The sequence below is a fragment of the Zophobas morio genome, unplaced genomic scaffold (genome assembly GCF_036711695.1).
Source record: "Zophobas morio isolate AGI-343-1 ecotype UQ-CSIRO unplaced genomic scaffold, CSIRO_AGI_Zmor_V1 ptg000022l, whole genome shotgun sequence".
NCBI lineage: Eukaryota > Metazoa > Arthropoda > Insecta > Coleoptera > Tenebrionidae > Zophobas > Zophobas morio.
In genome coordinates this window covers 2,098,519-2,203,941 of record NW_026972127.1, presented here as the reverse complement: position 1 = coordinate 2,203,941, position 105,423 = coordinate 2,098,519, and the positions used below count along the sequence as shown (strand labels likewise).

Below are 105,423 nucleotides of genomic sequence, written 5' to 3'. Positions count from 1 at the left end.
AATATAGAATAGGTTTTTTTTGTTTCTTTTAACAAATTAGGCATTATTGGGGCGTTTTTCATTCCTGAGGGGTCATTTGGGGAGACTTGGATGTACTTTGGGATGATTGGAGGCTTTCTGTTTATATTAATCCAGCTGATTTTGATTGTTGATTTTGCCCATTCGTGGCCGGAGGCTTGGGTGGGTAATTTTGAGGAAACGGAATCCAAAGGATGATATTTTGCGTTACTAGCAGCTACGTTCCTCAATTTTGCACTAACCATCACCGGTATAGTCTTACTTTTTGTATTTTTCACAAAGGTAAGTTGATTACGAAAGTTTGGCGAAAATAAAAATAAACAAATTTTAGTCTAGCGGTTGCGATTTACACAAATTCTTCATCTCGTTTAATTTAATCTTGGCCGTTATTATTAGTGCGGTGTCGATTTTACCGGCTGTACAGGAAAAATTACCAAGGTCGGGACTTCTGCAGTCGTCCGTTGTGTCCTTGTACGTTACTTACTTGACATGGTCTGCAGTTTCTAATTCCCCAGGTAAAAAGTTGGGTTAGAACTACTAGCGTTTTGATTGGTTGCCCACGCTCCGCCCGTTTTTAAAGGCGGAGCTTAATTACAAGTTAGTTCGTCCGGAATGCGACTTACCGCGTGTTTGTAGATTCGGAATGCAACCCAGGCCTTCTGGGTATCGTGGGTGCCGGCAGCATCACCAAAAACCACCAGATGGGTTTCGATTCTGAGGGAATAGTGGCACTTATTGTTTGGATGTGCTGCGTCTTGTACTCATCCCTGCGTTCCGCTAGTCAGTCGTCGAAAATCACCATGTCCGAAAATATGCTAGTCAAGGATAACGGGGCCGGTGAGTAAACTTACTAACCCCTCTATGTCGTCCCATAGCATTATGTAGTGCTTCGTTTTGCTTAAGTTAAATAGATGTCTCCACTTAACTAACTCTATTTTTGTGTGCAGTAAGGAGCGGCGGATCGGATCACCTTGTTGAAAACGAAGGTACGCACTTAGTTTGACTTTAGTAACCAAAACATAATTCTGTGGAAAGTTTGGCTTCTAACTTTAGTTGCTCGTAGCTGCTTTTCTTTTATTTTACTGTTTCCCCTTTTCTGTATTGAAGGCTATATCCCTATCACAGGTAAAGATGACGGCGACACTGCCGAACGGGGCGAGAAGAAGGTCTGGGATAACGAGGAAGACACAGTTGCGTATTCGTGGAGTTTCTTCCACTTGATGTTTGCCTTAGCCACGTTGTACGTGATGATGACGCTGACCAACTGGTACAAGTACGTAGTGAAGGGTCAGTTTCAGTTTGTACACCCGTCCCTACTGATAATTTTTTTAGGCCGGACTCGAGCTTGAACAATAAGGCCAATTCGGCGTCGATGTGGATCAAAGTCATCTCGAGCTGGCTCTGCTTGGCGTTGTATGGGTGGACGCTGGTCGCACCGATTGTGTTGCCGGATCGCGAGTTTAATTAATTTATCCGTTTCAGTCTGAGATGATTAGATGTGTGATATTTTGTTGTTGCTATAAATTCGTCTATCTTTTATTGTGTGTCGTTTCTTGTTTGATTTTAGGAAGCACCTGTGAGTTTCGGCTTGGAGATTATGAGCTGCGAATTTTACTATCGTGTATTCTTCCCTTATTCTAATGTTGTGATCAAGTTAGATACAATTTTGTATTACATGCAAATAAGTAGATGTAGGTGTTACAGTTCTTTGTATATTATTTTTAAAAATGACTAGATTTTTACGGAGGTACATTGCATATTCATATAATTATTGGTAACTAATAAAGTTTCGAAACACGTAGGGATTGTTTTATTTGGACGGAATTTGCATACAGGAAGCTTTTATGGGAAGTGTGACTGAAGTGGATTTTTTGTGACGTGTGATGCGAAGGTTTTGGTAGTTCTTGGAGGCAATAAAATTCGTAATTCCGGTCCTCCATCTTTAAATATGGTGGAATTGACAACAAATTTTTTGTAGGTATTATTAAAAATAGAAATCGAAAATTAGTTTAACATAGTTAGCTGTGACGACTAAATGTCAAAAGCTTTATTGCAATTAAAACTGGCTTCAACATTTTTCGCCTCCAGTTACTATCAAAAATCAAAAGAACAAACATTTTTCAAGGAAAACACTAAGTGAAAACTGCTCAGTTCTGAAAAAAGAAAAACTGGATGCACGCCGGAAAATTCCAGGTAGGTAAGTATGTATGTGAAAATCGCATTAACCTAGAGTGTTGTGACGATTGTTACAAATTTGGTTTTATTCAGGAAACAACCTCAATCCGGGCTTATTTTTTGTCGAAAAGCGCACATTTTCAGATGAAAACGTCCGGAAAATCACGTTAAAGTGCGAACATAAAAAAATCGGTTTTAACGCGATGTGCTGTGACGATTATATCAACGAATTTTTCTTTTTAAAATGGTGGAAAGCGTCAACTACTACCCAAAACTATCCACATTTCCACGAAAATACCACAAAAGAAAAGACCCTACCATGAAACGAAAAGCAATTTTCGATTTCATTAATTACTTGGATCAAAGAATGCTGTGAAATATTGAACGTATGTCTTCTCGTTTTCGGATATATGTATTTTTTAAATAATGCAATGAAACACACATCTGTCATGTTGGTTGCATATTGACACAAATCTTTATGAGAAGCTGCGTCAAAATGGCTTTTTTAAAATGCGAGAAATCGCCAGATCTAGGCCGTGCTTTGTTATAATTACAAAAATTTTTGTTCACTTAACTGAAAATTTTCTTTGTACCGTGTGGAAAGTGCCAAATGAATTAATAATTTAAAAACCAGTATATCTGCATTTGTTTTGCGTCATCCTATAACCTTGTTTTTGACTGTTTTTATTTTTTTAAAACCAAAACAACTACACATTTGGAAATTTTATCGTCGCTAAATGACATATTTTTTATTCATATTGATGTAGTTTACAAACTATACATAGACAGAAAGGAGACTATTGATAGGAAAAACCGGAAATTATAATAACTGGTTTTGAATTAATTAAGTTACTATTACAATTTTTTACAGTTTAAAAATAATTGCAGTATTTAAACTATAAGAAGGACAAAACAATTATAAGGGGGGGCGTCTGCGCCACTTTTAACATTTTCGGAAAAAAATCGGAGTTTCGATTTTTCTACTACATTTTGCACTTTTTTAAATCTTTTTCAACATACATACCGGGTGTCTGAAAAATGGGGAGTTCTCACATTTTGGTGGAGCAAAAATTATTTTAAAATTGGTTCTTTTGCTACGTTTAACAACTAAACAACACTACTTAACTAGTATTAAAACTTTTAGTTAATATTTCTGTTTTATTTTGGGATAAATTTAAAGAAATCTGGTGTTTTATTTTTTACGAATTTGAAAAAGTCTCGAGATCCGCAATGTTTTTTTTTTTTCTAATTCGGGAGGCTCTTGATCATGTGCTTCTGTCGAGTGGGAATGGAAACTAATAATAGAATCTAGAATCGTCTAATGAAAAAAATTAAAAAAAAATCGCTAATCGTATTTTTTTTGTAATACTATTTGCTATAAAATTTATTTGTTATTTCATACATCTGACCTGACTTGACTTACCGTGACCTGACCTCTTCTAGTTAGAAAAATAGTCGAAAATGTCAAAAGTGTCAAAATCAGTTTCATCTCATCAAATATTAGCCCCGCCCACCCACCCTCTGTTTTTTTGGAAGGTATTTGATTTGCCAAAATCAGCCTTATCTTAGTAAGTACCAGCCTCCCCCCCTCTTCTATTTCTAAGGACTAATTTTACTTCTGTTAAGTATAAGGTCATTTATTTGATTCAGATCGGATAAAATCAATCACTGAAAAAGAGGCAGGGTGGGTGGGCGGGGCTAGTGATGTTCTTCTGTCGAGTGGGACTGGAAATTAATAATAGAATCTAGAATAGTCTAATGAAAAAAGTAAAAAAAGACGCTAATCGTATTTTTTTTTGTTATAGTATTTGCTATAAAATTTATTTGTTATTTCATGCATCTGACCTGACTTGACCTACCGTGACCTGACCTCTTCTAGTTAGAAAAATAGTCGAAAATGTTAAAAGTGTCAAAATCAGTTTTATCTCATCAAATATTAGCCCCGCCCGCCCACCCTCTGTTTTTTTTGAGGGTATTTGATTTGCCAAAATCAGCCTTATCTTAGTAAGTACTAACATCTCCCTCTCTTCTATTTCTAAGGACTAATTTTACTTCTGTTAAGTATAAGGCCATTTATTTGATTCAGATCAGATAAAATCAGTCACTGAAAAAGAGGCAGGGTGGGTGGGCGGGGATAGTCATGTTCTTCTGTCGAGTGGGAATGGAAACTAATCATGGTGTATTGTTTTGGAAGTTTATGGAGATTTTTTTTTTGCAAATTATTTAAAACAATTTTAGGGGACTTTGGTGTTCTATTTTTGGAAAATTCTGACCTGACATGCTTTTGAGTTAATTTTACGACCCCGTATTTAGCAGGTACTAGCCCCACCCACCCACCCTCTCTTTCGTTAAAGTGTATCTGATATGCCAAAATCAGTTTTATCTTATCAGATACTAGCCCCGCCCACCCGCCCTCTCTTTTCTTAGAGGGTATGTCATTTGCCAAAATCAGGCTTATCTTAGCAGGTACTAGCCCCGCCCACCCACCCTGTCTTTTCTTAGAGCATATGTCATTTGCCAAAATCGATCTTATTTTGGCAGGTACTAAAACCCGCCCACCCGCCCGCCATTTTCTTAGATGGATCTCATTTGCCAAAATCAGTCTTATCTAGTGATGTGAGTGTAAAAAAACCGTTTATTTTATAAATTAATATATTAAATATAGAATAGGTTTTTTTGTTTTTTTTTTAACAAATTTAAATCTTCTTTTATTCCCGTAAGTTTTCATGAAATTTTGTGTTTTTTTAATGTACATACATAAATGATGACATGATTCCCCTCGCACCTTAAATATGTAAAAAATAAGGTAGGATAGGTTTTTTTTTGCTTGGTGGGGCTAGTACTTGCCAAGATAAGACTGATTTTGCCAGATGACCTGCTCTTTTAAGAAAATAAAGGGTGGGTGGGCGGGGCTAGTACTTGCCAAGATAAGGTTGATTTTGCCAAATATAACAATTTTTCGGCTTTTCGATTATTCAATTTTAACTTTTTCGATGACTTAATTTTTCGATATTTCATTGTTGAGATTTTTAAATTTTTTTATTTTTTTCCATTTTTCAATTTTCTAATGTTTCAGTATAACAATTTTTCGATTTCTCGATTCTTCGACGTTTCGATTTTTTAATTTTCCCATTTCTCATTTTTCGACTTTTCATTGTTTCGATATCTCGATGTCTCGATATTCCGATTTTTCCGTTTGTTAATGCAAGTTTTCGTTTTTCAGATTTTCCAATTTTCAGGTTTCTAATTTTTCGATTTTTCAACTTTGATTTGAAACTGTTCGATTTTTCGATATTTCAGTTTTGGGATTTTTCGTTTTCGATTCTTCAATTTGTTTTCGATTTTTCAATTTTTTGACATTTCAATTTTGGAATTTTTCAAGATTTCGATTCTTGAATTAATCCATATATGATGACATGATTTCCCTCTCACCTTAAATTTAGGTTATGAAACATGTCAGAGGTTGGTTCTATAGGCCGTTAACGGATCACAGATTATAAAATGAAAGTATTTTTGCAATGACAGCTTTAACTATTTTTATTAAAATTGGTATAACTCTCAAAAGAAGGGTTTATCAATTAAGATTTTGTAAACTTACAAAAACAAAAAAAAACTTAAAAAAAACGTTTTTCAAAACATAAAAACAAACAGATTTTTTTAAAAACCGTTTTTATACACATCTCTAGTCTTATCTAAGCAGGTACTAGCCCCGCCCACCCTCCCCCTTTTTCTTAGTGGCTATGTCATTGCCAAAATCAGTTTTATCTTAGCAAGTAGTGATGATTAATTTTTAGAAAAACGATCAAAATTTGGAAACATTACGAGCACAAGGCAGGAATTTGAAACATCTTCACGCATTAGGCGCGTGCAGTGTTGCCAATTTTACTTTTATAGAATTTTACAAACACCCGGTATGATTAATTATTTGTTTCTTTTTTCACTGTTTTAGGTTTTACAATATGTACTTAGTAATTTTGAAATCATGGTTTTTCGATGTCTCGAGTTCTTCAGTTTTCGATTTGTCAATTTTCTGATGTTTCAGTTTTACCATTTTTCACTTTTTTGACTTTTCGGTTTGATTTTCCCATTTCGACTTTCTATGTTTCGGTTTTTCAACTTCTCGATTTTTCAATTTTTCAGGTTTTTGATGTTTCAATTCTTCAATTTTTCGATATTCCAGTTTTCGGTTTTTCAATTTTTCAACTTTTCGATTTCTCGATTTTTTACTTTTTCGATTTTTAAATTCTAGATTTCAAATTTTCGATTTTTCAATATTTCAATGTCTGAATTTTTCAATTTTAAAATTTTTAATTTGTTGATTTCTCGATTTATCGATTTTTCAAGTTTCTGATTTTTTAATTTTTTGATTTCTCGATTTTTCTCTTTCGCTTTTTAAATTTTAGATTTTTTATACATATTTAAATTTCTTGATTTCAAAAATTTTAAAAACTAAAATCCAGGAAAAATTCAAAATTTTTCCTGGATTTTAGTTTTTAAAATTTTTGATTTTTCAATTTCTCAGTTCTTGGTATTTCTATTCTCTAATTTTTCGAATTTGATGTTTCGTTTTTAGATTTTTCTTGATTCTATTGCATAATTTCTCAATTTTTCAATTTTTAACTTTTGGATTTTGGGGTATTTCGATGCTCAATTTTTAGACTTCTCCTGTCATTTCAGTTTTCAATTTTTCGATGTTACGATTTATTTTATTTCTTTTTTTTTCGATTTGCCAATTTTTCGTCATTTCAATTTGTCGATTCCCAATGTTTCGATTTTTCAATTTTAGATTTCTCGATCCTTTATTTCGATATTTTAATTATTCAATTTTTTAAATTTTTGATTTTTGGATATTTCAATTTCACGATTTTTTTATTCTATTTGTTGACATCTCAGTTCTTCGATTTTAAAAATTTATCGACAATTTTTGGATTTTTGGATTTCTCAGGTCTTCGATTTTTTAATTTTTCAACATTGGAAGTTTTGAATTTTTCGTCATTTCAGTTTTTATTTTTCAGTTTTTCGATTCTTTCATTTTTCGATTTTTCAATGTCTCGATTTTCTAATTTCCCGATTTCTCGGTTTTTTTATATTTTAATTTTTCAACTTTTTAAATTTTAAATTTTTTGATTTTTCAGTTCTTCGATATTTCTATTTTTAAATTTTTCGAATTTTTAAATTTTTGATTTTTCAATATTACAATTTGACGATTTTTTTATTCGATTTCTGGACATCTCAGTTCTTTTTGATTTTTAGTTTATCGATTCTTCAATTTTTCCATTTTTTAAATTTTGGAATTTTGATTTCCTCATTCCTCGGTTTTTCGATTTTTCAATTATAGATTTTTTCGATATTTCAATTTGACAATTTCTCATTCTATTTCTTGACATCTCAAACCTTTGATTTTTAAAATTCGTCGCCTTTTCGATTTCTTCATTTTTCAACATATCAATTTTGGGAATTTTTCAATTCCTGGACTCTTCAATTTTTCGATATTTTAATTTTTCAATTTCTTGATGTTTTGAGTGCTCAGTGATTATAAAATGAAAGTATTTTTGCAATGACAGCTTTAACTATTTTATTAAAATTGGTATAACTTTCAAAAGAAGGGTTTGTTAATTAAGATTTTGTAAACTTATAAAGAACAAAAAAAACTTAAAAAAAAACAAAAGAAACGTGTTTCAAAACATAAAAACAAACAGATTTTTTTAAAAAACTCTTTTCTTAGTGGGTATGTCATTTGCCAAAATCAGTTTTATTTTAGTAAGTAGTGATGACTAATTTTTACAAAAAATTACCAAAATTTGGAAAAATTACGAGCACAAGGCAGGAATTTTAAACATTTTCACGCATTAGGTGGGTGCAGTGTTGCCAATTTTACTTTTATAGAATTTTACAGACACCCGGTATAATCAATTATTTGTTTCTTTTTTCACAGTCTGAGATTTTACAATATGTACGTAGTAATTTTGAAATCAAACGAAAGTTTACAAAATGTCAGTTATTTGTAAATCCGACGTATTTTAAGTGATTGTTGATGGGTAAAAATATTATTAAAATAATTTCTATAAATTAACAGGAAGTGAATTTGGAGATAAAAATCATAACAAGCATTAATTTATTGCAGTAATTTAGATAATTGTGAACATTGACCTGAATTAAATAATTTTATATTAATTTGGAAAATTACAAAAAAATTCTATAATTTATTTTACGTGCTACTAGACAACCAACCAATTAGGAGAAAAAAACTAGAAAAAACCGTTATACTCAATTTTGTTTGTATATTAAATATTACACACTTTTCACGTGAAAAAATTTTTATTAACCAGAATGTGTATCATATGCAGATAACGGCACGCACACATCCTGCCCACTAAAACTACGATTTTCCCAATATTTCCATTTTACAACTCTTATCAACCATTATTACTCTAATTCACAAAAAAAATTATTCCGATTTTGAAAATAAAGTAATTTTCGTTTCCCTCCAGGTGCTAATAATAATGATAATAATAACAAGAAGAATAATTTGCCATTAAAGTATTTATCCCTTCTTCTTTAAACTTTCTCATTCTTAAAAATAAACTAGTGAAAGTCGGCGCAGTTGCGTATTATTTAATTCAAGATTTTATAGCGTTGTAAAACACAGTATGTCAAAAAAAACTTTGTACTTTTAATGACATGAGATGTGAAACCAAGGACGTCCTCAATTATCTATAAATTTTACACACACTTCGCGTGAAAAAATTTCTTATTATCTGGAACGTTTATCTGCAGATAACCGTACTGGCAATTACAGCGCACATCCTGTCGACAAAAAGTGCGATCTTTCCCCGTCAGCCCATTTTACAGCTCTTATCAAACCTATCCTCTCATATCACCGAAAGGCAATAACTCCTCTGATAGTAAACAAAAATAAAACAATCGCCCCCCGGCACCCAACACTGCCGCACTAAGGTCGTTGAATGAGTAATAATTACTTATAAAAACTCAATTACATCCATGGTGGTTCCCCACGAATCGGAACCAGCTCACAGCGCCGCGTCCCGCGCCGGTAAATAACATTCCGAGCTTTGCCCCCCTTAAAAAGAACGCAAAGCCAAGTCCGCGTTAGTTTCGCCCGAGATGGTGCAAGTAGTACCCGACAAAAGCTCCCGCGAGAGCAAGACGAAGAAGTACGTGGGGAACAACCTCAGCCTGAGCCTGGAGGGCGGCAAGAGACGCAAGCTCCTGGTGGTCGGCAACGGCTGCTGCGTTCAGGTCAAAGACAACCTGGCGGCGCTCAAAGTCGTGGGGGACGGCTGCACGGTGCACGTGCTGAGCGGCGGCGGCGAGGTGGTGTACATCGGAAACAACGGCTCGGTGTATCTGGACCAGAGTATAGACGAGGACGTGGTGACCTACGTGGGCAGCAACGGCAAGGTGTCGTCGAAGAACGGTATCAGGAGGCATAGCAGCGACAGCGACGTGCGGAACTGCGGACAGGAGGTGAAGGTGGTCAATGTGGATGGACAGTGCAATGTTTCGCTTTCGGGCGTCAGTGGTGTGAGGACTAGCATCTCGGCGAAGAAGTTCGCCAAAATAGCGTCGACGATTAGTTTACCGAATATTCAGATACATCTAGGGAAATGAGATTAGATGGCTCTAGTTTGACGATGTTCCTATTGTAAAAGTGGTGATCTTGCCAATGAGACTTTTTTTGTGTGTGTTATTTAATTATTTATTGATGGAAGTCCATGTCTGGGACTGGTTGACCTTACTCTCGCCCATGTGTATTTTCCGCTGGATGCGGATTGGCGAAATCACGTAATTTAGGTGTTTTGGTTTTTGTATGCCAACAGTATTATTTTTTTGTTCCGACAAATAAAGAATTTTTGTTTAAAATGTTTCTGTTTCTTTATTGCGTAATTTAACAATAGGATGCTTTGGTGACAGTTCTAATAAATGTTTTCGGTGAAAGTTTCACTGAAATAGTGTTGGGTGTGTTTGATTTCCTAACTGAAATTCCGCTTTTTTCAGCTTGCTATTTTTAACACTGTGAAATTATGATGTTTGATATTATATAGCAGTGTTTATTATATTATTAGTGGTTTCGTTATTATCAAATCCAATGTTACAATAATATTTTGGATTGCAGTGGACCGTAACATGCGACGTGGATTGGCATCACTGATTTCGTAATGACGTTGCATCAAACAGGAAGCGCGTTTTGTTTTGTTGGGTCAAACAAGTATGTCCCGAGGTGCCAATACACTCAATTCGGGTCAAAACTAATGACTTGAAATGAGAATATTACCATCTATTTCTGAAACTATAAGTAGATAAATAGTATTGCATGTTTTTGAAGTCTTTTCTTTATTTAGCCTAACATAAATTGACCCTAGTTCAAGTCAAACACAAATCCAGATTACAGATCTAAAAAAAATGATGAAAAATGAATCGACTTTGGTTACTTTCCATTGAAAAAATTGGCGTAAGTTGATTTTATTATATAATTTAAGTAGGAATTATTATGAAAAATTTTGAGTTGACACCATGCAATTGTTGGTGGGGATGATAATAAAAATTAACGGACAGATGACAACGGGAAACCTATATTTTCATATTCTCGGAGTCATGAAACGTCAAGAAAACATGCAAGTAGCCATTTGCCGAATAAATTTGCTTACAATACTTCCTCACCATACCCTCGGGAAATAAAAATGTAATTCATTCAAATTTTGTGGTAAATTATTTGATAAAGATAAACCAAAGAATAAATTAATCACGCAGTGTTTACTGGTTACAGGTATCCTTTGAATTTACTGCGAAAAACATAAAACTAGTTGTATTCATTTTCAAAATTATGAATCAAGAATTTTTGACTTTGACCTGACTTAACCTGACTTCGTCTGACCTGAATGGACCTAAAATCAAATTTTTAATTGAACTAACCCAAGTTGGCTTGACCTGACTTGGTTTCACATTTATCTACAGGTGCGTCGAAAATAAGAGTTCCTGACTTGACTTAAGCTTACTTGACGTGTCCTGAACTGGCCTAAAATACTTTCTTGACTGAAGTAATCTGAGTGACCTGATTTTAAATATTATTTACAGGTTCCTGATTTAACCTGACTTGGTCTGAGCTGACTTTTTACCTGACCTCACGTGGTCTGAAATATCTATCTGACCGAACTAACTTAACTTGGTCTGACCTCAAAGATTATTATCTACAGGTTCGATGAAAATAGCAGTTCTGACTTCACCGTGGCCTTACCTGACTTAATTTGACTTGGTCTGACCTGACACGGCCTCAACTCAGATGAAATATCTACTTGACTGAACTAACTTAACTTAGTTTGACTTTAATATTTTTTACAGGTTGAACAAAAATAACAAATCTTGACTTGACCTGACTTGATCTGACTTAACCTGACTTGACGTGGTCTGAACTGACCTGAAATATGTACTTGACTGAACTAACTTGAGTTGCAATGACTTCAAAGATTATTATCTACAAGTTGGACGAAAATAACCTCTTGATTTGACTGTAGCCTGGCCTGACTTAACCTGACCTGACGTGGTTTGAACTGCCATCAAATATCTATCTGACTGAAGTAATCTGAGTGGTCTGGTTTCAAACATTATTTACAGGTTCGACGAAAATAACAGTTCCTGACTTGACCATGACCTGACTGACTTAACCTGCATTAGTCTGACCTAACTTGATGTATCGTCTACCTAAATGAATTAATCTGAGTTGGCTTGACTTCAAAAATTATCTACAGGCTCGACGAACTAAAAGTTTCCTGACTTGACTTAACCTGACTTGATCTGATTTTACGTAAAATGTCTACCTGACTAAACTAATCTGAGTTAACCTGACTTAAAAGATTATCTACACTCTACAGGTTCGCCGAAAATAACAGTTCTGACTTCACCGTGCCCTACCTTACTTAACTTGACTTGGTCTGACCTGACACGGCCTCAACTCAGATGAAATATCTACTTGGCTCAACCAACTTGACTTGGTTTGACTTTAATATTTTTTACAAGTTGAACAAAAATACCAAGTCTTGGCTTGACCTGACATGATCTGACTTAACCTGACTTGACGTGGTCTGAACTGACCTGAAATATGTACTTGACTGAACTAACTTGAGTTGCAATGATTTCAAAGATTATTATATACAAGTTCGACGAAAATAACTTCTTGATTTGACTGTGGCCTGGCCCGACTTAACCTGACCTGACGTGGTTTGAACTGACATCAAATATCTACTTGACTGAAGTAATCTAGGTGGTCTGGCTTCAAACATTATTTACAAGTTCGACGAAAATAACAGTTCCTGACTTGACCATGGCCTAACTTGACTTAACCTGAATTAATCTGACCTAACCTGATGTATCGTCTACCTAAATGAATTAATCTGAGTTGGCTTGACTTCAAAAATTATCTACAGGTTCGACCAACTAAAAGTTTCCTGATTTGACTTAACCTGACTTGATCTGATTTGACCTAAAATGTCTACCTGACTAAACTAATCTGAGTTGACCTGACTTAAAAGATTATCTACAGGTTCGCCGAAAATAACAGGTCCGACTTCACTGTGGCCTGGCCTGACTTAACTTGACTTGGTTTGACCTTACACGGCCTCAACTCAGACGAAATGTTTACTTGGCTGAACTAACTTGACTTTTAATATTTTTTACAGGTTGAATAAAAATAACAAGTCTTGACTTGACCTGACCTGATCTGACTTAACCTGACTTGACGTGGTCTGAACTGACCTGAAATATGTACTTGACTGAACTAACTTGAGTTGCAATGACTTCAAAGATTATTATCTACAAGTTGGACGAAAATAACCTCTTGATTTGACTGTGGGCTGCCCTGACTTAACCTGACCTGACGTGGTTTGAACTGACGTGAAATATCTACTTGACTGAAATAATCTGAGTGGTCTGGTTTCAAACATTATTTACAGGTTCGACGAAAATATCATTTGCTGACTTCATGGCCTGGTTTGACTTAACTTGAATTAGTTTGACCTGACTTGATGTATCTACCTAAATGAATTAATCTGAGTTGACTTGATTTCAAAGATTATCTACAGGTTCGATGACCATAACAGTTTCCTGATTTGACCGTGACCTGACCTGACTTACTGACTTGACCTAAATGTCTATCTAAGTTAATCTGAGTTGACCTGACTTCAAAAATCATCAACAGGTTCGCCGAAAATAACATGTCTGAATTCACCGTGGCCTGGCCTGACTTAACCTGACTTGGTGAATCTGACGTGGTTGAAATATCTACCTGACTGAATTAACTTGACTTGGTGTGACTTTAATATTGTTTACAGGTTGAACAAAAATAACAAGTGTTGATTTGACTTGACCTAACGGACTTAACCTGACTTGACATGGTCTGAACTGACTTGAAATATCTACCTGACTGAACTAATGAGTTGCAATGACTTCAAAGATAATTATCTACAACTTGTACGACAATAACTTCTTGATTTGATTATGGCCTGGCCTGACTTAACCTTTTTTTTTTTTCGGGGGGGGAGGGGAAACCTTCAAAAGGCTCCCCGCGGGAAGATATGTCAAGTCCGCGGGGGAGTGTGGGATTTTTACCTCACTAAAACCCCTCCCATTTTCTCCCGGATCACCCGGAACCGTTTGCACATATCATCGGGAGATCCTTGCTCGTTCACATTTCCTGTTTCCTTTCGTCTTCCTCCTTATTCCTCATTATATTCCCCATATATTTCTTGATTGTCTCCCAGGCTTCGGCTTTCGACAGCATATGCTCTACAAGGTTCTCTGCATTGACCTCACCACCGAGGAGTATTTGTAGCTCTTGTTTCTCTTTATACCATCTAGGGCAGCTAAAAAGTGTGTGCTCGGCGTCGTCTACATTTGGACAATACATACATGTCGGGGATGTTCTTTTGCCGATTCTAGCCACGTACTGCATAAAACATCCATGGCCAGTTAAACACTGGGTCATGTGAAAATCTATTTCCCCAAAATTCCTGTCTCTCCATGGGGCTATCTCCTTTATTAGTTTCCTTGTCCATTTCGCCTTATTTGTTGCTCTCCACTCTTGTTGCCATTTTTCTACAGTGTGTCTCCTTGTTTCTTTGGTATTATGCGTTGGCTCGTCCCTGTTGTCGTAACTGACTTAACCTGACCTGACGTGGCTTGAACTGACATCAAATATATATCTATTTGACTGAAGTAATCTGAGTCGTCTGGTTTCAAATATTATTTACAGGTTCGATGAAAATAGCAGGTCCTGACTTGACTATGGCCTGGCTTGACTTAATCTTAATTAGTCTGACCTGACTTGATGTATCTACCTAAATGAATTAATCTGAGTTGACTTGATTTCAAAGATTATCTACAGGTTCGACGAACATAGGAGTTTCCGTGACCTGACCTGACTTAACCTGACTTGGCCTAATTTGACCTAAAATGTCTACCTGATTAAACTAATCTGAGTTGACCTGACTTCAAAGATTATCTACAGGTTCGCCGAAAATAACAGTTATGACTTCACCGTGACTTGGTCTGATCTGACGTGACCTCAACTGACCTGAAAAATCTACCTGACTGAACTAACTTGACTTGGTCTGATTTTAAATACTATTTACAGGTTGAACAAAAATAACAAGTCTTGACCTGACCTGATCTGACTTAACCTGACTTGGCATGGTCTGAATTGACCTGAAATATCTTGAGTTGGACAGGTTGGACGAACATAACTGTTCTTGACTTGACTGTGACCTGGCCTGACTTAGCCTGACCAGACGTGGCTTCAACTGGCATCAAATATCTACTTCACTGAATTAATCTGACTTGGTTTGATTTCAAATATTATTTACAGGTTCGACAAAAATAAGAGCTCCTGACTTGACTTACCTTGGTTTGACTTGAAATATTTACCTGGCTGAACTAATTTGAGTCGGTCCGCCTTCAAATATTATTTACAGATTCGACGAAAGTAATAGTTCCTGACTTGACTTAACCTGCCTTGGGTTGACCTGACCTGAAATATCTACTTGTTTGGACTGATCTCAGTTTGCCTGACTTCCAAGATTATTTATAAGTTTGACGAAAATGTTAGTTCTTGACTTTTCATGTAATTTTCAAATCAATGTTACCACACAAGGCGTATGTCATCGCCTGCCTACTGCAATCCAAAAATTTTTAAGTTAAAAAAAAAATACAAAAAAAAAAAGTTTGGAGGGTAATTATATTGTGTTTTTTTTAGATAACCAACGTGAAACTGGATGACATTAATTTCATCATTAGCTTATTGTTATTTTTGCGTATTTTGAACTTGACCTCATTCGCTTTTGGTTATTATTATCAGTGTCAAGTGGCCGCATATCAGCGTTACGTTGATAACAGATAATAGTTATCACTATCAGTTCTACAAATACTATTTATTTTCGCTCCAAATTAACTATGTAACTCAAATTTTCTACCAATTTAGTTACATGGGCACTTGTGAACTGTGAATATTAACGAAGACGCTTTTATGTATGTATCACAGTGAATAAATTTCACTTATCTCACTGGTACTACTTTCGAAAAATAAAACACCTTGTGGAATAAATTATATTTACTTGGAAATTTAGTATATACACTCAATTATACGCTTGCCTGTCCGGCATATTCCTCTTCCTCCCGTGAGGCTGCGCCTCATCCTCCACCTCGGTCGAAAACCTCACACTTTCCGCCCCTTCCCCCGACTGAGCACTCGACGCCGCCCTCGGCCTCATCTCATCGACGGAGTCCTCAGAGCCTCTCGGCGGCGCGTTGCCTCTCCTCGCCAGGCCACTCAGAAGCGCCGCCGGAATCTGCGGCGCCTGTCTCCCATATCTAGCACCTCTCTCCGAAGCGCCGGACTCTGCCGAAACTCCCGACATGTTGGACTGCCTTTCGTAGAGACTTCCCCCCTCGTCGACGCCGCTCCCGTCCGTAGCCCTCGACCCGCCCTGCGACGCCTTCATCGAGTCCCTCAGCGACCTGCTGTCGTGCGTTGCCACCGAATGGGGCGGACTGTACGCCGACCCGGCCGACGATTTCGTATCTCTGCTGCCCAGAGTCGATTTGCTGGACTCGCGGCTCGAGGTGAAGGACGAGGCGGCGCTGATGCCGGGAGGCGGGCCCATGGTGTACTTGGGGGTCATCATCCCGGTGCACTCCTCCACGGGTTTGAGGGTGAAGAGCGAACCGAAGACCATGTGTTGGACCACTGGGAATTTGCTGAGGACCTGGAATGAGGTGGATTTGTTCTTTCATAATCAGAAAGTTATTGTTGAATATTTGCTTGCGTAGTGACAACTTCATTACCAAAATGTAAATTTGCATTGTCGTTAAATACTTGGAATAATACAAATAATAAAAACATAGTGACGACGGTAACACGCATTACGAAGCGATAAGTGTTTGACAGGAATTTCAATAAGTGACGCCATTTTAAAATTTTGCTAAATTCATATTTTTTATTTTAAAATATACTGTTTCCAATCCAACATAATTCAAAACATTTTTGATTAAGTTATTAATCCTTGAACCATGAAACCGAATGTATAATATTTAGCAACTGAATTGCATTCTATTATCTAAAATGAATACCTTCCTAACTATGGGAAATTTGCAACTTCTTCCTTATTAGTAAAATATACAACATAAAGAAACAAGTTCCGCGAATTTTATAATGTACACGATGTGCTAAAAAATTACTGTTATGAAAATAAATACCCAAATCCAAACAAATACAAATTCAATTTCAAGATGTAAACACGGGGAAACCTAGTAAAACACAACGTAAATAAACAGGTTGTGGCGACAAACGAAAGTACATAAATACACTAATAAAAATCAACAAACACTCGTTTGTTACAAATTACCACAATTTATCTCTCGTAAGTAGTAACAATTGGTTATTGAAGTCATACAAATCGATTTTTCCCATTTGAATTTTAAATTAAATTAGCATAATTGCACAGATGCCCGAAGAACTGCAAAACATCTTCAGTAGAGAAGAAAAACCTTGACTCACTGACAAACAGGATGATTACAGTCACCAATTAATCAATCGAAGCCGGATTAAAGTCAAGCACAAACCAATAACGGTGATGACAATATACGAAAATAATTAACCAAAAAAAACGGACAATTGTTGAAAACTTTCCACACTTTTTGTGATTTTTTAGTGTCTGCAAAGTCGTCGTGATGCAGATCTGATACGAGCTTAGCAAATCACGTCAAGATGGCTTTCCCTTTATGGAGGGGTTTTTGAAATTTTTAAAATAGCCAGAAATCGCCAGATCTCGGTTATAGATTTTTAGAAATATTCGATTTTTTTGAAATTTTAAAAGATTGCGAATAGGCAATTCTGGAAAAACGGTTGGAGTTATCGAAGAAATGAGGCCAGGAGTGACTTCTCCAGCCCGAAATCTACTAGAAAATGTATTTAGTTAAATTTCGAAAAAAGTCGAAAATGGGTCGAAATTTGCCAAGATAAGACTGATTTTGCCCTTTATTACATAAGTTTTATCTTAGCAGGTACTAGAACCACCTATCCGTCCTATATTTTCTCAGCTAGTATGTCATTTGCCAAAATCAATCTTATCTTAGAAGGTATTAACGCCGCCCACCCGCCCTCTCGTTCCTTAGAGGAGATCTCATTTGCCAAAATCAGTTTTATCTTAACAGATATTAGCCCCGCCCACCCGCCCTTCTCCTCTTAGAAGGTGTCTCATTTGCCAAAATCAGTCTTATCTTGGTAGCTACTAGCCCCGCCCACCCACCCTTGCTTTTCTTTTCTTAGAGGGTATGCCAAAATCAGTTTTATCTTAGTAAGTAGTGATGACTAATTTTTACCAAAAATGATCAAAATTTGGGAATACTACGAGCTTACTTATATGCACAAGGCAGGAATTTTGAACATGGTGGAAAATTCTCAAAAATTTCAGGGATATAGATCTTGACGTACTGATTCCAAAAATATAGTGTGTTTAGGGTCGCGGAGCAATATTTTCGAAATATTCGGAGTTAAATTCGAATTTTTTGAAATTTTTAAAAATTGCGATGATTCAGTGGACGATTCTGGAAAAACGATACAGCTTATCGTAGAATTGAGGCCGGAATTGGCTTTTGCGGCCCGAAATCTACAAGAAGATGTATTTAGTTAAATTTCGAAAACCGCCAAAAATGGGTCGAAATTTGGTACACATTGACGAAAATTACATTTTTGAAAAAATCGTCCAAAAATTATCAAAAAATTCAGGGTTATAGCGCTTGAAGTGTTGATTTCAAAAAATAGCGTGTTTAGGGTCATGGAGCAATATTTTCGAAAAATTGGGAGTGAAATTCGAATTTTATGAATTTTAAAAAACTGCGGTATTTCAAAGGGCGATTCTGGAAAAACGGTTGGAGTTATCGAAGAAATGTGACCGGAAGAGATTTCTGTGGTCCGAAATTTACTAGAAAATGTATTTCGTTAAATTTCGAAAATCGTCGAAATTGGGTTGAAATTTGTCAAGAGAAGACTGATTTTGCCAAATAAAATCTCTCCAAGAAAAGATAGGGTGGGTAGGCGGGGCTAATACTTGCTAAGATAAGAGTGATTTTGGCAAATGAGATATCCTCTAAGAAAAGAGAGGGCGGGTGGGCGGGGCTAGTACTTGCTAAAATAAGATCGATTTTGGCAAATGACAAACCCTCTAAGAAAAAAGGAGGTGGGTGGACGGGGCTAGTACTTGGCAAGATAAGACTGATTTTGCCAAATGATATACACTCTACCCTTTATTATATCAGTTTTATCTTAGCAGGTACTAGCCCCGCCTACCCGTCCTATATTTTCTCAGCGAGTATGTCATTTGCCAAAATCGATCTTATCTTAGAAGGTATTAACCCCGCCCACCCACCCTCTCTTTCCTTAGAGGAGATGACATTTGACAAAATCAGTTTTATGTTAACAGATTAGTAACGCCCACCCACCCTCTCCTCTTAGAGGGTATCTCATTTGCCAAAATCAGTCTTATCTTGGCAGCTGCTAGCCCCGCCCACCCACCCTCGCCGCTTTTCTTTTCTTAGAGGGTATGCCAAAATCAGTTTTATCTTAGTAAGTCGTGTTGACTAATTTTTACAAAAAATGATCAAAGTTTGGGAACTTTATGAGTTTACATGCACAAGGCAGGAATTTTAAACATGGTGGAAAATTTCATTTTTATAAAAGTTGTTTAAAAATTCTCAAAAATTTCAGGGACATAGATCTTGATGTGCTGATTCCAAAAATATAGTGTGTTTAGGGTCGCGGAGCAATATTTTAGAAATATTCGGAGTTAAATCGGGATTTTTTTAAATTTTTAAAAATTGCGATATTTCAATGGACGATTCTGGAAAAATGGTTGAGCTTATCGAAGAAATGAGGCCGGACTTGACTCTGCAGCCCAAGAAGATGCATTTAGTTAAATTTCGAAAATCGTCGAAAATGGGTAGAAATTTGCAGAAGGAAAATTTAATTTTTGAAAAAGTCGTCTAAAAATTCTTAAAAAATTCAAGGTTATAGCTCTTGAAGTGCTGATTCCAAAAATATAGCGTGTTTAGGGTCACGGTGCACTATTTTCGAAATATTCTGGGTGAAATTAATTTTTTTTTGAGATTTTTAAAAATTGTCGTATTTCAATGGGCGATTCTGGAAAAACTATTGAAGTTATCGAAGAAATGAAGCCGAAAGTGGCTTCTGTGGCCCGAAATCTACTATAAAATGTATTTAGTCAAATTTCGAAAATCGTTGAAAATGGGTTGAAATTTGTCAAGAGAAGACTGAATTTGCCAAATAAAATCTCTCCAAGAAAAGATAGGGTGGGTGGGCGGGGCTAATACTTGCTAAGATAAGAGTGATTTTGGCAAATGAGATATCCTCTAAGAAAAGAGAGGGCGGGTGGGCGGGGCTAGTACCTGCTAAAATAGGATCAATTTTGGCAAATGACAAACCCTCTAAGAAAAAAGGAGGTGGGTGGACGGGGCTAGTACTTGGCAAGATAAGACTGATTTTGCCAAATGATATACACTCTACCCTTTATTATATCAGTTTTATCTTAGCAGGTACTAGCCCCGCCTACCCGTCCTATATTTTCTCAGCGAGTATGTCATTTGCCAAAATCGATCTTATCTTAGAAGGTATTAACCCCGCCCACTCACCCTCTCTTTCCTTAGAGGAGATGTCATTTGACAAAATCAGTTTTATGTTAACAGATTAGTAACGCCCACCCACCCTCTCCTCTTAGAGGGTATCTCATTTGCCAAAATCAGTCTTATCTTGGCAGCTTCTAGCCCCGCCCACCCACCCTCGCCGCTTTTCTTTTCTTAGAGGGTATGCCAAAATCAGTTTTATCTTAGTAAGTCGTGATGACTAATTTCCACCATGTTCAAAATTCCTGCCTTGTGCATATAAGTAAACTCGTAAAGTTCCAAAATTTTGATAATTTTTTGTGAAAAGTTAGTCATCACTACTTAGTGAGATAAAACTGATTTTGGCATACCCTCTAAGAAAAGAAAAGCGAGGGTGGATGGGCGGGGCTAGTTGTTCCCAAGATAAGACTGATTTTGGCAAATGACATCTCCTCTAAGAAAAGAGAGGGCGGGTGGGCGGGGTTAATACCTGCCAAGATAAGATCGATTTTGGCAAATGACAAACCCTGTAAGAAGAGCGCGTGGGTGGGCGGGGCTAGTACTTGCCAAGATACGAGTGATTTTGGCAAATGAGATATCCCTCAACAAAAGAGAGGGCGGGTGGGTGGGGCTAATATCTGCTAAAATAAGATCGATTGGCGGAAATGACAAACCTTCTAAGAAAAAAAAAGGGTGGGTGGACGGGGCTAGTACTTGCCAAGATAAGACTGATTTTGGCAAATGAGATATCCCTCAAGAAAAGAGAGGGCGGGTGGGTGGGGCTAATATCTGCTAAAATAAGATCGATTGGCGGAAATGACAAACCCTCTAAGAAAAAAAAAGGGTGGGTGGACGGGGCTAGTACTTGCCAAGATAAGACTGATTTTGCCAAATGATATACCCTCTACCCTTTATTATATCAGTTTTATCTTAGCAGGTGCTAGCCCCGCCCACCCGTCCTATATTTTCTCAGCGAGTATGTCATTTGCCAAAATCGATCTTATCTTAGAAGGTACTAACCCCGCCCACTCACCCTCTCTTTCCTTAGAGGAAATGTCATTTGCCAAAATCAGTCTTATCTTGGGAACAACTAGCCCCGCCCATCCACCCTCGCTTTTCTTTTCTTAGAGGGTATGCCAAAATCAGTTTTATCTCACTAAGTAGTGATGACTAACTTTTCACAAAAAATTATCACAATTTGGGAACTTTACGAGTTTACTTATATGCACAAGGCAGGAATTTTGAACATGGTGGAAAATTTCATTTTTATAAAAGTCGTTTAAAAATTCTCAAAAATTTCAGGAACACAGATAGATCTTGACGTGCTGATTCCAAAAATATAGTGTGTTTAGGGTCGCGGAGCAATATTTTCGAAATATTCGGAGTTAAATTCAGATTTTTTGAGATTTTTAAATATTGCAATATGTATTTCAATGGGCGATTGTGGGAAAACGGTGGGAGTTATCGAAGAAATGAGGCCGGAATTGACTTCTGCGGCCCGAAATCTACAAGATGTATTTAGTTAAATTTCGAAAATCGTTAAAAATGGGTCGAAATTTGGTACACGCTGTGGAAAATTTCATTTTTGAAAAAGTCGTCTAAAAATTCTTAAAAAATTCAGGGACATTGATCTTGACGTGCTGATTCCAAAAATATAGTGTGTTTAGGGTCGCGGAGCAATATTTTCGAAATATTCGGAGTTGAATTAGGATTTTTTGAAATTTTTAAAAATTGGGATATTTCAATGGGCGATTCTGACAAAACCGTTGAGCTTATCGAAGAAATGAGGCCGGAATTAACTTTTGCGGCCCGAAATCTACAAGAAGATGTATTTAGTTAAATTTCCAAAATCGTCGAAAATGGGTCGAAATTTGCTACACATTGAGGAAAATTTCATTTTTGAAAAAATCGTCTAAAAATTCTCAAAAAAAATCAGGGTGTTAGATCCTGACGTGCTGATTAAAAAAAATTGCGCATAGGGACGCGGAGCAATATTTTCGAAATATTCGGAGTTAAATTCAGATTTTTTGAAATTTTTAAAAATTGCGATATTTCAATGGGTGATCCTTTAAAAACGGTTCAGATTATCGAAGAAATGAGGCCGAAATTGACTCTCCGCCCCGAAATCTACAAGAAGATATATTTAGTTAAATTTCGAAAATCGTCAAAAATGGGTCAAAAATTTTTTCATTTTTGAAAAAATCGTCCAAAAATTCTCAAAAAATTCAGGGTTATAGCGCTTGAAGTGTTGATTTCAAAAAATGCCGTGTTTAGGATTCTGGAGCAATATTTTCTAAATATTCGGAGTGAAATTCGATTTTTATGAAATTTTAAAAAATTGCGATATTTCAAACGGCGATTCTGGAAAAACGGTTGGAGTTATCGAAGAAATGAGGCCGGAATTGACTTCTGGGCCCCGAAATCTACTAGAAGATGTATTTAGTTAAATTTCGGAAATCGTCGAAAATGGGTCCAAATTTGCCAAGATAAGAGTGATTTTGCCAAATGAGATCTCTCTTAAGAAAAGAGAGGGTGGGTGGGCGGGGCTAGTACTTGCTAAGACAAGAGTAATTATGGCAAATGAGATATCCCCTAAGAAAAGAGAGGGTGGGTGGGCGGGGTTAGTACTTGCTAAGATAAGAGTGATTTTGGCAAATGACAAATCGTCCAAGAAGAGAGGGTGGGTGGGCGGGGTTAGACTTTACTAAGATAAGAGTGATTTTGGCAAATGAGTTATCCCTTAAGAAAAGACAGGGTGGGTGGGCGGGGTTAGTACCCGCTACAATAACATCGATTTTGGCAGATTACAAACTCTCAAAGAAAAAAGAAGACAATTTTCACTGTACCAACGTATAAAATAGGTCATATAATGTAAAGAATCCTGCAAACAACGGACAGTCTCAACAACGGTCACGGATTGGGGCATTTTTTGATATTTTCTTGTAAAATTACCTCTTCACAACGTATAGGTAACAGGTAAGGCGGTCCCGAGATTAGACCGTAGACAATAAATTTAAACATTAGGCCAACAGGTCAAAACTGCTTTCAACCCCACATCGCTCACAATAAATTTGGCTTTTTCCCAAATAGGAAAGGTGGGGTAGTTTTGTTTATCATTGTGCGAATGAACTTAGACAACATTATTCATTGAACGTTAGACGGGACTGAACAATATTAAGAGTAGGCACTAGAATGAAGAGGAGGCGGATGGGCGGGGCTATTGCTTGCTTATAAGTCTCTGCAGGAAAAAGTTGAACTTAGCCCCGCCGACCCACCCGACTTTGGCAAATGATATACCCTCTAATTAAATAGATAAGACTGAATAACATTAAAAGTAGGCACTAGAATGAAGAAAAGACGAATGGGCGGGGCTATTGCTTGCTTATAAGTCTCTACTGGAAAAGTTAAATTTAGCCCCGCCCACCCACGCGTTCTCCGATTTTTCTGCTAAAATAAGAGATAAATCTGAATGTAACAAAAAATTACGGTAAGCGGTTAAAATGGAAATTAATTTCTTATCTACTAACCCCGCCCACTCACCCTCTCTTTTCTTAGAGGGTATGTCATGACCAAAATCAGTTTTATTTTACCAAGTGGTGATCACCAATTTTTACAAAAAATGATCAAAATTTGGAAACAATATGAGCTTATTTATATGCACAAGGCAGGTAGAAAATTTCATTTTTGAAAAAGTCGTCTAAAAATTCTCAAAAAATTCAGTATACAGGGTGTCCAAGAATTCGCGCCATTCCCGTGAATGACATGTTCCCTGTCCCGAACTGTGCCGTAATTCGCAAAAAGAATTGTCCAGGCTTTTACCGTGTGAGAACTGGAAGGCGATTAAGTTGACCAATAGATAGGCTGCTTTTATATCCGAACGTTTCTACTTTCAAAGTTACCTATGCCAAGAACAAAAAATCGGGTAATACTAAAGTTGAATGAATTTTTTCCGAATCCCCCTCCGTCAACAAAAGGAAACAGAAGTGTGGTTATAAATTTAATCATTTTGACAATTGTTTGTCATAAACTGTCACGAAGTTTATCACTGACCTGAAGAGACGCTTCTGCGCCAAAGATGACTGATTAATGTACACAGAGACATCAAGGTTTACTTTAAGGCAAGTAGCATGGGACAGAAGTTATTTCTGCTGCCATTCTAGTTAAATTGTGTTTAACTGGGCTGTACATGTCATAAGAGAAGCTGTTTCATTTCATCGTAGGCAAATAATACATTTATTACTATTCTACATAGAGTAGCTACCGAAGAGCAGGTATTAGAAGTCATTTTCTTAGAGCCCCGTGAATAATCGTCAGCACCCAGACCAACATGTGTTTCACCGATTGTTACATCGAGCAAGAGAAGATGGATCTTTTCAACCTAGTCGGAAAGGCCGTGCTGGGGCTCCACGGAATGTACGTGTAGGTGCTGAAGAGCAAGTGTTAGAAAACATGAAAGCGGATCCTAGGAGAAGTGTCCTCTACGTAGCGCAAATGAGTGGATGCTCAAGATCGACCACTCATCGTATCCTTCAAGAGAGAAGACTGCATCCTTACCATTACACGAGAGTGCAGCATCTGCGACCAACCGACTACCCGCGACGAGTACATTTTGCTCAATGGTTACTGCGACAAAATGAACTAAATCCTGATTTTACACGGCGCATTCTTTTCACCGACGAATGTTCATTTTCCCGAGAAGGAATGTTTAATGCACACAGTTGGCATTTCTGGGCACACGAAAATCCACATCTTACTAGGGTGAGAGCATATCAGGAGCGATTTACTATTAATCTATGGGCTGGAATCATTGGTACTACTGTGGTAAAAATTTTAATGCATCTGATAAAATTATCACTAAACTCCGTTCCTGTTTTTTTAGGTGGGGCCGTTTGTGTTACCTGATCGCCTTAATGGGGATGCATATGCTAATTTTCTACGACTAGAGCTTCCGGCATTGTTGGAAGACGTTCCTTTGAATGTACGGCGGAATATGTGGTTTCAGCACGACGGCGCTCCTCCACATAATTCGATACTTGTACGACGAACATTGAAAAGAGTATCGTCATAAGTGGATTGGGCGTTGCAGTACTAACATCTGGCCTCCTAGATCTCCAGACCTTTCTGCTTTGGACTTTTTTTTTGGAATCAAATTAAAAATTACGTATATAGAGAACCCCTAGATATGTTAGAAGAACTGGAAGAGAGACTGCACGAAGCCTACGCTACAGTTACTCCTGAGATGTTAAATAATACACAACACAACATAATTCGACGAGCTAGAACTTGCATTGAAGTTAATGGTGGTCATTTTGAGCACATTGTTTAATAACGTTACAGTACAACGATTCCAGCCCATAGATTAATAGTATTGCTCTTGATATGCTCTCACGTTAGCGAAATGTGGATTTTCGTTTGCCCAGAAGTGCCAATTTTGCGCATTAAATATTCCTTTTCGGGAAAATCAACATTCGTCGGCGAAAAGAATGTGCCGTGAAAAATCAGGATTTAGTTCATTTTGTCGCAGTAACCATTTAGCAACATGCACTCGTCGCGCAGTCGGCTCGTCGCAGATGCTGCACTGTCGTCAATAGTAAGGATGCAGATTTTTCTCTGTAAGGATACGATGCATGATCGATCTTGAGCATCCAATCATTTGTGCCACTTGTTCTTCACCGTCTATGCGTATAATCCGTGGAGCCCCAGCACGGCTTTCCGAATAGGCTGAAAAGATCCATCTTCTTTTGCTGGATGCAACAAACGACGAAACACATGCTGGTCAAGGAGCCGATGATTGGGGAAAAGACCTGTATATTCGCGCACAGCAGTGGCTGCATAGCGTGTACATTCTCCATAAATTAACATCATTTCCAAATATTCTTTATACTAGTATGAATAAGACATCAATAACTTAGTGGTATTGGTACTGATTTGTTTATAGTTTGTATTGTTCTTAAAAAAAATTGCAACTAAACGATTTTTGTTATAATTTTTATTCGTATCTTTTCAATCTCTAGAAAGTACTGACAACTTTAAAGAAACTGTTTTAAATCATCATGTGCAACATCAATATTATTATTCTTGAATAAGTCTCAGTTTTCAGTATCTCCCCCACATGATTGACACCACAGCAGATACCTATGATCTTAATACACCAGAGAAGTGGAGTCTCGTCTCTTTTTTCGTTGCTTAGATTAGGTATCAGCAACAAAGCTGTTCAGTAAAAATTGATACTGTTTATTAAAAATCATAAGCACCGATTAATCAAAAGCGATATTTATGTTTTAGAACCCTTAATAACGTTCTTTGAATGGACATGTGGTACTCTTTTTTAGAAATAACGATAAACTTAATATCAAGCATATGATACATTCTGAAAATGTACTAATTTTCGTTAAAAAGAACAACACATTTTTCACGGGGCTCTAAGAAAATGACTTCTAATACCTGCTCTTCGGTATCTACACTATGTAGAATAGTAATAAATGTATTATTTGCCTACGATGAAATGAAACAGCTTCTCTTATGACATGTACAGCCCAGTTAAACACAATTTAACTAGAATGGCAGCAGAAATAACTTCTGTCCCATGCTACTTGCCTTAAAGTAAACCTTGACGTCTCTGTATACATTAATCAGTAATCTTTGGCGCAGAAGCGTCTCTTCAGATCAGTGATGAACTTCGTGACAGTTTATGACAAACAATTGTCAAAATGATTAAATTTATAACCACACTTCTGTTTCCTTTTGTTGACGGAGGGGGATTCGGAAAAAATTCATTCAACTTTAGTATTACCCGATTTTTTGTTCTTGGCATAGGTAACTTTGAACATAGAAACGTTCGGATATAAAAGCAGCCTCTCTATTGGTCAAATTAATCGCCTTCCAGTTTTCACACGGTTAAAGCCTGGACAATTCTTTTTGCGAATTACGGCACAGTTCGGGACAGGGAACATGTCACTCACGGGAATGGCGCGAATTCTGGGACACCCTGTATAATATATGAAGTTGTTATTCAATTCCCTTTCAGATTTTTGGGAAATTCGTTGATCCGAACAAGTCGCTAATCCGAACCATTGATTAAATACATATGTATTTAATCAATGTCCGAATTATCGAGGTATATAACCTCACTTTCATGTAATAATCTATATATTATAGTCAAAGGCACCGAGATCAAGTGATGCGTTTAAATAAAAATAAGTTCTTTGGTCGTACTTATGTATAAATATGTAAAGTACCAAGAAGCTTAATAAACTGCAACAAAATGTTGGAATACCCCATTTCTCTGTGACAGAAAAACGTGGAAAATACTAAATAAATTATGATTTAAAAACCAGTATATTGGCATTTGTTTTGCGTCATTCTTGGCTTTGTTTTTGTCTGTTTTTAATTTTTTGAAACCAAAACAACCCACATTTGAAAATTTTATTGTCGGGGAAATATTTTTTTTTATTGACTCTACTCAGACAGAAAGGAGACTGTTGATAGGAAAAACCGGAAATTATAATAACTGGTTTTGAATTAATTTTTTTATATTTTTAGAATGCAACTTCGAAAACCGTGATTCCTCATGTATAACTATATTAATTTTTTTGAGATATCCCCCGATAATACATTTTTGAGATGACGTAATCATTTTTTGGAAGGAATGACAATTTCAGTAATAAATCCATAATTTTGAAGTGTTTTGTTTAACCGTCACAGACAAACGGAAACGGGATTTCTGTACCGTCCTTGACCTTTACCACCTCAGCAACGATTTCTTTGTTTATAAGTTACTCCAGGAACGAATTAGCAACCCACAACCCGTCCACAAAACAATTTACTTACCTCAGCTTTGTACATCTTAATTAATCCACCATTAATTTTCTGCCACGACGAAACCCCACTAATACTCCACAACTGGTTCGAATGTTCGGCAAAGGGCCCAGTTTTGACAGAATTTATATACTTAATACAAGTCAAAAACATGTAATCCTCCCCAAACTCGTTCAACACTTGTGGTTGCAAAAACATGTGTGGCTCCACAACAATATGTCCTGTAATTTTCCATGAATTTAAACAAAACAACCCTAGTTGCACCCACCGAACAACTGCGAGCTGCCCCAGATAAAAGGAACGAACTGATAATCGTCCAAACTCCACACGCCGTGACTTCCAGCGGGCTCCATTCTGTAAGTTTTCTGCAACTTTCGGGCCAAATCCAAGTACCGGGGGAAAACGCAGCACCCCGTCGCCACCTTATCATAGTCTCCTAGCACCCCAATTTTGAACAAACAACACAAAAACATTATAAAGGAGATTTCGTGCCCCGTCCCGTAGTCAATTCGCGTGGAATTGCCAAAGGAATCGATCAAGTAGGTGACGATTTCAGGAATTGCTTGATTGAAGGTGGATTCGAACACCTCTTGGATTAAAGTTAGTGAACCCTGCAATGAATCACGTAACACTTGTATGTACTTAACTAAAAACACCCACATCTCGCATTTTTGAAAACCATGTTCTGAAAGCCACATTTCCGAACCTTTGTGGCTGTTCCACTGGGGGTGTTTCATCAATTAAAGCGTCAAGTTTATCTAAGACACCGATCAGACTGCTTACGCTTTCTGAAAGATCTTGGCTCCCCTGGGAATTACTTTTTCCTCTGATTGCTTCATTTATGGCTAAAATGAATCCCAAGTATTCCTGGAAAAGTTGATATAAATTTGTGATTTATGGTTAGGAGGTTCTAATTACATAGTAAGCTTCGGATTTTTCCCAGATTCTCATGTCGGATGGGTTTTTTATTAATTTCGCCGGTATTTCGAAGACATGGTCACCGGACACTGGAAAAGTTTGGAAGTGGAATTTTTTTACAGTATTGTGATAATGTTTTTACCTAAAAGGGCAGCTGACCCTACGGTGCGCGATTTAGCAATGCCTCCGCTTGCCACAGCTGAAGCCACAGCCATCGTTTGTGACTATTTTTTCTCGTTTTCAATAAAAATGTAACATAACCTTAATGAGCTTGAAATGAGATTGACAGTTAATTGCTATGTCTTCATCACGAGTGTTTGCAGCATAGGCAACAATATATTCATCTAATTTAAGACTTCTTTATTTTCAGATTGGTACCCTTGAAATGACGTCATTCAATTGTTGGTGTGGATGAACACAAAATTTAGTCACGTTATCAATAAATAAGAAAAACAATCCTTTAAGCTTTAAGTTTTTAATATAATCGATTAGAGTTCACTTCAATCTAAATTTTTTTGTATCCAGTCCACAAAAGCTGTCACTCGGGTGTACACCCCAGGGTATCCAGGACTCGCACAGCGAAAGCCGTACGAAACGATTCCGATTTGGTACACCCGGTAATTCGTTCCTTCGTTTATCTCGTGCATGAGGGGGCCCCCGGAGTCCCCGCCGCAAGCGTCTTTGTCCCCATTTAACGACCCGGCGCATATAATTCGCGCGTCTATTGTGGCAGCCCTCGAAAAGTTTTGTTCGCAGATTTGGTTGCTCAAGACGGGGACGAAAATTTGCTGCAAGGTTGCGCTGGATGGACCACCTAAAACACATATAAGACACAAAAATAGTGCGGCTGTAATGTCATTTTGGTAGAAATTGTTACCAAAAGCTGTCGATCCCCATCCGGCAAGAGCGGGAGCAAAATTCAAGTAGCTCATGGATCGAAAAGGTTCAATAAAGGGCAAACAAATGGGCCAAACCGTGGCTGCAATTGTGACATTTAAGGTCGATTCATAAACTTGTCGCCGACGTTGCGGTTGCCGTTGTAAAATAAATACATATGTAGCGAAGGTATGCGTCGTTTATATCATCCGTTGACGTTGCCGTTGATAGTTGGTACGCCGTTGGGGTGTGCAGTGCTGCCAACCTGAAGGAAAATCCCCTCAAGTAGGGGAGATATTTTTCAGGTTGACAGCACTAATTCCACGAAAATCAAAACTTAAAACATATTTAAATTGGTAAATTTGTATAGGGTCTGACAACGAATTAAAAATTCATCACGATTGAGATCGAGAAGGATAGGTGGTGCTTCTCTTTTGGTTTTCTTTTTTAATTAATACATTTTTTAGTTTTCTTTGTATAACACGACTACTTATGAACATATTTCACATGGTTATTTCTCGTAGAAAAAAAATGTGTAGACTTCTTTTCACAACATGAAACTTAAAACATATTTAAAGTGGAAAATTTGTATAACAAACGATCGCTTTTGCAATTTGCCTAGGTCCCATAATTACAAAATCCATATTTCCTTGGAAAAACCATTTTAACCATGTTTTAAGTTTCTTGTGAAAAGATAGCTATGTATTATTAAGAAAAAACCAGGCAAAATATAAGCCCGGCCACCCACCCTATCGCAATTCTGATATATTTTTTTATTCGTCGAAATTTAACTGCAAAATCGTTATGATTTCTTTACAAAAAATTACCATGAAAGACATGTTTCTGAGTATTGTGTTATTTAACTTTAAGATTAAGCTCCACCCATACCTGCCCTGATCTAAATAGTAATAAAGTTTTTATTCGTTGGCAGACCTAGGGGCGGAGCCTAATAGCAAAATCCATGTCCTTACAAAAATTTACTATTTTATACGTGCTTTAATGCTTCTAAGAATAAAAAAAAATCATCACATTTGGGATGGGGTGGGTGGGCGGGCTTTATATTTTGCTTTTTTTTCTTAATATACGTAGTATTTTTTAAACAAAAACATGTTTTTAATACCATGCAAAGAAATGAGTATTTTGCAGTTAAGCTCAGCCCCCTTGGTTCACGGCAAATACAAAAAATCATCACAATAGAGATAGGGTGGGTGGGCGGGCGGACATTTTCCTTTTTTGTTTTAATATGTGTAGACTTATTTTCACAACAAGAAACTTAAAACATGTTTAAAATGAAAAATTTATATAAGGAAATATCGATTTTGCAAATAGGCTCCGCCCCATAATTGCAAAATCCATATTTCCTTGCAAAAATTTACCATTTTAACTATGTTTTATGTTTCTTGTTGTGGAAAGATGCTTAGTATATTAAGAAAAAAGGCAAAATATAAGCCCCGCCCACCCACCCTATCGCAATTCTGATAATTTTTTTTATTCGTCGTAAGCCGAGGGGCGGAGCTTAATTGTAAAGTCGTTATTTTTCTACGAGAAATTACCATGTGAATTATATTTTTAAGTAATCGTGTTATACAAAGAAAACTAAATGTGTTAATTAAAAAACAACACCAAAAGAGAAGTTCCACCCATCTGTCTCAATGTCAATCCTGATGAATTTTTCATTCGTTGTCACACCGAGGGGCGGAGCGTAATTACAAAATTGATAATTTTCTATACAAATTTACCATTTTAAACATGTTTTAAGTTTCATGTTGTGAAAATAAGTCTACACATATTAAAACAAAAAAGGAAAATGTACGCCCGCCCACCTACCCTCTCTCATTTGTGATGATTTTTTTTATTCGTCGTGAGTCAAGGGGGTGGGGCGGAGCTTAACTGCAAAATCCTTATTTCTATATGAGAAATTAAAAATACGTTTTTGAGTATCGTGTTGTTCAAAGAATATTATGTATATTAAGAAAAAATTAAAGACAAGGATTAGGCCCACCCAAACCTGCCCTGACCTAAATAGTAATGAAGTTTTCATTTGTTGGCACATCGTGTGTTAAGAAAAAAGAAAAAATATAAGCCCCGCCCACCCACCCGATCTCAATTGTGATGATTTTTTTTTAATCGTTGATAGTCAAAGGAGCGGAATTTAACTGCAAAATCGTTATTATTTCTCTACAAGAAATTCCCATGAAAAATATGCTTTTGAGTATTGTCAGTGAGTATAGAGTTAAAAGAGAGGCAACCTTATGGACAAGTGCGGGGCTAATGCTCCGTCTTACCCCTCACTTCACTTCATCCACAAACGTAACAGTGGATAGTGGCTCTCCCTCCTTTTTTCTTGTGAACTACGTTAACAGTAGTCTGGACGAACACCAACTCATCAGACTTGTGGCCAGTGCGATTACGTTAAAGCAAAATAGCCCATCCCCAAATGAACGGTGGACTGGTGAAAGGTTTTTGTCCAATTTTAGCCAAATTTCAGCTTTTCTTTAATTATTATTGTTATGATAAGCACATGTTGACAACATGCCAGTAAATCCGAATTTTTGGAGGATGCCTGGTGTATGCGTTTAAATTCATCCTTTATTTAAATAAAAAAATGAACGGCCATTATAGTAGATATAGTTATTATGATATTTTTATTATTTTTCAGTTTTTCGACCGTTTTATATTTCGATTTCTCAATTTTTCAACTTCTCGATATTGTAATTTTTCATTTTTAAAATTCTAGATTTTTCGATTTCTCGAGTTCTCAGTTGTTCTATATTTTAATTTTTTTATTTTCCCAATTTTTAAATTTTCGATTTTTCAATTTTTGAGATCCTGAATTATCAATTTTTCCATTTTTAACTTTTCGATTTGTCGATTTTGGCCTATTTCGGTTTCTCAATTTTTCGATTTTTCGACTTGTCGACTTTTCGACTCCTCGATTTCTCATCTTTTGATTTTTCGATTTCTCGATGTCTCAGTTTTTGAATTTTTCGATGTTTCGATTTGTCGGTTTTTGATTTTTACTTTTCGATTTTTCGGTTTTTCTGTGTTTAGATTTTTATATTATTGGATTTTTCAGTTTTCCAATTTTTTTTAGTTTTCGAGTTTTGATTTCTCGATGTGTTGATTTTTTAGTTTTTCGATTTTTATATTTTAGATTTTTCAATTTTTATTTTTTTTTTATTTTTTGATTTTTAGATTTCTCCATTTTTCAATTTTACGATATTTTAATTTTTCAATGTTTTAAATTTTAGGCTTTTCGATTTTTCAGTTCTTCAATTTTTTTTAATTTTTCAAATTTTGACGTTTCAGAATTTTCAGATTTCCGATTCTTCAATTAATCTACTTTTTTCAACTTTGCTTTTTGAATTTTTGATTTCTCAATTTTTCAATTCTTTAACTTCCTAATTTTTGAATATTTTGTTCAATTTTGTGATCTTTCAGTTTTTCGACTTTTTACTGTTTGAATTTTAAATTTTTCGTTTTTTAAACTTTTAGTTTTCAGTTTTTAAAATATTAGGTTTTTCAATTTCTCGACTTTTCAGTTCTTCTATCTCAATTTTTCAATTTTTGGAATTTTTAAATCTCTGATTTTCCATTTTTTTTATTTTTCGATTTTCCGTTTTTTTAATGTTTCGATTTTTAGAAAAAGCGACGTTACGGTTTTCAGATTTTATTTAGTTCCTTTTACTGTTTGAGAGTGCCAGGGAGAAGAAGATCGAAGGGTGTTTGAATGGTCGACAGGTAGGCTCGGTTTCAAATAGGTGGTAGTAGGTAAAGAAAGAGTTTAGAAAATTCTAGAAACGGAAAGAGAAAGTATGTAGGAGCGTAGGGCAGGTAGACGAAAGATAGGACGTATTTACATTTGTACAAAGATTATGAATGCGCTCAGGTAGAACACCTAATTTTGTGGGAACGGTTGTTCCTACATTTTAATTTTTCGATTTTCCACTTTTTTTTAATTTTTCAATTTTCCAATTTTTCGATGTTTCGAATTATTCAATTTCTCTGTTTTTAAATTTTAATTTTTTTTATTGGAACGAAGTTCCTTACGGCAGGCTTGGAGGAGATAGGAATTTTGCTGCACGACCGAACTGAAACAAATGTGATCCTAAAACCGTAACGAAAACTCCGTGGAAAAATGGCCGCCTTACAAGTGTAGGTAAGCAGAGAAAAAAATGTTGTGCCTCGGTGGGATTCGAACCAACGTCTCCTTGGTCTCCAGGCACGAATGCTTACCACCACACCACGAGACGACTTATTTATTTTCTGCTTACCGACGTGTTATTGTGCCGCCACACAAGGTTAAAGGTCCGCACACGTGCAGCTGCCTTACAAAGACACCGCCAACACGTGAAGACCGCACCGACAAAATATAAAAAATGTCCTAAACACTTTTCGTTCTCTCATCCCTTCTCTCTCTATTACCACTCCACCCCGCCAATGCATAGTATATACTCATGAATTCATGGACAAGCACGTGGCGAATACGCACATTATAGATACATTTTACTCGTGAGTAGCCACGTTTATTTTCATACAATTTCAAATCGTCAAAACAATAATAAATATAGTAACAATGGCAAAGCAGAGTATCAAAAAGCGTATAGGGAACGCGAAAAAGCTAAAAAAAATGAAAATAAGCAAGAAAGTTACGATATAAAGCAAAGATATCCTCTAAACTAGTGACAATATTTAAAAAGTTTATTGATTATTTTTTTAAATAACACTGGTCAACAAAATTCAATTTTTTCTCTCTAACTTTGACATAATTGTAATGTTTTCGTTTAATTTGTCTCTGTGTTTGTAAGAAAGGGCGTAAACCTTACAACTTAGCTCAATTAAAAATAAAAATGCATATTTGATGTTAAAAACAAAAAAGCAGGTAAAACAATTTAATTTTTGTATCTTTAACGGCAAAAAGTGATGTATTAACAAAAGAACAACCATAATTAAGAAAAAAACAACGATTGCAGTTTAAAAAACGAAAAAGACAAAAGAATCAGCTAAGACCGACGTTTTTTCGGTTGCCTCCAATAGATTTCATTGGAGATCTCTCGCTTGATGGTCCGCAGTATTCTGCGAGCATTTAGGTGTTCCATCGATCTTGGTAACGTTTTTGTATCCACAAAATGCCCAGATGGAAGCGTTCTCTACGTCCGTCACTCACGTCGTCATAATTTTTGGGGAAAAAATCAAGATGCGAATACATAAAATGCACTTTAAGAATATGTTAATTTTAAATTTTTTATATGATGATAACATGTTTTCTACTTACTAAACGTAGTTTTCTTATTGTTACCCAAGAAGTTTGTAGCAATTTGATCATAAAAAAATACACCTTATAGAAAGTTTCCTATTACTTAATAGTACGATTTTTGTATTTTTCAAAGGATAATATTGAAGATTACTTTTAAATGAGAGCTAAGTTTGGGTTTAGCCGTTTATAATATCATTTAAAATTGTTAATTAAATAATAATTGGCTGCTATAATAAAAGTTAGAGCTTAGCTGTTGACCAGTGTAATTAAAACAAATTCTCCCTTCAATTCCAAACATTTAAATATATATATATTTTGATTGATGATATTTGGTTTTTGTTAACTAGGGAAAAATTGTAGTGTCAAGAATCTTTTTAAGCCCGTAGGGTAAAAAATAAACACTTACTACTATATATATTTTGATAACTCTACCTATTTTACGTAATTTATTATTTCCTAAAATACTGAATTTCCTAAATATTTTCCTGTACTTAAATAAAAACTAATCAGCAAAATTTAAGAGAAAAATCAAGAAAACCTACATAAAATTGAGCACGTTTTTTTTTTGCAAATTGTGTCGATTCTACATTAACCGAAGGAACTTCGTTCCTACCTGGTGTCCCACGACACCACATTTCTTTTTTTCAAAAATTGTAATCGCTAATTCCACCTAGAAGTTTTAATATTTTGTCTGATAATTAGACAGCGGATTTCTGTCTACGTCACGATTATAGGTAGGGACGCGTAAATCGCTGCTAATCAGTAGCGGGTGATGATCAGTGCATTTAATCTTCACTTATCCTATAAATACAATGAATGAAAACTTAATTCCTAAAACAGCTAAGTAAAGGAGAACGGGAATTAACAGCAAAGTACAACGAAGCACCGGTATTCTATTTTAAAATAAACGAAGTGCAGCCTGTACCTGCACTGAATTTCCATCCCGCACGAGCCGTACCGAGTTTGGCCTTGCCAGGCCGGACAGAAATCCGCTCTTTGCTGATAATAATGTGGTAATGGAATACTTAAATGAAAATGATTGGCGAAATGTGTTTGTCGAATTTTATGCAGACCATATGCATTTAAAAAACCCCTTCACAGTTAAAACGCCGTGTTAAGTTAAACATTTGCGAAGCAAGTAGATATGGTGCAGATTGTATTTTTAAAGTTGTGTTATATATGTTATTAATTACATTTTTAATTCGTCAATTAATAATAAAGTTATACTAGTTTGAAGCTTATGGAGAGATTTTGTTCCCACATCCTTATTTGATTCGAGTCGCAAAGTGTCGGTAATTTTCCGCGCCGTCCGACTTGTTAAATTTCAAACTAAAACGGCTGCAACAGTGATTCTCTTACAGTAGTTGTGCTGTACGAGTTCAGACAACAACCCGTGAAATGGTATTAGTAACAACCATTGAAGGTTAGAGGGCTTTTGTCGCTTTTTGTGGCGCCCTCTAACCGCGAATATTCTCTCAGTGGTACGCATAGGGATACGGGGTTGCCGGTCTTTTAAATATATAGTCACTGGTATTGTGTTGTTCAAAGAATACTATGTATATTAAGAAAAAATTAAAGCCAAAGATTAAGCTCCACCCATACCTGTGCTGATGTAAATAGTAATGAAGTTTTCATTCGTTGGCAGCCCTAGGGGCGGAGCCTAATTGCAAAATCCATATGTCCTTACAAAAAAATACTATTTTATACGTGCTTTAATGCTTCTAAGAATAAAAAAAAATCATCACAATTGAGACGGGGTGGGTGGGCGGGGTTTTTATTTTGCCTTTTTTTAAAATATACATAGTATTCTTTAAACAACACGATACTCAAAAAACATGTTTTTAATATCATGTAAAGAAATGAGCATTTTGCAGTTAAGCTCCGCCCCCTTGGTTCACGGCGAATACAAAAAATCATCACAATTGACATAGGGTGGGTGGGAGGGCGGACATTTTCCTTTTTTTGTTTTAATATGTGTAGACTTATTTTCATAACATGAAACTTAAAACATGTTTCAAATGGAAAATTTGTATAAGGAAATATCGATTTTGCAATTAGGCTCCGCCCCATAATTGAAAAATCCATATTTCATTGCAAAAATGTACCATTTTAACCATGTTTTCAGTTTCTTGTTGTGAAAAGATGGCTATGAATAGTAAGAAAACAACAGGCAAAATATAAGCCCCGCCCACCCACCCTATCGCAATTCTGGTATTTTTTTTATTTGTCGTAAGCCGAGGGGCGGACCTTAATTGTAAAATCGTTATTTTTCTATGAGAAATTACCATGTGAATTATATTTTCAAGTAATCGTGTTATATAAAGAAAACTAAATGTATTAACTAAAAAAGAACACCAAAAGAGAAGCTCCACCCATCCACTCAGTCGTGATGAATTTTTCATTTGTTGTCACACCGAAGGGCGGAGCATAATTACAAAATCGATATTTCCCTATACAAAATTACTATTTTAAACATGTTTTAAGTTTCATGTTGTGAAAATAAGTGTACATATATTAAAACAAAAAGACAAAATGTAAGCCCGCCCACCCGCCCTATCTCAATTGTGATTATTTTTAACTGCAAAATACTTGTTTCAATACAAGAAATTAAAAAAATATTTTTGAGTATCGTAGTGTTCAAAGAATACTATGTATATTAAGAAAAAAAGGCAAATATAAACCCCGCCCACTCACCTCATCTCACATGTGGTGATTTTTTTTTTATTCAAAGAGACTTAAAACACATTTAAAGTGGTAACATTTTCATAAGGAATATGGATTTCGCAATTAGGCTCCGCCCCTAGGTCTGCCAACGAATGAAAACTTCATTACTATTTAAATAAGTACAGGTATGGGTGGGGCTTAATCTTTGCCTTTAATTTTAATTTTAATAACACGATACTCAAAAACATGTCTTACATGGTAATTTCTTGTAGAAAAATAATAACGATTTTGCAATTAAATTCCGCTCCTTAGACTCTCGACGATTAAAAAAAAAATCACAATTGAGATAGGGCGGGTGGGTGGGGCTTATATTTTGGCTTTTTTCTCAAAATACGTAGTCGTCTTTTCAGAACAAGAACTTAAAACATGTTTATAATGGTAAATTCTTGTAGACCAATATGGATCTTTCAATTAAGCCCCACCCCTCGATCTTACAACGAATTGAGATAAGGGCGGGTGTCAGTGGGGCCTAATCTTTGGCTTTATTTTTTTCTTAATATACATAGTATTCTTTGAACGACATGATACTCAAAAACATATTTTTAATTTTTCGAAGAGGAATAAGGATTTTGGAGTTAAGCTCCACCTTCTTGGCTAACGACGAATAAAAAAAATCATCACAATTGAGATAGGGCGGGTGGGCGGGGCTACATTTTGACACCGACTTTATAAATAACAATTTTCAGCTCTAAAAGCAACGTCAGCATTTACAACGGGAACCTCAACGTCAACAGCCTAATATTCCTCAATGGTACCAAAAACAAACTTACGATTGTTCACTTCCCTTTCTAAAGTAAGTATAGCAATATCGTTGCTATATTTACTGGGATTAAAATCTTCATGAACTTTTCTGTCTGTGGTCAAGGGTATTGTAGATGGACTAGCACCGTCGTCGTCGGAAAACAAGTCCAAGTCGCCTATCCGCGCCAAATACCTATACAGAGTGTCGCATTATAAGTTACAATAACCCACAAGCAATTTCTTACAAATTTGATTGATTATATACACAGTGTCCTGCGGTCAGTATGTGTCTACTAGTGATCAAAGAACCTCCACACAGCCACCTCGGTAAGTCTGGGTTTTTCGCATTTCTGTAACCCAAAGCCACAATCCAAGGAAATTCACCTAAAACGATCACTCTTTACGACGCATTTTTTTTTTTTTTCAGAGAAGCAATTTTGATCTGGCCTTGAACTCTACTAACCAAGTTTAGCCGGAACACCATTTATGATTCTAGGAGTGGTGGTATTGCTGAAGCCACAGTTTGGGCTTCTGGGCAATCTAACACTGCCCGGATTTGAAGGAGCGTTATTATCATTTTGAATTCCAGACCTCTGTAGCGGACAACACACTACTGGATTTCGACCATTGTTTTCACACACGGAAGATCTGAGATAATTACGAACTGTTTTATTGTTGCTTTGAGTTAGTAATAAATTTAGTAGAACAGGGCAGTCGTTAATAGTTACACATGTTCCTGGGGTTTGGGCAGGAGTTGTACACGTTGTTCCAACAGAGCCTAGAATTATTCCACAATTAAACTACGAATTTGATAAAATTTCTGCCATACTTTGTCCAACAGTGTATTTAAGTTGACACAAAACGACACAAACAATAATAAATTTAGTAAACATGTTGTGACAAGAGTTGGACTCGGACTGATTACGAGATTTATTAATTTATTAAACTTTTGAAGCGGTTATCAAATTGTGATGGGTTATTTTTAAATGATTGTTTTTAAGTACAAGTTGTTAATTTAAATCAGATCAGTGGAACAGGGACAGGGCAAGAGCAGTGCAATAAAAATAACAATAGTATAAAACATGACACACATTTATTTCGCTTCATTGCTCATGATTTTAGTGAAACACACTGTATAAACTCAGTTGATACCATTTAACCCTCCCGCGCATTGCAACCAATGACGCGTTGGCTTAACGTGTCACCTGACCCGCGCATCTTCCTAGATTTTTTGTACACATTGTGAAAAAAATGGCGGATATTTCGGTTCTCGGATCCGGTCTTGATATTTCCAAGTTAAAGGTACGAATCCGGGTTTAACAAATTAATTAGTGTCCCGTTTCGGACTACAAGTCCCTTTAATCACCTCCCCCGACTCGACACATGTCACCTGCGTGGTGTCACTTTGAGGTTATGTTTTGTGTATACATACCAACTTTGTTGTTGTAGGTTCCTGATTTAAAAAAGGAGCTCAAAAGTCGTGGCCTCAACACGACGGGGAACAAAAACGAGTTGGTGGAAAGACTACAGGCGGCTTTAAAAACCAACGAGAGGGCCAGCAATGAGTCTGTGGATGATTTAGATGAGGACTTGCTAAACGTAGGCAGTGGTTATTTTCAAACGAAAGTAGGTATATATTTGGGTTTTAGGAAGACGACGATGACCATCTGGAAACCACGGAGTCTGTGATAAGTGATATAGACAATGCCCTTAACGATTCGCTTCCAACTAAAGGCCAGAAGCGCAAGTCGGACGAAAACGAGCTAAAAGAAGACAAAGACAAAGTTCCACCCGCAAAGAAAGTAGTTTTAAATAGGAACACGCCGCTGATCGAGGAGAAGAGGATATCCACGGACAGTAAAGAGGGCTCGGACAAAACTAACGGCACAAATGAGGAGAAACGCGTTATTAAATTGTCGTCGCTGTCTGCTAAAGAGCGCCTGGAAATGAGGGCGAAAAAGTTCGACGTGTCCACGCTCAGCACCGAAGCGAAGAAGTTGGCACGGGCGGAGCGCTTTGGAACGAAAAGTCAAGCAGACACGCCACAAACCAAAGTGGTAGGTTTTACAAATTTAAAAAAATTTGTCTCAATTAATTTTGCAGGATACCAGCATCGATGTACTTAAGCAGCGCGCGGAGAGATTCGGGGGGTCGGTTTCAAAGATGATGACTAATATAGACCAAGCGGAGCGGCTTGAGAGGAGGAAAGCCCGATTCGGTATTGTTACCGACGAGGATAAGGCAAAACAAAGATTAGAGCGGTTTAAGCAACCCATAAAATAAAGTTTTATTTTGTATAGATTTTAATTTAATTTACTGTATTCATTTTATTAATCATTTCATCAATATACGTTTTTCTGATTGGAGGTTTTTATTTTGACGCGCAGTGATACCGACCTGACAAAAAAACCAACTGTCACTAGTCATCATTCAAAAGACATAACCTAAAAAGTGTTCATAGAATTAAAATGGAATTAATTTGTAGAACGTGTTTAAAAACCGGCTTATCGAAAAACGCCTACGTCAACATTTCCCGGAAGGTAGAAATCAATCAGTTGTCGTTCAAAGATATGTTGGAGGTTTTTATGCCAGAAATGGTGAGGAAATTTTTAGAAAGTTGAATTTTGAATGAAAGTTGCGTTTTTAGGACTTGGATGTGTCAACGGGCGAAACTGTGATATGTTTGCAGTGTGGGGACTTGCTGAAAAATGCTTACACGTTTAGAAACATGTGCCTACAGACGGAAACTAAAATTTATGACTATCTTAGTCTACACAATATGAAATTAGGAGAAAAAATTGATTTGCATCGCCTCGATTTGAATTTTCCACCTATAACTAACCCGTGGACTGACGTAAAACCCAATTGTCTTCAAGATAACTCGAAATCAACCCAAACTGACAGGTTTGTTTAATTTTACATATGAACTTTTATTTAATGAGTTTGTACCATAAGGTAGCAACCAAAATAGTTTGATGTTTGAAGACCAGTCAAGTCAAGACGACAGCGACGAAGACGACAAAAAAGTGTCAAAGTCAACGCGAGCGCGGAAGCGAAAACGAGCCAACCCCAGAAAGTATTTTTTCGCATTGTTACCAACCACTCATTTGTGTTTTTCAGGGAGAGCAAACCCTACAACTATAATTCCCTCAAACGCAGCTACACTTGTGATTTATGTGAATATAAAGCATACCGGCTAGATTTATTAAACACCCATAAACTAAAACACGACAAAAAGCTCCTTAACGTGAAGGAGTATAAGTGCGATTTTTGCATGTACAGTACGACGCGTAAGCGTTCACTCGATCGCCACCTTTTCACCCACAAGGGTAAATCCAACCATGTGTGTGAATTCTGCAAGAAGACTTTTGCAGAAAAGTATCAATTAAAACTGCACACAATCACTCACACTGGTGAAGAATTACCACACAAGTGTGAGGAGTGTGGGAAAGGTTTTTTAACTAACACTTACTTGAAACAACACATGGAGACGCGCCATCTAGCGAAAGAGAAAAAAGATTGTCTGCTTTGTAACCATGATAAGTGTCAACATTCTTTCAGCAGGTATTACAAGTGTGATATGTGTGAGGCTAGTTTTAGTGATAAGAGGGGTCTGGATGCCCACAAGTTCACTCACACTGGGGGCGAACTTCCCTTCAAGTGTTTGCATTGTGGCTTCAGTACGGCCTGGAAGGGGAATTTGCGCAAACATTTACAAAATAAGCACTAAACTGTGTTACACACACTAAAATAAAAATAAAACAACACGTGCATTGATTTTTATTTTTGTTGCGTTTAAACCCACGACATATTTAATACTGCTACAGTTTTTTTTTTAATACTTTGGGTGATGAGGTAGTTGTGCCTATTTGATTCAAAATTTAAGAATTGGAATTGCTTCGACGCCTCAGATTAAATTTGTCGCGATGATAAGTCATGAGGTGTCTCGGATTAAGAATTTCTTCCTGGTGTGGCTTCACGTTGACTAAATGTGTGGCTTTTTTAGTCTGGGCCGCTTCGTTTTTGTGTTTTATGTCCAGTAGGAGGCGAATTGTGAAGAAGTAAACCAGTTCGACAGCAGAAACGAAGCTGAATCCAATAAAGAGTCCTAACAGACCCCCATAAAAGGCTGCAAATGTGTCATTACTTGATTAGTATGGACATTGTTTAAGTATATTATAGTTGGACAACCTAATACAAATTTTACTTCGCCTGATAAAAAATGTTAACACAATATATATATGTTACAGCTAATATCCGAAATCCGTTATTATGCATAATAACTAGACATTTTAGGAATTATGCGTAATAACTAAACTTATCAGTTATTATGCATAATAACCGGAAACATTAGGAATTATGCGTAATAACTGAAATTTTCAGTTATTATGCATAATAACGGAAACGTTTAGGTAATATTGATAATAACTAACACAGAAACAGGAATAATGCATAATATTTTCCAATATAATGCATAATGCATAATATTTTACACCATCAGAAAGTAGAGATTTCAACGAACAAAAAACACACCGATTTTTTTAAAAAAGCAAACATTTTGACGTTAGGATTTTCGATAGAAAATTAGGGGGGTTTTTCGATATTAAATCAAAATAAGAGAGAAAAATAAATATTTTGAATAAAAAAAATTACAGTGATTTTGGGACATAAATAGGTAAGTTTTCACCAAATTTCGTGAAAAAAAAAACTTTTTTGTGGGAGATAAAAATAAAAAACCAAAAACTCGGTTATTTGCATTTTTCACATAAATTTTGAGGTTATTTAAAAAAAGTCTAAACACAAAAGTTGTAGATCCTTTTATTACCTAGAACTTTGCCATTTAACTTTTTTCGATAGGACTTGTAGTTTTGCCGGAAATCGTGATAAACCGTTTTCTACCCTTAAAAGCTCACCCTGTTCCACTTCCCAACCTCCGATCGCCCGTAAATTATTTTTCCTTTTATTTTTGTTATATTTTCTTCCTTTTCCAATGGGCATCAACCTGTTCTAAATTTTTTTGTTCTCAAAAATTATCGGCTCTGGCCTATTAGGCAATGACTAATGTTTCAGGTATTATGCATAATTCCTGTTCCTCTGTTAGTTATTATTAATTTTTCCTAAACGTTTCCGTTATTGTGCATAATAACTGAAAAATTCAGTTATTACGCATAATTCCTAAAGTTTCCAGTTATTATGCATAATAACTGACAAGTTTAGTTATTACGCATAATTCCTAAAATATCTAGTTATTATGCATAATAACGTATTTCGGATATTAGCTGTAACATATATACATTTCGATTTCTCAATTTTTCGATGTTTCAATGATACGATTTCTCAATTTTTGTCCTCTTCAATTTTACGGTTTTTAAATATTTCGATTTTTTAATTTTTCAATTTTCACGTTTCTAAATTTTCACTTTTCCGATTTCTAAAGTATTTTTTTTTATTTTTCCGTTTCTGGACTTCCGAAAGTTTCGATTTTTCACTTCTTCAATTCTTAAATTTTTCGATTTTTAATGCTTACGATTTTGCGACTTTGCTTTTTTAGTTTTTCGATTTGTCAATTTTACAATTTTTTAATTGCTCAATTTTTTGAATATTTCTTTCAGTTGTGAGATTTTTCAATATTTCGATTTTTCGACTTTTCGATTTTTGAATTGATGGATTTTTTTTGATTTCTCGATCTTTTACTTTTTGGATTTTCAATTTATTGCTAAACTTTAGATTTTTCAATTCTTCGACTGTTTTATACTTCGATTTCTCGATTGTTCAACTCTTCGATGTTTTAATATTTAATTTTTTTAAATTAAGTTCAATTTTTTTATTTCTCAATTTATCGAATTCAGATGTTTCGTTGTTTTGATTGTTCAATTTCTCAATTTATCAATTTTTCAATTTTTGTATTATTAACTTTCCTTTTCGGCTTCCGAATCCTCAATTTCTAGATCCTCCGATTTTTCGCTTTCTCGATGTCTCAGTTTTTGAATTTTTCGATGTTCCGATTTTTTATTTTTGGGCTTTTCAATTTCTGGATTTTTCAATTTTTCAATGTTCCGATTTTTCAATTTTTCAATTTTTTAAATTGAATTGGATTTCTTGATTCTTCAATTTTGCGATATTTGAATTGTTCAATGTTGGAAATTTTCGATTTTTCGATTTCTCGATTTTTTGACTTTTCAAGTTCTTCAGTATTTAAATTTTTTAATTTTTCAAATTTTGACGTTAAATTTTCAGTTTTCGATTTCTCAATTAATCTATTTTTGATTTTCCCGCTTCTCAAAGTTTCGATTTTTCAGTTCCTCAATTCTTCGATTTTTCGACTTCGCTTTATTGGTTTTTCGATTTCTCAATTTTTGGATATTTCTTTCAGTTTTGAGATTTTTCAGTATTTCGATTCTTTGATTTTTCGACTTCTAGATTTTTCGATTTTTTATTTTTGGATTTTCAGTTTTTGTTTTTTGTACTTTAGGTTTCTCAATTTTTCGATTTTTCGACTCCTCGATTTTTTGGTCTTTTGATTTTTCGATTTCTCGATGTCTCAGGTTTTGAATTTTACGATGTTTCGATTTTTTAAGTTTGCGATTTTTCGGCTCTGCTTTTTTGACTTTTCTGTTTCTCAATTTTTTAATTTCCTAATTTTTGGATATTTCGTTCAATTTTGTGATTTTTCAGTTTTTCGATTTTTCAATTTTTCTTCTATTTTTCAATTTTTCGATATTTGAGTTTTGGGATTTCTTAGTATTTCGACTTTTGGAGTTCTGGATTTTTCGATTTCTTGACTTTTTACTTTTTGGATTTTCAATTTTCCGTTTTCTGAACTTTAGATTTTTCAATGCTTTAACTGTTTTATGCTTCCATTTCTCAATTTTAATTTTTCAATTTTTAAAATATTCACGTTTCTAAATTTTCAGTTTTCCGATTTTTAAAGTATTTTTTTTTATTTTTCCATTTCAGGACTTTCTAAAGTTTCGATTTTTCACTTCTTCAATTCTTAAATTTTTCGATTTTTAATGCTTACGATTTTGCGACTTTGCTTTTTAGTTTTTCGATTTCTCAATTTTCCCATTTTTTAATTTCTCAGTTTTTTGAATATTTCTTTCAGTTATGAGATTTTTCAATATTTCGATTTTTCGACTTTTCAATATTTGAATTGATGGATTTTTTTGATTTTTCGATTTTTTACTTTTTGGATTTTCAATTTATTGTTTAACTTTAGATTTTTCAATTCTTCGACTGTTTTATACTTGGATTTCTCAATTTTTTTAATACTTCATTTTTTTAAATTCTAGGTTTTGTGATATCCCGAGTTTTCAATTCTTCCATATTTCCATTTTTCAATTTTTTGAATTTTTTAATTTCAATTTTCGATTTTCCAATTTTTTCGATTGTTCAATTTTTTGATTTCTCAATTTATCGAATTCAGATGTTTCGTTGTTTTGATTGTTCAATTTCTCAATTTATCAATTTTTCAATTTTTTAATTTTTAACTTTCCTTTTCGGCTTCGGACTTCTCAATTTCCCGATCCTCTGATTTTTCGATTTCTCGATGTCTCAGTTTTTGAATTTTTCGATGTTTCGATTTTTTACTTTTGGGCTTTTCAATTTCTGGATTTTCCAATTTTTCAATGTTCCGATTTTTCAATTTTTCAATTTTTTAAATTGAATTGGATTTCTCGATTCTTCAATTTTGCGATATTTTAATTGTTCAATGTTTGAAATTTTAGATTTTTCGATTTCTCGATTTTTTGATTTTCAGTTCTTCAGTATTTAAATTTTTTAATTTTTCAAATTTTGACGTTAAATTTTCAGTTTTCTGATTTCTCAATTAATCCATTTTTGATTTTCCCACTTCTCAAAGTTTCGATTTTTCAGTTCTTCAATTCTTCGATTTTTCGACTTCGTTTTATTGGTTTTTCGATTTCTCAATTTTTGGATATTTCTTTCAGTTTTGAGATTTTTCAATATTTCGATTCTTTGATTTTTCGACGTCTAGATTTTTCGATTTTTTATTTTTGGATTTTTCAGTTTTTCGATTGTTTTATTTCAATTTCTCAATTTTTCAACTTTCCCATATTTTAATTTTTAAATTTTAAATTTTAAATTTATAGATTTTTCGACTTCTCGAGTTTCCAGTTCTGTATTTTAATTTTTCAATTTTCCGAATTTTTAAATTTTCGATTTTTCAATTTTTTGAGATCTCGATTTATTGAGATTCGGAAGTTTCGATGTTTTGATTGTTCAATCTCTCGCTTTATCAATTTTTCCATTTTGAATTTTCGATTTTTCGTTTTTGGCCTATTTCGGTTTCTCAATTTTTCGATTTTTCGACTCTTCGATTTTTTGGTCTTTTGATTTTTCGATTTCTCGGGTTTTGAATTTTACGATGTTTCGATTTGTTGGTTTTTCGATTTTTGCTTTTCGGTTTCTCGATTTTTCGATGTTTCGATTTTTGAATTATCCGATTGTTCAATTTTTCAATTTTCTAAATTTTCGAGTTTCGATTTCTCGATTCGTTGATTTTTCAATTTTTCGATTTTTAAATTTTAAATTTTCGAACTTTTATTTTTTTGATTTTTTGATGTTTGCATTCCTCTATTTTTCAATTGTACGATATTTTAACTTTTCAATGTCTTAAGTTTAAATTTTAGATTTTTCATTTTTCAGTTCTTCAATATTTTTTTATTTTTCAAAATTTGACGTTTCTGAATTTTCAGTTTTCGGATTTCTCAATTAATCTATTTTTTTATATTCCCGTTTGTCCACTTCCCAAAGTTTCGATTTTCCAGTTCTTCAATTTTTCTTTTTTTCAGGTTTTTGATTTTTCAATTTCTCGATTTTTTAAGTTTGCGATTTTCCGACTCTGCTTTTTTGACTTTCCCGTTTCTCAATTTTTTAATTTCTTAATTTTTGGATATTTCGTTCAATTTTGTGATTTTTCGGTTTTTCAATTTTTCAATTTTTTAAATTTTGGAATTTTTAAATTTGCGGTTTTCCAATTTTTTTTCGATTTTCCAATTTTTCGATGTTTCGATTTTTGAATTAACCGATTCAATTTCTCGATTTTTAAATTTTAGATTTTCCAATTTTAATTTTTTTGATTTTTTATGTTTGGATTTCTCGATTTTACAATTTTCTCATATTTGACATACTTAAACAATGGTATGGATTTCAAATTGTTAGTAAATACAAGGTCATTGAAATTCTTTGTGGCGCAGGCGCAATCGAAAATACTTAAAATGGCGCCAAAATCAAATTCAAAATTACTATTTACCCAGTAAAGTATGCCAGCTGAAGACAACATCCCGTCGATTTTTGGTGGCCACTAAATCGTTGAAGTACACTCTCACGACGCTTTGGTGCTGAATGACAACCCCTCCGCTGAAAACCCTCACAATTTAACCTTACATTTTACATTTAATTAGTTTACTTACAATAAATTCAACTGATTACTTGAGTACTTCCTTGTGAATATTCCAGACGACGATTCCGCCGAATAGTCAACGTAGTCGCAGTCAGGCAAGCACATTTTGCACACGTGTTGTTCCGTGCCCCATTCGTGGTTTGGAGAAATGGTACTAAAGTCAAACCCGGGCACCGAATTCATTATTAAAGCTACAAAACTAATGCTGTCTCTTTAGACCAAAAAATCGTAGTACTCACGTCTGTGTTCCGTCAGACAGTGGATATCCCTCAGGTTACAAATGCGCGTTTTGGGGTAAGTTCCCGTTTCGTGGTACGGTGGTAGTAATAAAACGGGATACACCCACAAAAGTGCTTACTAAGATTCATGCGACATTCAGTTAAGCAGTTATGGTAGTTGTAGTGGTAAAAGTTGTGAAGCTGTGATTCGTTGTGGAAAAGACAATTCCGCTTAGAAACGTCGAGAGACCTAATACTTGGGGTGGAGTAGGTGACGGAAGGAGTGATTCCAATCAGGTTCATAATCCCTTTTTCCGTTAACATATTCTGGGCGCTCCAGTCCGAAAAATAGTACGAATTGTGGATGAGTACCCTGTGCCCGATTGCGGCAATTTGCGTACCGAAATAATCAGAAGGGTTGCTGTCCACTAGTACTTCCAACGCCGTCAGATATCCACAAGCAGACACTCTTCTAGGAAAGCTCGGAATTTTGTTGGCTAAAGCACTAAAATTATCTTCAATGTTAAAAAAGTGAAATTCACCAATAAATAATTTCCCTCCAAAAGTGTTTTAGTGATAAGAGGGGTCTGGATGCCCACAAGTTCACACACACTGGGGGCGAACTTCCCTTCAAGTGTTTGTATTGTGGCTTCAGTACGGCCTGGAAGGGGAATTTGCGCAAACATTTACAAAATAAGCACTAAACTGTGTTTCTGAGTTACATACTTGAATAAAAGAATAAAACATAAAACAACACGTGCATTGATTTTTATTTTTGTTGCGTTAAAACCTACGATATACATATTTAATACTGCTACAGTTTTTTTTTAATACTTTAATAAGTGATGAGGTAGTTGTGCCTATTTGATCCAAAATTTACGAATTGGAATTGCTTCGACGCCTCAGATTTAATTTATCGCGATGATAAGTCATGAGGTGTCTCGGATTAAGAATTTCTTCCTGGTGTGGCTTCACGTTGACTAAATGTGTGGCTTTTTTAGTCTGGGCGGCTTCGTTTTTGTGTTTTATGTCCAGGAGGAGGCGAATTGTGAAGAAGTAAACCAGTTCGACAGCAGAAACGAAGCTGAATCCGATAAAGAGTCCTAACAGACCCCCATAAAAGGCTGCAAATAAGTCATTACGTGATTAGTATAGACATTGTTTAAGTATATTATAGTTGGACAACCTAATACAAATTTTACTTCGCCTGATAAAAAATGTTAACACAAAATATATATACATTTCGATTTCTCAATTTTTCGATGTTTCAATGATACGATTTCTCAATTTTTGTCCTCTTCAATTTTACGGTTTTTAAATATTTCGATTTTTTAATTTTTCAATTTTCACGTTTCTAAATTTTCACTTTTCCGATTTCTAAAGTATTTTTTTTATTTTTCCGTTTCTGGACTTCCGAAAGTTTCGATTTTTCACTTCTTCAATTCTTAAATTTTTCGATTTTTAATGCTTACGATTTTGCGACTTTGCTTTTTTAGTTTTTCGATTTGTCAATTTTACAATTTTTTAATTGCTCAATTTTTTGAATATTTCTTTCAGTTGTGAGATTTTTCAATGTTTCGATTTTTCGACTTTTCGATTTTTGAATTGATGGATTTTTTTGGTTTCTCGATTTTTACCTTTTGGATTTTCAATTTATTGTTAAACTTTAGATTTTTCAATTCTTCGACTGTTTTATACTTCGATTTCTCGATTGTTCAACTCTTCGATGTTTTAATATTTAATTTTTTTAAATTATTCAATTTTTTTATTTCTCAATTTATCGAATTCAGATGTTTCGTTGTTTTGATGGTTCAATTTCTCAATTTATCAATTTTTCAATTTTTGTATTATTAACTTTCCTTTTCGGCTTCCGACTCCTCAATTTCCAGATCCTCTGATTTTTCGCTTTCTCGATGTCTCAGTTTTTGAATTTTTCGATGTTCCGATTTTTTATATTTGGGCTTTTCAATTTCTGGATTTTTCAATTTTTCAATGTTCCGATTTTTCAATTTTTCAATTTCTTAAATTGAATTGGATTTCTCGATTCTTCAATTTTGCGATATTTGAATTGTTCAATGTTGGAAATTTTCGATTTTTCGATTTCTCGATTTTTTGACTTTTCAAGTTCTTCAGTATATAAATTTTTTAATTTTTCAAATTTTGACGTTAAATTTTCAGTTTTCGATTTCTCAATTAATCTATTCTTGATTTTCCCGCTTCTCAAAGTTTCTATTTTTCAGTTCCTCAATTCTTCGATTTTTCGACTTCGCTTTATTGGTTTTTCGATTTCTCAATTTTTGGATATTTCTTTCAGTTTTGAGATTTTTCAATATTTCGATTCTTTGATTTTTCGACTTCTAGATTTTTCGATTTTTTATTTTTGGATTTTCATTTTTCGTTTTTTGTACTTTGGATTTTTCAATTTTTCGACTGTTTTATATTTCAATTTCTCAATTTTTCAACTTTTCCATATTTTAATTTTTCAATTTTTAAATTTCTAGATTTTTCGACTTCTCGAGTTTCCAGTTCTATATTTTAATTTTTCAATTTTCCTAATTTTTAAATTTTCGATTTTTCAATTTTTTGAGATCTCGATTTATTGAGATTCGAAAGTTTCGATGTTTTGATTGTTCAATCTCTCGCTTTATCAATTTTTCCATATTTAAGTTTTCGATTTTTCGATTTTGGCCTATTTCGGTTTCTCAATTTATCGATTTTTCGACTCCTCGATTTTTTGGTCTTTTGATTTTTCGATTTCTCGATGTCTCAGGTTTTGAATTTTACGATGTTTCGATTTTTCGGCTCTGCTTTTTTGACTTTTTGGTTTGTCAATTTTTTAATTTCCTTGTTTTTGGATATTTCGTTCAATTTTTAAAATATTCACGTTTCTAAATTTTCAGTTTTCCGATTTCTAAAGTATTTTTTTTTATTTTTCCATTTTTGGACTTCCTAAAGTTTCGATTTTTCACTTCTGCAATTCTTAAATTTTTCGATTTTTTATGCTTACGATTTTGCGACTTTGCTTTTTAGTTTTTCGATTTGTCAATTTTACAATTTTTTAATTTCTCAATTTTTTGAATATTTCTTTCAGTTGTGAGATTTTTCAATATTTCGATTTTTCGATTTTTCGATTTTTGAATTGATGGATTTTTTTGATTTCTCGATTTTTACTTTTTGGATTTTCAATTTATTGTTAAACTTTAGATTTTTCAATTCTTCGACTGTTTTATACTTAGATTTCTCAATTTTTCAACTTTTCGATGTTTTAATATTTTATTTTTTAAAATTCTTGATTTTTCGATTTCTCGAGTTTTTCAATTTTTCGAATTTGTTAATTTTAATTTTCTATTTTCCAGTTTTTCTTTTCTAAAATTTTTCGATTATTCAATTTTTTGATTTCTCAATTTATCAATTTTTCAATTTTTCAATTTTTAACTTTCGTTTTCGGCTTCCGACTCCTCAATTTTCCGATCCTCTGATTTTTCGATTTCTCGATGTCCCAGTTTTTGAATTTTTCGATGTTTCGATTTTTTACTTTTGGGCTTTTCAATTTCTGGATTTTCCAATTTTTCAATGTTCCGATTTTTCAATTTTTCAGTTTTTTAAATTGAATTGGATTTCTCGATTCTTCAATTTTGCGATTTTTTCGATTTCTCCATTTTTCCACTTTTCAGTTCTTCAGTATTTAAATTTTTTAATTTTTCAAATTCTGACATTAAATTTTCAATTTTCTGATTTCTTAGTTAATCTATTTTTGATTTTCCCACTTCTCAAAGTTTTCATTTCTTCAATTCTTCGATTTTTCGACTTCGCTTTATTGGTTTTTCGATTTCTCAGTTTTTGGATATTTCTTTCAGTTTTGAGATTTTTCAATATTTCGATTCTTTGATTTTTCGACTTCTAGATTTTTCGATTTTTAATTTTTGGATATTCAGTTTTTCGTTTTTTATACTTTAGATTTTTCAGTTTTTCGATTGTTTTATAATTCAACTTCCCAACTTTTTAATTTTTCCATATTTTAATTTCTAGACTTTTCGACTGCTCGAGTTTCCAGTTTTATATTTTATATTTTCAATTTTCCGATTTTTTAAATTTTCGATTTTTCAATTTTTTGAGATCTCTAATTATTGAGATTCGGAAGTTTCGATGTTTCGATTATTCAATCTCCCGCTTTATCAATTTTTCCATATTTAAGTTTTCGATTTTTCGATTTTGGGCTATTTCGGTTTCTCAATTTTTCGATTTTTCGACTCCTCGATTTTTTGGTCTTTTGATTTTTCGATTTCTCGATGTCTCAGTTTTTGAATTTTACGATGTTTCGATTTTTTAAGTTTGCGATTTTTCGACTCTGCTTTTTTGACTTTTCTGTTTCTCAATTTTTTAATTTCCTAATTTATGGATATTTCCTTCAATTTTGTGATTTTTCAGTTTTTTGATTTTTCAATTTTTCTTCTATTTTTTAATGTTTCGATATTTGAGTTTTGGGATTTCTTAGTATTTCGACTTTTCGAGTTCTGGATTTTTCGAATTCTAGATTTTTCGATTCTTAATTTTTGGATTTTCAGTTTTTCGTTTTTTGTACTTTAGATTTTTCAATTTTTCGATTGTTTCATATTTGAATTTCTCAATTTTTCAACTTTTCCATATTTTAATTTTTCAATTTTTAAATTTCTAGATTTTTCGACTTCTCGAGTTTTCAGTCCTATATTTTAATTTTTCAATTTTCCGAATTTTTAAATTTTCGATTTTTCAATTTTTTGAGACCTCGATTTATTGAGATTCGGAAGTTTCGATGTTCAATCTCTCGCTTTATCAATTTTTCCATATTTAGGTTTTCGATTTTTCGATTTTGGCCTATTTCGGTTCCTCAATTTTTCGATTTTTCGACTCTTCGATTTTTTTGGTCTTTCGATGTCTCAGTTTTTGAATTTTACGATGTTTCTATTTTTTAAGTTTGCGATTTTTCGACTCTGCTTTTTTGACTTTTCTGTTTCTCAATTTTTTGATTTCCTATTTTCGGATATTTCGTTCAGTTTTGTGATTCTTCAGTTTTTCGATTTCTCAATTTTTCTTCTATTTTTCAATTTTTCGATATTTGAGTTTTGGGATTTCTTAGTATTTCGACTTTTCGATTTCTTGACTTTTTACTTTTTGGATTTTCAATTTTCCGTTTTTTAAACTTTAGATTCTTCAATGTTTTAACTGTTTTATGCTTCGATTTCTCAATTTTTATTTTTCAATTTTTAAAATATCAGGTTTTTTCGATTTCTCGATGTCTCAGTTTTTGAATTTTACGATGTTTAGATTTTTCGATTTGTTGGTTTTTCGATTTTTTGCTTTTCGGTGCCTCGATTTTTCGATGTTTAGATTCTTGAATTATCCGCTTCCCAAAGTTTCGATTTTTCAGTTCTTCAATTTTTCGATTTTTCAGGCTTTTGATTTTTCAATTTTTCGATTTTTTAAATTTGCGATTTTTTGACTCAGCTTTTTTGACTTTTCTGTTTCTCAATTATTAATTTCCTAATTTTTGGATATTTCGTTCAATTTTGTGATTTTTCAGTTTTTCGATTTTTCAATTTTTCTTCTATTTTTCAATTTTTCGATATTTGAGTTTTGGGATTTTTTAGTATTTCGATTTTTCGAGTTCTGGATTTTTCGATTTCTTGCCTTTTTACTTTTTGGATTTTCAATTTTCCGTTTTTTAAACTTTAGGTTTTTCAATGTTTCAACTGTTTTATGCTTTGATTTCTCAATTTTAATTTTTCAATTTTTAAAATATTAGGTTTTTTCGATTTCTCGGTGTCTCACTGTTTGAATTTTACGATGTTTCGATTTTCCGATTTATTGGTTTTTCGATTTTTGCTTTTCGGTTTCTCGATTTTTCGATGTTTCGATTTTTGAATTACCCGATTTTTCAATTTTCCAATTTTTTCTCGATCCGTTGATTTTTCAATTTTTCGATTGTTAAATTTTAGGTTTTCGAATTTTTATTTTTTTGATTTTTTAATGTTTGCATTCCTCTATTTTTCAATATTACGATATTTTAACTTTTCAATGTCTTAAGTTTTAAATTTTAGATTTTTAATTTTTCAGTTCTTCAAGAATTTTTTATTTTTCAAATTCTGACGTTTCTGAATTTTCAGTTTTCGGATTTCTCAGTTAATCAATTTTTTATATTCCCGTTTTTCCACCTCCCAAAGTTTTGATTTTTCAGTTCTTCAGATCTTCAATTTTTCGATATTTTTAGTTTGCGATTTTTCGACTCTGCTTTTTTGACTTTTCTGTTTCTCAATTTTTTGATTTCCTATTTTCGGATATTTCGTTCAGTTTTGTGATTCTTCAGTTTTTCGATTTTTCAATTTTTCTTCTATTTTTCAATTTTTCGATATTTGAGTTTTGGGATTTCTTAGTATTTCGACTTTTCGATTTCTTGACTTTTAACTTTTTGGATTTTCAATTTTCCGTTTTTTTAACTTTAGATTCTTCAATGTTTTAACTGTTTTATGCTTCGATTTCTCAATTTTTATTTTTCAATTTTTAAAATATTAGGTTTTTTCGATTTCTCGATGTCTCAGTTTTTGAATTTTACGATGTTTTCGATTTTTCGATTTGTTGGTTTTTCGATTTTTCGCTTTTCGGTTTCTCGATTTTTCGATGTTTCGATTTTTGAATTATCCGATTTTTCAATTTTCCAGTTTTTAAATTTTCGAGTTTCGATTTCTCGATTCGCTGATTTTTCAGTTTTTCGATTTTTAAATTTTAGATTTTCGAATTTTTATTTTTTTGATTTTTTGATGTTTGCATTCCTCTATTTTTCAAGTTTACGATATTTTAACTTTTCAATGTTTTAAGTTTTAAATTTTAAATTTTTCATTTTTCAGTTCTTCAATATTTTTTAATTTTTCAAATTTTGACATTTCTGAATTTTCAGTTTTCGGATTTCTCAATTAATCTATTTTTTTATATTCCCGATTCTCCACTTCCCAAAGTTTCGATTTTTCAGTTCTTCAATTTTTCGATTTTTCAGGTTTTTGATTTTTCAATTTTTATATATTAGGTTTTTCCGATTTTTTGAGTTTTCAGTTCTTCCATGTTTCAATTTTTCAATTTTCGGAATTTTTAAATTTTCGATTTTCCAATTTTTTTTTTGTGATTCTCCGTATAGGTTGTCCAACTATAATATACTTAAACAATGGTATGGAGTTCAAATTGTTAGTAAATACAAGGTCATCGAAATTCTTTGAGGCGCAGGCGCAATCGAAAGAACTTAAAAATGGCGCGAAAATCCAATTCAAAATTACTATTTACCCAGTAAAGTATGCCAGCTGAAGACAACATCCCGTCGATTTTTGGTGGCCACTAAATCGTTGAAATACACCCTCACGACGCTTTGGTGCTGAATGACAACCCCTCCGCTGAAAACCCTCAGAATTTAACCTTACATTTTTTACATTTATTTAGTTTACTTACAACAAATTCAACTGATTGCTTGAGTACTTCCTTGTGAATATTCCAGACGACGATTCCGCCGAGTAGTCAACGTAGTCACAGTCAGGCAAGCACATTTTACACACGTGTTGTTCCGTGCCCCATTCGTGGTTTGGAGAAATGGTACTAAAGTCAAACCCGGGCACCGAATTCATGATTAAAGCTACAAAATTAATGCTGTTTCTTTAGACCAAAAAATCGAAGTACTCACGTCTGTGCTCCGTCAGACAGTGGATATCCCTCAGGTTACAAATGCGCGTTTTGGGGTAAGTTCCCGTTTCGTGGTAGTAATAAAACGGGATACACCCACAAAAGTGCTTACTAAGATTCATGCGACATTCAGTTAAGCAGTTATGGTAGTTGTAGTGGTAAAAATTGTGAAGCTGGGATTCGTTGTGGAAAAGACAATTCCGCTTAGAAACGTTGAGAGACCTAATACTTGGGGTGGAGTAGGTGACGGAAGGAGTGATCCCGATCAGGTTCATGATCCCTTTTTCCGTTAACATATTCTGGGCGCTCCAGTCCGGAAAGTAGTACGAATTGTGGATGAGTACCCTGTGCCCGATTGCAGCAATTTGAGTACCGAAATAATCAGATGGGTTGCTGTCTACTAGTACTTCCAACGCCGTCAGATATCCACAAGCAGACACTCTTCTAGGAAAGCTCGGAATTTTGTTGGCTAAAGCACTAAATTATCTTCAGTGTTAAAAAAAGAGAAATTCACCAATAAATAATTACCCTCCGAAAGTGTTTTAGTGATAAGAGGGGTCTGGATGCCCACAAGTTCACACACGCTGGGGGCGAACTTCCCTTCAAGTGTTTGCATTGTGGCTTCAGTACGGCCTGGAAGGGACATTTACGCAAACATTTACAAAATAAGCACTAAACTGTGTTTCTGAGTTACATACTAGAATAAACAATAAAACATAAAACGTGCATTGATTTTTATTTTTGTTGCGTTAAAACCTAGGATATATTTAATACTGCTACAGTTTTTTTTTAATACTTTAATAAGTGATGAGGTAGTTGTGCCTATTTGATTCAAAATTTAAGAATTGGAATTGCTTCGACGCCTCAGATTAAATTTATCACGATGATAAGTCATGAGGTGTCTCGGATTAAGAATTTCTTCCTGGTGTGGCTTCACGTTGACTAAATGTGTGGCTTTTTTAGTCTGGGCGGCTTCGTTTTTGTGTTTTATGTCCAGGAGGAGGCGAATTGTGAAGAAGTAGACCAGTTCGACAGCAGAAACGAAGCTGAATCCGATAAAGAGTCCTAACAGACCCCCATAAAAGGCTGCAAATAAGTCATTACGTGATTAGTATGGACATTGTTTAAGTATATTATAGTTGGACAACCTAATACAAATTTTACTTCGCCCGATAACAAATATTAACACAAAATATATATACATTTCTATTTCTCAATTTTTCGATGTTTCAATGATACGATTTCTCAATTTTTGTCCTCTTTAATTTTACTGTTTTTAAATATTTCGTTTTTTCAGTTTTTCAAATTTTCACGTTTCTAAATTTTCAGTTTTCCGATTTCTAAAGTATTTTTTTTATTTTTCCGTTTCTGGACTTCCTAAAGTTTTGATTTTTCACTTCTTCAATTCTTAAATTTTTCGATTTTTAATGCTTACGATTTTTCGTCTTTGCTTTTTTAGTTTTTCGATTTCTCAATTTTCCAATTTTTTAATTTCTCAATTTTTTGAATATTTTTTTCAGTTATGAGACTTTTCAATATTTCGATTTTTCGACTTTTCGATTTTTGAATTGATGGATTTTTTTTGATTTCTCGATTTTTTACTTTTCGGATTTTCAATTTATTGTTAAACTTTAGATTTTTTAATTCTTCGACTGTTTTGTACTTCGCTTTCTCAATTTTTCAACTTTTCGATGTTTTAATATTTCATTTTTTAAAATTCTAGGGATTGCGATATCTTGAGTTTTCAATTCTTCCATATTTCAATTTTTCGAATTTGTTAATTTTAATTTTCGATTTTCCAGTTTTTCTTTTTTAAAATTTTTCGATTATTCAATTTTTTGATTTCTCAATTCATCAATTTTTCAATTTTTCAATTTTTAACTTTCGTTTTCGGCTTCCGAGTCCTCAATTTCCCGATCCTCTGATTTTTCGATTTCTCGATGTCTCAGTTTTTGAATTTTGCGATGTTTCGATTTTTTACTTTTGGGCTTTTCAATTTCTGGATTTTCCAATTTTTCAATGTTCCGAATTTTCAATTTTTCAATTTTTTAAATTGAATTGGATTTCTCGATTCTTCAATTTTGCGATGTTTGAAATTTTAGATTTTTCGATTTCTCGATTTTTTGACTTTTCAGTTCTTCAGTACTTAAATTTATTAATTTTTCAAATTTTGACGTTAAATTTTCAGTTTTCTGATTTCTCAATTAATCTATTTTTGATTTTCCCACTTCTCAAAGTTTCGATTTTTCAGTTCTTCAATTCTTCGATTTTTCGACTTCGTTTTATTGGCTTTTCGATTTCCCAATTTTTAGATATTTCTTTCAGTTTTGAGATTTTTCAATATTTCGATTCTTTGATTTTTCGACTTCTAGATTTTTCGATTTTTTATTTTTGGATTTTCAGTTTTTGTTTTTTGTACTTTAGATTTTTCAGTTTTTCGATTGTTTTATATTTCAATTTCTCAATTTTTCAACTTTTCCATATTTTAATTTTTCAATTTTGAAATTTCTAGATTTTTCGACTTCTCGAGTTTTCAGTCCTATATTTTAATTTTTCAATTTTCCGAATTTTTAAATTTTTGATTTTTCAATTTCTCGATTTATTGAGATTCGGAAGTTTCGATGTTTTGATTGTTCAATCCCTCGCTTTATCAATTTTTCCATATTTAAGGTTTCGATTTTTCGATTTTGCCCTATTTCGGTTTCTCAATTTTTCGATTTTTCGACTTCTCGATTTTTCGACTCCTCGATTTTTTGGTCTTTTGATTTTTCGATTTCTCGATGTCTCAGTTTTTGAATTTTAATGTTTCGTTGTTTCGATTTGTTGGTTTTTCGATTTTTTGCTTTTTGGTTTCTCGATTTTTCGATGTTTCGATTTTTGAATTATCCGATTTTTCAATTTTCCAATTTTCTAAATTTTCGAGTTTCGATTCCTCGATTCGTTGATTTTTCAGTTTTCGGATTTCTCAATTAATCTATTTTTTTTATATTCCCGTTTCTCCACTTCCCAAAGTTTCGATTTTTCAGTTCTTCAATTTTTCGATTTGTCAGGTTTTTGATTTTTCAATTTTTCGATTTTTTAAGTTTGCGATTTTTCGAGTCTGCTTTTTTGACTTTTCTGTTTCTCAATTTTTAATTTCATAATTTTTGGATATTTCGTTCAATTTTGTGATTTTTCGGTTTTTCGATTTTTCAATTTTTCTTCTATTTTTCAATTTTTCGATATTTGAGTTTTGGGATTTCTTAGTATTTCGACTCTTCGAGTTCTGGATTTTTCGATTTCTTGACTTTTTACTTTTTGGATTTCAATTTTCCGTTTTTTAAACTTTAGATTTTTCAATGTTTTAACTGTTTTATGCTTCGATTTCTCAGTTTTTAAAATATTAGGTTTTTTCGATTTCTCGATGTCTCCGTTTTTGAATTTTACGATGTTTCGATTTTCCGATTTGTTGGTTTTTCGATTTTTTGCTTTTCGGTTTCTCGATTTTTCGATGTTTAGATTCTTGAATTATCCGATTTTTCAATTTTCCAATTTTCTAAATTTTCGAGTTTCGATTTCTCGATTCGTTGATTTTTTAGTTTTTCGATTTTAAAATTTTAGATTTTCGAATTTTTATTTTTTTGATTTTTTGATGTTTGCATTCCTCTATTTTTCAATTTTACGATATTTTAACTTTTCAATGACTTAAGTTTTAAATTTTAGATTTTTCGTTTTTCAGTTCTTCAATATTTTTTTATTTTTTTCAAATTTTGACGTTTCTGAATTTTCAGTTTTCGGATTTCTCAATTAATCTATTTTTTTATATTCCCATTTATTCACTTCCCAAAGTTTCGATTTTTTAAGTTTGCGATTTTTCGACTCTGCTTTTTTGACTTTTCTGTTTCTCAATTTTTTAATTTCCTAATTTTTGGATATTTCGTTCAATTTTGTGATATTTCAGTTTTTCGATTTTTCGATTGTTCCCCTATTTTTCAATTTTTCGATATTTGAGTTTTGGGATTTCTTAGTATTTCAATTTTTCGAGTTCTGGATTTTTCGATTTCTTGACTTTTTATTTTTTGGATTTTCAATTTTCCGTTTTTTAAACTTTAGATTCTTCAATGTTGTAACTGTTTTATGCTTCGATTTCTCAATTTTTATTTTTCAATTTTTAAAATATCAGGTTTTTTCGATTTCTCGATGTCTCAGTTTTTGAATTTTACGATGTTTCGATTTTCCGATTTGTTGGTTTTTCGATATTTTGCTTTTCGGTTTCTCGATTTTTCGATGTTTAGATTCTTGAATTATCCGATTTTTCAATTTTCCAATTTTCTAAATTTTCGAGTTTCGATTTCTCGATTCGTTGATTTTTTAGTTTTACGATTTTCAAATTTTAGATTTTCGAATTTTTATTTTTTTGATTTTTTGATGTTTGCATTCCTCTTATTTTTCAATTTTACGATATTTTAACTTTTCAATGTATTAAGTTTTAAATTTTAGATTTTTCATTTTTCAGTTCTTCAAGATTATTTTATTTTTCGTATTTTGACGTTTCTGAATTTTCAGTTTTCGGATTTCTCAATTAATCTGCTTCTTTATATTTCCGTTTCTCCACTTTCCAAAGTTCCGATTTTTCAGTTCTTGACTTTTTACTTTTTTTATTTTCAATTTTCCGTTTTTTAACTTTAGATTTTTCAATGTTTTAACTGTTTTATGCTTCGATTTCTCAATTTTAATTTTTCAATTTTCGGAATTTTTAAATTTTCGATTTTCCAATTTTTTTTTTCGTGATTCTCCGTATAGGTTGTGCAACTATAATATACTTAAACAATGGTATGGAGTTCAAATTGTTAGTAAATACAAGGTCATCGAAATTGCGCAGGCGCAATCGAAAGAACTTAAAAATGGCGCCAAATTCGAATTCAATATTACTACTTACCCAGTAAAGTATGCCAGCTGAAGACAACATCCCGTCGATTTTTGGTCGCCACTAAATCGTTGAAATACACTCTCACGACGCTTTGGTGCTGAATGACAACCCCTCCGCTGAAACCCTCACAATTTAACCTTACATTTTTTACGTTGAATTAGTTTACTTACAATAAATTCAACTGATTACTTGAGTACTTCCTTGTGAATATTCCAGACGACGATTCCGCCGAGTAGTCAACGTAGTCGCAGTCAGGCAAGCACATTTTACACACGTGTTGTTCCGTGCCCCATTCGTGGTTTGGAGAAATGGTACTAAAGTCAAACCCGGGCACCGAATTCATTATTAAAGCTACAAAACTAATGCTGTCTCTGTAGACCAAAAAATCGAAGTACTCACGTCTGTGCTCCGTCAGACAGTGGATATCCCTCAGGTTACAAATGCGCGTTTTGGGGTAAGTTCCCGTTTCGTGGTAGTAATAAAACGGGATACACCCACACAAGTGCTTACTAATATTCATGCGACATTCAGTTAAGCAGTTATGGTAGTTGTAGTGGTAAAAGTTGTGAAGCTGGGATTCGTTGTGGAAAAGACAATTCCGCTTAGAAACGTAGAGAGACCTAATACTTGGGGTGGAGTAGGTGACGGAAGGAGTGATTCCAATCAGGTTCATAATCCCTTTTTCCGTTAACATATTCTGGGCGCTCCAGTCCGGAAAATAGTACGAATTGTGGATGAGTACCCTGTGCCCGATTGCGGCAATTTGCGTACCGAAATAATCAGAAGGGTTACTGTCTACTAGTACTTCCAACGCCGTCAGATATCCACAAGCAGACACTCTTCTAGGAAAGCTCGGAATTTTGTTGGCTAAAGCACTAAAATTATCTTCAATGTCAAAAAAGTGAAATTCACCAATAAATAATTACCCTCCAAAAGTGTGATTCTTTAAAGCGTAGTAGTTGAAAGTGCAACAATACCCCTCTGTAGTTTTAATCGTTTCGAAGATGCTTTCACACCGCTTTTCCTCCCCTTTCCACTTGCACCGCTGCAACAAATCGCTGCATTTCGGGGCTATTTTATCCATAACCTTCTCGATGGAGAGGTCGTTCATGTCCAGAATATCCTGCAGACGGGTGTAGTTCCGCAGCGGGATGTTTTCGTTGTTGTTGAAGATCAGTTGAAAGAGAAGGCGAAGATCTAGGGCTAGATCTTCAGCTGATATACCGTAGGGGTTGTCCCTGAAAATCGCCACTCAGAACGAATTGTGTCACTAAATCAACAATTACAGTTCTTTAGCTAAAGCCAGAGTTCTTTTCTTCGATAGCTTATTGAAGCTGCAGATCGTCACAGCCGGGAACGGGTAGTTCCAAATGGGATAGTGGGTGGAATCTGTGACCAAAATAGTCGGGTTGTCTTGGAAGCTGAACCACGCGATGAAGAGAAGCGCAAGGGCTGATGAAAGCGAGATTAACACCACGATCACCCAGAAAACCCTGCAAATGCGGTTATTGTGTGGTTTGAAATGGTGAGGTACCTACCGTTCGAGAAGGATTCGTTTGGGTAGGACGATGAATCTGTATCCGTGCAAAGCGGTGTTCAAGCAGAATTGTTTGGCTTCGTATTTCAACATGTCCCAAAGGGACAGTTTTCTTTGGGGCATTTTCGCGTCGATAAGTGTGGTTCGCTTTCTGGCGCATTTAATAAAGAGGGTGGAGTTGTATATTGTGGAAAAATTGATTAAAAATTGTCCGGTTTCCGGTGTTGTGACTGCACGACAATTGTTGCGTTTATTTATTCATTAAATAACGTTGTTTTCTTTGTTGTGATTATTGACGAGCGAAGCTGCTGATTACTGAGTAAAAAGGAGTAAGATTGTTGTAATAATAGGTGGTTATTGAGAAAATAAAGGTTATTTGTAAACGTAAGATGGATTATTATTAATAGAAGGTTTGTTCGACGATGTGTAAATATTGGAATTTTTCTTTGTAATTCTTCATTACTATATATACTATAATATTTTAAAAATTACTATATATGACGTTACATTGTCCATTACCATCAATTACTTCCGATATACCGGGTGTCTGAAAAATGGCGGATTAATTCTTCATTTTAACAATGTTTTAAGTTTCTTGTTGTAAAAAGATGGCTATGTATATTAAGAAAAACACGCAAAATATAAGCCCCGCCCACCCACCCTATCTCAATTCTGATGATTTTTTTTATTCGTCGTAAGCCAAGGGGCGAAATTTAATTGTAAAACGCTTATTTCTCGACAAGAATCTACCACGTGAAACATGTTTTTAAGTATCATGTTGTTGAAAGAAAACTATATGTCAAGAAAAAGGGTAAAAAATAAGCCCCACCCCCAAACGTGGTGAATTTTTCGTTTGTTGTCAGAGCGAGGGGCGGAGCTTAACGGTAAAATTGATATTTCCCGAGAAAAATTTACCATTTTCAGTATGATTTTTTTTCTCGATTATAATTTTTTAATTTTTCAATTGGGAATTTTTCTTATCTGGTTTTCATTTTTAATTTTCAGTTTTAAATATTTCGATTTTTGAACTTTTCAACTTTTTAGTTTTTCGATTTTTAATTTCTCCATACTTGCATTTTATGTTTTTTCAATTTTTCGATTGGAAATTTTGCTGATTTCCATAATTAAATTTTTAGATTTTAAGTTTTGAATTTTTCAATTTTTAGAAATTTCGGTTTTTAAATTTTTGTAATTTTCAGTCACCTAATTTTTCAATTTTTCGTTTTAATTTTTCAAATTTTCAATCAATTCATTCTTCAATTAATTCATACTTCAATTTGCAGTTTCCCGACTTTTAATTTTAAAATTTTCTAAAGCCAAATTTTAGAGTGTTGCCGTTTTTCGATGTTTCAATTTCTCCGATTTTTCAATTGTTCTATCTTTCAATTTACAATTTTTAGATGTTTTCAATTTTTCAAATTTTTGTTCCTTCAACTTTTTGATTTTTGAATTTTTCTATTTTTCATTGTTACCATCTTGCAATAAGAACTTTTTCTAGTTTTCATTTTCTCGATTTTTAATTTTCTAATTTTTCCGAATTTTCAATTATTGTATCTTTCAATTTACAATTTTTAGATGTTTTCAATTTTAGTTTTTTTGATGTTTCTTGATTTTTCAAATTTTTGGTTCTCCAACTTTTTGATTTTTGGATTTTTCAATTTTTCATTGTTACCATCTTGGGATAAGAAAATTTTCTGGTTTACATTTTAAAATTTTTCGATTTCTTAGCTTTCAAAATTGTCAAATTTTAGAATTTTAGATTTTTCAGTTTCCTGATTATAATTTTTCGATTTTCCAAATTCTCGTTTCTTCTACTTTTTGATTAGCAATTTTTCTAATTTTCAGTTTTAAATATTTCAATTTTTCAACATTTGAACATTTAATTTTGCGAATTTTAATTTTTCAATAGTTGTATAATTTTGTTTTTTTAATTTTTCGTTTCCGAATTTTTCTCATTTCCATTTTGAATTTTAGAGATTTTTAATTTCCTGATTTTTTCATTTATAGAATTTTCGGTTTTCAATTTTTCCTAATTTTCAATCCCCTGAATTTTCAATTTTACGATTTAATTTTTCAAATTTTCAATTGACCCATTTTTCAATTTGCAGTTTTCCGAATTTTCAGTTTTAAAATTTTTCCATAACGAAATTTTACAGTGTTGCCATTTTTCGATGTTTCGATTTCTCGAATTTTGATTTTCCAATTTTTCCCATTATGTTTCAATTATTCTGTTTTTCGTTTTACAATTTTTTGTTGTTTTAAATTTTCGTTTTTTCGATGTTTCTCGATTTTTCAACTTTTTGTTTCCTCACATTTTCGATCTTTTCACTAAATTTTTCGATTTCTCAAATTTAAACATTTTCAATTTTTAGAATTTTAGATGTTTCAGTTTTCCGACTTTTCGTTTCTTTTATTTTTCGATTAACAACTTTTTTAATTTTCAGTTTTATATATTTCGATTTTTCAAATTTTCAACTTTCTAGTTCTTCAATTTTTAATTTTTCAATACTTGCATTTTTCATTTCTTCAATTTTTCGATTAGGAATTTTTCTTATTTCCATAATTGAATTTTTGGATTTTAATTTTTGAATTTTGATTAGAATTTTTGTAATTTTCAGTCACCTGATTTTTCAATTTTTCAATTTAATTTTTCAAATTTTCAATCAATTTCTTTTTCAATTAATTCATTCTTCAATTTGCAGTTTTCCGACTTTTAATTTTAAAATTTTCTGAAGCCAAATTTTACAGTGTTGCCGTTTTTCGATGTTTCAAATTTTCCAATTTTTCAATTATTCTATTTTTCGAGTTACAATTTATAGATGTTTTAAATTTTCGTTTTTTCGATGTTTCTCGATTTTCCAATTTTTTTCTAATTTTCAGTTGCAAATATGTCAATTTATCAACTTTGCAACTTATTCTTAAATTTTTGGCTTGGGAATTTTTCCTTTGCAACTTTTTCTTAAATTTTTGGATTGGGAATATTTCTTATTTCCATTTTTAAATTTTTCGATGTTTTAGTGTTACAATTTTCGATTTTTAAACTTTGATTTTTTAGTTTCGCGATTTTTCAATTTTTAGAATTTTCGGTTTTCAAATTTTTATTAATTTTTCATTTTTTCGATTTAATTTGTCAAATTTTCAATTAACCCATTCTCCAATTTGCAGTTTTCCGAATTTTCAGTTTTAAAATTTTTCTGTAACGAAATTTTACAGTGTTGCCATTTTTCGATGTTTCAATTTCTCGAATTTTGATTTTCTAATTTTTCCGATTTTTCAATTATTCTATTTTTCGATTTACAATTTTTTGATGCTTTAAATTTTCGTTTTTTCGATGTTTCTCGATTTTTCAACTTTTTGTTTCTTCACATTTTCGTTTTATCTTAGCAGGTATTAGCCCCGCCCACCCACCCTCTCTTTTCTTACATGTTGTCATTTGCGAAAATCAGTCTTAACAAAATTAACTGTCGTTTGTCAATTCCCACGCATTTACTATGGAAATATAAAGAACAAGAACCACATTTTAGAGATGGTACATTTGGTAAACTGTCACTGAATAGAGAATATGCGATAGAAAAATTGTCACGATCACTAACACTATAAAAGCAATAACTGATAAACACTGTAGATTTTGTCACATTTATTATAAGTTATATGTACATTTCGTATAAAAAAATAGTTGCTATTTTATTAATTGTCAGGATTTCCTAGTGTCACAAATGACTACTTTCGTGACGTTTAAAATAATTCTGAAAACAAAAAAGGTGTAATTTTTGCAACTACATATAGCAATTAAGTCACCTTTTCCGCAATCTCCTTGAGATGCTTCGCCATATTTGGCCCCAACTTGGAAACCAGATCATGTAAAGCCCCTTTTTCATTCTGTAAAAGCTTGAAGGGGTGCCCAAACTCCGAAGTCCTTCCGGCCTCCATCACCAGTACTTTATCACAGTCCATAATCGTATACAGTCTATGTGCAATAATCACCACGGTACAATCCACCAACTTATTTTTAAGAGTACCCTGTACCAACGAGTCCGTTTTGTAATCCAAATTTGCTGTAGCTTCATCGAGCACCAAAATGTCATTCCTCCTCAGCAAAGCCCTGGCTAGATAAAACAACTGTCTCTGTCCCACACTCAAATTCGCCCCTCTTTCCAGAATGGCACCTTCCAGCCCCCCAGGAAACTCCGTCACGAACTCTTTTAGTTCCAAATCGCCCAAAACCGTCCACAATTCGCCATCTGTGAACCTCCCAAACGGATCCAGATTTTGTCGGACCGTTCCAGAAAACAGAACCGGCTCTTGCGGGATGATAGAAATTTTTGACCTCACACTATCCAGTGACAAATCATTGATGTTAACCCCACCTACCAGAATCGTCCCTTCGAACTTCACCAGACGGAACAAAGCCGAAATGATCGAGGTTTTCCCGGCCCCGGTTCTTCCAACTATTCTGACTTTTTCTTTCGGGGCTATAGCGAAAGAAAGATTGTCTAGTGCAGGCGGAATGTCTTCCTTGTATCGCAGAGAGACGTTCTTGAACTCGATGGAAGTCAGTGAGGGCCATGTTTTGTCTTTTGCGGTGTCTTCCTCAGGCTCGATGTTTTTGTATTGGATGAGTCTTTCAACGGAAGTCATTTCGTTCTCGAACTCGCTCCACTGGATCATGCCCCAGTTAATCTGTTCAGCGAGGTTTGTAGCTTGGGTTATAATCAGTCCGAGGTTGCCGCCGTAGATTTTGGCGCCCCAGAAGCAGCTAGCGGTGACTAGAGTGACATAGAAGGAGCAGAAGAGGCTCAACCAGAAGCGGAAAGTTGTAGCGATTGAGATATACAAGTAAAAAACGGCAGTGTTGTTGTCAATGAAGCGTTCAAAAGTTTGTTTCTGTTGGGTGTTCTTTTCGAAGACTCGGATGGTTTCTAGGCCGTGGAGAGACTCGGTGAGGTGGGAGTAGACAGGGCTACGACCTAAATCACTAGTTATTGTCGAAGATTTCGTACTTGGTACTTACTAATAGCTTCTAGTCTCTTTAGTTCTCGAGACGTTGATAAGTAGACGGTTCGGATGAAGTAGAAGAGCACTATCAAGAAAACGGAACATAGAAGCATCCAAGGATTGACGATTCCTACGAGGATAAATATTGATAACACGCTCAATCCGTTCTAAAACTGATCATTTATTAGATGTTCTACTGACGTGTAAGTTACCTGCAAAGAGTCGATCAAGTACTTCGGTACATTAGTGTCTGCATTTGCTAAGTCTTTAGAAAATCTATTCAATATAGAGCCGGTTGGATTGGTGTAGAAAAACTGGAGCTGGGTTTTCATTATGGCAGAGAACATCGTATTATGGAGGTTGATAGATGCCGTCATATAGTAAGAATAGAACGAAATGGAAGATATAATCGACGTTAAAAGTACCAAAGTTATCATATCATAAAGTAACAATATCCTCCGGAAAGTAAATACTTTGCATACAGCTTCACCGAAATCTTCCCACAACATTTATTTTCTTTAAATCTTTCTTCAGTTTCTTCTGGACACACTTCCTGTCCCCATCGTCATTCAAATGGTTTTCATTCAATTTGTATAAGGAAATATCGATTTTGCAAAAAATGTACCATTTGAACAATGTGTTGAGTTTCTTGTTGTGAAAAGATGACTATGTATATTAAGAAAAACACTCAAAATATAAGCCCCACCCACCCACCCTATCTCAATTCTGATGATTTTTTTTTATTTGTCGTAAGCCAAGGGGCAAAGTTTATTTGTAAAATCCTTATTTGTCTACGAGAAATTACCATGTAAAAAATGTTATTAAGTAATTAATTAACCATGTTATACAAAGAAAGTTAAATGAATTAATTGAAAAAGAACACCAAAAGAAAATAAAGGGCGGGTGGGCAGGGCTAGTACTTGTTAAGTTAAAACTGATATTGCCAAATGGCATATCCTAGAAGAAAAAATGGGTGGGTGGGCAGGGCTAATACTTGCCAAGATAAGACTGATTTTGCCAAATAATAAACCCTCTACCCTTCACTTTCTTTTGACTTTTGTTTCGTTTCGAGTATTCGTAATGCAAAACGCTTATTTCTCGACAAGAATCTACCACGTGAAACATGTTTTTAAGTATCATGTTGTTGAAAGAAAACTACATGTCAAGAAAAAGGGTAAAAATATAAGCCCCACTCCCAAATGTGATGAATTTTTCATTTGTTGTCAGAGCGAAGGGCGGAGCTTAACGGTAAAATCGATATTACCCGACAAAAATTTACCATTTTCATTATGATTTGTTTTCTCGATTATAATTTTTCAATTGGGAATTTTTCTTATTTCCATAATTAAATTTTTAGATTTTTAATTTTAAAATTTCAGATTTTTCACTTTTCCGATTTTTATTTTTTCGATTTATTATGATTTTTCCATTTTCCAACTTTTCGTTTCTTTTATTTTTCGATTAACACCTTTTTTAATTTTCAGATTTAAATATTTCGATTTTTCAACTTTTCAACTTTTTAGTTTTTCGATTTTTAATTTTTCAATACTTGCATTTTTTGTTTTTTCAATTTTTCGATTGGGAATTTTGCTGATTTCCCTATTTAAATTTTTAGATTTTAAGTTTTGAATTTTTCAATTTTCAGAAATTTCGGTTTTCAAATTTTTGTAATTTCCAGTCACCTAATTTTTAAATTTTTCAAATTTTCAATTAATTCATTCTTCAATTAATTCATCCTTCAATTTGCAGTTTTCCGACTTTTAATTTTAAAATTTTCTAAAGCCAAATTTTACAGTGTTACCGTTTTTCGATGTTTCAATTCTTTCCATTTTTCAGTTATTCTATCTTTCAATTTACAATTTTTAGATGTTTTCAATTTTCGTTCTTTCGATATTTCTTGATTTTTCAAATTTTTGTTCCTTCAACTTTTTGATTTTTGAATTTTTCAATTTTCATTGTTACCATCTTGCAATAAGAAATTTTTCTGGTTTTTATTTAAAAATTTTTCGATTACTTAGCTTTCAAAATTTTCAATTTTTAGAATTCTAGATTTTTCAGTTTTCTGATTATAATTTTTCGATTTTCCAAATTCTCGTTTCTTCTACTTTTTGGTTAGCAATTTTTCTAATTTTCAGTTTTAAAAATTTCAATTTCTCAACTTTCGAACATTTAATTTTGCGATTTTTAATTTTTCAATACTTGGATAATTTTGTTTTTTTAATTTTTTGATTGGGAATTTTTCTTATTATTTTTTAAATAATTTTTGATTTTTATTTTCCTGATTTTTTCATTTATAGAATTTTTGGTTTTCAAAGTTTCCTAATTTTGAATTTTACGATTCAATTTTTCAAATTTTCAATTAACCCATTCTTCAATTTGCAGTTTTCCGAATTTTCAGTTTTAAAATTTTTCCATAGCGAAATTTTGCAGTGTTGCCGTTTTTCGATGTTTCAATTTTTCCGATTTTTCAATTATTCTATTTTTCGATTTACAATTTTTAGATGTTTTAAATTTTCGTTTTTTCGATATTTCTCGATTTTTCAACTTTTTTCTAATTTTCGGTTTCAAATATTCCAATTTATCAACTTTGCAACTTTTTTTTCAATTTTTGGATTGGGAATTTTTCTTATTTCCATTTTTAAATTTTTCGATGTTTTAGTGTTACAATTTTCGATTTTTTAAATTTTGATTTTTTAGTTTCGCGATTTTTCAATTTTTAGAATTTTCGGTTTTCAAATTTTCATTAATTTTCAATCACCCAATTTTTCGTTTTTTCGATTTAATTTTTGAAATTTTCAATTAACCCATTTTTCAATTTGTAGTTTTTCGAATTTTCAATTTTAAAATTTTTCGATGTTGCAATTTCTCGATTTTTAATTTTCTGATTTTTCCGAATTTTTAATTATTCTATCTTTCAATTTACAGTTTTTAGATGTTTTCAATTTTCGTTCTTTCGTTGTTTCTTGATTTTTCAAATTTTTGTTCCTTCAACTTATTGACTTTTGAATTTTTCAATTTTTCATTGTTACCATATTGCTATAAGAAATTTTTCTGGTTTTCATTTTAAAATTTTTCGATTTCTTAGTTCACAAAATTTTCAATTTTTAGAATGTTAGATTTTTCAGATTTCTGATTATAATTTTTCTATTTTCAAAATTTTCGTTTCTTCTACTTTTTGATTAGCAATTTTTCTAATTTTCAGTTTTAAATATTTTGAACTTTTTAGTTTTCCGATTTTTAATTTTTCAATACTTAGATTTTTTGTTTCTTCAATTTTTCGATTAGGAATTTTTCTTATTTCCATAATTAAATTTTTGGATTTTAAGTTTTGAATTTTTCAATTTTTGGTGTTTCCGTGTTACAATTTTTCGATTTCTTAAATTTTGATTTTTCTATTTTTAGAAATTTCGGTTTTCAAATTTTTGTAATTTTCAGTCACCTAGGTAGTTTTTCAGTTTTTCGATTTAATTTTTTAAATTTTCAATCAATCCATTCTTCAATTAATTCATTCTTCAATTTGCAGTTTTCCGAGTTTTAATTTTAAAAGTTTCTAAAGCCAAATTTTACAGTGTTGTCGTTTTTCGATGCTTCAATTTCTCCGATTTTTCGATTATTCTATCTTTCAATTTACAATTTTTAGATGTTTTCAATTTTCGTTCTTTCGATGTTTCTTGATTTTTCAAATTTTTGTTCCTCCAACTTTTTGACTTTTGAATTTTTCAATTTTTCATTGTTACCATCTTGCGATAAGAAATTTTTCTGGTTTTAATTTTAAAATTTTTCGATTTCTTAGCTTTCAAAATTTTCAATTTTTAGTATTTTAGATTTTTCAGTTTTCTGTTTATAATTTTTCGATTTTCCAAATTTTCGTTTCTTCTACTTTTTGATTAGCAATTTTTCTAATTTTCAGTTTTAAATATTTCAATTTCTCAACTTTCGAACATTTAATTTTGCGATTTTTAATTTTTAAATACTTGGATATTTTTGATTGTTTAATTTTTCGATTGGGAATTTTTCTCATTTCCATTTTTAATTTTAGAGATTTTCAATTTTTGATTTTTAATTTCCTTATATTTTCATTTATAGAATTTTCGGTTTTCAAATTTTCCCAATTTTCAATTTTACGATTTCATTTTTCAAATTTTCAATTAACCCATTCTTCAATTTGCAGTTTTCCGAATTTTCAGTTTTAAAAGTTTTCCACAACGAAATTTTACAATGTTGCCATTTTTCGATGTTTCAATTTCTCGAATTTTGATTTTCCCATTTTTCCGATTTTTCAATTATTCGATTTTTCGATTTACAATTTTTTGATGTTTTAAATTTTCGTTTTTTCAACTTTTTGTTTCCTCACTTTTTGGATTTTTTCATTAAATTTTTCGATTTCTCAACTTTAAAAATTTTCAATTTTTAGAATTTTAGATGTTTCAGTTTTCCGACTTTTCGTTTCTTTTATTTTTCGATTAGCAACTTTTTTACTTTTCAGTTTCAAATATTTCAATTGTTCATCTTTTGAACTTTTTGGTTTCCCGATTTTTAATTTTTCAATACATAGATTTTTTGTTTCTTCAATTTTTCGATTAGGAATTTTTCTTATTTCCATAATTAAATTTTCGGATTTCAATTTTTGAATTTTGATTTAGAATCTTTTGATGTTTTAAATTTTCGTATTATCTTAGCAGGTATTAGCCCCGCCCACCCACCCTCTCTTTTCTTACAGGATATGTCATTTGTGAAAATCAGTCTTGTCTTAACAACAAACAACAAAATTAACTGTCAATTCCCACGCATTTACTATAGAAATACAAAGAAAAGAACCACATTTAAGGGTTGGTAAACTTTCACTGAATAGAGAATAGATAGAAAAATTGTCACTATAAAAGCAATAACTGATAAACACTGTAGATTTTGTTACATTTATTATAACTTATATGTACATTTCGTATAAAAAAATAGTTGCTATTTTATTAATTGTCAGGATTTCCTAGTGTCACAAACGACTACTTTCGTGACGTTTAAAATAATTCTGAAAACAAAAAAGGTGTAATTTTTGCAACTACATACAGCAATTAAGTCACCTTTTCCGCAATCTCCTTGAGATGCTTCGCCATATTTGTCCCCAACTTGGAAACCAGATCATATAGAGCCCCATTTTCATTCTGTAAAAGCTTGAACGGGTGCCCAAACTCCGAAGTCCTTCCGGCCTCCATCACCAGTACTTTATCACAGTCCATAATCGTATACAGTCTATGTGCAATGATCACCACGGTACAATCCACCAACTTATTTTTAAGAGTGCTTTGTACCAACGAGTCAGTTTTGTAATCCAAGCTTGCTGTAGCTTCATCGAGCACCAAAATGTCATTCCTCCTCAGCAAAGCCCTCGCTAGACAAAACAGCTGCCTTTGACCCACACTCAAATTGGACCCCCTTTCAAGAATGCAACCTTCCAGTCCTCCAGGAAGCTCCGTCACGAACTGTTTTAGTTCCAAATCACCCAAAACCGTCCACAATTCGCCATCTGTGAACCTCCCAAACGGATCCAGATTTTGTCGAACCGTTCCAGAAAACAGAACCGGCTCTTGAGGGATGATAGAAATTTTTGACCTCACACTATCCAGTGACAAGTCTTTGATGTTAACCCCACCTACAAGAATCGTCCCTTCGAACTTCACCAGACGGAACAAAGCCGAGATGATCGAGGTTTTCCCGGCACCGGTTCTTCCAACTATTCCGACTTTTTCTTTCGGGGCTATAGCGAAAGAAAGATTGTCTAGTGCAGGCGGAATGTCTTCCTTGTATCGTAGAGAGACGTTCTTGAACTCGATGGAAGTCAGTGAGGGCCACGTTTTGTCTTTTGCGGTGTCTTCCTCAGGCTCGATGTTTTTGTATTGGATGAGTCTTTCAACGGAAGTCATTTCGTTCTCGAACTCGCTCCACTGGATCATGCCCCAGTTAATCTGTTCAGCGAGATTGGTGGCTTGGGTTATTATCAGTCCGAGGTTGCCGCCGTAGATTTTGGCGCCCCAGAAGCAGCTAGCGGTGACTAGAGTGACATAGAAGGAGCAGAAGAGGCTCAACCAGAAGCGGAAAGTTGTAGCGATTGAGATATACAAGTAAAAAACGGCAGTGTTGTTGTCAATGAAGCGTTCAAAAGTTTGTTTCTGTTGGGTGTTTTTTTCGAAGACTCGGATGGTTTCTAGGCCGTGGAGAGACTCGGTGAGGTGGGAGTAGACAGGGCTGCGACCTAAATCACTAGTTATTGCCGAAGATTTCGCACTGGGTACTTACTAATGGCTTCTAGTCTCTTTAGTTCTCGAGACGTTGATAAGTAGACGATTCGGATGAAGTAGAAGAGCACTATCAAGAAAACGGAACACAGAAGCATCCAAGGATTGACGATTCCTACGAGGATAAATATTGATAACACGCTCAATCCGTTCTAAAACTGATCATTTATTAGATGTTCTACTGACGTGTAAGTTACCTGCAAAGAGTCGATCAAGTACTTCGGTACATTAGTGTCTGCATTTGCTAAGTCTTTAGAAAACCTATTCAATATAGAGCCGGTTGGATTGGTGTAGAAAAATTGAAGCTGGGTTTTCATAATGGCAGAGAACATCATATTATGGAGGTTGATAGAGGCCGTCATATAGTAAGAATAGAACGAAATGGAAGATATAATCGATGTTAAAAGTACCAAAGTTATCAGACCCAAATAAATATAAATACAGTTATTTGGGGTAAAAAATGCCGACTGGGTGACAGTTCTGTTGGTACTTTCTTCAATATTGACCCTACAACAGTGTGACGTTTGATTACAACTAAAAACGAGTTATACTTACCAAAATGATTGGAAATAGTCGGTACCACTCTGGGTACTTTGCGACAGCACAAACAATAGTATGAGTGTTGTAAAGTAACAATATCCCCCGGAAAGTAAGTACTCTGCGTACACCTTCACCGAAATCTTCCCACAACATTTACTTTCTTTAAACCTTTCTTCAGTTTCTTCTGGACACACTTTCCTGTCCCCATCGTCATTCAAATTGTCTTCAATGTCCACCCTCTTTTGTAACAGTGTGGCGAAATCTTCGCCACAGTTTCGTATGTGTTCGTAGTCCCCTTCAGCCACAACCCTCCCACCTTTCAGCAAATAAATCCAGTCGGATTTCTGCAAGTACTGGATTTGGTGGGTGGCCAAAATGACACACTTGTCTTTGAGATAACCCGAAATGCACTGTTCGAAGAGTTGTTTGCCTACTGAAGCGTCAACAGCTGCTAGAGGATCGTCCAAAATGTAGATGTCTGCATTTCTGTAGACCGTTCTGGCTAGACTAATTCTAGCCTTTTGTCCCCCGCTCAACGTAATCCCTTTATCCCCAACGACGCTTTTGTCCCCAAAGGGCAGCAGCGTAAAATCGTGACTCAAAGCGCAAACTTTGACAACTTCGTTGTACTTTTCCGAGTCTAGAGGCAGTCCGAACAAAATGTTTTCCTTGATGGTGGTGGCAAAAAGCCACGGTTCTTGCGACGCGTAGGAAATTCGCCCTTTGATGGACAACGTACCTCGGTCTAGCGCTAGTTCTTGGAGAATCACGTTGATGAGGCTAGTTTTTCCACTACCAACCGTTCCGACGAAAGTTACCAGTTGCCCCTTTCTCGCTATCAAACTGATATTGGATAAAGTGTCACAGCTTGATGAGGACCACTTGGCTGATGCTTTGTCCAGGATTAGTCCGACTGATGGGTGTGTTTTTTCCGATTTTTTCGACACTATTTCATCCGACAAGAGAAACGTCGTGATCCGTTCAACTGCCACGAAACTTTCAGCTAAATCTTTGATAGCTTCGGCGAACTCCAACGTGATGTTTTGCTTAAGAATGTTATAGAACGATTTGATAACGAAGACGTACTGGGAGTGCACGTGGTTACCGGTGAACACGTAGATGACAATACACAGGAAAAGCGCCCCTGTGCCTACGAATTTGTTAAAGGCGTTCTGGATGGCCTTTAAGTATGCCGTCGCTCGAATGTAGTGGATTTCGCACTTCCTAAGACTGTTGGTAAATTTATAAAAAAATTTTTCCCAAGCGTACATTTTGATGACTTGGATTCCAGACACGATTTCGTTCAGCAAACGCACTCTGTCGTCAGTTTTTAAAGCCGTTTTGAGTCGAAAGTCGGAGTACTTTTTTCCCATGAGAACTGAAACACGTTTGATTAATTTTGTCAAAATTAATTGATAATATAGTAACCAAAAAAAAATAAAAATCTTACTTTGAATTGGTACAAATATGACAAATATTCCCACTCCTGCAGTCGCACTCAACCCCAAAACTACATACAGTAAGTAAAAAATAACGACGGATTCCACCGGTGCCGCCCACAGGTAATGTATATGTATGAAGAGTTTGTCGAAGCGATTGAGATCGCTCGATAACAAATTGACTATCCGACCTGTTGATGTTTTATTGACACCGTTTTTGTTTAGTCTAAGCGACTTCCTATAAATAAGAGAACTACAAGCCACTCTTATCTTTAAAGCTAACACTCGAAAATTGAAAACGTTCCAGTTGTACAGAATCACGTCTAGGAATGACGATAGAACTATCAAAAAAGCGTAAATGTAAGCTTCATTTTCTTTTCCACCATGTTCGGTATGGGTGTTGATGAGTCTCCATATCAGAATGGGCTGCGACAACCTGAAGACGTGGAAATAGAAATGGAACTACGTTTATTTGGTACTAACTTTATCAGAAATTCGTTGACGAACATGAGTAGCCCGACTTTTAAGAATTCCATGCCGAATATGTTCAACAAGGGTTTCCATAATGAGGGTTTCTCCTTCGAGGAGACTTCTTGAGACCATTCTTTGTCTAGTTTGTCCCCTAGGGTGGAAGATTCGTGCTGTGGTAACAAGTGTAAAACGTCGCTTTCTTTAAAACCGTCAGTGAATCCCTTTACAAGTGTTGGAAAGGTCCAACTGGAAGTGAAGACATTTATTGAACACATGTGACACCAACAAAATTTTACCATCGAGTTTCATAAAAGCGCAACTGTTTTGTCTTGTTAGCCGGCATTGCAACGCATTTTCACTAAATAGCCCAAAAGCAGTTAAAGTACTTAGTACTAGCTTCCAAGTAAACTTAAAATATATTAATAGAGGTTAGTCAAGGGTTAAATCAATAGTTTTAATTTATTCTTACCAGAAAAATAGTTTTGTTAAGTAATTGGCTTTCAACTGGGGATGCACTAATTTCCGGTCCACTTTTCCCATAAATGGCTGCACTCGACGCTTAGTCAAAATTTTCTGAAAAAATTGTAAGATGACACGTATTGAACACCACACACACTTGACGGTAGTCACAAAAAGCACCTTACTTCGAAAAACACTTCAACCATTTATATCACAGTGAAAAACACCTGGTAGATAACGTGTGGTCGACTGGACGACCACATTTAAAGGAGTAGTCTTTTGTAGTAGTAGATTTTGACATGTTTACGCTCACACAGATAATTCAAGGTTTATTAAAGCTGTTAATAGGTGTGTTTGTAATAAGTTTGGGTAAGGTAAAGCACTGTCCGACGTCGGTAATGGGTTTTTTAACTATTTTATCGCTGCGCTATTACTTAAAAATGAGTGTGGTGGTTATTTAAAGAATTTTTATCTGCTTATTACTAAGCACCGATAAAACATTGCCGGCTGAGAATTAGCATTCAGTTTTACTACTTCTTATTATTATTGTCGTCGAAATTGCTAGACTTTTTAAACAGTTTTTATTAGATAGATAATCCGAAACTACTGGACCGATTGCTGTGAAATGTTATATGTGTAGATGTTTAAAATTTTACTCTAGACGTTGATTTTTGGAAAAAAGTCAAAATTGTATAATATTTTTCAATTTAAGTTTGAAACTGCAAAATCGAATGCTCTGAATTTTTTTTTATTTTTTTGTACTCTGATGGCGTCGTCTTCTATGAAATATGCAAAATATTATGGCTCTATAATTGTGCACTAATAGATTTTAGAATTACTTATATAAGGTGACTCAAAAAAATTAATCAATGAGTCAATTTATTATTTGATTAAAATCAAGATTGGTTCACTCCATTTTCCCATCATTTTCTTTAATTTTTCATTTTCAATGTTTTGGTTTCATACCAAAATCATAATTTTTCAGTTATTTGTTCCCTCATTTTTTTTTATTTTTATTTTTCATTTTCTTTATTTTTTCAATGCTTCTTTCGATTTCATAATTTTTCGTTGATTTGTGAATTTTTCGTTTCTTTAGTTTTTCAAATTCTCGATTTTCAGTTTTTAAATCTCTCAGTTTTCATTTTATACTTTTTCGTTTTTTTATTTTTGTAAAGTAGAAAGATCGAGAATCGAATAAAAAATCAATTAATCAATGAGGAAATTTATTGTACTGATTAAAATCAAGAATGACTCACTCTATTTTCCGAAAATTTGGAAATTCAGTACTGTTATTACCAGTATTACATAACAATATAATTCACAAAAACAAATTTTATAAATTTTCGGAATTTTTCTTGGATTTTTAAATTTTTTCGATATCACGTTTTTTCGTTTTTTCATTTTCTTTAATTTTTCATTTTTCAATATTTTGGTTTCATAGTTTTTCGTTTTTTCGACATTAATTATATCAATTTTTCGATTTCTCGACTTCCAAATTTTCAGTTTTTCGTTTCCTTAATTTTTCTTGCTTTTTATTTTTCACTTTCCGAATTTTTTAATTTTGATTTCCTCGATTTTATATCACAATTTTTCGTTTTTTCATTTTCTTTCTTTTTTCAATGTTTCTTTCGATTTTATAATTTTTCGTTGATTCAATTTTGCGCTTTTTCGATTTTAAAGTTTCTCTTTTTATAATCTTCCCATTTTTGAATTGTTCGTTTCTTCAGTTGTTCTGGATTTCCAGTTTTAAAATTTTTCGTTTTTTTATTTTTGGGCTTACAATTTTACAATTTTGGGTTTTTCCGTTTTTGGATTCGAAAAACTGAAAAATTCAGAAATCTAAAATTTAAAAATCGAAAAATTGGAAAATTGAATCGAAAAACTGAAAAATTCCAAAACCGAAACGACGAAAAATTGGTAAAGCGAAAAATCGAAAATTACAAAAACCGAAGTCGACAAATCGAGAATCGAATAAAAAAATTGAAAAATCCAAAATTTACAAAATTCGAAAAACTGAAATATCGTTGAACTTAAAAATAGAAAAATTGAAAAATGGAAGGGTAACTGAAAAATTGATTCACTTATAGATTTTAGAATTACTTACACAGGGTGACTCAAAAAAATTAATCAATGAGGAAATTTATTGTACTGATTAAAATCAAGAATGACTCACTCTATTTTTCCGAAAATTTGGAAATTCAGTACTGTTATTACCAGTATTACATAACAAAATATAATTCACAAAAACAAATTTTATAAATTTTCGGAATTTTTCTTGGATTTTTAAATTTTTTCGATATCACGTTTTTTCGTTTTTTCATTTTCTTTAATTTTTCATTTTTCAATATTTTGGTTTCATAGTTTTTCGTTTTTTCGACATTAATTATATCAATTTTTCGATTTCTCGACTTCCAAATTTTCAGTTTTTCGTTTCCTTAATTTTTCTTGCTTTTTATTTTTCACTTTCCGAATTTTTTAATTTTGATTTCCTCGATTTTATATCACAATTTTTCGTTTTTTCATTTTCTTTATTTTTTCAATGTTTCTTTCGATTTTATAATTTTTCGTTGATTCAATTTTGCGCTTTTTCGATTTTTAAGTTTCTCTTTTTATAATCTTCCCATTTTTGAATTGTTCGTTTCTTCAGTTGTTCTCGATTTACAGTTTTAAAATTTTTCAGTTTTCATTTTATACTTTTTCGTTTTTTTATTTTTGGGTTTACAATTTTACAATTTTGGGTTTTTCCGTTTTTGGATTCGAAAAATTGAAACATTCAGAAATCTAAAATTTAAAAATTGAAAAATCGGAAAATTGAAGAATTGAAAAACTGAAAAATTCCAAAACCGAAACGACGAAAAATTGGCAAAGCGAAAAATCGAAAAATTCAAAAACCGAAGTCGAAAAGTATAAAGATCGAGAATCGAATAAAAAAATTGAAAAATGAAAAATTTACAAAATTCCAAAATTGACATATCGGAGAACTTAAAAATTGAAAAACTGAAAAATTGAAACATGGAAGAGTAACTGAAAAATCGATTCACTTATAGATTTTAGAATTACTTAATGACTCAAAAAAATTAATCAATGAAGAAATTTATTGTACTGATTAAAATCAAGAATGACTCACTCTATTTTCCCGAAAATTTGGAAATATACAAAAACAAATCTTATACATTTTCGGAATTTTTCTGCTACTTTACAATTTTTTCATATCAGATTTTTTCGTTTTATCATTTTTCAATATTTTGGTTTCATAATTCTTCGTTTTTTCGACATTAATTATATCAATTTTTCAATTTCTCGACTTCCAAATTTTCAGTTTTTCGTTTCCTTAATTTTTCTTGTTTTGTATTTTTCGCTTTCCAAATTTTTTAATTTTGATTTTTAATTTAATTTTTTAATTTCTTTATTTATCCAGCAGACTAATATATAGTCCATAGTGGATACAACCACAGGAACAATATTAAATTTCCTCGATTATATATCACAATTTTTCGTTTTTTCATTTTCTTTATTTTCCAATGTTTCTTTTGATTTGATAATTCTTCGTTCATTAAATTTTTCTAATTTTTAATCTTTGATTTTTCAATTCCTCGGTTTTCTGATTTTAAAATTTATCATTTTGCATTTTTTTGATATCTCAATTATCCAATATTTCAATATTTGGATTTTACAATACCGAAAATTGAAAAATCGAAATAAAAGGGGATTTTTTTTCGATTTTGCACTTTCGATTTTTAAGTTTCTCAATTTTTAGTCTTTCGATTTCAAGTTCTTCATTTAAAATTTTTACATTTTTCAAAGTTTCCATTTTATGCTTTGGGCGTTTTTTTATTTTTCAAGTTTACAGTTTTGCAATTTTTCCATTGAAAAATCGAAAAATTGAAAACGGAAAAACTGAAAAACCGGAGAAAATTGAAAAACCGGAAAACTGAAAAAACTAAAAATTGTAAAATCTAAAAAATGGAAAATCGAAAAATTCTAAATTGCAGCATGAAGAAATGAAAGACTGAAACACTGAACAACTAAAAATATAAAAAACTACAAAATCGAAAAAAAAATGAATCGAAAAATTGGAAAGGAGAAAAAAACAAATTTAATCGAAAATTTGGGAAACCCAAAAATTATGAAATTGAAAAATGATGGAATTGTCAAAATTGTAAAATCGAAAAACTATGAAAAATTACAAATCGAAATTTAAAAATTGAAAAATTGAAAAATCGAAGAATTGCCAATCGAACCACTGAAGAAACGACGGATTGAAACAGTGAAGAACTAAAAATCGACAAAAACTTAATGAATCGAAAAATTGGAAAACCCAAAAATCCTAAAATCGAAAAATTATGGAATTGTCAAAATTGTAAAGTCGAAAAACTGTTACAGTGGAAGATCAAAAAGTTGAAATATTAAATATCGAGAATTTGAAAAAATGAAAAAATTTTAAAATTCAATAATTGAAAAATTTCACATTGGAAAATAGAAAAATTATAGAATCAGAACTTTGGAAAACTGAAAAACTAAAAATCGAAAAATTAAAAAATCGAAGAAAATGAAATATTGAAACACTGAAAAAACCAAAAATTGCAAAATCGAAAAACTGGAAAATCGAAAAATTGCAAATCGAAGCACGAAGAAATAAATCGACTCGAAAGAATGAAAAACATAAAAAAGTAAAATCGAAAAATTATGGGAACGTTAAAATTGTAAAGTCGAAAAACTGCAACATTGGAAGATCAAAAAATTGATAAATTAAATATCGAGAATATGAAAAATTATAATCCAATAACTAAAAATGGAAAAATTCTAAAACCGTAAAATTGAAAAAGTGAATAGAAAAATTACAAATCAAAAATTGGAAATCGAAAAATTGAAAAATCCAAAAATTGAAAAATTTCACAAAAAAAAGTAAAATTATAAAATCAAAACTTCGAAAAACCGAAACATTAAAAATCGAAATACTAAATAGTCGGAGAAAATTGAAAAGTTGAAAATCGAAAATTTGTAAATTCGAAAAATTGCAAATTGAAGCATGAAAAATCAAAAATCGAAGAATCTTAAAAATCCAAAAAAATTAATGAACTGTAAAATTGAAAACTCATGGAATTGGAAAACCCAAAAAACTTATAATCGAAAAATCATTGATTCGTGAAAATTGTAAAATCGAAAAATTGTAACACTGAAAGATGGAAAAATTAAAAATTAAATATCGAGAAATTGAAAAATTAGAAGTCGCAATTTAGAAATCGAAAAAATGAAAAATTGCAAAACTCGAAAAAGTGAAAAATCGAAGAATTGCCGATCGAAACACTGAAGAAACGAGAGACTGAAACACTGAAAATTTAAAAATCGAAAAACTTAAAAATAAAAAAAAATATTGAATTGCAAAATTGGAAAGAAAAAAAAAAGTATCGATTCGAACAATTGGAAAACTCAAAAATTGTAATATCGAAAAATTACGGAAACGTCAAAATTGTAGTCGAAAAACTGTACCATTGGAAGATCGAAAAATTGAAAAATTAAATATCGAGATCATGAAAAATTGAAATCCAATAATAATTGAAAAATGGAAAAATTCTAAAACCGTAAAATTGAAAAAGTGTATACATAATTTGAAAAATTATAATTGTTATGGCATACAATTTAAAGTGAAAACTAGAAAAATTCCAAATCAAAAATTGAAGAAATGAAAAATTGAAAAATCGAGACACTGAACTATCTAAAATTGAAAAAGAGAAAAATTAAATATTCTAAAAATTGAAAAACCAAAAAATTGAAAAATTTTACATTGAAAAAAAGAAAAATTGTAAAATCAAGACATTGATAAACCGAAAAATTAAAAATCGAGAAACTAAGAAGTCGGAGAAAATTGAAAAATTGAAATACTGAAAAATCGGAGAAAATTGAAAAATCGAAAAACTGGAAAATCGCAAATTGCAAATCGAAACATGAAGAAACTGAAACATTGAAAATCTGAAAATTGAAAAAACTTAAAAATCGAAAAAAAATGAATTGAAAATTGGAAAAAAGAAACAATGACTCAAACTGAAAAATTGGAAAATCCGAAAATTGCAAAATCGGAAAATCATGGAAACGTCAAAATTGTAAAATTAAAAGACTAATACTGAAAGATGGAAAAAAATTAAATATTGAAACAATAAAAAATCAGAAATCGAAATTTAAAAATCAAAAAATGAAAAAATGAAAAAAATGAAAAATTGCAAAACTTGAAAAAATGAAAAATCGAAGAATTGCCAATCGAAGGACTGAAGAAATGAGAGGTTGCAATATTGGAATACTAAAAATCAAAAAACCTAAAAATGGAATGAAATTAATGAATCAAAAAATTGGAAATAATAAAAAACGAATTCGCTAAAGAAAATTTGAAAACTCAAAAATTGTAAATTCGAGAAATTATAGAAGCGCCAAAATTGCAAACTCGAAAAAATGTAACATCGGAAGATCGCAATTTTGAAAAATTAAATATTGTGAAATTGAGAAATTCATAGCCAAAATTTAAAAGTTGAAAAATTGAAAAAGGTTTAAAATTCAATAATTGAAAAATGAAGAAATTCTAAAACCGTAAAATTGAAAAAGTGAATAATTTTAAAAACCATAATTGTTATGACATACAATTTATAATGAAAACTAGAAAAATTGCAAACTAAAAATATAAGAAATGAAAAATTGAAAAATCGAGACACCGACAAATCTAAACTTGAAAAAAGGAAAATAATAAAATAACAACTTTGAAAAATCGAAAAATTATAAATCGAAAAACTGAAAAAACTGAAAAAACGAAATTGCAAATCAAAAATTAAAGAAATGAAAAATTGAGACACTGAAAAATCTAAAATTGAAAAAAGAAAAATAATAAAATAAGAACATCGAAAAATTAAAAAATTTGAAAAAATTGCAAAATCCTAAATTGCAAATCGAAATGGAAGACTGAAACATTGAAAAACTAAAAATCGAAAAATAGAAAATGCAAAGATTGTAAAATTGAAAAATCGTGGAATTGGAAAACCCAAAAAACACTGAAAAATTAGAAAATCGAAAAATTGAAAAATTGCAAAACTCCAAAAAGTGAAAAATCGAATATTTGTCAATCGAAGCACTAAAACAACGATGGATTGAAATCAGTAGCTGAAAATAGTAAAATCGAAAGATCATGGAATTGGAAAACCCAAAAATTGTAAAATCGAAAAATCAAAGAATCCTCAAAATTGTAAACTCTAACATTGAAAGATGGAAAAAATGAAAACGTACATATTCAGATATTGAAAAATTACAAATTGAAACTTAAAAATCGAAAAATTGCAAAACTCGAAAAGCACCAAAGAAACGAGAGATTGAAACACTGCAAAACTAAAAATCTATAAAACTTAAAAATAGAAACAATTAATAAATCCAAAAATTGGATAAAAGAAAGAACGAATCAACTCGAAAAATTGGAAAACCCAAAAATTGTGAAATCGAAAAATTACGAAATCGTCAAAATTGTAAACTCGAAAAACTGTAACAAAGTCGAAAAATTGAAAAATTTAATATCGAGAAATTGAAAAATTAAAAGCCAAAATTTAAAAAACGAATAAATGAAAAAGTTTTAGCATCCAATAATGGAAACATTCTAAAACCGTAAAACTGAAAAAGTGAAAAACTGTAAAAATAAAAAAAAAAAATAAAAAACCGAAACTAAAAATTGCAAATCGAAAATTTGAGACATTGAAAAATTTCATCAGAAAACAAAAATCGCAAACATTTTTATAATTTTTCAAAGAAGCGGGATTTGTAGGGCTGCGCTTCAGGGGCGAGGAAAATTCTCTTGATAACCTTCGACCAATTTTTTAATAAAACAAGAGTTTGTTAACACACTGACGCCAAATCGATTTGGAATTTTTTAACTCACATTACAAAACAATAATCGCAGCAATTAAGCTTTATCAAATTCAGAGGCATGTGTTTTAAAATTTTCCAGGCTGTTGAACCTTTGATTCTCTGACAAAACGGAAATAACATTAGTCATAATCAATACATTTTTAGACAATGTTTAGGCGTATTATTCCATAAATTGGGTCACATTTTTAATTTTTTTGATTCCTGAGATCACATTTGTAAAACCGCAGACAAATTTCAAGCGAAACCTAGTTAACAATAATTATATGATTAGGTGATTCAAATCCGTATCTAGAATTTAACCAAAAGCAATTTCTTCGCCACGGTTTGTGACAATTTTGAGAAATGCGGGATAGCCTAACCCTCAATTACCATTTACATAACGGTCAAGGTTTATTCGCCATCCAGTTGTGACAACCAGAATGCCAATTTTGGGGCGTCTTGTTACAATGTCTGAATTTCCACACCTAATAATTATGCGGTTATGCATACAATTTTCGCGTATCCACGAGGAAGTTTGTTCTTATTTTTTTAATATAAAAGCTTTGCAAATATCCACACTCTTCAGTAAACTACTCACTCAACGGCAAAATGGTGAAATATAGCATTATTTTCGCTTTGTGCCTCTACCTTCCAACTGTTCTTGTAAGTATTGTCCGAAAAAATCACACAAAAGATTTAATTATCCAAAAAATTAGTGCCTTCCAGAGGAAATGCAAGAGTTGGTAACCATGTTACACGGGACTTGTGTGGCAGAAACAGGAGTATCTGAAGACCTCATTGTTAGAGTCAACAAAGAGAAAAAAATGATCGACGACGACAAACTCAAATGCTACATCAAGTGTCTTTTGACCCAGACGGCCTGCGTAAGTTCTCATCAAATCCAAGCTTCCTTGTCAGTCAATTTTTGGTTTTAGATAAGCGACGATGGTGTCGTGGATGTGGAAGCTACCATCGCCCTTCTTCCCGACGAAATGAGGAAAGTCTCCGAACCCATCATTCGGAAATGCGGCGCTAAAAGTGAGTCGACGTTTTAGTGAAACACGGGCTAATAGATTTGGTTTTCAGTGGGTGCTAACCCCTGCGAGAGTGCCTGGTTGACCCATAAATGTTACATGGAAAGCAATCCAGACGTAAGTTTTCGAAATAATGTAATCGCTGAATACACTCTTCTAGATTAAGCTGGAAATTTGAAGTATTTACGGACGGATGGAATTGTGTAATGTGAAATTTGTTGCAGGTCTACGAACTCATTTAGGGTGGGTGTAAAGACGAGGATTTTGGAGGAACCGCATTGTCGACATATTTTTTTATGTGATTGTATACATTGTACATTTTTTAAAAGTAAAGTAGAGCAAAGATAAAGAGTTTTTTATTTAATGCGTGATCAATTTTTAAAACTGGCTGATAACATGTTTTAACAATATTAGTTCGTTGTTAGCTCTTTGAAATCTATTTGTTATTTTTTTTAACGATTTATTGACTGGAAAAACCTACAGATGTAAGTAGATGGATTTGTTCTTGAATTTTTATTTTTCTCCATGGAAAATCTAGATTAGTTAGAATTGTTTTCAACCGTAAAGTACGAGTTATAGTTCGCATACTGAGAATTTTCAACAATGGTTTCCCTCATTAGAGTTGATTTTATTTAATGACGTGGTTAGTTGACTGAATAAACAATTAAAGACGTAAATAGTTTCTTCATAATTTCTAATTCTAAGAAAAATTAAAATATTTGTTTTATCTGTTATGAGTGTTAATAAAATTAAAATTACCTTTGTAGCAGTTAATGTCCTGCAATTCCAACTTTTCTATTGATTTTGTACTTTATAATATCTGTAATTAAATTTGTATACAATGTCTGTACTCATGATATGGGTTTTCATGCCTCAAACGTTTGTATTTACATACGGTAATTATTTTTGTAAAGACAGTTCGTGACTTTAACAATCATTTACTTATGAATATTTAATTAAACACGACGGAAAGTTAGCACTTTGTGATTTTGATTTATTATTTAGTTATACTGTGACGATAAAAACAGAATAATTCAGAAGGACCTAAACGAATTCTGGGATCTCTAAAAAATTTGAAAAAATCTTGGGGCATCTCTTCTTTTTTTTGAAAATAAAAGGAATCTTGGAGGTTTCTAATTTTTTTTCTAAATCTCTAAAAAATTTCAGGGGCTCCCGACTTTTTTGGAAGCATTTGAACGAATTCCGGGGCACCTGATGGTTGTCTTTTTGAAGGATTAGAAAGAATCTTGATGGTAAAAAATTTGAAAAAATTTTTGGGGTCCTCGTACGTTTTTTTTGAAGAATTTGAAAGAATCTTAGGGATTTCTGAGAATTTGAAAAAATGTTGGGGGCCCCTCACAGTTTCCTCTTTTTTTGAAAATTTAAAAGAATCATGGGGGTCCTGATTTTTTTTGAAAACTCTAAAAAAAATTTCGAAGTTTTCTGACTTTTTTTGGAAGAATCTACAAGAAAAATGTATTTAGTTGAGTTTCGAAAATGTCAAAATTTTTGCTAAATTTGAAGAAAAAGGGACAATTTAAAAATTTCAATTTTAAAAAAGTTGTCTAAAAATTATGAAAAAATTCAGGGACGTAGATCTCGACACGCTGATTCCAAAATTATGGCATGTTGATGCTCACGAAGCAACATTTTCGAAAAAATCGCTGCGAAATGCGAATTTTTGAAAATTTAAAAAATTTCGATACTTCAACGGTCGATTCTGGAAAAACGGTTGCAGGTATCAAAAAACCGGAACCGGATTTGAGTTCTAGAGCTCGAAATCTACAAGAAAATGTATGTAGTTGAGTTCCGAAAATGTCAAAATTTTATTGTAAAATCGAAATATCGGAAATTAAAGAAATAGGAAAACTGAAAAATCCAAAAATTCCAAAATTAAAGATTTAAAAATTGGAAAATCGAAAAATTCAAAAATCAAGACTAAAAATTTTAAAAATTGAATAAACGGAAAATTATATTTTTCAAATTTTCAATTTCTGATTCTGAATACTTCGATTCTCCAATTTTTCATTTTTTTTTTGTTTCTTCAATGTTAAGTTACGTAACTTCGGAGTTTTCATTTTTAGATTTTAAATTTTTCAGTTTTCGATTTTCCAACTTTGGGATATTTCAATTTTTAGATTTTGCAATTTTTCGATTTGCAATTTTTCAATATTTAATTTTTCAATTTTTCATTTTTTCGATCCGCAATTTGTCGCTTCAGTTTTTTATTTTCTTTATTTTTTCAATTCTTCGGTTTTTCAATATTCTGATTTCATAATCTTCCTTTTTTTCAATGTGAATTTTTTTAATTTTTAGATTTTTCGATTTTGCGATTTCTCATTTTATCAGTTTTTCGATTTTCTAGTTTTCGACCTTTCGACTTCTCAAATGAAAAACAAGAAAAATTGCAAAAAAAACGAAGTCTAAAATGAAAACTTTGAAAAATATAAAAACTGAAAATCAATAACTTGAAAAACTGAAGAAAGGAAAAATTGAAAAATCAAAAAAATGAAATATTGTAAAATCGAAATATCGAAAATTACAGAAATCGGAAAATTGCGAAATCCAAAAATTTCAGAATTGGAAAATCGACGAACCGATAATCAAAGATTTCAAATTTCAAAAATTGAATAAACGGAAAATTATATTCGATTTTATAATTTTTGATTTATTCAATTTTTCAAATTTTCAATCTGATTTTTCAATTCTTCGATTTTCTAATTTTTCATTTTTTCTTTGTTTTTTCAATTTTAATATAATTTAACTTCAGTTTTCATTAAATTTTTTAGTTTTCGATTTTCCAACTTTGAGATACATATTTCAATTTTTAGATTTTGCAATTTTTCGATTTGCAATTTCACAAGTTTTCAGTTTTCAATTTCTCACTTCTTCAGTTTTTCGATATACAAATTTGTGGTTTCGGTTTTTCATTTTCTTTATGTTTTATATTTTTCGGCTTTTCAATATACTTATTTTATAATTTTCCTTTCTTTCAATGTGAAATTTTTAATTTTTTGGATTTTTCAATTTTCCAGTTTTATCAGTTTATTGATTTTTCTTTTTTTTTATTTTTTAGTTTTTCCATTTTCAACTTCTCGAATCAAAAAAAACAAAACTACAAAATGAAAACTTTGAAAAACTGAAGAAACGAAAAATTAAAGAATCGAAAAAATGAAATACTGTAAAATCGAAAATTAAAGAAATAAGAAAATTGAAAAATCTAGAAATTGCAAAATTCAAATATTTCAAAATTGGAAAAGCGAAAAACTGAAAAATCAAAGAATGAAAATTTGAAAAACTGAACAAAAGAAATATTATAAAATTGAAAGAAAGAAACATTGAAAAATTAAAAGAAATGAAAACACGAAAAATTGTGGTATAAAATCAGAAATGAAAATTAAAAATCGGAAAAATGAACAATCGTAGAACGGATTTTCGATTTTTAAATTTTTTCCAATTTTTTTAGTTTTTCGTTTTTTCAACTTCTCGAATTAAAAAAAAATTGTAACATTGCAACATTGAAAAATCAAAAATGAAAAAACGAAAAGTATAAAATGAAAACTTTGAGAAATATAAAAACCGGAAATCAAGAACTCGAAAAAGTGAATTGACGAAAAATTGAAAAATCGAAAAAGCAAAATATCGAAAATTAAAGAAATCGGAAAATCGGATAATTGAGAAATCCAAGAATTGCAAAATTGAAAAATTTGGAAATTGGAAAATCGAAGATTTAAAAAATCAAAGATGAACAATCGAAAAACCGATTTTCGATTGTTAAACTTTTTTCGATTTTTTAGTTTTTAGATTTTTCAACTTCTCGAATCAAAAAAAGAAAAAATTGAACAATCGTAGAAAAAAATTATGAAAAAATTCAGGGACGTGGATCTCGACACGCTGATTCCAAAAATATGGCATGTTGATGGTCACGAAGCAACATTTTCGAAAAAATGGCTGCGAATTGCGAATTTTTGAAAATTTCAAAAATTTCGATATTTCAACGGTCGATAATTTTTGTTGATTATTATTCGTGTACAATATTTTTCAAATTTCAGCTTTCATACCCAAAAAAAATTAAAATAAAATCAATGAAAACAACACAATAGAACGTGTTGAAATTACAATTTGGACGTTAAGTCATTCCATTTCGGATTTTTGGAGAGTCATAAATAAAGGGTAATATTGTCTGAGATCAAAACACAATTTTTGTTTTCATTAAACTTTAATAACGAAAATTTAAACAGATGGTGGAACAAATGTAAATATTATTTGTTGGTCCACTATGCGAGGAAGTAGTCCTGAAAAAAAAAAATAAAAATAAAAAAATTGTCTGTTTTATCTATAATGTACGAGTAAAACATGAATTTACAAAGCATGTATGTATTTTCACTTAGAATTATAAACGTGTTTATTACTGCGAATGAATCTTTTCATTTTCGATTCACTTTATTACAATGCGATGACATCAACTAAATTCAACAAACTTTATCGCTTTGTTTGCACAATGATCAAATTTTGGCGTAAAATTCCACTACATCTATAGTAATATAGAAATGTCTTAAAATTAGTCAAAATTTTTCGGATTTATTTTTAAATCGATCACTTACGTCAGGTGCGCTCTCATACCAACACTTATTCGTCAAAAGCAAATTTTCGCACGGATCTGCCCCAACTACAACAAAATTTAAGCATAGTCAATTAATCGACGACGAATCGATAAAAACTAACTTTTCGTGCCGCATGCCGTGATAACTTTTTCACCTTTCGCTTGATATTCCTCCGGCAAAACCGCAATAGTCGCCTCTTCGTCGATAATACCATCATCAGAAACCTACAGCCACGAAATTTTCATTATTTGTTAACTAAATAAATAAATAAAAAAAACATACACAACCCATCTGTTCCATCAGGCATTTCATGTAACAACCCAGTTTACCATCATTGGCGAAATCTCCCTTGCGAGCACATTCTATAGCCTCTGCAAATTTTAATAGTTTAACAATATTTAACAATATTTAACAATAATAGTGACATATTGGGTGTTAACTGCGTCGTGTTAATTGTTGCTACGCAAATATTTTTCAGCGACGACTTCCGCGTCAGCAAATGGTGTAAATTAAACAATAATCATAATTACCTTCGCTGACTCCCGTTTCACCCACGCAGGTGCGATGAAGGGTATCGATTAATTCTTGCATTTCCTCTGGTAGGCTCTGAAAAATTGTGTACTAATTTTTTTTTTGTGTAAATCGTGTTAAATTTACCAGAACTTTTGTGAAAGAACACACGAGTAACACTACGATAAATCCCAACATTTTGACTGGCATTTCCTCCCTGCTCATCTTTATTTATTATCTTTAACTTCCTTTGCTACATGTGGGTTATTAATTAAGGCACAAATTGCCAGTACGAGATAATTAGTACAGAAGTAGTTAATTGTCTGAAATTGTATGTTTGCAGGAGTCGTCTAAGGTTAATATTAAAGCGACATTAGCGATATGAACAAATTAATGAGTGTAAAGTTGTAGTTTTTGTCGTTTTTTGGTTTTAATAAATTACAATACGCTTGAACGAGTAGCAGTTTTCAGTTTCAATTTAGTCTTTTTCAAGACCATAGTTTTATCTAAATAATAAGAGTATTTTCGGAACGGCCTATGTTGTGTGAATTGGAACAGGTCTTGAGTAAACCCACGATGTTTGCAAATCTGACCCTTGTCCCACCTCTATCACCGGATTAAGTGTCCCTTTTTACACAACACGAGTCCCAGATAAGCGCTACGATACCGAGTTTTGTTAGGTAAACACATTTACATCCAGGTAGTAAAGATTAGTGAAAATTAATAGCCACTTGGTGTCGTAATAGCCAGGTGAGTTTGTGGAGCGAGAAATTCTGCGGTTCGCCAACTATGTTGGCTGCCGGATATTTTTAAAAAGTGTAAATTGCTTGAAAATCATGACAAAGGGAAATTTCGTGTGTCAAAGATGAGCTTTTAGTGATTCCGTCGTAGCTCCAAATCACTTTGGCAAATTACATATTTCAGTGTGTCATTAAACCGCCTTAATTGGAATAGTTGTAATGCAATTATAGAATATAAATCTTGGAATTAGAGTTGAATCTCAGTTAGTTTAATTCAGACTGGATTGCTCTTCTATTGTCCGTTTAATTTACGGTCGAAACTTCGGAATATGTGCTTACGAGTTCTCGAGTTGACAACAAGAAAAAATTATTGCTGTTCCAGAAGTTCCGGGCGGATTTGATGACAAAATTTGTGTTGGAATTTAGCTGTGTACAGTTGTCTTCAAAGCCTGATCAAATTATATAAAAAAAATCAAGAATAAAATTTAATAAAAACGCGAGAATTTTTTCTAGCTATATTTTTCGAAATTTTCTGAAGAGTTATTCAAGATATCTCTTTAACTTAAACAAATATATTTTTTTTTTGCTTACTAAACAGTCTCATGGACCTCGAGTATTTTTTGATTACTCTGTATAGCCTACTTTTTTGGAGTAATATAGCTGATAGTTCTGGGATTTTTGTGTTCTTTAACAGACACACCAAGATGTCGAGAGTAAAATGTAGCAATATTGTACAGGATTTTCTAATATTTTAGGTTTTTTTACAAACACTCTGTATAATAAGTCTTAACTTATTCATAATCCCACTGCCATTTTTGATGGCCGAATTGGGGATAACTTGGCAACGTGGCATTGTTTTTAAAAATAAAATATGTTCGTAAAGATATATACAGTGAGTTCTATTAAAACAAAAATTTAGCTGTAGTTTGCGCCTCAAAAACAGAACAGTCTGTAGAGCCGAAAGTAATTTTAGCTTATGTTGATGAAACTGTCGTCTTTGAGCTATCGAAAATAGCTTTAATTGACTCACTCTCTATAGTTTTTTTTTTATTTATTTCAAATTTTACGTGTACATTCTTTAATTACAGGGTGATTCAATAATTAAAATTCTTGGAGACAAAAAGTCAGTAATAAAAATTGTGTGGTTTTTGGTTACGTAGTCTGAGAGTATTTTCAAATGTACAGGGTGTTTAGTTTTTTAGGCGCAATATACCGACAACACCATCAAAGCCAGACATATTAATTTATTATTATTTATTTTGACGGATGACGGATTATGACGGATTATGACGCATTATGACGGAAGATGAAATATTGAATATTTACTTATTATTAATACATATTATTTATTTTGATGGATGATGACGGAATATTTATTTATTTATTATTTTTTAGTTTGACGGCCGATGACGGATGACGAAATAATTGCTTGGTATTATTTATTTACACGTATGTTGAAGGATACTGGTGTACGTTAACGGATTATGACGGATGATGACGAATAGGACGGGATTACTTATTATTATTTACTACGACGGAATGACGGATGACGAAATATTTGCTCAGTATTATTTATTTTGACGTACGTTGAAGGATATTACCTCATGTTGACTGATTATGACGTATGTTAACGATTTATGACGGATTAGAACGGACTACTTATTATTATTTCTTATTTTATGACCGTTGGCGGATGATTATGATGATGACGGCTTATAACAGATGATGACGGAATATTTATGTAATTACTATTCTTTAGTTTGACGGATGATGACGGATGACGAAATATTTGCTTAGAATTATTTATTTTGACGTACGTTGAAGGATATTAGCTCACGTTGACTGATTATGACGTATGTTAACGAATTATAACTGATTAGGACGAATTACTTTTTATTATTTATTATGATGAAGGTTGACGGATGATAACGGATGTGCACGATTATGATGGATTATGATGGACGATGACGGATTATAATAGATAATGACGGATGACGGAGTATTTATGTACTTGTTATTTTTTAGTTTGACGAATGATGACGGTTGACGAAATAATTGTTTAATATTATTTATTTTGACGTATGTTTGAAGGATGTTGACGTACGTTGACGGATTATAACGGATGTTGACGATTATGATGGATTATGATGGACGATGACGGATTATAATATATGATAACGGATGACGGAATATTTATGTACTTATTATTTTTTAGTTTGACGAATGATGACGGTTGACGAAATAATTGTATAATATTATTTATTTTGACGTATGTTGAAGGACGTTGACGTACGTTGACGGATTATAACGGATGTTAACGAATAGGATGCATTACTTATTATGACGAAAGATCACGGATGATAACGGATGTTCATGGATTATGACGAATGACGAAATATTTGATTATTATTATCTATTTTGACGGATGACGACGGGACATTAATTTATTTGTTATTTTTTAATTTGAATGATGGTAATGCCGGTTGACGAAATATTTACTTATTATTATTTATTTTGACGGATGATGACGGATATTGGCGGATGTTGACGTATGTTGACGGATTACGACGGGTGACGAAATATTTGGTTGTTATAATTTGTTATGATACACGATAACGGATATATTAAAAATATTTCCGCATGATGACGGATGCGCCAATATTTTTATATATTTATTATTATTTATTACGACGGACGATGACGGATTATAACAGATGATGACGGAATATTTATGTAATTACTATTCTTTAGTTTGACGGATGATGACGGATGACGAAATATTTGCTTAGAATTATTTATTTTGACGTACGTTGAAGGATATAAGCTCACGTTGACTGATTATGACGTATGTTAACGATTTATGACGGATTAGGACGAATTACTTATTATTATTTATTATGATGAAGGTTGACGGATGATAACGGATGGGCACGATTATAATGGATTATGATGGACGATGACGGATTATAATAGACAATGACGGATGACGGAATATTTATGTACTTATTATTTTTTAGTTTGACGAAGGATGATTATTGACGAAATAATTGTTTAATATTATTTATTTTGACGTATGTTGAAGGATGTTGACGTAGGTTGACGGATTATAACGGATGTTAACGAATAGGATGCATTACTTATTATGACGAAAGATCACGGATGATAACGGAGGTTCATGGATTATGACGAATAACGAAATCTTTGATTATTATTATCTATTTTGACGGATGACGACAGGATATTTATTTACTTGTTATTTTTTAATTTGAATGATGATAATGCCGGTTGACGAAATATTTAGTTATTATTATTTGTTTTGACGTATGTTGACGGATTATGACGGGTGGCGAAATATTTGGTTATTATGATTTGTTATGATACACGATGACGGATATATTAAAAATATTTCCGCATGATGACGGATGCGCCAATATTTTTATATATTTATTATTATTTATTACGACGGACGATGACGGATTATAACAGATGATGACGGAATATTTATGTAATTACTATTCTTTAGTTTGACGGATGATGACGGATGACGAAATATTTGCTTAGAATTATTTATTTTGACATACGTTGAAGCATATTAGCTCACGTTGACTGATTATGACGTATGTTAACGAATTATGACGGATTAGGACGAATTACTTATTATTATTTATTACGATGAACGTTGACGGATGATAACGGATGTGCACGATTATGATGGATTATGATGGACCATGACGGATTATAATGGATAATGACGGATGACGGAATATTTATGTACTTATTATTTTTTAGTTTGACGAATGATGACGGTTGACGAAATAATTGTTTAATATTATTTATTTTGACGTATGTTGAAGGATGTTGACTTACGTTGACGGATTATAACGGATGTTAACGAATAGGATGCATTACTTATTGTGACGAAAGATCACGGATGATAACTGATGTTCACGGATTATGACGAATGACGAAATATTTGATTATTATTATCTATTTTGACGGATGACGACGGAATATTTATTTACTTATTATTTATTAATTTGAAAGATGATAATGCCGGTTGACGGAATATTTAGTTATTATTATTTATTTTGACGGATCATGACGGATGATAACGGATTATTAGTGAGTTAGATTTGCTTAGTGTTATTTATTTTGTTGGATAACAATGGAAAATTTATGTATTTATTATTTTTTAATTAGACGGATGATAATGATGGTTAACGGAATATTTAGTTATTATTATTTATTATGACGGATGATGACGGAACGCAATAATTGCTTAGTATTATCTATTTCGACGTATGTTGAGGGATACTGACGTACGTTGACTGATTTTGACGGATGTTGAAGAATTGTAACGGAAGAGTATAGATTACTTATTAGGACGAACGATAACGGATGACGTAATATTTAGTTATTATTACTTATTTTGGCGGATGATGACGGATATTGGCGAATGTTGGCGTATGTTGACGGATTATGACGGATGACGCAATATTTGCTTAGTATTATTTATTTTGATGGATGACGATGGAATAATTATTTATTTATTATTTTTTAATTTGACGGATGATATGGATGGTTGGCGGAATATTTAGTTATTATTATTTATTTTGATTTATGTTGAAGGACATTGATGTACGTTGACTGATTATGACGGAGGTTAACGAATTGTGACTGAATAAAACAGATTACTTATTATTTATTATGGCAAACGATGACGGATGATGACGAACATTGGCGGATGTTGGCGTATGATGATGGATTAAGACGGATGAACGAATATTTGGTTATTATTTATTATAATAGACAATGACGGACATATTAAAAATATTCCCGCATGATGACGGATGCGGGAATATTTTTACATATTTATTATTATTATTTATTACGACGGATCATGACGGATGATAACGGATTATGACGGGAGACGGAATATTTGCTTGTTATTACTTATTTAGATGTGCGTTGACGGATGCTGACGAATTGTGATGGATTATGACGGTAGACGGAATATTTGCGTAGTTAATTATTTTGAAGGATGACGATGGAAAATGTATTTATTTATTATTTTTTAATTAGACGGATGATGATGATGGTTGACGGAATATTTAGTTATTATTATTTATTATGACGGATGATGACGGAACGAAATAATTGTTTAGTATTATCTATTTTGACGTATGTTGAAAGAAACTGGTGTACGTTGGCTGATTATGACGGATGTTAATGAATTGTGATGGAATATGACGGATGATGACGGGTAATCATCAAATATTTAGTTATTATATTTTGACGGATCATGACGGATGTTGGTAGATGTTGGAGTATGTCACAGAATATGGCGGATGACGGAATATTTGATTATTATTATTTATTACGACGGTTCATGACGGACGATAACGGATTATGACGGGAGACGGAATATTTGCTTAGTATTATTTATTTTGTTCTCTGTTAAAGGACACTAGCGTACGTTGATCGATTATGATGGATATTAATGAATTGTGACGGAGTAGAACGGATTACATGAATGTTATTATTTATTATGACGAACGATGACAGATGACGACATATTTACTCGTTATCATTTAATATGACGGATGATAACGGATTATGTCAAAATCTTTAGTTATTATTATTTATTCTAACAGATGATGACGGATGTTAACGGATGGCGTATGTTGACGGATTATGACGGATGACGGAATATTTGGTTATTATTATTTATTATGATGGACAATGACGAATATTTTTATTACTCATTATTATTATTTCTTACAACGGATCATGACGGATGATGACGGATTATGACGGGAGACAGAATATTTGCTTGTTATTACTTATTTTGATGTACGTTTACGAATTATGATATTATGACGGATGACGACGGATACGAGAATAGTTTTATATATTTATTATTAGCATGTTTTATGACGGATCATAACGGATAATAACGAATTATGACGGATGACGGAATTATGTAGAGTGATTCACGAGTAATAACGAACCCGACTGAATTTGGGAGTGTAACTCAGGATATATTTCCAAAAGATAAAAATTCTAAAATATTATGATTTTCAAATAGTCATAAATAGTTTTTTCACATAGAACATTCTATATTTTATAACTTCGGATATATTTTGCCCACTTTTTTCTTGTTAAATTTATTCTGCGACTCTTTATTTTTTTTTAGAAGTACACCAAAGTATGGAGAATAAGATGCAGAAATAATATACAGGGTGTTATAAAATTTTATAGATTTTTATAATTGTATTGATTCACTCTTAAGGAAATGGAAATAACTTAGTAAGGTCACGTCTTAAAATAGTTAGAGGAGATTGTTATAGACTCACCCTGTATATGGACAGATCCATTAAGAATCGACGCAGGGAAGTTAAAATTCTGTTAACAAACATTGAAAAAAATACTTTCAACTGACAACTTTATTCTAAACTAATGGTGTCACATATTTACGTCATACATTAAAATAGTCTAAAGGTATGAGTGATATTTGAGCAGTTATAGTAGTTGGCTTATTACGGAAGGAAATATATCTGAAAATGAAAATTTAGTAAGAGGAAAATTTTAAAAAGTACCATTTTTACATCAGGAGCTCCTTTTTGGAAACACTTATGGGAAAGCCACGCCGTCTCGCATGGATTAGCTCCAACTAAAAACGTAGTTAATGAGATGTCAAAAATGTCAAAAAATGTGAGTTCTTACCGCCAGTACACGTCATTATAACCGAAGAAGCTTTATCTTGGATTTCTGGAGGCAATAGTGCTATTACAGCCTCTAGATCTACCTTACCGTCATCAGTCATCTAGACAAAACCAAAATTTTTGAAATAAATTTAGTGATAATGATATAAACAAAAGTTTAACAATATTTAGACAGATAATCCATACCATAGGTTCTAGATCTACTTTACCATCGTCAGTCATCAGATATTATCTGCCTAATATTTGTGTCTGTCTATCCCTCAGGAACCGAATCGATCTTCCCGAGGGACTTCCACGAATCCATTTTTCCCCTAATCGCCAAAAATACACCCAACACATGAGCCCACTTCTTCTACTTTAAAATTACGTTCGTTGTAAAAGTGCACGACCGGGAACGAAAACAAAAAACTACCAAATCTAGAAAAACTTACGCATCCCATCTGGTCGAACAGACATTTGAAGTAGCATTTGAAGTTTTCATCGTCAGCGAAATCTCCATTTCTGGCGGCCGTTATCATATCTACAAGTCCGCCTTATCACCACCGGAATCACCCTCGTAAAAACTCACCGTTCGAAGCCCCCGTCTCGCCCACACACGTGTTGTGCAAGTTGTCTATTAATTCCTGCATCTCCTCGCTTATCCCCTATTAACACCCTTAGTTATCGCGTTATTTGCGCCCTTTGTACTTACCAGGATTTCCGTGAGACATAAAGCCGCAACGACACAAACCAAACCCACTTTCTGCATGTTGCTTCTTTGCACTGTTCGGCCTCATCTTGTTCCTTTGGGTATTTATGGGTCGCCTTCGTGCTAGTTTGCATATTATTAGGGTAATTACAATGTGGTGTCAAACCTAATATTTTATATTTTTTTTTTAAATGGAAGCGTTTAGTTGGAGTCCCTGACGAGATTTTTTTTCTAAGAACGCACAATTATACTCTTTGGGCAATAATTAATTTTCAAGGTTTTGAGGCACACAGGAGTTGGTGTTATGGTTGAATGAGTGCACGCAACTTGTTTGTGTTTAATATGGGAGAGTTGGCGGACATAGGTCCAATTATTTCTGGACGACACACCTGTTTTGCCTGTACAGGTACGGGCTATTTATCACTCGAACAATTAACCGGGGGGTAGCGGCTAATTTGCCTTTGTGCGAGTTTTTCGGATTAATGGCGTAGGCAAGACTGTGTGCTTTCCATAAATTCGCCGGCTCGTAAAATTAATAGATTGTGAAGAAAATAAAGTTAATTTCTTGGAGTGAAGGTATCGCTGCATGGTTACGATGCTGTAAATTAGAAGAGGGTTGGTGTGCGTGCTTGAATTTTATTGCATGTGGGGCTGGACGAGTGTTTTATTTTGATGCGAAGGTTAATTATTCTTTTGGAAAATGATGAGTTTTAAACGGGGGTTTTCGTTAAGGAAAATTGGTCTGAAGTTAGATAAATTGAATTCATTTGGCAATTTTTTACGTCATCGTCAATCAAACTGATAATAATCTCGAAGTATTATTGCAAAGTTTTCAATTTTTTCTAAAAATCTGAACATTCAGGGTTAAAAGTGTATGCAATTTTACTACAAAAAAAAGAATCAAGAATTTTTCAATTTGTTTATGAATTAGAATCTTAATACTCTTCTCGTAAATTCGTCTCTTCACACGTGCTTCTAGAACTAAGGTAGGTAAGCTCTAAAATTCTTTTAACACTCATATTCTTTCAAAACCAAAGACCTAGGGCCTTCAACATTATTCCAAATTATTTAAAAAATAAAACATCATAATTATTATAAAATTCTAAAAAAAGATTCCAAGTTTCATTCAAATTTTTTCAAAATGAGAACATTAGATACCACAATAAGATTCTTTTAAATTCTTTGAAAACAAAGCACAAGTGATTTCCAAGATTCTTTTAATCTCCTTCAAAAAAAAGCTCAAAATTGTTTTAAATTTTCGAAAATGGTGCTAGGGGTACTAAGATATTTTCAATGTTTTTTAAAATGAAAACATTACGGGCTTCAAAGATTTTATAAATTTTTTCAAAACAAAGTACGAGTGACTGCCAAGATTTTTTTAATACCTTTCAAAAAGGCCCGAATTTTTTAAAATTCTTGAAAAAGATACTAGAGAACTGAAGATTTTTTTCATATTTTTTCAAAATTAAAGCAACAGATGTGTCTAAAATTCTTCCAAATTCTTTCAAAACAAAGTATGAGGCGTTTTCAAAATTTGTTCAATTTCCTTCAGAAATAAAAAACTAGGGCGGCCCGAATTCTTTCAAATTCTTAAAAAAAGATAATTGACTCTTGCATTTTTTCAAGATTCTTCCGAATACTTAAAAAACAAAACACCAGAAGTTTCCAAGATTTTATCAATTTATTTCAAAAAAAGGCCCGACAATTATTTTTTTCTTGAAAAAAAAAAAAACGCTAGGAACTGCAAGAATTTTCATTTTCTTTTAAAAATGAAAACAGGAAATCATAGGATTCGTTAAAAATTGTTTCAAAACAAACCAATATTTTTATAATCAATTCAAAAAAAGGTCCCAAAATTGTTTTAATTTAAAAAAACCTGAGAATTTTTTCATATATTTTTTTTTAATGATAGCAACAGGTGCCTCTAAAATACTTTCAAATTTTTTCCAAAACAAGGCATGAAGTGCTTTCAAAACTCTAAATTTCGTGCAAAAATTTTTAAAAAAGGTACTAGAAACTCTTTGATTTTTTTAAATCAGCAGGGTCTTTTAAGAGTTTTTCAGAACACCAGAGGTCAAAGTTTTTTTTAAACTCTTTCTAAATAAAAGCCTCAACATTGTTTTAAATTCTTGAAAAAGACACTAAGAATTCCAAGAGTTTTCTGAATAGTTAAAAACAAAACGTCAGAAGTCTCCAAGATTCTTTCAATTTCTTTCACAAAAACGCCCTAAATTTGCTTTTCAATTCTTGAAAAAAGAGGCACTAGGTACCAAAAGAATTTTTTTTTCAAAATGAAAGCAACAGGGGCCTCTAAGATTCGTTTAAAATTCTTTCAAAACAAAGCAATAGGGATTTCCAAGATTCTTATATTCAATTCAAAAAAAGGTCCCAAAATTGTTTTAAATTAAAAAAAAGGTACTAGTCACCTGAGAATTTTTTCATATATTTTTTTAAAATTATAGCAACAGGTGCCTCTAAAATTCTTTCAAATTTTGTCAAAACAAAGCACGAAGTGCTTTCAAAACTCTTTAAATTTCGTGCAAAAATTTTTGATTTTTTTTTTTTTTTGAATCAGCAGGGTCTTTTAAGACTTTTTCAGAACGGTAGAGGCTTCAAAGTTTTTTTTTTAAACTCTTTCTAAATAAAAGCCTCAACATTGTTTTAAATTCTTGAAAAAGACATTAAGAATTCCAAGAGTTTTCTGAATACTTACAAACAAAACATTAGAAGTTTCCAATATTCTTTCAATTTCTTTCAAAAAAGACCCTAAATTTGCTTTTTAATTCTTGAAAAAAGACACTAGGTACCACAAGAATTTTTTCTTTCAAAATGAAAACAACAGCAGCCTCTAAGATTCGTTTAAAATCCTTTCTAAACAAAGCAATAGGAATTTCCGAAATTCTTTTAGTCACCTTCAAAGAAAAGGTCCGAAAATGGTTTTAAATTCTAGAAAAAGAAACTAGGGACCTGAAGATTTTTTCATATTGTTTCAAAATGAGAGCGCTTCCAATACTCTTTTTAATCTCCTTCTTTCAAATTGTTAAAAAAAGACAATGAACACTCTTTAAATTTTTATTATTTTTTTTAATTAGTTGGGTCCTTCAAGATTTTTTCACATTATTTCTAAACAAAAAGCTAAGGGCCTTCAAGATCCTTCCCAACTTTAAAACAATACACCGGAGGCTTCCTAGATTTTTTAAATTTCTTTGTAAATAAAGGTCCCAAAATTGTTTTAAATTCTTGAAAAAAACACTAAAAATTCCAGAATTCTTTGAAATTTTTTAAAAATGAAAACAAAAGATAAGACAATAAGATTCTTTTAAATTCTTCCAAAACAAAAAACGAGGGGTTTCGAAGATTTTTTAATCCTTTTCAAAAAAGGCCCCATTGTTTTTTTAATTCTTGAGAAAGATACTAGAGAACTGAAGATTTTTGCATATTTTTTCATATTTTTTCAAAATTAGAGCTACAAATACTCCAAAGTTCTTTTAAATTCTTTCAAACCAATGCACCAGGCGCTTCCAAGATTCTTTTAAACTCCTTCAAAAACTAATAACTAGGGCGGCCTGAATTCTTTCAAATTTTTAAAAAATGACACTAGACTCCTAGAATTTTTCATTTTAATAAAAGTAAAACTAGCAGGGTTCTTTAAGACTTTTTCAATATACGAGAGGCTTCCAAGTTTTTTTTTAATTTTCTCTACATAAAAGCTCCAAATTTGATTGAAATTCTTGAAAAAGGTACTAAAGATTCCAAAATTCTTTAAATTTTTTTCAAAATGAAGTAAGTAGATAAGACAATAAGAATATCGTTTTAATTATTATTTCAAACTAAAGCAAGAGTGATTTCCACGATTCCTTTAATATCTTTAAAAGCCGTAAGTTGTTTTAAATTTTTGAAACTGACGCTAGGACACCAATATATTTTCAAAAATGAAAACATTAGGGTCTTCTAAAGATTTTTTAAAATTCTTTCAAAACAAAACAAGCACGAGGGGCTTCCAAGATTATTTTAATCCCTTTCAAAAAAGGCCCCAATTTTTTTTATTTTCGAAAAATTTCCCAGGGAACTGAAGATTTTTTTCATATTTTTTCAGATACAACTAAAACTCTTTGAAATTCTTTCAAAACAAATCATGAGGCGCTTCAAAGATTCTTTCAATTCCGTGCAAAATTTTTTAAAAAGACACTAGAGACTCCTTGAATTTTTCTTTTTTTTTGATCAGCAGGGTCCTTTAAGACTTTTTCAATAGACCAGAGGTTCCAAGTTTCTTTTTTTAAATCTTTGTCTAAATAAAATCCCCAAATTTGTCTTGAATTCTTGAAAAAGATACTAAAGATTCGAAAGTTCCTTCAAATTTTTTCAAAATGGAAACAGTAGATAAGACAATAAGATTCTTTTAAATTATTCCATAACAAAGCACGACTGATTTCGAAGATTATTTTAATCTCCTTCAAAAAAAGAGCCCAAAGTTGTTCTAAATTCTTGAAAATGACGCTAGACACACTAAGATATTTTCAAAAATGAAAACATTAGAGATTTCTAAAATTTTTTAATTTTTTTCAAACCAAAGCACAAGGCGATTCCAACATTCTTTTAATCCTTTTCAAAAGAGGCCTTGATTTTTTTTTAATTCTTGAGAGCAACAGGTGCCTCTAAAATTCCTCCAAATTTTTTTCAAAGTAAAGCATGAGGCGCTTACAGGATTTTTTTAATCTCCTTCAAAAACAAAACACTAGGGGGGTCCGAATTCTTTCAAATTGTTAAAAAAAGACACTAGAGACTCTTTAAATTTTTCATTTTTTTTTAAATAAGCAGGATCCTTCAAGACTTTTCCAGGTTCTTTCAAAAGAAAACGCTAACGGTCTCCAAGATTCTTCCGAACTACTTAAATTTTTTTTCAAAATGAAAATGTTAGATAGGACAATAAGATTCTTTTAAATTCTTCTAAAACAAAGAACAAGGCCTTCCAAGAATGTTTTAATCCTTTTCAAAAAAGGCCCGACACCATGGACCCCAAGATTTTTTTTTCAAAATGAAAACAAAGGGGCCTTTAAGATCCGTTTAAATTTTTTCAAAGTAGTAGGGGTTTCCAAGATTATTTTACTTTCCTTCAAAAACGGAACACTGGAGCGGCCCGGATTCTTTCAAATTCTTAGAAAAAGATACTAGCGATTGCTAGAATTTTTCAAATTTTTTAAAGTAAAACCAGCAGGAGCTTCTAAGACTTTTTCAAATTCTTTCAAGACTAAACACAAAGGGCCTTCCAGATTTTTCCAAATTCTCTTCAAAAAATACCTTAAAATTCTTTTAAAATTTTAAAAATGGCACCAGGGGATCAAATTTTTTACTATTTTTTTCAAGATGAAGGTTACAGAGAGTTCTACGATTTTGTAAAATTCTTTCAAAACAAAGTATTTTGGAATTCCAAGATTCTTTTAATCTACTACAAAAACAAAACACTAGGAGGTCGCATTCTTTCAAATTCTTAAAAAAAGAGAAGTAGAACCAGTACGGTCCTTTTTTTAGGTTATTTTAAAACAAAACACTAAGGAGCTTCAAGATTCTTCCAAATTATTTAAAAACCAAAATATCAGTGGCTTCCAAAATTCTGTTAAATTTTTAAAAAAGACAATAGTAACCTCAAGATTAAAAAAAAACAAAATAAAAACAATAGAGGCTTCCAAGGTTCTTTAAATCTCCTTAAAAAAAGGTCCAAAATTCATTTAAATCCTTAAAAACTACATAATAGCCTCCAAGATTTGTTGAAGTGTTTTCAAAATGAAAGCAACAGGTACCTCTAAGATTATTTTAAATTTTTTCAAAGTGTCTTTCAAAACTTGTGTTGATTACTTGTCTTCGCGTGAGTGTGAGCTCGTAGCGGTCTGGTGGTTTACACTGGATTACTCTGGTGATTTTTTTAAAAATTTTGTGGTTCTTTATAAGGATCGAGTGTCCAAGGAGGTGCCCTGTTTCAGGTGAGTTTGTTCCATTTTGAAACGGCCATTCTGGCCCATATTTTGGTATTCGTCTTATAGAATCGTCACTTAGAGACGAATTTAGAATAACCTGGTTTATCTTATCGTACAGTTTCTTGTGTTTTTTTTCTCTTTTTCTTCCTCTGTTCGTTCACCGGGTTCGGTGAGAAGTTTATCTATAGTTGGCCATAAAGTGACGAATATTAGGGTTCAGTTTTGGGACCTTGGGACTCTATGCGGATGATCTTAAATTATTTTTAAGATCATCCGCAACATGTATAATCTATAACCTCGGCAGCGTAAAAAACTTTAGGGTTTCTATTACGTAAAAATTGACTGTCTTGACCTACTAGCCAAAATATATTTCAACGTTACGAAATTGAACATCATAAAACGGCAAAAACTAATATCCTGGAAATGTCACCCTTATCTCAGATGATCAATTTTTTTTTTTTACTGATATTGACATCTTTTAGACCAACATACGTCAGTTTAGAGGAATGTTAAAATATGATAATTAAACAGAGTCATTGTAGTACTGGAAAATCTGTCTCCGACAATTCGGACAAGCAATAACTT

At 32.7% G+C, this 105,423-nt stretch overlaps 12 protein-coding genes and 1 pseudogene across 16 annotated transcripts; 5 read left to right on the top strand and 8 right to left on the bottom strand.

The window, feature by feature from the left end:
- The first annotated feature begins 25 nt into the window (after positions 1-25).
- LOC135133505 (serine incorporator 1-like) lies at positions 26-1,819 on the top strand (annotated as a pseudogene).
- A 7,372-nt stretch (positions 1,820-9,191) lies between these two features.
- LOC135133560 (uncharacterized) lies at positions 9,192-10,077 on the top strand. The gene has a single exon (XM_064062013.1). The coding sequence runs from the start codon at positions 9,319-9,321 to the stop codon at positions 9,823-9,825; it is 507 nt and encodes a 168-aa protein (XP_063918083.1). The 5' UTR covers positions 9,192-9,318; the 3' UTR covers positions 9,826-10,077.
- Positions 10,078-15,793: 5,716 nt separating this feature from the next.
- LOC135133672 (serine/threonine-protein phosphatase 2A activator-like) lies at positions 15,794-29,420 on the bottom strand. The gene is made up of 6 exons (XM_064062145.1): positions 29,255-29,420; positions 29,113-29,201; positions 28,855-29,061; positions 28,463-28,805; positions 28,207-28,415; positions 15,794-16,466 (listed from the first exon to the last, which is right to left on the bottom strand). Exons 1-6 carry the CDS (start codon positions 29,325-29,327, stop codon positions 15,837-15,839), a joined length of 1,551 nt encoding a protein of 516 aa, XP_063918215.1. The 5' UTR covers positions 29,328-29,420; the 3' UTR covers positions 15,794-15,836.
- A 151-nt stretch (positions 29,421-29,571) lies between these two features.
- On the bottom strand, positions 29,572-39,647 carry LOC135133515 (venom protease-like). The gene is made up of 6 exons (XM_064061955.1): positions 39,540-39,647; positions 39,174-39,488; positions 38,956-39,094; positions 38,740-38,903; positions 29,990-30,091; positions 29,572-29,926 (listed from the first exon to the last, which is right to left on the bottom strand). The coding sequence occupies exons 1-6, from the start codon at positions 39,601-39,603 to the stop codon at positions 29,613-29,615; spliced, it is 1,098 nt and encodes a 365-aa protein (XP_063918025.1). The 5' UTR covers positions 39,604-39,647; the 3' UTR covers positions 29,572-29,612.
- A 257-nt stretch (positions 39,648-39,904) lies between these two features.
- Positions 39,905-41,072, top strand: LOC135133516 (SAP domain-containing ribonucleoprotein). Its single transcript, XM_064061956.1, has 4 exons — positions 39,905-40,012; positions 40,160-40,309; positions 40,360-40,767; positions 40,814-41,072. The coding sequence occupies exons 1-4, from the start codon at positions 39,962-39,964 to the stop codon at positions 40,991-40,993; spliced, it is 789 nt and encodes a 262-aa protein (XP_063918026.1). The 5' UTR covers positions 39,905-39,961; the 3' UTR covers positions 40,994-41,072.
- Positions 41,073-41,135: 63 nt separating this feature from the next.
- LOC135133514 (zinc finger protein 91-like) lies at positions 41,136-42,481 on the top strand. The gene is made up of 4 exons (XM_064061954.1): positions 41,136-41,307; positions 41,358-41,614; positions 41,670-41,786; positions 41,831-42,481. Exons 1-4 carry the CDS (start codon positions 41,179-41,181, stop codon positions 42,438-42,440), a joined length of 1,113 nt encoding a protein of 370 aa, XP_063918024.1. The 5' UTR covers positions 41,136-41,178; the 3' UTR covers positions 42,441-42,481.
- Positions 42,482-42,591: 110 nt separating this feature from the next.
- On the bottom strand, positions 42,592-49,038 carry LOC135133829 (uncharacterized). The gene is made up of 6 exons (XM_064062349.1): positions 48,948-49,038; positions 48,610-48,867; positions 48,374-48,487; positions 48,145-48,325; positions 47,985-48,091; positions 42,592-42,839 (listed from the first exon to the last, which is right to left on the bottom strand). Exons 1-6 carry the CDS (start codon positions 49,036-49,038, stop codon positions 42,592-42,594), a joined length of 999 nt encoding a protein of 332 aa, XP_063918419.1.
- A 190-nt stretch (positions 49,039-49,228) lies between these two features.
- On the bottom strand, positions 49,229-56,696 carry LOC135133828 (sodium channel protein Nach-like). Its single transcript, XM_064062348.1, has 5 exons — positions 56,632-56,696; positions 56,052-56,527; positions 55,823-56,003; positions 55,661-55,767; positions 49,229-49,476 (listed from the first exon to the last, which is right to left on the bottom strand). Exons 1-5 carry the CDS (start codon positions 56,694-56,696, stop codon positions 49,229-49,231), a joined length of 1,077 nt encoding a protein of 358 aa, XP_063918418.1.
- Positions 56,697-56,888: 192 nt separating this feature from the next.
- On the bottom strand, positions 56,889-62,619 carry LOC135133863 (sodium channel protein Nach-like). Its single transcript, XM_064062387.1, has 7 exons — positions 62,498-62,619; positions 62,246-62,452; positions 61,886-62,197; positions 61,359-61,834; positions 61,130-61,310; positions 60,969-61,075; positions 56,889-57,136 (listed from the first exon to the last, which is right to left on the bottom strand). Exons 1-7 carry the CDS (start codon positions 62,617-62,619, stop codon positions 56,889-56,891), a joined length of 1,653 nt encoding a protein of 550 aa, XP_063918457.1.
- A 3,502-nt stretch (positions 62,620-66,121) lies between these two features.
- Positions 66,122-67,920, bottom strand: LOC135133864 (probable multidrug resistance-associated protein lethal(2)03659). 3 transcript variants are annotated; one of them, XM_064062388.1, is made up of 4 exons: positions 67,704-67,920; positions 67,508-67,658; positions 66,295-67,463; positions 66,122-66,242 (listed from the first exon to the last, which is right to left on the bottom strand). In XM_064062388.1, exons 1-4 carry the CDS (start codon positions 67,866-67,868, stop codon positions 66,207-66,209), a joined length of 1,521 nt encoding a protein of 506 aa, XP_063918458.1. In that variant the 5' UTR covers positions 67,869-67,920; the 3' UTR covers positions 66,122-66,206. The 3 variants fall into 3 exon arrangements, with proteins under 3 accessions (XP_063918458.1, XP_063918460.1, XP_063918459.1); XM_064062390.1 differs by having other exon boundaries at positions 67,508-67,621; positions 67,704-67,791; XM_064062389.1 differs by having other exon boundaries at positions 67,508-67,664; positions 67,704-67,786.
- Positions 67,921-72,393: 4,473 nt separating this feature from the next.
- LOC135133861 (probable multidrug resistance-associated protein lethal(2)03659) lies at positions 72,394-77,100 on the bottom strand. Of its 3 annotated transcripts, XM_064062386.1 has the most exons (9): positions 76,876-77,100; positions 76,701-76,804; positions 76,244-76,477; positions 75,772-76,196; positions 74,337-75,699; positions 73,979-74,288; positions 73,783-73,933; positions 72,570-73,738; positions 72,394-72,517 (listed from the first exon to the last, which is right to left on the bottom strand). In XM_064062386.1, exons 1-9 carry the CDS (start codon positions 76,894-76,896, stop codon positions 72,482-72,484), a joined length of 3,813 nt encoding a protein of 1,270 aa, XP_063918456.1. In that variant the 5' UTR covers positions 76,897-77,100; the 3' UTR covers positions 72,394-72,481. The 3 variants fall into 3 exon arrangements, with proteins under 3 accessions (XP_063918456.1, XP_063918455.1, XP_063918454.1); XM_064062385.1 differs by having other exon boundaries at positions 74,337-76,196; positions 76,871-77,100; XM_064062384.1 differs by having other exon boundaries at positions 74,337-76,196.
- A 7,680-nt stretch (positions 77,101-84,780) lies between these two features.
- Positions 84,781-85,910, top strand: LOC135133865 (general odorant-binding protein 69a-like). The gene is made up of 5 exons (XM_064062392.1): positions 84,781-85,228; positions 85,282-85,449; positions 85,501-85,603; positions 85,652-85,716; positions 85,824-85,910. The coding sequence occupies exons 1-5, from the start codon at positions 85,175-85,177 to the stop codon at positions 85,839-85,841; spliced, it is 408 nt and encodes a 135-aa protein (XP_063918462.1). The 5' UTR covers positions 84,781-85,174; the 3' UTR covers positions 85,842-85,910.
- Positions 85,911-89,867: 3,957 nt separating this feature from the next.
- Positions 89,868-98,926, bottom strand: LOC135133827 (uncharacterized). The gene is made up of 11 exons (XM_064062347.1): positions 98,870-98,926; positions 98,747-98,822; positions 98,610-98,698; positions 98,180-98,279; positions 98,053-98,126; positions 90,861-90,938; positions 90,734-90,809; positions 90,486-90,574; positions 90,325-90,427; positions 90,204-90,268; positions 89,868-89,894 (listed from the first exon to the last, which is right to left on the bottom strand). Exons 1-11 carry the CDS (start codon positions 98,924-98,926, stop codon positions 89,877-89,879), a joined length of 825 nt encoding a protein of 274 aa, XP_063918417.1. The 3' UTR covers positions 89,868-89,876.
- Positions 98,927-105,423: the final 6,497 nt, after the last annotated feature.

Excerpts from the sequence above, each read along its gene's own strand:
- LOC135133560 (XM_064062013.1), top strand. The coding sequence starts at position 9,319 with ATGGTGCAAGTAGTACCCGACAAAAGCTCCCGCGAGAGCAAGACGAAG.
- LOC135133672 (XM_064062145.1), bottom strand. The coding sequence starts at position 29,327 with ATGGCTGTGGCTTCAGCTGTGGCAAGCGGAGGCATTGCTAAATCGCGC. Across the intron at positions 29,202-29,254 it reads AGGGTCAGCTGCCCTTTTAG|TGTCCGGTGACCATGTCTTC; the intron begins GTAAAAACATTA and ends AAACTTTTCCAG. Across the intron at positions 28,416-28,462 it reads GGGCAGCTCGCAGTTGTTCG|GACATATTGTTGTGGAGCCA; the intron begins GTGGGTGCAACT and ends GGAAAATTACAG.
- LOC135133515 (XM_064061955.1), bottom strand. The coding sequence starts at position 39,603 with ATGTTTACTAAATTTATTATTGTTTGTGTCGTTTTGTGTCAACTTAAA. Across the intron at positions 38,904-38,955 it reads GTATATAATCAATCAAATTT|GTATTTGGCGCGGATAGGCG; the intron begins GTAAGAAATTGC and ends CACTCTGTATAG. Across the intron at positions 30,092-38,739 it reads AGAAAGGGAAGTGAACAATC|CCACGGTTTGGCCCATTTGT; the intron begins GTAAGTTTGTTT and ends TCACAATTGCAG.
- LOC135133516 (XM_064061956.1), top strand. The coding sequence starts at position 39,962 with ATGGCGGATATTTCGGTTCTCGGATCCGGTCTTGATATTTCCAAGTTA. Across the intron at positions 40,013-40,159 it reads TTGATATTTCCAAGTTAAAG|GTTCCTGATTTAAAAAAGGA; the intron begins GTACGAATCCGG and ends TTGTTGTTGTAG. Across the intron at positions 40,768-40,813 it reads ACACGCCACAAACCAAAGTG|GATACCAGCATCGATGTACT; the intron begins GTAGGTTTTACA and ends TTAATTTTGCAG.
- LOC135133514 (XM_064061954.1), top strand. The coding sequence starts at position 41,179 with ATGGAATTAATTTGTAGAACGTGTTTAAAAACCGGCTTATCGAAAAAC. Across the intron at positions 41,615-41,669 it reads AAATCAACCCAAACTGACAG|CAACCAAAATAGTTTGATGT; the intron begins GTTTGTTTAATT and ends ACCATAAGGTAG. Across the intron at positions 41,787-41,830 it reads AAACGAGCCAACCCCAGAAA|GGAGAGCAAACCCTACAACT; the intron begins GTATTTTTTCGC and ends TGTGTTTTTCAG.
- LOC135133829 (XM_064062349.1), bottom strand. The coding sequence starts at position 49,038 with ATGTTTGCGCAAATTCCCCTTCCAGGCCGTACTGAAGCCACAATACAA. Across the intron at positions 48,488-48,609 it reads CGTCACCTACTCCACCCCAA|CACTTTTGTGGGTGTATCCC; the intron begins GTATTAGGTCTC and ends AATCTTAGTAAG. Across the intron at positions 48,092-48,144 it reads AGTAATCAGTTGAATTTATT|CGGAGGGGTTGTCATTCAGC; the intron begins GTAAGTAAACTA and ends GAGGGTTTTCAG.
- LOC135133828 (XM_064062348.1), bottom strand. The coding sequence starts at position 56,696 with ATGTCCCTTCCAGGCCGTACTGAAGCCACAATGCAAACACTTGAAGGG. Across the intron at positions 56,528-56,631 it reads GGGAAGTTCGCCCCCAGCGT|TGCTTTAGCCAACAAAATTC; the intron begins GTGTGAACTTGT and ends AAGATAATTTAG. Across the intron at positions 55,768-55,822 it reads AGCAATCAGTTGAATTTGTT|CGGAGGGGTTGTCATTCAGC; the intron begins GTAAGTAAACTA and ends GAGGGTTTTCAG.
- LOC135133863 (XM_064062387.1), bottom strand. The coding sequence starts at position 62,619 with ATGCCCCAAAGAAAACTGTCCCTTTGGGACATGTTGAAATACGAAGCC. Across the intron at positions 62,453-62,497 it reads AAACGAATCCTTCTCGAACG|GGTTTTCTGGGTGATCGTGG; the intron begins GTAGGTACCTCA and ends CCGCATTTGCAG. Across the intron at positions 61,835-61,885 it reads AAGAATCACACTTTTGGAGG|TGCTTTAGCCAACAAAATTC; the intron begins GTAATTATTTAT and ends AGATAATTTTAG.
- LOC135133864 (XM_064062388.1), bottom strand. The coding sequence starts at position 67,868 with ATGACGGCATCTATCAACCTCCATAATACGATGTTCTCTGCCATAATG. Across the intron at positions 67,464-67,507 it reads AAAGAGACTAGAAGCTATTA|GTCGTAGCCCTGTCTACTCC; the intron begins GTAAGTACCAAG and ends CTAGTGATTTAG. Across the intron at positions 66,243-66,294 it reads TCAAGGAGATTGCGGAAAAG|AATTATTTTAAACGTCACGA; the intron begins GTGACTTAATTG and ends TTTTGTTTTCAG.
- LOC135133861 (XM_064062384.1), bottom strand. The coding sequence starts at position 76,896 with ATGGTTGAAGTGTTTTTCGAA. Across the intron at positions 76,197-76,243 it reads GTCAACGAATTTCTGATAAA|GTTGTCGCAGCCCATTCTGA; the intron begins GTTAGTACCAAA and ends CCACGTCTTCAG. Across the intron at positions 73,739-73,782 it reads AAAGAGACTAGAAGCCATTA|GTCGCAGCCCTGTCTACTCC; the intron begins GTAAGTACCCAG and ends CTAGTGATTTAG.
- LOC135133865 (XM_064062392.1), top strand. The coding sequence starts at position 85,175 with ATGGTGAAATATAGCATTATTTTCGCTTTGTGCCTCTACCTTCCAACT. Across the intron at positions 85,450-85,500 it reads TTTTGACCCAGACGGCCTGC|ATAAGCGACGATGGTGTCGT; the intron begins GTAAGTTCTCAT and ends TTTTGGTTTTAG. Across the intron at positions 85,604-85,651 it reads TCGGAAATGCGGCGCTAAAA|TGGGTGCTAACCCCTGCGAG; the intron begins GTGAGTCGACGT and ends TTTGGTTTTCAG.
- LOC135133827 (XM_064062347.1), bottom strand. The coding sequence starts at position 98,926 with ATGCAGAAAGTGGGTTTGGTTTGTGTCGTTGCGGCTTTATGTCTCACG. Across the intron at positions 98,699-98,746 it reads CGAGACGGGGGCTTCGAACG|ATATGATAACGGCCGCCAGA; the intron begins GTGAGTTTTTAC and ends GCGGACTTGTAG. Across the intron at positions 90,810-90,860 it reads GTTCTTTCACAAAAGTTCTG|AGCCTACCAGAGGAAATGCA; the intron begins GTAAATTTAACA and ends ACAATTTTTCAG.